Genomic DNA, 139,686 nt, shown 5'->3' with positions numbered 1-139,686 from the left:
TCCTCTGGGGTGTTAGCCACCCCTCCCAGTTTGGTGTCATCTGCAAATTTGATCAGGATGCCCTTGAGTCCATCATCCAAGTCGTTGATAAAGATGTTGAATAAGAGCGGGCCCAAGACAGAACCCTGTGGCACCCCACTAGTCACTCTTCTCCAGGATGAAGAGGAACCATTGATGAGCACCCTTTGGGTTCGGTCAGTCAGCCAGTTACAAATCCACTGAGTGGTAGCATAGTCAAGTCCACATTTTACCAGCTTCTTTACAAGAATATCATGGGGCACCTTGTCAAATGCCTTGCTGAAATCAAGGTAGGCTACATCCACTGCGTTCCCTTCATCTACCAGGCTTGTAATTCTGTCAAAAAACGAGATCAGGTTAGTCTGACATGACTTATTTTTCAGAAATCCATGCTGACTATTGGTGATCACAGTATTCCTTTCTAGGTGCTCACAGACTGTTTGCTTAATGATCTGCTCCAGAATCTTCCCTGGTATTGATGTCAGACTGACTGGGCGGTAATTATTTGGGTCCTCTCTTTTCCCCTTTTTGAAAATAGGGACAACATTTGCCCTCCTCCAGTCTGCCAGGACTTCGCCTGTTCTCCAGGAATTCTCAAAGATGACTGCCAGTGGTTCTGAGATCACATCTGCCAGTTCTTTTAATACTCTTGGATGCAGTTCATCTGGCCCTGGAGACTTGAATACATCTAAACTAGCCAAGTATTATTGTACTATCTCCTTAGTTATTCTGGGCTGTGTTTCCTCTGCTGAATCTAGAAAGGGTAGCACCTAGAAAGGGTAGCACTGTGGTTTAAACCACTGAGCCTCTTGGGCTTGCCAATCAGAAGGTCAGTGGTTCAAATCCCAGTGATGGAGTGAGCTCCCATTGCTCTGTCACAGCTCCTGCCAACCTAGCATTTTGAAAGCACACCAGTGCAAGTAGATAAATAGGTACCACTAGGTACCACTGTGGCGGGAAGATAAATGGCATTTCTGTGCGCTCCGTTTTCCGTCACAGTGTCTCGTTGCATCAGAAGCGATTTAGTCCTGCTGGCCACGTGACCTGGAAAGCTGTCTGTGGATGAAAGATGACTCAGCCTGAAAGCAAGATGAGCACTGCAGCCCCACAGTCACCTTTGACTGGACTTAACCATCCGGGGTCCCTTACCTTTACCTTTTACCTGAACTTAGGACTGGGGATGCAGCTTGTGTGGTGTTGTTGTTGTTGTTGTTGTTGTTGTTTAGTCGTTTAGTCGTGTCCGACTCTTGGTCACCCCATGGACCAGAGCACGCCAGGCACTCCTGTCTTCCACTGCCTCCTGCAGTTTGGTCAGACTCATGTTTGTAGCTTCGTGAACACTGTCCAACCATCTCGACCTCTGCCGCCCCCTCTCCTTGTGCCCTCCATCTTTCCCAACATCAGGATCTTTTCCAGGGAGTCTTCTCTTCTCATGAGGTGGCCACAGTCTTGGAGCCTCAGCTTCATGATCTGTCCTTCCAGTGAGCATTCAGGGCTGATTTCCTTAAGAATGGATAGGTTTGATCTTCTTGCAGTCCATGGGACTCTCAAGAGTCTCCTCCAGCACCATAATTCAAAAGCATCTATCAAGCTTGAGTGTTACCCTTCGCCAAAGATGAAACTACATGGAGAGCAGGTCACCAGTCAAGCGAACGCTGCTGCTCCTTGCCTTCCAACCCGACAGGAGCCAAAAGTGATGGAGGGTGTATATCTAGGATTAGAGAATAATGAGCCAGACCTAACAGACCATCCAGCCATTCATTCCAGGATGAGCTCCCTCCCCTTAGGGTGGGCTAGTGTGATGGCCTGGGACTCAGGCTCGGACTCAGAACCAGAGGAGTCTCAGTCTGCACCAGATCCTCTGCCTCAGGTAACATCAGAACCAAGTCTGGGGCCTGATTCTGAAGAGCCCCAGTCTGCACAGGTTCCCATGCAACAAGCACCAGCTGGGCTGAGTCAGAGGCCTGAGACTGCCCTGGCTCCAGATGTGGGGATTACGGTACCTTGTTGCCTCCAGCTGGGCCATCACTTACAGCTGCTCCACTACCAGTTGAGTCAGGAGAGGCTGAGGTGGCCTCTGGGTCTAGTAACCCACCGACATCTCCCGAGCTGCAGAGACTAAGGTCTGAGAGAAGGAGAGACCTGAGTACTCGCAGGAGTGTTCGCCTTTGGGTGAGACAGGGAGGTGAGTCACCGGGAGATCAGGACTGGCCATTACCCCGACAGAGATAAAAGGCTGCTGGACCCTGCCCCAGGTTGCGGGAGCAACACTGCTGTTTGCTAGAACCTGCCTGTGACCCGGTGCCTGACCTAGCCTGGTTTCCTGCCTTGACCCTCTCAGAATGACTCTTTGCAGAACCCTTGGATGCGGGACTGGACCTGGACCACGTTGTTTGGGTTTACCCCTGGGCCCAGCACAGCTAGTAAAGGTAAAGGTACCCCTGCCCGTATGGGCCAGTCTTGACAGACTCTGGGGTTGTGCGCCCATCTCACTTAAGAGGCCAGGGGCCAGCACTGTCCGGAGACACTTCCGGGTCACGTGGCCAGCGTGACATCGCTGCTCTGGCGAGCCAGAGCCACACACGGAAACGCTGTTTAACTTCCCGCTGGTAAGCGGTCCCTATTTATCTACTTGCACCCGGAGGTGCTTTCAAACTGCTAGGTTGGCAGGCGCTGGGACCGAGCAGCGGGAGCGCACCCCGCCGCAGGGATTCGAACCGCCGACCTTTCAATCGGCAAGTCCTAGGCGCTGAGGCTTTAACCCACAGCGCCACCTGCGTCCCCTAGGTTGCTACTATCATCCTGCTGTAGAGGATTTTACCAATCCATACCTCAGTTGTGGTAAAATGTGCGATAAAGCCTGTCATCTGTGTGAGCTCAGTGTCATAAATGGAATGAGGGGAGATGAGTCTGACTGGCTAGGAGGACCACCGCGGTGTGTGTGCTTCGTACTGAGTGCTGCTTGGGGTGCGGGGACTACGTACGCGACATGCCGCGCTGTATACAAATCAGCATAGATTCCATGTTTGTGGCAATTGCTTCCCACACTTCCCCTTCTCAGTGGTTTGTTTCTGTCACTAAGACGATTTCCCCTGACGCGCCATCTCCTCCCAGTGCCGGCTTCCTTTGTGGGTTCACCAGACATAATCCTGCGTCCCATCACAGCCATTTCCCGCCATAACCCACCGGGATGTCACACAGGATTATGACTATGCAGAGAGCAAGGAGGGAGAATTCCACTATAAGACTAATCCTCCAGCTTCTTCCATGGAACGATGTTAAGGTGATTCCCGCCAGCATTAATGAGGCTGGGAAATATGATTATCTCCCCATTAAAGTGGAGGGAAACTGAGGCAGCGCGAGACTGATGGATGTATTATCCACATGCTCTCCGGACGTAAATGGTAAGTCTGGAAGTAGAATTGTGGTATTTGTGTGCCCCCAACATTACAATTAATATTTGATCCTAAGTTCCTGCCTTCCCTAGAGGAGTGATTTCCAAACAAACAGATTTCAGCAAACACTGTAGGTTCAATGTTGTGCTTAATGGGGTTATGTGTGCAAGGAACAAAGTCTGCTTGCACAATGAAACTCTTCCCCCCTGCTAACCCATATGCCTGCCAAACCTATTACAGTCACCTCATCATCCAAACCCTCCAGAGCAGAATTTGGAGGGGGGGGGGAGAGAAGTCCTGCTGTGTGTTAGGACCTCGTTCTATGCACAAAACAACTCAGTTTAATATCACCCTTTGTTCACATTCTCTTGCCTGATGAGGAATGCCGAACAATACCTGCACATTGCAGAGGGTTCCGGACCATGTGCAGTGGTAGCCAACCTGGTGCTTTCCAGAGATTTTGGACTGCAACTCCCAGTAGCCCAAGCCAGCAACATGTTGACCAGCCTTGTTCTAGAATGCACACAGTTCATGTGAGCACTTGGCTAAGCTGGTTAGGCCACACAAAGACTCAGGCTGGTGCCCAATTTGGCAAGATCCAGTTTGGCAAGAGCCTCTTAATCTCAAGGTTGTGGGTTCAATCCCCACATTGGGCAAAAGGTTCTTGCATTGTAAGGAGTTGGGCTAGATTGCCCTCGTGATCCCTTCCGACCACGATTCCATGGGCTCCTCTTGGCTTGTGTCTTCCTGGACAGTGGCAATGACTCTGCTCTCCTTCCTGGACAGTGGAAGCACGAAACCCCCTTTCCTGGCAAGCACTAGCTCTGCACACCATGAATCCCTTTACCATGAAGGTAGTTTGCCTTGGCGGCAGCAGCAACAAAAGGTCTCCTTAGCCAGCAATTCCCTGCATTGCCTCTGAGGCCTCAAATGCACTGTGTTCTGATGTGCCTACAGTGAGTCTTTTGGCGGCGGCTGGTGCACTCCTGCTTCCTGATAACAGAAAAGGAGACCCTGTGGAGAAGATGGGATTGTGGGCTTGGGCAACCAGCCCAGTGGTGCTGACCTCTGACACCAGGGCTGCCATCACTGCATATGTATTGGGGATACACCTGAAACTGCAGGCACACATTGCCATGGAGATTGGTACCAGTGGGCACACAGCTAGCCATTAGTGGTTTTCTCATCTAGGTACTCTGATAAGCAACTAAGGAACTCCAGGGTTCTCTAGCAGGTTAGTGGAGATTTGAAGATGACTTACCTGCCAGCAAACTGACCGGTAGCACCTGCACTGGAAAGACCCAGGAATCACCATGAGTGCCATAGGATGTTGTGTTAGGTAAAGGTAAAGGTACCCCTGAACGTTAGGTCCAGTCGTGAATGACTCTGGGGTTGCAGCACTCATCTCGCTTTATTGGCCGAGGGAGCTGGTTTTGTCCGTAGACAGCTTCTGGGTCATGTGGCCAGCATGACTAAGCCGCTTCTGGTGAACCAGAGCAGCGCATGGAAATGCCGTTTACCTTCCCACCGGAGCGGTACCTATTTATCTACTTGCACTTGACGTGCTTTCGAACTGCTAGGTGGGCAGGAGCAGGGACCAAACAACGGGAGCTCACCCCGTTGCGGGGATTTGAACCACCAGCCTTCTGATCGGCAAGCCCTAGGCTCTGTGGTTACATAGCTTTAAAATGCACCACTTTGAAAAGGTTCGGTTTTCCCTTCTAAACAAGGGATTGAGATGCTCTGTCCTCCTTTTTCTGGCCTTCTTCCCTTTGCCCCTTCTGGTCAGTACAAAACGTGATCATGTCCTCAAGTAAAGCTACTTTCTCCACTTAGTTAATGGATTTTGTTTTGATTTGTTTGTTGCCTGGTTCAGCAGCAGAGGATTTTGCAACACAGGGAGTGTCCCGGTGTGCTTTTTTTTGAGCACTTTAAAGAATGATTTTATACGGTGGCTGGGAAGGAAACCTGTCACCCAAATGGGGAAGAAAATGGCAGATTTTTATTTTAACCCACCAGATTCCATTGTTGGCCCTTAGAAAAGGCAAAAAGAGGCTGACATCTCATTTGGTTATTTGGGATGCTGTTGTTTCATTATTACACTTTTCAGCCACAAGGAGTGCACCATTTAAATCATGGTTGGCCCCAGATATTTTCATAGAATCCTAGAATTGTAGAGCTGGAAGGGACTCCAATAGAGCCCAACCACCTGTAACATAGGAATCTTTTGCCCAACATGGGGTTCGGACCCACAAACCTGAGAGTCAGAGTCTCATGGTCCACCAACTGAAGCTATCCCATGCCTGAGGTAAAAAACAAGATGATTCCCCTTCATTCCATCCAGAATTTGACTGGACTCTCAGGTCAATGTTACTTCAGCACTGGGGATGGGGCAGCATCCTGCCCTCTACCTGAGGGCAAGTAGCCAAACAATTTAACCCCTGTGTTGCAAACAATAGTCAGTACAGTGGTGCCTCGCAAGACAAAATTAATTCGTTCTGTGAGTTTTTTCGTCTTGCGATTTTTTCGTCTTGCAAAGCACGGACTTTGGAAAAGCTTCAAAAATCACCAAAGTCTTCCAAAACCTCAAAGAAAGGCTACCACACCACGTGCTGTGAGTTGCTCCTCGAAGTGAATGCACGGTTTTAAGAAAAAGGAAACAAACTTGCAAGACGTTTTCGTCTTGCGAAGCAAGCCCATAGGGAAATCTGTCTTGCGAAGCAATTCAAAAAACGAAAAACTCTTTCGTTTTGCGAGTTTTTCGTCTTATGAGGCATTCGTCTTGCGAGGTACCACTGTAATATCCAAGGCAACACGATGACCAAATACAATGATATGATATCAATATACACTCTTTATATAAATATGAAATATATAAAATCACATAAACAGAAAACATATGAATCTCTGAAAGTCACAAAATATGCACTCTTAATGGATTATCTTGAAAACATAAAACCAAATGAACATAAGACTTATAAGTCTCTGGAAGTCTTTGAAGACTATGCAAGTCTCTGAAAGAAGCAATGTATCAGATTCTTATCTGGTGAAAACAGGCTGTAAAGCTTTGTTTATGACGTCCAACGCTGCCAAAGTAGTTCACAAATAGACGTTGTGAACAGTGATTTCGGATATACCCACTGTTTCGTAGAATTCTTCTTCAGCACAGCAGAAGGATACAGAAATGCTTCATAAACCCATCTATATGGTGAATGGAATTGTATAACAACATTTGCTATGGAGCAGTGGTCATAAAGTTATGTAGTCACACTCTACTCATTTGGATGAGGCACGCCAGGCACCCAAATCTCTTGAGCTGCTCCTGCCATATTTGAACTGCCTTCCAGAGAAAGAGGGAATGCCTCACTTTTAGCTGTGAAACCCCATTCTCTCTTTCCAAGGTCTCTAGCCCATGCCTGCTTGAAAACACATCCCCAAAGCAGTGCCCTGGTATCATTACCCTGAGCCCTGCTTGGGTGTTTTGAAAGCTGGAGGATGGACTAGCATCCTTTAGCTTCCTTCTTCTCCCTTTGCTTAACCTCAGCGGCGTAGCGTGGGTTGTCAGCACCCGGGGCAAGGCAAGTAATTTGCGCCCCTAACCCCTAACCTGCCACCGCTGCCAGCTTCTTCTTGCTGCTGCCTGGGCTGGGGTATTTACGGTAAGGTAGCCACGGCGGCGGCGGCAGGTCCGTGTCAGGTGATCTGAGGTGAGTTGCCGCTGGCGCTGCCGCCCAAACGACGCCGCTTGCCCGGAGGAGGAGGAGGAGGGCAGAGAGGCGAGGAAAATGCAACATGGTTCAGCAGCTGCAGCAGCGGCGGCGGCGGCGGCAGGGCTGTGAGGAGGGGCTGCCTGGCGCGCCCTCCGCGGCCCTGACACACGGGGACCGCGGCGAGCGCTGAGAGCCACTGCCTGCCAGACGCCTTCAGCCCGGACACATACACAGCTCGTCGGTTCCGCGAGACATGGGGCTCTGCTACAGCCTGCGCCCGAGGCTCTTCGGCGACTCCGGAGGCGGCGAGCGCCCCCCCCAGATGTTGCGCCCGGTGCGGCCGGCCCCCCTGCACCCCCCACGCTACGCCACTGCAAAGCTGTGCCCTGGTATCATTACCCTGAGCCCAGTTTTGAAAGCTGGAGAATGGACTAGCATCCTTTAGCTTCCTTCTTCTCCCTTTGCTTAACCTCCTTGTGTTTCTGGTCGATTGATTTATGTTGATAGGCCAGTGTGGCCTGGCTGCATTTTAACTGTACACAAATGACAAATGTCCATTAGACACTGTCCCTACAGTAAATTATTTGGTGTGCTCAGGATATCAGCGGCTACACTCATATATTCACAGGCTTGTGTGACCTATCAGAGGTACCAGCTGTTAAGTTGCACAGTCCTTGGTTCTTGGGGTGCTTGTGTTGCCTCCACCTGTTGCCATACCTTGCTGGCTCTTTCTGCCTGTTCACAGGAAATATCATCAGGACTCTGGGACTTAACGGTTCTTGAGAGAGCATTGCACACAGGGAGGTATGCTCCTCTCTCTTGAGTGACAGGTTTGAGTTTCTTGCACACACACAAGCAAACATAGACACACACACACTTTCTCCAGAAAGTCTCTGGCTCACTCTGAATCAGCAGCTGACAGTTCAGAATGTTGCCTGCTCTTATACAGGGAAAGAATTTGTCCCTGTATAGTGGTGCCCCGCAAGACGAATGCCTCGCAAGACGGAAAACCCGCTAGACGAAAGGGTTTTCCGTTTTTCGAGGCGCTTCGCAAGACAAATTTCCCTATGGGCTTGCTTCGCAAGACGAAAACGTCTTGTGAGTCTTGCGAGTCTTGCGATTTTTTTCGCTTTTTTCTCCCTTTTTCTAAGCCGCTAAGCCGCTAATAGGGATGCTTCGCAAGACGAAAAAACCGCTAGATGAAGAGACTCGCGGAACGGATTCTTTTCGTCTTGCGAGGCATCACTGTATTTGAGAGGGGATGCCAGGTCAAGACTGTGGGGTGTGAAACACAGAGCAGTCAAATTACTGTGTTCCTAGAGTGAACATGAAAAGGTGATGTCTTGACCAGCCAGTTGTAACTTCCTATTTCCTCCTGGGCTGGGACAGACTTCCTCTGCATGTGACCAGAGGTGGGCGTGGCCTCACCTGTGCAGGTAACAAAATAGCACAGAGGAGGCAGCCATCTCTCTCTTTGAACTATCTCCTTATGGGATGGATTCCAGGTGTATATACTTTGTAACTTAAGTCTGCCTTCTGGGATCCATTTGTGAACAGAATGTGAGTAAACTATTTTATATACTTTTATACAAGAGTGTGTCATGTCTATCTTTTTATGAGGGACTAAAGGGGAAATTACCAGAAGACTTATTTTAGAGGCTTAAACAAGCCTGCCAAACCTATCCGCTGTACAAGTTTGAAAGGGGGAATGTTACTCTGCTAAATTGTAGAACTTGTTAACACAAGTTAGGAAGGATATATTTGAACAATATATCCTCTCCTGCCTTCCTGAACATTCCCACAAAGACCACCCCACACCTACAGAAGGAAGAAGCCACCGCCAAAGAAAATTGGCAAAACAAATTAGCGAACTATGCAGGACAAATTAGATAATCGGTTAACCCAAGAAAGAAAGAGGACTTTGATTTTTTTTTTTAAAAAAAAGGGAAATGTTTAGTTCCAAGTTAAAAATTGCAGAGACATTATTAGTTAGTTACCTCCAGCTGCTCCCTGCAGCTGTTCTTCTTCTGTTGGTGACTTCAGTCCAAATGTCAAGTTTCCAAGGTCTGTGTCAGAGGTCGAGTCTAGCACTCCTTTCACAAGGTCCTCCTCGTTTCTGTCTAGGAATTGTTCTTTATCTTGCACTGTTCTTATTTTGACTTTCTTTCCTTTGAAGTTAAAAGACAAACCTTGTGGAAATTCCCACCTAAAAGGTATGTTATTCTTCTTCAGCAGGTCAACCAGATTCTTAAAATAAGTTCTTACCTCCAGAATATATTTTGGGATGTCCTTATAAATTTGAACAGAAGCATTTCCAATCTGAAGGGTTCTCTGGTAATGTAAATTTAAAATTTTATCTCTTTCCTCTTTAGATCTCAGAGTTATCAGACAATCCCTTGGGATCTTCCTGCCTTGCCTTCTGCCCAATCTGAAGGCGGTTGTTATCTTAAAATCTTCTTCCTCTGAGTTTACCTGCCAAAATTCTGATAATTCTTTTGTGAGAAAGTCCACTAGGTTGTCCCCTTCACTTTCAGGGACCAACCTAAGTCTCAAATTCTTCTCTTTCCTCTGCATCTCCCACAAAGACAAGGCCGCCTCATGCTGGTCCAACTTCTTACAGACTGGTATTAGACTTTCCTGTGTAGTTTCTGCAGTAATTTTAGCTTCTTCTGCAATTTTTCGAATTGTGGCGTTTTCTTGAACCAATTTGTTTATGGTTTCTGTATTAGATGTAATGCTTTTGGTATTTAAGTCCAATTTTGTTGTAAGTTCTGTCAGTTGTTTGGTATTCTCCGTGCTCTGCTTAGTCAAATTTTCTAAAGATTCATTTATTTTAAGTAATGCTTGAGTCACTGAATCCATGAATACGTTTATTCCTTTCTCCTGTCCAGCTGTGCCTGTTGGCAGTAAGCCTGATATTGAGCCTCTTTTCTTTTGTGCAGCTTTAGCCTTAGATCTTGTTGTTATGTCTTCTGCGGAACCACTCATGTCCCAAGGTCGTTCCCACAGGAACAGCTCTTAAATAGCAAAATCCAGTGACTTGTTTTTATTTGACAGTCTATGTTACAATTGTAATCTTTCAGCCCTCTAGAGGGAGCAATACATTGTGTCCAATAAGCAGAAGAAACAAAGAAACCAAAAACCCTCTTGGAGAGAGGTTTGTTTTTTTTTTAGAAACTTTCAGTCTTTTAGAAACTTTCAGTCTTCCAATTGCAACAGTAATATTTCTGTAAAGTCCCAAAAATTGTATCTATTTGAGCTCTCCGCTTTGCAGCAGGTTTTGTCAGACAGTTCCTGTCAAAGCGCTTCACCCAGGCAGTCTGTTCCCAGAGTCAGAGACAGCAGGAATTAATCACTTAAATTTCCTCTCACACAGGTTAAGCCAAAACAAAAAAAATTCCTTCCAGTAGCACCTTAAAGACCAACTAAGTTAGTTCTTGGTATGAGCTTTTCGTTCTGAAGAAGTGTGCATGCACACGAAAGCTCATACCAAGAACTAACTTAGTTGGTCTTTAAGGTGCTACTGGAAGGAATTTTTTTTGTTTTGACTATGGCAGACCAACACGGCTACCTATCTGTAACAGGTTAAGCCAAGTTTCCTTTTCTTCCCCCCCTGCTCCTGCTTGCTGGAGGGGTAGTTAGAGTTCAATGCCAAAGTTAAATAATTCTAAAGTTCTAAGTTACTTTTCCTTCAATTGCAGCTTTCCAGTTCCGTTGCTTTAAAAGCCATGCAAATCGGGGGAGGCAGACTTCCTTTTTTTTTTTTTTTAATAATTTTTATTCGTTTTTCAAACACATAGTACAAACAGAACAAAACAGAAAAACAAAAAATTCACTTATTGTTAGGCCGATGATAAATTTTTGCAAGCTTGACTGGGGTCATGTACCACCGATAGATCATCTTCATAATGTTTTCTTTTAAAGCATTACATGCAGTAAATTTAATACCGGTAGTCCATAACTGTTCCCAGTCAGCAAACATAATATCATGACCGATATCTTGTGCCCATTTAATCATAGCTGATTTCACCGTTTCATCCTGTGTATTCCATTTCAACAGCAAGTTATACATTCTTGATAAATTCTTAGTATTGGGTTCTAACAATTCTGTTTCTAGTTTTGACCTCTCTTTCTGGAAACCTATTTTTCTGTCCTGTTTGAATGTCTCATTTATCTGATGATAATGCAACCAATCTCGAACCTTGGGCTTTAAGTTCTCGTAACTCTGAAGTTTAACCCTTTCACCATCATATTCTAGAATTTCATAATATTTTGGCCATTTAGAGTCCATATTAAGCTTTTTTACTTCCCTAGCTTCCATTGGTGACACCCACCTGGGGGTTTTACTTTCCAACAAATCTTTGTATCGAATCCAAACATTATACAATGCTTTCCTTACAATATGGTTTTTAAAGCCTTTATACACCTTTACCTTGTCGTACCATAAATATGCATGCCAACCAAAGCTGTTGTCATACCCTTCCAGATCCAAAATGTCTGTGTTCTCAAGAAGTAGCCAGTGTTTCAACCAGCAAAAGGCTGCCGATTCATAATAGAGTCTTAAGTCCGGCAGGGCAAACCCCCCTCTATCCTTTGCACAGACTTCCTTTATTTACCACCCCCGTTTTCAGCCAAATTTCAAACGTTTTTTATAATCCCAGTAGGTTTCCCAATCCTACTTACGGGTATTTCAATTTCAGTCCAGATTTCAGGAAGGAATCGGCGCTCTCCGCTTATGGCGACGCGGCTTCACTTCACGGGCTGGGTAGCGACTCTCAGCACCGCACGATCCCCCGATGCTCCTCCGGAGCCTTTAAAAAGGCTCTTTTGCAGTAAGGGGGGCGCAAAAGGTGCCCACCGAGTCTCCTTGTTCACAGGCTTCCGCGCCTGTGATTTTAGGGGTCCCCGCTTCGCCGTAGCGGTCAGACCCGAACTCGTGAAGCAGCCCTCTCTCCGGAGATCGGGGAGAGAGCCGCCATTAAGCGCTGGCGCCGACCGGAAGTCGAGAAAAAGGCGTGAGGTCTTTCATATCTTGAAAAGAGAACAATTGGATTTGATATGTCTACAAGAAACCCACGTAACAAGGGCACACAGAAGACTACTTATAAATAAAAGATTAGGACAAGAATTTATTTCATCAGACAAAGTTAAGAAAAGAGGAGTGGTGATTTATGCAAAGGAAAAATTAGCCCCAAAATTGATCTTTAAAGATGAATATGGAAGAATTCTGGCAATTGAGATACAAATCCAAGGAGAAAAACTCCTGATAGTGGGCATCTATGCACCAAATGAAGGGAAGGCAGAATTTTACAAGAAATTGCATGAGACATTAACGGATTATTTGGATTATAAGGTGATCTTATTAGGAGATATGAATGGCGTGGTCTCTACAAATATGGATAAAGCACAAAGACAGGTGGTCTCTAAGGACGGGAGACTACCTAAGACCTTTTTTGAAATGACTGAAAACATAGACCTGATTGATATCTGGAGAACAAGAAACCCTCTTGAGAGAGAGGGAACATTCTTTTCAGAGGCACAAATGACATGGACAAGAATAGATCAAATATGGATTACTAGTGGAATGGCTCCAAGGATAAAAAAGGTCGAAATCTGCCCAAAGACATGCTCCGACCATAACGCAGTGAAGATGGAAATGAAACTAACAACAGCTGGATCCTTCAGATGGAGAATGAATGACACCCTATTCAGAGAGGTGGAGATTTACAAAAAGGCCCAAAAAACCTTGAAGGACTACTTTGAGATAAATCTGAGGACAGATGTTGAGAAAAGAGTGATCTGGGACGCAAGCAAGGCCGTGATGCGAGGTTTTCTGATACAACAGAACTCTTTAAAGAGAAAGAAACAAAATGAAAGGAAGGATAAGATTCTGGAAAAAATAAAAGAAGGAGAAAAGAAACTGAGGTCTAAACCAAAGTCTCATGAAATTCTGAGAGAAATTAAGTTCTACCAAATGCAATATATGGAATTGATGAACCAGGAGATAGAATGGAAAATCAAGCAAATGAGACAGAGGACATTTGAATCAGCGGACAAATGTGGGAAACTTCTAGCATGGCAATTGAAGAAGAGACAGAAATTAAATACAGTCACAAGTTTGGAGGTGGATGGAAAGAACATCTTTAAACCAAATGAGATTAGCAACTGCTTTCAGAGTTATTTCAGGAGATTATATGCACAAGGGCCGGAAAACGAAGGAGGCATAGAAGATTTTCTTAAGAAATATGGATTACAAAAAATTTCGCAACAAAGTATGTTGATTTTAAATGAGAAAATAACAGATCAAGAAGTGGAGGGTGCCATTCAAAACATGCAACTAGGGAAATCTCCAGGACCAGATGGACTAACCTCCAGATACTATAAAGCATTGAAAGAATGGTTAATACAGCCGCTTAAGGAGGTTTGTAATGAAATATTAGAGGGGAAAAAGGCACCTGAATCGTGGAAAGAAGCTTTCATCACACTTATACCAAAGACTGAAACTGAAAAAAACCAGATCAAGAACTACCGCCCTATATCATTACTTAATGTGGATTACAAAATATTTGCTGACATTTTAGCAAAAAGACTGAAGAGGGTGTTAATGGAGGAGATTCATAAGGACCAGGCAGGCTTTCTCCCAGGAAGACACTTATCAGATAATGTAAGGAACATAATTGACATTATGGAACTGCTAACTGTAAATATTAATACGAAGGCAGTCCTAATCTTTGTGGACGCGGAGAAAGCCTTTGATAATATCTCTTGGAAGTTCATGAAGAAGAATCTCCATGGGATGGGGGTAGGTCAAAGGTTTGAAAATGGTATAAGTGCAATATATTCTGAACAAAAGGCTAAGCTAATTGTAAATAACGTGGTTACTGATGAACTTTCCATAGAAAAAGGGACACGGCAGGGGTGCCCGATATCCCCATTACTTTTTATATCAGTCCTGGAGGTTTTGTTGAACATGATTAGGGGGGACCAGCTGGTAAAAGGAGTTCAGGTCGGAACTAAACACTATAAATTGAAGGCATTTGCAGATGACCTAGTATTGACTTTACAAGAGCCAGATACTAGTACAAAAAGAGTTTTAGAGTTAATTCAATTCTTTGGTCAGGTGGCAGGATTCAAGTTGAACAAACAAAAAACTAAAGTTCTGGAAAAAAAACTTAACAAATGTTGAAAGAGAGAGATTCCAAAATGAAACTGGGTTAATGGTGGTAAAGAAAGTAAAATATTTGGGGATTAACATGACATCTAAAAATGTGAATTTATTTAAAGACAATTATGATAAATGTTAGACAGAGGTAAAGAAAGATCTAGAAATATGGTCGAATCTGAAGCTTTCCTTGTTAGGCCGAATTGCAGTGATCAAAATGAATGTATTGCCTAGAATGTTATTTTTGTTTCAGACATTACAAATTGTGGATAAACTAGATTGTTTCAAGAAGTGGCAGAAAGATATATCTAAATTTATCTGGCAGGGCAAAAAGCCCAGAATAAAATTTAAGATACTTACTGATGCAAAAGAAAGAGGGGGGTTTGCCCTGCCGGATTTGAGACTGTACTATGAATCGGCAGCTTTCTGCTGGTTGAAAGAGTGGCTACTTCTTGAGAATGCAGATATTCTGGACTTGGAAGGATTTGATAATAGGTTTGGCTGGCATGCATATTTATGGTATGACAAGGTTAAAGTTCACAAGGGTTTTAAAAACCATATTGTTAGGAAAGCATTATATAATGTTTGGATTTGATACAAGGATTTGTTGGAAAATAAAACTCCTAGGTGGTTATCACCTATGGAGGCTAAGGAGGTGAAGAAACTTAACATGGAATCCAAATGGCCAAAATACTCTGAAATTTTAGAACAAGAAAGCGGTGAGTTTAAACTACAGAGTTTTGAGAAATTAAAGCCCAAGGTACGAGATTGGCTTCATTACTACCAAATAATGGAAACATTTAAACAAGACAGGAAAATTGGCTTCCAGGTGGAGAAATCGAAATTGGAAACAGAATTGTTAGAACCCAATACTAAGAATGTATCAAGAATGTATAATCTGTTGCTGAAGTGTAATACAATAGATGAGACAGTTAAATCAGCCATGATTAAATGGGCACAGGACATTGGTCATGACATTATGTTAGCTGACTGGGAACAGTTATGGACCACCGGTATCAAATTCACGGCAAGCAATGCCTTAAGAGAAAATATTATGAAAATGATTTATAGGTGGTACATGACCCCAGTCAAGCTTGCGAAGATTTATCATCTGCCCAATAATAAATGCTGGAAATGTAATGAGACTGAAGGTACCTTCTTTCACCTTTGGTGGACCTGCCCAAAGATTAAAGCCTTTTGGGAAATGATCTATAATGAAATTAAGAAGGTACTTAAATGTACCTTTCACAAGAAACCAGAGGCATTTCTCTTGGGCATGGTCGGCCAATTGGTGTCAAGGAAGGACAGGACTTTTTTTATGTACGCCACTACAGCAGCAAGGATCCATCTAGCAAAGTATTGGAAGACACAAGAACTCCCCACACTGGAAGAATGGCAGACGAAAGTGATTGACTTTATGGGATTGGCAGAAATGACTGGCAGAATCCGTGACCAAGAGAAAGAGATGGTGGAGGAAGACTGGAAGAAGTTCAAAGCTTATCTTAAGAACTGTTACAATATTGATGAGTGCTAAAATGTCAAGGGAAAGGAAGATACAGAATTGCAGCGGAAATTGTTTGTTGAAATAAGATGAAATTGAGAAAGATAATAAGTTTTAATTAATTGGAGTAAAGGGTTGCTGAAAAATTGTAAAATATGGATGCAAAAAGGGTGAGGTATGGGGAAGTCCGAGAAAGAAGGCTTATGAAAATGAGGTTATGAAATTATATCTGTGTGTTTGTTTTTGTTTGTTGATGTGTGTATGCTGTTTTGTCTTAAAATTGGAAAAATAATAAAAATTATATATATATATAAAAAGAAATGTTTAATGCAATTTTTTTAAAGCTTTGTGTATAGATTTTGACATTAGTAGAACCTTTAAAAGTCACTTGCAATAAGATGAAGAAGGTCTTAAAATTGAACTGTTAAGAATACAGTGGTACCTCGAGTTAAGTACTTAATTCATTCCGGAGGTCCGTACTTAACCTGAAACTGTTCTTAACCTGAAGCACCACTTTAGCTAATGGGGCCTCCTGCTGCTGCGGCGCTGCCGGAGCACAATTTCTGTTCTTATCCTGAAGCAAAGTTCTTAACCTGAAGCACTATTTCTGAGTTAGCAGAGTCTGTAACCTGAAGCGTATGTAACCCGAGGTACCAGTGTATAAGGTTTTATGGACGTGCATGAACAAGCACAAATGGAACCAAGAGGGGGAGTGGAGGGAAGTCAAGCAAAAAATTATGGTTTGAAATTTTGTTTATGATGTTTTTTCTTTTTCTTTTTTTTGTTGTTATTATAAAATTAATAAATTGCTTACCGAAAACCAAAACCCCAGAATGTTGCCTTGCTCTGTTCTAAAACTGCTTCAGCAAACCTCGCAAGATCAGGATTTTCCGTATAAATGCAGCGAAAAAAGCTGGCACAAACATAATGAAGCATCAGTTTCCCTCTGCCACAGACTTGTAGCCCTTGGACTTCCAGCCTTTCACTTGCGCTTGCTTGGGCCCTCTCTAAAGGGGCAGAAAACACAACGTGAGAGAGACCATCCCTGCTAATGGGTAGTGAAAGCATGCAGAGAATTTGCGTTCTTTTTGGTTCCCTGCTAATTGTCCTTGCCTGCCTGAGCTTGGAAGTAGTATGTGGTGCTTTTAATATGCAGCTCAGTGGGGACTTCTCGCCTATTTTAGCATCTAGAAATGTTTTGCAGACAATGGGGTCCGAAAGCTGATGGACCAGCTCCACCTAGTGAGGGGAAAATGAATAGGAGATTCTGACTGTGGGAATTACTCCATAATATATTATGGCTTAGTAAATTTTAACAATTCTGCGCTTTATTGGATACCACTAAACACAGTATTCAGTAGATGCAAGTAGGAGCGATTACACTTTGCATAAATTCTTCTTACTGTTGCCTCTGACATTCCTATTCGTTGCCATTTGCCATGGATTTTCCCACCCTGTCCAAACTTTCTCCTTTTTCCAGCTTCACTGTCTCCAGTACTGGACAAAGGGGATCATTTTTATGACCTCAGAAGCGAATGAACCGGTTGTGACTCTCCTCCATGACTCATTTGTATGCAAGTTTAGTCACTTGTTACACTTTGCTTATCACCAGGAACCTGGGAGATCTCGACGGCATTATCGTTTTGACTGGTACGATTTCATTAAAATGCAAATGTAATTGCCCTGCACACAGAGAAATACCACAGAGATTATCCTAAGGCCAATTAATTGCCCAAAGCTGCTGCAAAATCTTTTTGTCCAATTTTTGCTTCAGATACCCGAGTAATTCCCACCCCCAAAACTGTTTCCACATTACCACTTGACTGGTGCTATTTATAGGCTTGCCTTTTCTAAGAGCATCACACCAGGGCTGCATTTAATGAGGACCTCTGTTAAGTTGCATGACACTTTGAAGCAAAGATGCTCCTTTATGCTCCATATACTCACTTTTTTTTAATTAAAGAAGAAGAAAGTTGCCGTAGATCTCTAAGCACTTGGCATCCGTGAGCAAGGCTTTCTCATCTTGCATCTGGGCCTCCATTTATTTCTCAATCATTTGTATTGCTTACTCTTTTTTAACTCACTGGATCTTATGTGCCAGCCCATCCTATTTCATGATTACACAGAGGGATATGTTATTCAAAGCAGATTATTCTGGGGGTCCTGATGATGAGCATTTTGTGGGCTCATAAAAGCCTGCAGTGGCAGATCAAAATTCCTGAAACGTAGGGCTTATCCACACTTGGTTTGTCCTGCCGCTTTCCCCTTGGGAAACCCAGAGTTTAGTGCTAAATTGGAACTAACACCAGCTGGGTTTTCTGTGAATTGCTGTTTGTTCCGATTAGCGCTAAAGAGCAGGTTTTCTGGGGAAATGCAGCAGGGGAAGAGCAAAACTGTTCGGATCCGTGGCTACAAAACATGGGGCAAGTGAAAGTGTGGACGAATCCATTACGAAGCTGGAGGGTATTGAGTTAGTGTAGATGTGAGCTTTCTCTTACATTGAGGTGGGAATCTGCCCCCCCCCCCCCCGTTTGGGAGCTGTAGAGGTTTTTATATGTTGCTGTAGATCTGTGGATGTAAAATGCTTGGGTTCAATCAATGTTAGGATTTAATTAGAACTGGTGTGTTAGGAGCAGGGAAAGGCAGACCCAAGTGTGTATTGAGGGTCGTAAGAGGTGTGGTGGTCCCAATGATAAGCCTCTGTAATTATCACATGTAAAAGCTACTGAAAAAGGCACACTTCCTGGGTTGTGTATTAGGACAGTAATCTTCACAAACAACAAGTGTTAATTGAAAAGACCACTTTCCTTGTGAGGTGACCACCTGGGGGGATTTGAGTTTCAAAGCATTGAAAGGGAAAAGTAGGAATAGGTGTGAAAAGCTAATCCCCTTTGAGATAATAAGCTTTAGCCCATTGAAGAAGGGACCTTCCCTGGGTTATAAAAGAGACCAGAATTTATGCCAGGGGAGAAGCAACGGGCTTGGAGTTTTGCTGGGATTCACCGCGCAGTGTAATATAAGCGATACTGATACTCTTACTATGACATGAGCTGGTGCTTTTTGGGCTGCTGCCACTGTGACTGTGAGCCCCTCTGTAAGCAGGCTCAGGTTGTACATTTGTGTAAATAAGCCATATATCCTAAACACCAGGGGTCAGCAAACTTTTTCAGCAGGGGGCCGGTCCACTGTCCCTCAGACCTTGTGGGGGGCCAGACTATGTTTTGAAAAGAAAAAGAAATGAACAAATTCCTATGCCCCACAAATAACCCAGAGATACATTTTAAATAAAAGGACACATTCTACTCATGTAAAAACAGACTGATTCCCAGACCGTCAGCGGGCTGGATTGAGAAGGTGATTGGGCCATATCCGGCCCCCGGGCCTTAGTTTGCCTACCCATGATAAAGATACTTCAGCCTCCGTGGTGCTTAATTTTCCAAAGGAAGCTTAAACCCTGGGTGAGCGCCAGGCATTCCTGAAGTCTTGCGTACCACTCGGCAGACATTGGGGTGATATATAACATTATTATTGAATGGGGACATTTCCGCATGATGTTTCGGACCTTTGTGGTTAATTAGGATGGCCTTGTGGCCTTCCTTTCAGAGGGCAGTTGTCTATTTGAAGGGCAGTCTGTCTGGTCCAAATGCAGTTTCAAAATGAAGAATCTTAAGAAAAGAGGGTTGTAGAGGCCCTGAGGTTACCCACCAACAATTATAAGCACCCGCTGAGCAGACTGAGCTGCTACACAGGTCACCTACTGAGACGTCTTGGGCAGGATTCACCTAGAAACTCTGTCAGCAGAAGCCCTGCACAAGAGATTCTCCTTGTGCAATGTGGCTTCCCTCGTCTTCCCATGCCCCCCTGAAATTGACTTGGGGACTCCCCAAAACAGCATATCAGGAGAGGGAAGATGGTTCCATCTGACAGGCTGATACATTTGTACAGATTGAACATTTGCAGTAGTCCAACCCTTGTGTTACATTATTACAGATAGTGATCGTATCTACATTTGCTGCTATGCACATATAAAATTTACCATGCTTTTTTCCCCCACGCTGGCCAATGACCCAGAAAAACTGTCTGCAGACAAATGCCGGCTCTCTCGGCCTGTAAAGCGAGATGAGCGCTGCAACCCCAGAGTCGTTCGTGACTGGACTTAACTGCCAGGGGTCCTTTACCTTTACCTAAGTGGCTACTCGAGGGGTTTTCATAGCTTAACTGAGGACAGAACCACACCATACACTTAAAGCCCGACTTATCTAGGAAGCCCACAAGGGAGCAATAGCGCACGTCCCAGCAAGTGGTATTTAGAGGTGTGCTGCCTTGACCGTGGAGGTGGAAAAGCCATGGTGTGGCTCGTAGCCATGTTGGTAGCTGGCTCCTCCGCAAACCTGCCTTTAATCCCATTTTAAAGCTATCTGGATTGGTGGGCATCCCTGCCTCTTGCTCGAGCCAATTCAAATAACAATTAACAATGATAATAATTTATTTGTACCCCGCCCATCTGACTGAGTTGCCCCAGCCACTCTGGGAGGCTTCTAACATATATGAAAACATAATAAAACATTACACATTAAAAGGCTTCCCTATATGGGGCCTCCTATAGATGTCTTCTAAAGCAGGCATAGGCAAACTTGGCCCTCCAGATGTTTTGGGACTACAACTCCCATCATCCCTGACCACTGGTCCTGTTAGCTAGGGATGATGGGAGTTGTAGTCCCAAAACATCTGGAGGGCCGAGTTTGCCTATGCCTGTTCTAAAGGTTGTATTCATCTTGTTGACATCTGCGTTCCACAGGGTGAATTTCTTTTGCCTGCCCTGAGTCTTATTTACTTATTAAGTTAATACACTGCCCTTCCTCCAAAGATCAAGAAGCGATTCTGAGCTTTCCTTTCCTTTTCTCACTATCCACTTTCTCCACACCCCATGATTAATTTTATGCTCCTCTTATCATGTCTCCTCTTTCTAGCTTCTCCCACTTCCCCCTTTTTTGTCATAACTTTGTGTTTTTCCCCCTTGCCCTTCATCTTTCCCGAGGCCCTTTTTGCACCCAGCTTTGCAAGATCTTTTCCGAGGAACCTTTTTGTGCACTCGGCTTCAAGAGCTCCTTCCTTCCATCTGGGCTCTGTATTCGAAACAGGACATGTGACTTCCTTCCCAGGAAGACACAGAAAAGCCATAGACTTACGAACAAACCCAATCGGAAGAATGCGTCGTCGCTGCACTACCAGGAACTTCCGGGACACAGATTGGACTGTGTGCGCATTGTCAAAGTGCAAGAGGTTTTGCCATCGATAGGATAAGGGCTTGGAGTGCCCCACCATAGGTGCCAATCCCCTGGGGCCATGTGTTCACGAGCACCCAAAAAATTCCGATGAAGGAACCGGGCACCCACAAATTTCAGTGCCAGGGCCATTTACGTTGCATGGCACCAGGACCAGATTTAGGTTTGACGAGGCCCTAAGCTACTGAAAGTAATGGGGCCCTTTCTATGTCCAGCTGTCCTTTGTCAACAACAAATTGTTGCTGTTTTTGTGTTGAATATATGCTATATGGTAACTTATGGACTAATATGTATCTACAGTGGTGCCTCGCAAGACGAAATTAATTCGTTCCGCAAGTTTTTTCTTCTTGCGAGTTTTTCGTCTTGCGAAGCACGGTTTCCCATAGGAATGCATTGAAAATCAATTAATGCGTTCCTATGGAGACCGCTTGCCAGGCTGGCGGTGCGGAGAAGGGCTTTTCTCCCCACCGCAAGCCTACAGGACAGGTACGGGAACAGAGGGGAAGGCGCGCAGCGCTTCTCCTCTGTTCCCGGGGCTTGCGGTGGGAGGAGGGTTTTTCCTCCCCACGCCAACATTCAGAACCGCATTCTGAAAGTTGGCGGTGGGAAGGAAAACCCTCCTCCCACCGCAAGTCTTCAGGACAGCCATCCGAAGGCTGGCGGCGGGAGGAGGTCTCTCCGCCCCACTGCCAGCCTTCGGAGGAAGTCCGAGGACAGTGGGGAAGACGCGCTGCGCTTCCCCGCTGTCCCGGAGATTTCCCTATGGGCTTTCGTCTTGCGAAGGAAGCCCATAGGGAAATTCATTTTGCGAAGCGCCTCCAAAACGGAAAACCCTTTCGTCTAGCGTGTTTTCTGTCTTGCGAGGCATTCATCTTGCGGGGCACCACTGTAAAGCCATTTGCAACCAGTCCATTCAGAAAGTAGGCACCCTATATATAGAAATGAGCAAACCAGTGATATTTAGGGAGCAGGCTAGCAGATGGGGCCCATTACTTACATCATAGGAGCCTATACAACACAAAACACTGTTGCTGTATGTAGGTTTTATTTTATTTGTTTTTTATCTTATATTTTGGAAATGTGCATCCAGTGTTTTTTCCTTGTAATTTTTTGGGGGGCCCCCAAGAGAGTGGGGCCCTAAGCTATACCTTCTTTAGTTTATACGTAAATCTGGCACTGCTGCTGGGAGAGATCATCAGGGGGGTTGGGCTGGGTGTTCATCAGTATGTGGATGATACCCAGCTCTACCTCTCTTTCAAGTCAGAACCAGTGAAGGTCCTGTGTGAATGCCTGGAGGCAGTTGGAGGATGGATGGCGGCCAACAGATTGAGGTTGAATCCTGACAAGACAGAAGTACTGTTTTTGGGGGACAGGAGGCGGGCAGGTGTAGAGGACTCCCTGGTCCTGAATGGGGTAACTGTGCCCCTGAAGGACCAGGTGCGCAGCCTGGGAGTCATTTTGGACTTGCAGCTGTCCATGGGGGCACAGGTCAATTCTGTGTCCAGGGCAGCTGTTTACCAGCTTCATCTGGTACACAGGCTGAGACCCTATCTGCCCGCGGACTGTCTTGCTAGAGTGGTGCATGCTCTAGTTATCTCTCGCTTGGACTACTGCAATGCGCTCTACGTGGGGCTACTCCAGAATGCTGCAGCTAGACTGGTGACTGGGAGCGGCTGAGACCACATAACACCGGTCTTGAAAGACCTACATTGGCTCCCAGTATGTTTCTGGGCACAATTCAAAGTGTTGGTGCTTACCTTTAAACTAAGCCCCAAACTGCCTCGGTTCAGTATACCTGAAGGAGCTTCTCCACCCCCATCATCCAGCCCGGACACTGAGGTCCAGCTCCGAGGGCCTTCTGGCGGTTCCCTCACTGCGAGAAGCCAAGTTACAGGGAACCAAGCAGAGGGCCTTCTCGGTAGTGGCGCCTGCCCTGTGGAACACCCTCCCACCAGATGTCAAAGAGAACACCAACTACCAGACTTTTAGAAGACATCTGAAGGCAGCCCTGTTTAGGGAAGCTTTTAATGTTTAACAGATTATTGTATTTAAATACTTTGTTGGAAGTCGCCCAGAGTGGCTGGGGAAACCCAGTCAGATGGGTGGGGTAATTTATAAATAATAAATTATTATTATTATTATTATTATTATTATTATTATTATTACTGCATGGCACCTACGGCCCCGGCCCCCCAGTCGCTGGGCCAAGCTGGCACTCCTGGCCCTCACCCGTACCTTGTGACCTCAAAGCTCGCTTTTTAATTTATTTATTTTTATAAAAAAAAGCCTATTAATTTTGCACATAGTTTAGGAAAAAAATAAAACGCAACAGGAGAGAAATGGTGAAGGGCATTTTGGTGGGCAGCGGATGGGAACAATGTAGGAGACCGGGCTGCCGTAGGCTTCGCAGAAGCGATGCAATAATAGGAGAGGAACTGGAAACGAGCGCGGAATGGGAGGCATTAAAAAATATCACAGCAATTCTGCAAAAATCATGCCTTTCCCCCTGTTTGCCATATGTCCGCCGAGAATGCCGCCCAGGGCAGCTGCGCCCTGCTCGTGAGGTCCAGCTCCAAGGGCCTTCTGGCGGTTCCCTCATTGCGAGAAGCAAAGCTACAGGGAACCAGGCAGAGGGCCTTCTCGGTAGTGGCGCCCGCCCTGTGGAACGCCCTTCCAGCAGATGTCAAAGCGATAAATAACTACCTGACATTCAGAAGACATCTTAAGGCAGCCCTGTTCAGGGAAGTTTTTAATCTGTGATATTTTAGTGTATTTTTGGTTTTTATGGAAGCCGCCCAGAGTGGCTGGGGAGACCCAGCCAGATGGGCGGGGTACAAATAATAAATTATTATTATTATTATTATTATTACAGCGGACCAAGGGGCTGCACTGGATCCCTCGACCCTGAAAATCAGAGAATCGGGCGCTTTGGCAGGAACTGCGGCAGCTTGCAACACCGCTCGGAGGTGTTTGTTTTTAAAGCAGGTTTTTTAGCTGCTTTGTGCAAATAAAAGAAAAAAAAATAAGTAAATGCATCAATAAAGATTCAATAATGATCTCTTCAGACGGGCCTAAAAATTCTTCTGACTGAGTCGTGCCAAACCAGAGGCGGCTTCTCCTTTTGCACGGAGTCGGAGTGGCTGCGCATGCGTGTCACTCGTCCCTTTTCCTATCTCTATGGGGTGGGGAGGCGGGGCTTGGACTTCCTTTTACCGCCTTCTTTTTGCGACAGCTGCCGGAAGTGAGCGCCGGAAGTACTCCGCGCAGATTCCAGGTGGGCGCCGAGCGGGAGAGTTCTTCGCGGGTACGGAAGGGAGCGAGTGGCGGGGACGGGACACGGTCGAGGCAGGGGAGGGGAGCGGAGGGGCATTAGAGGGGGGTTTAAGGCTTAGACCTGCTTGGCATGGACACGCGTGCGCGCACGTGTGAAGGCGTGCACGCAACATCATGCAGGGCAGCAGCACGTGTAAGCGCCTTGATTGTTCCTTCCACACCCTTTGAGAACCACTGCTTTATGCTGTATTGTTAGCATTGTATTCGGCCTACCAGGCCACAGTATAGCGCCCGAGAAGCAGACAGGACTGGGCAACGCAGACTTCCATCATCCTACCCAGTAGTGGCTGCTGCCAGCCAGGGCTTATGGCAGGGGTCAGCAAACTTTTTCAGCAGGGGGCCGGTCCACTGTCCCTCAGACCTTGTGGGGGGCCGGACTATATTTTGAAGGGGGGGGGGAATGAATGAATTCGTATGCCCCACAAATAACCCAGAGATGCATCTTAAATAAAAGCATACATTCTACTCATGGAAAAACATGCTGATTCCTGGACAGTCTGCGGGCCGGATTTAGAAGGCTATTGGGCCACATCTGGCCCCCGGGTCTTAGTTTGCCTACCCGTGGCTTATGGGATAAGGAGCAATATAAATGTCAAGTGACAATAAATGTCGTGCACTGAGACATTGAGGGATCCCCATGGGTGGCAGTGGGGGTCTGGGTGTTAACATGAGGCATTCTCTCCCTTACAGATTCCTGAGTGTTGTTATTTTTTGAAATGTCTCTTCTCCTTGCAGGAAGAAAGCAGCCTCTCAGCACAACCTTCCCTTTTCCCCCCAGCGCCATCCAGTATAATAATAATAGCAGTAAGAGCAACGCTTGGATGGCTGATCAAGGTGTAGAGAAGTGTCAGGAGACACCAAGAACTGAAGACTTGGTAATGGACGTTGAAGAGGAAGAGGCAGAGACTGACCAGAAGGAGGAAGGAAGTGAGGTTCAGTTGGATCTCTCCACTGAAGATGGCGCCAAAAAAGTTGTGCCAGGCATAATTTACCTTGGTCACATCCCTCCTCGCTTCCGGCCACGACACGTCCGTAACTTGCTTAGTGTGCATGGTGAAGTAGGACGTATTTTCCTGCAGCCTGAAGGTGAGCCTTCTTTGTGTGTACTGGGGAGCAGTGGGCAGGGGTGGGTGGGTCTGCCAGTCAGCTGAACAGGGTCAGGCAGAATAAACGCCATGGTGAAAGGCTACGAAGCAAAATATCATGTTGAATGCAGGCATCCTTAGAACCAGTGTCAGCATCTGGTATGGGGAGCGTATGAAGGACGTGGAGATTAGTGTAGAGAAGCTGATTTCAGAGTGTTATTTGATTTATGATATGTATGCCACCTTAATTGAAGCGTTGAGCAATTCTTACATTTTCAAAGGGTGTGAAAAAAGCTACAGTTGAGTGAGAAATCTAGAAGCCAGTGGATGTGTGGACTGAGGTTGCATTTAAAACTAGGCCATTGTCACATTCTGCACAAACCTGTAACCCTCCTCTCTGTGTCCTGCAGAGCGATTTATACGAAAGAAAAAGAAGAAAGCAGGTAGCAATGCCAAGAACTTCACTGAAGGCTGGGTAGAATTCAGGGATAAACGTGTGGCAAAGGTGGTAGCTGCCAGTTTGCACAATACGCCCATGGGTGTCCGCAAGAGGAGCCGATTCCATTATGACCTCTGGAATATGAAGGTAAGTGGGTGCTGAGGGCTGCGCCAGTAAATAAGGATTACTCCCTTCGCATCTAGTTGATCTTGTGACTTAAACTCTCCGTTGAAGGAATGAGGTGTAAAGTGACCTTTCTGAAGGTACCGGACCTTCCCTCTCACGCTCTCCTTGGATGAAGTCATGAGTTTGCAAAAGCCTCTCTCACATCCATCTTCTATTCATTAATGTGGTGCAAAACAAACTGCTTTACAAAACTATGCTTGGAAGGGTGGGCACAAATATCACAGTGCTTCTTGCTCCCAAAGCCCAGGGAGCTGGGGGGGGGGGGTGGAGAAACAGGGATGGTCAAGTCCAGAGTTGACCCTCGAAGTAATATTTCACTTCCAAGGAGTAGAAACAATGAATCCATATGTGTATCTTTTCCTATGCAAACAGCATCGCATTGGCAAATCAGCTACATTCTGGAATAGCAGTGGGCTGCTGCCAAATGTTGGTCATGAGGGGATACTTTTTGGGGAGTACAGTCATTTCTCTGCTCCCATTCCTGCTCCTTTTGATGATGTCACATCATCCAAGTACGAGTTCTCCATATCACTAAAATGTTTAATGCTGCATGATTATGGAGATTAACCCACTGAGCAGGGGTCCCCAGACTAATGTCTGGAGAACAGAGGTGCTTCTTGATCATTCAGACGTTGGCCATTCCTGGTTGCACGATTGTCAAATCTCTTAAGCCTACATTTTAATAAAGGGAAGGAAAAGAGACCACAGGACTCTATGCACTGTATAAAGAATCACTCTTAGAAAGTGTTAAGAAGATGCTGTACCTCTGCTGTTGGAGGCGGCACGCCTTTAAATGCCTGTTGCTGGGAGTGGCCTGTGGAGGACGTCCCTCTTGCAGGCTTCCCATAGGGGCATCTGGTTGGCCACAGTTAGAAGCAGAGTGCTGGATTCGGGCCTTTGGTCTGATCCTGCAAGGCCCTTCTTAAGTTTCCTTGTCTTTTGTCCCCAGTATCTGCACCGCTTCAAGTGGACTCACCTGAGCGAGCGACTGGCCTATGAGCGTCAGGTGCGGCAGCAGCGCATGCGGGCCGAAGTTTCACTGGCCAAGCGCGAGACTAATTTCTACCTGCAGAACGTAGAGAAGAGCAAGCGCTTTTCAGAAAAGGGCAATCGGGGGGGACAGGAGGAGAAGAGCTGGGGCTTTGTCCAGCGCCAGACTGAGGAAGAAATCCAGACCAGCAAAGGGGACAAGTGCCTGAAGAAGCAGTTGGCCCGGGCTGCTGAGATCCAGCAGAAATCCCAGTCAAACAGCTCTCTGCTATCCAAGATCTTCAATATCCAACAGTAGCGCTTGTCTTCTGGAATGTCAGATTTGCTGCTGACCCTGGTTTAGCTGCTGGCTGCTGGGTTTTTATAAGCCAAGCAGACTCAGTCTATTCTTGAACCTGCCAAAGCAGGCAGGGGAAGTTCATTCTTTGTTGCACGGCACATTTTATACATACGCTGTGGTTGTAAAACTTGTTGATCTTTCTGCTGTGCGGAGCCTCTTTTTAGAGAGCTGTCCAGCTTTGCCTGAGCAGCATTAAAGCTTTCCCCTGTGGGGATTTGGCAAAGGCTTGCTCTTTTGGTGGTTCTCTTGGTGGCTGAGATTGGCGCTGGCCGTCCCACCTTGCCCAGTCCTGAATCAAATTCAGAAGTTGATCCAGCGGAAGAGTGTGCTGTTCTAGATCGGATGCTACTGCGGGGGAGGGGAGCTGAAACTAGCTGGAATCCAGTTGCTAATAGGAACCTTGATCTTCATTTAGAAATTGGGGGGGGGGGGACAGGCCAAGCACTGCCTTTGTGGACATTTCAGTTCTCTGTCGCTGATCATCCAAGGTACTTTGGAATGAGATGCGCCAAATGGGGATTCTAAGTGTTTTGGTGACATTAAGGTGATAATACTTTTAAGTCAACATGCAGCTGGTATTTGAAACAGACATCAGGGGCTAGAACAGCAATAATCACACAGACCCCATGAAAATGTTATTTTTCCAAAAAGTATTGAATTGGGTTTGGGATCAATCACTTTCATATATTGTCCAAAAATGTGGTCTGTTACTACTGGAATTATTTAAATTTTTCATTGTTTTTATTTTGCATTTCACAGTGTTTCAACAATAGAAATTAAGCCTAAGCAGACTCCACCTACATTAGGAATTATTTCCATTATTAATGTGTGTGTGTGAGAGAAGGCAGGTACCAACTGGTAAATAAAAAAATCTTTTTGAAGCACTGGTTATGTCTGTTCCTTAACCGCAGTGTGTGGACATCAAGTGGGAAGTGTTCTAAAGTAGTATCCGATTCCCTGTTTAGGTAAAAGAACAGTTGGATTATTGTAGCTCTGGTTTGAAATGCTCAGCATTTCTCTGGTAAGCCATACGCTGTATGATACATACAGCTTCATTATGCAGGAAAAGCTTGAAACAGAATTAGAGTTTTGCAGGTCCACAAACTCAGTTGAGGAGTTGGATTTGTGTCTGGTACTTGGAGCCCAGAAATCCCGATGAAAGCTGCTACGTTTTCATCCAAATGTCTTTTCTCTGCTGGGATATGATGGATGTGTTTTAGTTCTGCAATGTGGCTTCTGAATCTTACCTCCAGAGGAGGAGGGAGACATGGGAAGGCATAGAAACAAGCTGGTATAACGATTAACTTTGAGTTTACATATGAAGCGAGATTCATTCTCGGCCTCTTCTGCCTCTAAGTGAAAGATGGAGAGAGGTTCCTGCTGTACTGATGTGAGAAGGCAGACATAAAAATAAAAGCAATTTGACAGGCTCTGAAAGACTTTGAGAATTCCTTCTCCCTTCACTCCACCCTTTTCCTTCAAAACTGAACTATTTGTATCCCCTTCATGTTGTCCTAAATAAATGATTTAACCTCTCTTCGTCTGTATCTCCAGTCAGGATTCAGGCCCCATCACGGGACTGAAACTGCCTTGGTTGCATTGATGATCTCCGGCAGGCTATGCAAATAGGTGAAACCTGCCTCCTGGTCCTGCTGGATTTCTCAGTAGCCTTTGATACAGACCATGGTATGCTTCTGGACCATCTAGAGGAGTTGGGAGCTGGGGACATAGTTATCCAGTGGTTCTTATCCCTCTTAGGCTGTGTCCAGAAAGTGGTGTTGGAGGGGGGACAAGTGTTCCGACCTCTGGGAAGTCACTTGTGGGGTGCCTCAGGGCTCTGCCCCCCCCCCATTTTTTAACATCTATATGAAGCCTCTTGAGACAGATCATCAGGGGGTTTGGGGTATGTGTTCACCAGTATGTGGATGATACCCAGCTCTACCTCTTTTTAAACTGGAACCAGTAAAGGTGGTGAATGTCTTGTGTGTCTGGAGGTGGTTGGAAGATGGGTGGTGGTTAATGGATTGAGGCAGAGTCCTGACAAGACAGAAGTATTGTTTTGGGGGGCAGGTGTGAGGAATCCCTGGCCATGAATGGGGCACTGGTGCCTCAGAAGGACCAGGTGCGCAGCCTGGGAGTCATTTTGGACTCATAGTTGTCCATGGAAGTACAAGTCAATTCTGTGTCCAGGGTGGCCATCTACCAGCTCCATTTTTAGTATGCCAGCTGAGACCCTATTTATCTCAAAGTGGTTTACAAAAAGATAAAAAGAACATCGAGAAAATTTGCTGCATTTCCATTTTGCCCAGACAAATAGAAAGGCTTGTGGTTGTTTTGCATCATAGAACCAGGGGGTCATCTATTCTAGCCCAACCCCCTACAACGAAGATTTCTAAACTGTGTGCTGCAACACATCAGTGTCGGCTGCAGTTTGTAGGTGTGCTGCGCAAACACTCCCCACTCTCCTCCAAGGGCTGGGAAAGGGTTAGTTTAACCTCTGGTTTGCTAGTAAAGCTAAATTACTGTGTTGCCAAATGATGCATGTCTAAAAAGTGTGTCACTAACATGAAAAGTTTGGAAAGCTGCCCAACAATGTAGAAATCTCTACACACAGTCCCCCATCCAATTTGAAACTGTACTGGACCTTGCTTAGCTTTGCAAATGTGTTAGCAGTTTTATAGCTGCACCACTAGGCATCATTTTCATTTTTTAAATTATTCTATTTCTTATCTGCCCTTGATCACAAAGCCCCAGGTTGGGTTTTATAGCAATTTAAAAATACTGTACAATCATACCTCGGGTTGAATGTGCTTCGGGATGAGCGCGTTCGAGTTGCACTCCGCAGCAACTAGGAAGTAACGGAGTGCGTTACTTCCGGGTTTTGCCGCTTGCGCTCAAAATGACGTCATGCGCAGAAGCAGCAAAAAGCGACGCATGCGTGCGCAGACATGCCGTCGCTAGTTACGTTTGCTTCTAGATGCGAACGGAGCTCCAGAACAGATCCCGTTCGCATCTAGAGGTACCACTGTATTAAAACAAAACAGTCAAAAAGGACAGGGTAAATCCTAAAAAATGTCTCAGGGGTCAAAGGCCATGTAGAGATGCATCTTCAGCAACTCCAAAGCAAACTCTTAACAGCCCCTTACAGAGGCCCGTTTTGTGGGCCAGAACCTCACTGCAGCATGCAGAGGCCAACATGCTGCAGGATGCATTTCACGAGCATTTCCTTTCCATCCAAAAGGCTGCTTTGGGGACAAAGATGTGCTTTTGGCTGCATTGCAATGGCAAGCGATTACCACAAGGGGGAGGCAGAGTATGCACAACCTCTATACCAGAGGCAGGGGCTCTTTTCAAGTCGGAGGGCCACATTCTCTCTTGGGCAACCTCCTTGGGGCTGAATGCTGGTGGTGGGCAGAGAAACAAAACTGGCTTTTATTTTTGTGTATCAAGCTGCATTCCAGCCAGGTGAATGCGCTCAGGGGAGGCAGCAGCAGGGAACGTGCGCTGCAGACTGCCTAGAGGGCATTGGTAGAGCTTGCGATTTGTTGGTCCCCCTTGAATGCTCTGGAAGGGGCAGCCTGAGGACTTGCCCTGGAATCACACAACTTGAGCAGCTCCTTAGGCCTTCAGTTTTAGCAGCAGGTCTTAGAGGCCCCTCTAAATAAAGCTCCTGTTACTGAACTATCGGTTCCTGTTCTTGAACCCAGAAACGTTGCTCTCACTCCTGCTGTGCAAAGCAGCAAACCCGTTTTTCCGAGTGCGGGTCCTTACCCAGACCAAACTGCCCCGTCCCAATAGAAGAGGGAAATGGCAGCAAGCCTTACAGGAACCCCAAGGTGTACAAAAAATTATTACGGGAGGGGGGGAATCTCGAAAGGGAAAACCCAGAAGCAGCTCAACATGGGCTGACTTAAGCAAAGGGCGGGGGGGGGGGGGATGGAGCACCGCAGAAGCTGCTGGTGGCTGGAACCCTGAAGAGGAGCACTCTGCACAGCGCATTTTGCAGCAGGCTACCTTTGTATGCACCAGGGGTCAGCAACCTAAGGCCCATGGGCCAGAAGCAGCCCACAGAGGCCGTTTAATTGCCCCATGAGCCGAGCCGCCCGGCGAGTCCCTGCAAGCTGCGTTAAACCAGTGCAGTGCAGCTCAGGGACACTCTTCTGCGGCTCAGGAAGTAACTTCTGCACATGCCCAGACACCGGAAATTGCATCTGTGCATGTCCATGGCTACAGAAATCGCTTCTGTGCAGGCACAATTTTTGGCGTCTGGGCATGCACAGAAGTGATTTCTGGCGCAACAGACATGCGCAGTGACCCAGCCCATGCCCAGTAAGCCTTGCTGACCTCTGGTATACAGTCTTACCTTATAAGTCAAACGCCTTGTGAGTCGAACGTTTTGGCTCCCGAGCGCCGCAAACCCAGGAGTGTTCCAGTTTGCAAACGTTCTTTGGAATCCGAACACCCGACACGGCTTCCGATTGGCTGCAAGAGTTTCCTGCAGCCAATCAGAAGCTGCACCTTGGTTTCAAAATGTTTTGGAAGTCAAACGGACTTCCAGAACAGCCTCCATTCGACTTCCCAAGGTACAGCTGTGAATTTATAAAAGGGGGGGGGGGGATCTTTAGGAATGAGGCAAAGAGGTTAACACCACATGAGCTGATAGCCGCAGGGGTTTCCCCAAGAGGGGGGGGGGCATGTGCCTGGGAGGGGGCAGGAAGGTAGAGATGAGAAGCCCCATTGTATCCGCATCAGAATCTGTGTATGTTCATGTTTTTGTGTGCAGCTCCCAAGCCCTTGTACACAGCCTACATGCATAAAGCTTGTCTATATGTAAAGATTACAGAGGTGGTCAGTTTAACCTCTGCAGCTTGGGGCTGGACTGACCACTGCCATCCTTCCCCATCTGTATTCAATCTACACCTTCAAGATACTATTACCTCCTATGAACTGGGCCAGGTTCTGAGATCCTTGGGGGAGGGCCCTCTTTTGGTCCCGCCACCCTCACAAGCACGGCTGGCAGGGACATGGGACAGGGCCTTCTTGGTGGCTGCTCCCAGACTTAGGAATTTGATTTTTCATTTAAAATGCCTCCCTCCCCTGCCCTTCCTTTTGCAGCTGCAGTAAGAGGGCAATTGTTCTCTTGGTAGAAGTAATAGTAGAAAAACAGCCTGTTCTCTTATTTTTTGAAGCAACACGTCTAGCAGTGTGAAATGGCAGGTTGTGCAGTACACAGCACCTTGCAGTTTAACATCTGTGCTTTTAGTTGCTCATGCATTAAAGAAGTTGCAGCTGCCCCTCTTCTCAAGAGAACTGTGTGTTCTTGAAAGAAGCTGAAACCTTAAGAATGTCACCGGCCAACAAAAATTTAATGACATTCCCAAAAGGCAAAAAAGTGGGGGGCACAGTAATTACCAGGAACAGGTACCAGAAAATAGGGGTACCAATTACCAAGAACAGGTACAGAAAATAGTACTTTTGACAAGTCAATCTCTGAGCACAAGTCAAATGCAAGTATGTAGCACGATACTTAAAAAATGTATTGCTATCAAAGGAACTGCACAATTTGCAAAAGCAGTTAAAATAATGCACAAATACATTTTATTTCTGAGCTCTGCAGATCTTCAAAAAAAATTTCCTATGAGGAAATATAAGACTATTGACACTGCTTCTCAACAGGAAATGGTGTTGGCATCGTTCAGGCATGCATGTCCTACTTCTAAAAAAAGAAAGAAGAGTTTTTCAACCTTCTGGTTCCAGAGAATTCATTTTCTTCCTGGTCAAGTTGCCAACTCTAAGCTCCCTTGTGACACAATCAAATATAGTGTTTTAGATTGCTGTTTGCTTTTCACCACTTTCTTCCTGACAGGAAACATTTAGGTGGCAAAAGTAAACAACACAACCCTTCCACAATTAGTTCTATAATAAATAGATAGAAAAACTGTGAATTGGAGGTGCCCCCCCCCCAATCCAGATCAGGACCTTGCTAGTGAAGCAGGAGGTAAGTTATCTATTTCAGGCCCAATACCTCGTTTTCTGCCTGTTGGATTTCAATCTGACTCCATGCAGATCAAAGATACCTGAAATAATCAGGTAGAAATAAGGAGTCATTATTTGGTTCCATAGATCTAATTGTCATTGAGTGACAAAGAATGCTGAAACTAGTCTATAATGTATCCTATTTTAACCTGAATTATACTGTTTCTGTAATTTTTAAATTGATTTTCTTGTTTTTTTGTAAACTGCTTAGATGGCTTCCCCTTTTTAAAATGTTTGATATTTTACTATGTTTTATGTGTGCTGTAAGCCACCAAAGTGGCAGGGGAAACCTAGCCAGATGGGTGGGATATAAATAGTAAAATCTTCTTCTTCTTCTTCACAATCAGTATGTATAAATTTTAGGAAATACCACTGCTTTTTTATATATATATAGTCACAGGAAATCCTGATTGCCAATATCCCATTTCACATCTGGATACATCCTCAGCTTCTCATTCTTGGCCTTTGTACATAAAATCAATCAACCCTGCTCTGGGCTACTTTCGGAGGGAGATATAAATTGAACAAACCCGATTTAAATCAGAATGGAGAAACCTCTGCAGGATCAGACTCACCCTGTAGTAGAAAAGGCAAACAACTTTGCATGCAAATGTATGTATTCAAATGTATGTATAGTGGCAGCTGCTTCTTGTAGAAAAGGGAGCTTTCAGCTAAGCAGCAACAGGGGAAGACTGCTGCCACAAAGCAGTCCCCTCTCCCCAGCCAGGAACTGTCGAAGGATATTATGGTTGATGATATAAATAACCAGACTGAACAGGGATGGACTCGCCCCGCCCCACTAGTCTCTGGTGTAGATTATCTCTTGAGGGTTGGAAGATGTCTCGGTCCTAGATTTGGGCTAGAAACCAGATTGGAATAGAATTAATCCAGATCGTTCAAAACCCTCTGGAGCTGAGATGTTGCCACAGGCTTCAGCACCTTTATATTGCTTGAGCAATATAAAATAAATTCTTCAAAACAAGGTACCTAATGATTTCTGGAAGATGTTTATTGTAAAAAAAAACAAAAAAACATTTCTGGCAAAATGCTCGAAGGCTGCATCTTACGCCGATAATGGCAGGCCAGGATTTTAAGTGGTTTGGCTGAGAATCATCATCTCCGAGGATTAAGAGTAAGTCCCTGCTACTTTGATGGGGCTTCAGAACCCTGCTTGCCAAATTGCCCCTGGAAGGGGGAACAGGGGACAAAAAAGAAAGTTTGGGCATGAAGGTAAATAAAGGACACCTTCCTTCAACGCTCCCCAGTATTTCATCTGATTCTAAGCACTAATACAGCCTGCCTTTTCTCTGAAAAGCAGCCATTTGCTAAGGCTGCTTCTTCAGGACTTGTGTGGTAGCGGCAGTCCTTCTCAGGATCTCTCACTGGCTCACTCTGAAAGACAAAGAAAGGAAGCACAATACTTTTGGTCTTCAAACATCTACTCACCTCTGGAACAGATCGCCTCCTTGGGGGGGAAAACCACACAAGCAATTACACCCACCTTGCACTGCCCTGTCCCTTCATAGCAGAATTCAAGTCAGGCTCTTTACCTTTCTGCCACCCTACTAATGATTTGAGGACTTTCTTCCAGGCTGCTTTGAGGTGGGGCACCATCAGTGCTTGTAGTAGCGGCATCAGTTTCTGAGTCAGCGGAGATGAGTTCTCAAGTGCCACTGTCCAATGCAGAGGGATACCAAAGCTACAAAGAGACATCCAGCAGGATTCTGTTCCTCTGAAGAGTAAGAAGCCTTCCATATCTCCCCTTCCCTGAGCTGCAATTCCAATTGCCACTGCATTGCACTGTGTGCCCCACTTCAATTAAATGTGTGCACCACATACTGACTTTCAACAGGAAAACCTAAGCTGGTCTGCAACAGTGCATGCGCCTTTTTAAAAGAAAAGAAAGGAAAATAATTTCTTTATTGACGCTTTACAGCTTTTGGAAGCCTTCTAAGCATGAAGATATTAAAAATTCACAACCTAGTCTCAGGACAAATGCACCTTAGCATCTAACCAGCATGTTTTTAAAAACCGGATATTGAATCAGCTGGTGGGATCAGAGAGGGAAAGTAACCCTTTTTCTCCTTCGTTTCTACTCATCCTGAGGAAAATCCCTTCTCCGAAGATGTTATTTGCATTTGGGGTGGGGTGGGGGAAGGCTTTCCTCAGCACCAACAGATGGGACTTCCTCTTCAGAAAAGGATTCCCCCCCCCCAGGACCACAGAAGGGGAGGAATGGATTAAGTTCCTCTCCATGCCTGCCCTGATCCGATTGCTATCATATATTTATATACTGCTTTTCATCCTAGGGAAGCCTTGAAGTGGTGAACCCTTTAAACACAAAATATACGCTAAAGTACAAGGAAACACCATAAATCAACCAGCAAGCAAAACAGTGCTAGGCCACAAAATAACTTCATGAGGGCCAAAAGCAAGCTGCCACAGTAGAGAATTAAAGGGTGCTCTCAGCAACACTACACCCCACACACACTTGGAGGGGTCGAAAAACACCAACAAGAAATTCAAAACTAAACTCAACAAGAACCAAGGGTGTTCTCACGAAAACTTACTATTTCAGTTCTCCCAGCTGATACCATCAATTTCCACTTCCTGAAACAGCAGTGTTTAAGGTCCTGTGGTCAGTGGGTTGAATTTTAAATGGAGTGATGGCCACTTACGACAATAGAGGAAACAAATCTTGTTACAGCCTACTCTCAGCCAGAGACCCAAAGCTCTAGAACAGGATGGGGATGAGCTAACTATGCCCCATACATTTTCTGGAGTCACCCAGGTGTATGTGGATCAGGTTCTGCAGCTTTCTAACAAACCACAGCTAAGAAATGTGTTCAGCTCTTGGGCTCGGGAAGAAAATGAGCTTCCCACCCTGGCTTTTGGTGAGAGGAATGGAAGAGTAGTGCCATCAAGCAGTAGCAATGCCCCTGCTTCCAGCTTAGAGCCAAAATGAAGCAGGTTCTAAAAGGTCTGGCAGAAGTTGCACTATTTTGGCTGCAGAATGAAGAGCAGTAGGGAGAGTAAACTTTATACACAAGGAGCAGAGATGGGTAAACTCTGTCCTGCTCTTAAGTAGGCTGCACCCACAAGAAGCCAACGGCCAAGACTGGAGGAGCCACCGAAATAACCTCAACACACAAAAACTGCATGAGTCACAAGACTTTCTAGGCATTCTCAATGAACACTCGTGGAGCACTTCATGCAGCAATTTACAGAGAATTCTCTCTCTCTCTCATTGGACGGCATCTATCGATGTGGGGACATGGGAAAACACTGGTTTTTATGAAGGCTACACCAGCTGGAGTAAAGTTTTAATAAAAACCAAGTTTCGATGGAGGGGAGAAGCACTTTTCAGATGGTGCATCCATGCCATAGCAGATGCCACTGTTGATGTGTCTGTGTGCAAGTGTATTTGCATTACTTAATTAGTACTCATCCCACCCACCCCCAACCTAACTTCATTTTATTGGAAGGTTTGCCCCTCTATTTTAGAATGACCACATTAATATACGCACAAGACAGGAGCTCCAGAGAGGTACCCAAAGGGAAAGTCTTTTCTCAACTCCAGCCTTGAGGTAAACTCACTTCCGGATCCAGGGGTGCCCCTTCCACCTGCCAAATAAAGCCATGTTACAATTCTGGCTCAATACTCAATACCATGACTATCTTGTCAATGGAGCCTTGCTTGCTGAATTCAGATGTCTTGGGTTTAATCCACATTAAATATTTTACAGGCATTCCATCTTCCTTCTTGAAGACAACGGTATTTTAATCCTCTGCTCACAAAACGGGATCGGAGCAAAAGGTTGGTATCACCATGGTTTTAAAAGCAACCACAAGAAACCACTGCCTAACTAAGCCAATGGGCCACTGAAACAACCTGGATACACAATGATTGCACAAGTTTGATAATCTACAAGCATTCTCAATCAAAAATCCTACACTTGATGCAGCAATTTATAGAATGTTCTTGACTCTTGTACCATTAGCTCCTCTCACTACAACTGAAATGAGATGTATTTAAATCTGATTTGGTTTCAACAGATGCAGGTAAAGTGGCAGACACCCATCAGCTTTCATCTATCATCAAACAAGTCCAGAGTGATTTCTTAAGATTTTAAAGTCACGACAATGTGTGCTTACCATTCCCATCAAAATACCTACAAGGTGTCTCTCTCTCTCACACACACACACCAGCCCAGGTCCCGTCCCCCCCAGAATGGTTTTACTGTAATTTCAAAAATACTTGCATTGAAACACAACCACCCACCCCACTCAAGACTTTTGGCTTTGTGGAGTTTTCTCCCTGCTCCATTTAAACAAAGCAAAGGAAGAAACCAGTTTATTGTGGTCAGAAAGCTCAGCCTCCCACTCATAAGATGCCAAAGTAGCATTGGTGGAGCTTGCCTACTAAAACAACCAGTTCGTATTTTGAAACAACTGGTAATTTTATTTTTCCACTCTGTCATTTAATTACTTGATTTTTAATGTCTTAATTGTGTATTTTTATTGTTGTTAGATGTTAACTGTATTGAAAATCATACTGCCATATGTGTTTATGAAGGGTGTATATAAATGGCTTAAAAAGCCAACAGTGGAAACTCTCTTGTATCTGTCTCAAAACTGTACCCAACTAAGGAACCTGGCTTTTGGTAGCTCCAGTAAATTATACAGATATAAAGAACAGAAAAAGCAGTGAAGCAGGAGGCACTACCTCAGGCACCACCAAGATCAGTAAGTGCTCAGCCAGCAGCAGCAGCAACAGCAGTAGCAGCAGCAAACTCTTCCAGCAGGACAGGACACCAGAAGCCACAGCAAGAATCCCTTCCAATGAAGTATTGACTCTGTTCTGAAGCCCATGTATTTGTTGCCCCTGCCCTTTTCAGGGTCTCATAATAGTTCCGAGATTTATCACAAAACAAGCCTTAACGTAAATGTGACAAAACGCAGGTTGGCTACGAAATACGGCCTACGCAGAGGTCTGTGTACCCTTGCACAGTCTGTGCAAAACACAGCTGCATTCTACATCTAGGACACACAATGCAAATACGCCAAATTTGCATATGCTCTTATTTCAATTGTGCAATGAATGTTTACACTGCATGACTAGTCTAGTTTAGCTAGCCACAAGAAAAGGCAAGAAGGCGTGCAAAGCACTTCAAGTCTTTGAGCCCACGATGGGATAGCAGCTTCTGAGATTTTAGTAGGTAAACTCTCCTCTCCCCAAAATATATATTCAGGCGCATTGTCGATACTAAAACATGTTTCCCCCTTATTTTTAAAAATCAAAGCCTGGTATTTTCTGTAAGTCAAGGTGTACATCTTACACCATTTGGGAGGTAAAGTGGTGGTGTCTTTAACTCCCATGGAATCATGGCATAGAGCCCCACCTACACGTTAGCTCAGTGGTTTTCACACACTGCTTTGGGACCCTTTTCTTAGGTACCAGAGTACAGACATTGGCAACAGCAGATAACCTGCCCTATTAAGACAGATTGGCCACAGATACGGATATTCCTCTGTGATGTATATAGTCAAACAAGGAGTGGTATCGAACAAAGTTTACTCAGAGTAAACATACTGAAATTAATGGGCAAACTTTGTTATCAATGGGTATGCTTTTTGGTAAAAGTCAAGCTGAATACCACCCAAGGGATGATAGCCTGTACTCATGGATGCATCTAGTTCAGGCTCCACAGGCCAGGCTGGTATCTTACATGCTTATCCCAGAATACCTCAACAGCAGAGGTTCTGTGGCACAGAAGCCAATATAGAAAGAATCCCAAACACAAGGCACAAAGTTTCAAACTGACAATATTCAAAGTACCCAAATACAAATGCTTGTGGGATTTAGCCCACTGAACTAAGTACTGAAATTCCTCGGCATCTCCTCTCCAAGGTTTAACAAATACACAGCAGTTTAAAATATGTGCCATGTATTATGGCTTTAGATTGGCCATAGTTGAAGTGTTAAAACGTCAAGAACAAATTTCATTTTCAGAAGGGCATTTAATAGGCTTCGTGAAGCCAAAGAACTGAATACAGGAATTCCTTAACCACTTTTAGTACAATATCGAGTTACATGTGTGTCTTCCAGTTTAAAAAAAAATATAAACAAACGGTTTTTCAAGAACAACTTGCAAGTTCTGCAAGCTTCAGTTCTAGGTACATCATACAGTATAAATTCTGATTTCTGAAGATCAAACACACGTCTCCCTTTATAATCAAGGGGGTTTTGCCTTCCACCATACCCCTTGCTTGCTACACCATAGGACTTTTACAAAACTACAAGGTATTAATGCATTTATAAAAACAAGGAGGATCCTCACACCTTGCTCAGACTCTGGGGAATTATAGGTGAAGAATAGGTCAGAACCCCCATCTTGGTGTGTTAAAAGAAATCCAGGGGGTGGAGGTGGGGGAAAGCAATAAAAGTATGTATTCAAAAATGCTTAAACACACCTGTAAAAAAAAAGGCAAATTAAAATGTTTTCCTTCAGAAAGCTCTAACAGGCCATCCTGTAGCAGAAGCTGTTGGGCTGCTTGTGGTAAGACTACAAAAAGGGAAGATACAGGTAGAGAACTAAACAAGATTCAGCGAAGCTCCAAAAATCTTTATAAATACGGCCATTGGAAGGACGATCTTGATTCAGGAAGGATTTATGCTCGGTGCAAGCTGAGGACAAGAAGCAGGTACAAATCATAAAGTACACTGAAGAACATTGGTGCATGATGCTAACCTAGTCTCCCTCCTCCCAGCCCAGGGCAACTGTTTGCAGCCTTGGAGATGATGCAGGGTGGAAATTATCTGCCAGTAAATGAATATTTGCATACACCTTTTTTGTTTTTAGAAGACCCTATTAGGAATGTGGAGGTTTAATTCTCATAAACTTACGGTTCGGAGAAAGTTTCCGTGTATAAAAGGCTGTAGTCATGGTTTTTATAGACTGGTTCAACAGTGTCCCTTAAAAAAAAAAGTGTGTGGATGGGTTTAACTGTCCCATTTTTATTTTTTGTTTCACTCCAGCAACAGGCCAATTCTCCATACACAATTATGCTAGACTTGCTGATGAGGAAAGGAGGGAAAGGAGTTCTGCTGATAAAGTTAGTCTGTGACGTGAGAGAACTAAGTCCTATGCTTTAGTAGCTATCCTGTTATCAGAAGCAGATGATGCTTAGACATACACATACCTAGTTATCATAGTTGTCTCTGTAGGAGCTCCCAGAGTAACGGTCTCCATAGCCTCCTTGATTCCTTGAGAGAAAAAGCACAAAAGACTGATATGTCACTGCTGAGCTGCTGTTAAATGCTATACATTGAGTGAGATTCAATGTAGTATGAGCAGGCATCCATCCACTCATGCAGTGGGGATTCTTCTTTGCTTCCTCCCGCCCATGGAAAAAAAAATCTGATCTGGGGACCTGGAAGACCACCCAGAACCGATTTTGGGGCTGATGTCCCATTGTACAGGTGGGCATATTAAAATATCACTATAATGCCAAAATCACAAAAAGAACCTTTACGTGCAATACAGAATTGTTCATTTATAAACCTCATTCTTATTTAAGTGCTGTATATAAATTGGTCATTAAGAGAAGGACCAATTTAGTAATAAGGTTATAAAAAACTAGGATCCATTTCTAGCTATACTAGTTTTTCAAGATGTCTTTCCAATACTGTACCCAGTAAGCACCTATATGAATGCAAAATGGCAACTACTTCTTTGCTTCTTGCAGTTTTTGTAAAGCACCATGTACTCAGATGGCATAGGTGATGGGCATAGATCTGCATCACAAACTGACCAGAATCACAACACAAACCCAGGACGCGGTGGGAGCTATGGCCCTCTGAATATTGATGTACTACAACTCCCATCTTCCTTGAAAATTGGCTGCGCTGGCTGAGGCTGATGGGAGTCCAGCAACATAAAAAAGGCATCACTTTGGCTAAGTTGCCTTAGGGGCAAAGAGAAACCAGTTGGAAAGCAGGATTCCACGGTTGTTCAGATCGTGATACCAGTTTCAGACATTTTAAGCTGACAATGCATTGCATCAGCTCAAATTGCCTGCAGACGGCAAATGCGCAAGCAGACGGCGCCTGAAGAAGTTCTGGGTGACCACCTTCTCAGGCTCCGTCTGCCTGCACCTTTGAGTAAGTCCCCTGGCCTGCGCGAGCTGCAGCAGTATGTGGGCTCGCTCAGCTGAGGGGCTGGAGGATTCGCATCCCCCAGCTGAGCAGTTTAAGGAAATTGTGATGCCCCTCTGGCTCACATGAGCCAGAGATGTATAGGGGCCTGGACTGGGCGATGTATCTCAGCAATGTTGAAAACCAGGCATCATCCCAGACTAGATTCCAGCCACCACGGCCCACCAAAATGAAACATAAGCCAATCACAATACATGAAGGAACAAGGGCATACAGCTGCACTGTAATTTGATATTCATTTAACATTAACAATTTCAATTACAGTAAGTCAAGTCTTACTGGCAGACTCATACCCACCAACTGTGTTGCTATTTAGAAGAGAAACACAGGCATGGCAGGACTAGGACTAGTCTTCCTTTCTACATGATAGGGTGTTGTTAGTAAAACAGCAATACCTGCAGCTTCCATGCCATAGCAGCACACAGCTGGCTAAGCCTATTTCCTAGTGCTAAAATAATCAGGAGCACTTCAACAGCTCTCTTTTGCTACCTCTAAGGAAAAGTTTAATGGTTCAGAAGGAACTCTCAAACTGTTGTTCTAATACAGAACACAAAGGATCATGCTCTCAACATCATATTTGTAGGTACCACAATCTGCTGCAACCAAGTATCTCTTAGGTGTGTGTGCTGGTCTTACCTGCTGCCATAATAGTCTCTAGATCCACCATAGCCACCGCTTCTGTTATCATAACGGCCACCTCCATATCCTCCACCTCCTGCAGCAAAGACACAAATGTTTATCAAGCCTATTTGCTCCCACACCACTAAGCAGTTAGCACGGAAGGGCACATGCCACAGGAAAGCTCACCTCTGGAGAATCCACGTCCACGCCCTCTGCCTCCAGAAGAGCCACGGGAGGATTTTCCAGCCTGGTCCACTCTGATCTGACGCCCATCCACAGACTTGGGGAGAAGCAAGAGAACAAATCAGAGCCAGAGCTTTTAACAAGATGAATCTAATCTTCCAACCTGCTACCAAGGACGCAGGAGTCCAATATAATCAAAGCTTGGATTAAAAATATTTTTTAAAGCTGAATTCAGGAACACCAGTTTTGTGTATCTCACTGGTGCACCCCAACCAAACAGGACTGAACTTTCCACACAGACATCACTTATGACATCAGTTGAGAGTAACTTGGGAGTGAAATGGCCTCATGAGCGAAATGTGGATTCTGGGTTGACAAGCCAGAGGTTCCCCACCCCAGTTTAGAAGAGCATCATAAAGTCGCTTTAAAAAAAGGTGTATTAAGCAACCCTGGAGCTGTAATTCAGGACTAAAAATTATTACTGCTCACTGTGCAGCACACCCACCAAGATAATAGTAGGTAGTTACAACATTTTGCAATACAAGCATAACAGAAGATCACATCTAATAGCCCTCCATATTCTAGGAAGTTACAAAGAAAGTGGATGCAATAGAGAATGAATAAGAAATGGTGAACAATCTCTGCGGGCGACACTTACCTCTCCATTCATGGCCCTCATGGCATCCTTGGCATCTTCAGGACGGCAATAGGTAATAAAACCAAAACCCCTGGACCGCTGAGTCTCCCTGTCTTTCACCACAACCACTGGAGAGAGAAAAAATTGTAACAGATTATTTTCCTGGCTCTTTTTCTACATGTAGATGACAGCCGGTGTCCCTTGCCAGGTCCCTTCTTTAGCCCCACTTCAGACTCAAAGACTGCTTAGAAGGACATTATAACCACACAGGGACATCCGGGAAATAAGTTCCAAGAACTGGATGCTGAAGAATAAGAAAAACCCTGCTGTCTAGCTTACTGGGGAAACAAGATGCTGTTATTCATGAGCTCAGTTAATTTATTAACCAATCTCTCAATCACAAGAGCTTGCTTCCAGGAAACCTCAGACCTATACATCAAGGGTCTGTAGTATCAAAGCACAATCCCTCCCAACTAGACATATTGATACCTTTGTATTTTTGAATACAATTAATCACTTTGAAAACAAAGAAGATGCAGCCATATATCATTGGCATTCTTCATATCTAACTTATAAATGCCCCTCATCCCATTTTAACAGCTATAAATAATGACAACTTTAGATCAAGGTTTTATAAAATTCAGGCTATATTGAAACATTTTGCTAAAACGGGCTTCCTCAACCTCAGTCCTCCAGATGTTTTCAGCCTACAACTGCCATGATCCCTAGTTAGCAGAACCAGTAGTCTGGGATGATGGGAATTGTAGTCTCAAAACATCTGGAGGGCCGAGGTTGAGGAAGCATGTGCTAAAACATATAGTAAAGGATGCTTTTATAACCTGCGGGGTAGGGGAAGGAAACAGGCTGACTTCATGGTTTTCTCACACATGTGCAAGAGTGTGCATAGAGTTGAGAAGAAGGGGTGAGGAAACTGAACAGGGCTGGGAAATCATTGTGAATATTTACAGAACTGTTTTGGAGAGGAATGGGGGAAAGGTTGGATGTGTTTGGTAATGACTAAAGCAAGCCATGGGACTGAATGGCAAGCTTGCAATTTCAGTTTAATTAGATTAATGTTGAAACAGATGAGCAAGCCATAGTATTGATTAATTACAACACAATTTGGAGAAAGCAAGATGCACATCATTATTAACACTATATATTACCAGGAGTATCACTTCAGACTGCAGATATGTATCAAGTGCTCTCTCATGTTAACAAAACCCCATTTATTCAATATGAACATGGTTGGACAGTCTTCATCACACACTCATTTTGTACATTCAGAAAAAAGGATTTTACATGAATGAGCAGGCAAACCGCAGCTGTGATCTGAAGCGATACAGCACAGGAATTGCTAAATCAGGGGTAGGCAACCTAAGGCCCATGGGCCGGATGTGGCCCAATCGCCTTCTCAATCCGGCCCACGGATGGTCCATGAATCAGAGTCTTTTTACACCAGTAGAATGTGTCATTTTATTTAAAATGCATCTCTGGGTTATTTGTGGGGCATAGGAATTCGTTCATCCCCCCACCCCCAAAATACAGTCTGGTCCACCACATGGTCTGAGGGACGGTGGACCAGCCCACGGCTGAAGGTTGCTGACCCCTGTGCTAAATCATTCAAGGTTGCTGACATTAACACAGGGGTGAGGAACCTATGATCTGCAGGCCAAATGTTGGCATTGAAGGCTCTCTATCAGGCCCCAGGGACTTTTCCAGGCCACACCCCTCATCAGCCCCACTCAACAAACTCTAAGCAGCTTTGTTTTCTGGAATGCATCCTTGAATTACAATGGTGGCTCTTGCTTGCCTCAACAAAGAATGGCGATTTTCTGCCTCAGCCAAAGAGTTATCATGCCTTGAATGAAAGATGTGAAAGTCTTTAACTTATCATAGTATAGTTGCTAGCACTGTGTGAGTGCATACACTTGCAAACCCCAAAGCCCTACCAATTGGTTTCCTGGTGTAGAAACATTTAACAGATTCAGAACTTCTGTAATTACAAAATAAAATCAGGTGTGACACCCTTCCTCACCTTCTGCAATGTCTCCGTAGGGGGAGAACAACTGCTCCAGATTCTGCTCATTGGTGTCAAAACTGAGCCCTCCAATGAAGAGTTTTCCTTCATCCGATGCCATTGTTTAAGTGATCTGTAGGGAAGAAATGTGTTTAGAGATGGCAAGCATAGGTGGGAATAAGGACAAAAGATAACAGGCTACACTAGCAATTTACAAGTAGCTGCTCACTGACAACCAACAGCCCGTTTTCATTTTCCAGGAAAACAGATTATCATTATTCTTCATCTGTCAGCAAAACATCCAAGGCTTGCTGCTCTTTTGTAACCCAGTTTCTTTCCTTCTGCTGGACGGGGGCAAATTAATATTCATTAAACCAATGAATAATCTGGTACAAAGCCAGGGTTCTTGTTAATCTGCTGTATGGTCATCACCAATGTATAGGTTGCCCATATTGACCAGGGTCACATCTTCCTTTTGTAGCTTATCTTCATTAGTTGCCTGACTTCCAGTAGCAGTCTCACTTCCAGGCCAAGAGCCTCTTAACTTTGTTTTACTATCTGTTTTCCCACTGAACTGAGACCCATAATTATCTATTCCAACTGAGCATTGTAAACTTAACATGTTTACTTTCCGCTGCATGCCCTGAGGCAGAGACATTGAGAACCTGAAAAATTATTCTGTTTTTATTTGCAGCTATTTATCTGGAAGCAACAAACTGAAAAATAAATGTTGCTTATTTCCAGATGACTATGCATGTTTACTCAGAAGTATTATTTCCAGTAGGTCTTACTCCCAAGCAATTGTGCACAGAACTGCAGTCTTAACTGTAATCCTATGCAAACTTATCTGGGAATAAGCATCACTGAAAACAATGTGACTTACTCTCAAATAAGCATGTAATAAAGCAGCATATAGGTAGGATTGCTAATGCTGCCCTCTTGTTCTTTTGTTGTTTCCTATTTTAATACCAGACAAGGTGTTCTTGTGCCATTACTTTTAATGTTACAAGTTTTTATATCTTGAGCCTTCTACAGTAAAGGACAGTCTTAAGAGGGCATAAAAGTACATTTTACTGGACACAGAATGAGCCTAGCTGATGCAGTTCTTCATTATTCTAGAGACAATTAGATACAGGTGACTGGGCTTAGCTATAAGCAGGGAGGAGTTAACTAGCTACAAATGAGCAGTTAACTTGTTTTCCCAGTGATATAACTGTGTTAATCCCCAAACAAAGATGGAAGATGCTTATTTCCCCTACTCAAAGTGCCTATCTGAATTGCTCTCTCCAGAGCATCTGATAAGCTATCAGTCATTGAGGTTTGGACACACTAAGGCAAAATGCTAATAAACACTTCTTAATTTTCATCAATGCCTGCTTCAGAAAAATGGAAGGTTAATTGAAGGAAGCATGCAGGCTATCTTTCTCAGATGTGTTAAGGTGGCAGTGTTAAGCCACTTCCCTACTAGGGAGCCACCTTTCATACTATTTATGATTAAAGTGATTAGGGTGAACACACACTTTGAAACAAGTCCCCCCCCCCTATTTTTAATATTTTGTTGGAAGCCACCCAGAGTGGCTGTGGAAACCCAGTCAGATGGGCGTGATATAAATATTATATTATTATTATGGCAACCTCATTGTAACTAGTATTTTATGAGGGCTAATAGTTCAGCACATTTTCTATTTTACAGGAAAATGAGTGTTTATCTGCTTGGATTAAGTCCTTAGCCGTACAGGTGGATCTTACTTTCAAACTAAACATATTTTAAGATCAGGCGTTCTCGAACCATCTTATGAAGCCTGGTATTGGCTCCACCCTGTGCAGCAGCAACTACTAGAATGTTGTGGTCCATAATTTTGGTAACATGAGGCTGACGACCTGAGGCAGATTTCATCCATCAGGTGCGTATGGCAAGATCCTGCAATCTACTCAGTGCATCAATAGCTGGAACAAGTCATCGAAGGAAGGAAGGCAAGCAGGAGCTAGTGAGTGAGCGTTGCAGCGGCTCCCGACGGCTTATCAAGGCAGACGTGCAGAGAGAATGGGCTCCCATTCTTTGCCCCAACCCATCCACCCCTCCCCCCTGGTAAAATGGCCGCGAACACGTGGTCTGAGCAGAATGCGGGAAGGCGAGCTCAGCGCGTCTCACGTTCTACGGACTGAGACCCCAGCAGGCATGCGCAGAGACTACCCCGCTGCTGTCCCGCGCTCCGCGAACAGCCTTCGCGCAGGCGCAGTAAGCCAAGGGCTCCTCCTCTCCCGCCCCCGCGTTAAACCTGCTGCTACAGCGGACTTGACCACGTCTAAGGCTCTCCATCCCCCTGGAACCATTTCGTCCCTCCCCGGTGGTCTTCAGCAACGCACCGCTCCTCACGAAGGAGACTGAGAGAGCGGCGTTTCAAACACAAGAGTGTGCGCAGAGGGGCCCTCTCGTTCTTTATGGGCAGCCGCCGCCATTTTGTGGAGCGTCTCTCCCTTCAGCCTCCCCCGCCTCACACGGCGAAGAGGAGCCTTTCTTCCCCGTCACCCTCTCGGCTCCCCTCCCAATGCTCGATGCAGCGCCCCTCCTACGGCTTTCCTGCAGCGGCCTGGGCGCTTCCCCGGCGTCCAAGCACTCACCGAAGCCGGTCTCCGAGCAGGATGCGAAGAGAGCCGTTAGCCACTGAGGCAAGAGGGTATCGCGATGGCGCCGAGAGAGAGAGAGAGACGCAAGCGAGGAGAATGAAAGCGAGGCTGCGGTTAGGCCACGCCCGACACGCGGCTCCCGAGCCGGGATTGGCTGGGCGCGCGGAGGGCGGGGCCAAACCACAATGGCGACCACGCCACTCCCCCTCCTTCCCGCTCCCCCCAATTCATCTCCGAGGCCTCGTCGCCTCACGTGCGCCTGCGCGCCTGCCCCTCCCCCTCCCCTCTTTCAAAAGATAACCGACCAAAGCCGCGGCCTAGTCGAGCTCGCCTCGCTTTATCCTGAGGAAGCGCGCCTAAGCAGGCCCGCCTTCGCCAGCAGCTCTTCATTCGGAAGGCGAGAAAAGGCTGCGGCCCAAACGGTGCGGGAAGGATGCCGAACTCTGGCCCTTGGCCCATTAGCTCCGCGCTGCCTGCCCTGGCTGGCAGCGGCTCTCCAGGGTTTCAGGCAGGGAGTGTCGGATGAAGGGAGTGATGCTAAGGGAGCCAAGGTTTTACGTGTATGATGGCAGGTGTCTGCCTCGTGAGGCTCCACGGGCCGGAGGTTGCCTGCCTCTGCTCTCCACGGACTGGCAGCTGCTCTTTCTCGAGGGTTTCGGGCCGGGTTGCTGTCCCAAGCCCGCGTGCAGATGCTGCTGGGGATGGAGGCTGGAGCCTTCTAGCAAGGCAGACGCCGCGCCACCGAGCCAGGCCCTTCCCATAATGTGAGAGCGCCAAGAAAACAAAGGAAAAATCCGTGTTCCTCTGGTTGCTAGTTGATGGTGGCCAAGGTATAAATTAAGCCATCGCCCAGATTCCTCCCAAGTTTCCTACATTTTGACTTTACAATGAAGGGTAGTTTGCTTAAGTTACGATCTTATATTAATCTTGATCACTCAGAAGTAGAAAAATGTCTGTTCCCCTGAAAGGTGGCCCCTACTAAGACTTTCATTGCTCACATACAAGCTCTTTTAAGGAACAATACGTGGTTTTGCTTTTTTTAAGCGTGTAAGCGGTGGCGCTGTGGGTTAAAGCCTCAGCGCCTAGGACTTGCCGATCGAAAGGTCGGCGGTTTGAATCCCTGCGGCGGGGTGCGCTCCCGCTGCTCGGTCCCAGCGCCTGCCAACCTAGCAGTTCGAAAGCACCTCCGGGTGCAAGTAGATAAATAGGGACTGCTTACCAGCGGGAAGGTAAACGGCGTTTCCGTGTGCGGCTCTGGCTCGCCAGAGCAGCGATGTCACGCTGGCCACGTGACCCGGAAGTGTCTCCGGACAGCGCTGGCCCCTGGCCTCTTAAGTGAGATGGGCGCACAACCCCAGAGTCTGTCAAGACTGGCCCGTACGGGCAGGGGTACCTTTACCTTTACCTTTAAGCTTTGCGAAAACCAGCGTAAAAAAACAAAGGCTCTTAAAAATAACTTGCAAGTTCATGTACAGATATGGAAACAGCCCAGATCCCTATTTTATGCGTACCCTTCTTTGTTATGGATACATGCTTGGAAACTAGGCATGTTACAGCACTCTTCATGTGCAAATGGAATCCAAGACACTAAATCTTCCATGGAAGCATCTTACTACACAATATGGAGAACAGGAGTGCATCTATCACAATAGGCAAGAACATGAGTGACATTTTGCTAGTTGTCCTAACTTTGCCATGGGTCGTTTATCAGATGAAGCAACATCCAGCACTCCCAGTGTTAAAAGATATATAAACTGGGTGCCAAATGGCTCCTTCAACCAAGGTTGCAGTTGCCAAAATTAAATGTCCAGTTGGCATTTTTGGACAAGATGTGAGCCAAGAGCTCTGAGAAGAGGCACTATCCAGGGACAATCCACATACATATTTGCCTTAATGGTGACTGCTCCTGCTTAAAATGCACAGAAAAAGCATTATGGTTCCCAAAATTCATTCCGATTGTGCAAAACAAATGTAACTGAGAATTCCACACGAATAGCCTATTAGTGTGTGAAAACAGTCCACATCCAAGGATTCCCAGACATGCCCCTCCAGATGGTGAAAACATCAGGTACCATCCTTGCGCCCGGACATCTTCATTTGGTCTCAAGTGGTCAAGACAGGTGCAAAATGCACCTGGTGCCTAGCTGATTTTGCACCCAGAGTGATTTAGACTTGTATTTTTTCCCATTTGATGTTATGTATTCTGATCACTAAATAAATTCAGAAATAGAAAATCATGCACAAAGCTAGTTAATCCAAGTCATATGAGGGTTCCTGTCTTTTCCACTGAGGCATGTTCTGCATTTCTTATAAAACATTTTTTTGAGGTATGGTAAAATACCTATCAAACATACTCATTAAGTTCACACTTGTAATCCTTTGCCTACTCGTCTGATGTGCAAGGAGTTGGAAGTCAATGCACCCTTCTTTAATGTTAACCAGCTGCTTACCCTGTAAGGTTGTATACGTGTTAAGATGGTGATGTGCTGAATAATACAAGCTGAACACTAAGTCAGTTACTGTTTCATTTTTATTAGAAGCCATGGTTTAACATATTTGGAATTCAAAGCACATGAATATTTGTTTTAAGTAGTATTTAAATTTTACATCACTTGGTAAGGTTTCAGACACTCTTCCACTTATATGTCTCATTAAAAGATTTTAGCTCAAGCACTGCACAAGCCTACCCCAAAACACACTATATATAGCTAGCATTCACATTTTACAAATTAAATTAAACATTTCAGAAAGTGCTGTAATACATGATTGAGCACCCACAATTCTTTAAATTCAGTTCACTTTTGAGCACTTTCCACTTCTTAGCCAGCCGGCCTCCTCATAAGCACTTATATTCCAACAGTATTGAATGCACGGCCCGTAGTAATCTACTTGCTCCACTGCTGTCAGCTGATAGGTTCATTCCAGTAATGACACTTAACCTAATACGGAATGCAAGAAGACAAATTAGCACACAGAACTCACCGATTTAATGTGCTAAGTCAGTTAATACTCTTACAGGAGTTTGTGCCAAGGCCTTTTAACATAAATCCGACCTAAACTCAAACCAATTGAGCTTACTGTTCCTGCTCCCTTCAGATACATCTAATTTAATGGGTTTTTAAAAATAAACAAACAAACCTGTCTGAATGGCTGAACAAGTCTCTGCAAGAGGCATCTTCCTCTTGTCCACTTAATACCCAGTAGCTATAGGGACCCTGCAAGAAAAGAATTGGTCAGTCATTATAGAAGGATACCCTAGATAAGAAACAGCCATTTATGAGCCTTGAGGCATGAAGTTCCTGGTTTTGAAGAAAGAAACTAATTGCTTATTAAAGTTAGAAAATTTAAATGGTTACTTCTGTGGCATCCAAGTTTGTCACAAGTTTATCATGCACAAGGTATGGGCCACGCTACTTTCATCAAGTGCTGCAAGAAAAAAGTGACCATAGCTATTTGCTGCCATCAGTTCTTGCACAAGCAGAACACTTAGCAATATAGTTGTACTGTGTGTGACTAATGAAGTACCAATTCACTAGTAACATGCTTCTGACCCTCTCCAATGGAAGTTTGATCTCCTATTTACTTTTGCATAGCCAAAATCAATTTGTACCATAGCCACAGTTTAATGGCACAGCAACACAGCCATGCTTAAACTACTGAATATGAAAGCAAAGATTTTCCTCTAAGAAAAATATATATTTACTTTGATGTGGGAGAAACTGTTTATTTCGTAGCACAAGTTCAGGATCCAAAGAGTAGTCCCTATTCCATTCCATCACTTCTTTCAAGATCGTGTGGCCAACACTTTTTCAGGATAGAATAGCCACCATCATCTCTTCTAACCTGTCAAAAACAAGGCAGTGTCACTTAACACAAGTTCATTCAAATTCTCATTGTATTCAGATTATACATGTCTAACAGGATATTCCAAGCCTAGGTGATGCTGTTCACCTAGCCCTTGGGAGATTCCCCAAGTTATTAAGTTCAGATTTTTCTCCCACTTTTAGATTCTTGTCCAAAAGCCACCATATGCACTAAGAATTGGAAAAGTTTTAAGTGGAAATAGAAGCCTCCCACACCCAAACAATGTTGCAATCGGAAGTCTTCCCAATTGACAAGTCCAAGGTCAGCACAAGGCACAATTACAAGATATTGGACAAAACAGCAAATGCAGCTGGATGAACCCAAGTACCGTTTGGCCAACTACCTTCCCTCTAGTTTTTGAAAGCAAATCTCAAGTCGCAACAGCCAGATAGGCCCTCCCACCCCAGATAAAAAAAGGAGCAGATTCAGTCCAAGTTCTCGTGGGGTCTGAGGAGACCCCAAACTTGCCCAGTACGTTTGTCAAAGAAATAAGAATCAGTGGTTTGCTGTAGCCACAAGAATGGAGCTCTGTGGGAGGGAAGATGCAGACATGAGCAAAAAAGTTACCTCGAAATACAGGACTATTTCCACAAATGAACTAGCCAAGAGCAGCTTTCGTCTCACATGGATCGCACTGAAGGAGGCACAACACACTTCGGGGTCTCCAAGGACACTGGCTTCCACACGCTAGCAGAGAATTCTCACAGTGTAAGAACAGGACAGAGCTAACTACAGGTAGGCCCATCTAGGCCCAATATCAGTTCAGCCTTAACCCTGAACAAAGCCTCAAGGCCCCCCAGTTTCAAAAACTTCCTTCTCCACCAGCTCATCTGACAGCTGAAATTTTCCAGTTGTAGTAGGACACATTATCCTACTTTAGCATTTGTGTAAGGAGGCAGGTCCTTCCCAAGTCTTCCTCTCTAGCAACAGCAATACTGTGTACTACTATTGTAGCAAGGAGAACCAACCCATTCTAGGTTATAACACTGAACTTAAATGTTTAAACATAGGGCACATGTTTCATCACACGTGTTTTGGCTTGGTACCCTGTATTTTGGCCCCTCTGTAGTAGTGACTCCCAAACCAAAAATAATGATTTGCCTTCACTAAAGGCTCAGCTAAATAATTCACTGTTTGAAGACTAAGAAAGAAAGCCCAAGATTTGCAGGTAACACTGTATTGAACTCCACTGGAGCCTTGTTTGAAACACAAGACCCCACAGGTATTTCACCGCCACCAGCCACTACCCAAATTCATTTCCCCAGGATAGCACTGGCACAGCTATAAACATTCTAGGGAATCATGTGTTGGTTTATGCAATTAGGGTAATATATATCATTTAGATACAAAGTTATTCAGATACAACATGACTAACAAGATGCTACAATTATAGCTTAAAGTCATGCTAAAATATCCTATAGCCAGTTTAAGGAGCAGACAGATGTTTCCACTTCCCCATGTTGAAGATTTCCTGTTTCCACCATTTCACACCAACCACTTAAGTATTAGTGTATATCAAATTTATTACTTGGGTACCAACCCCGGGATTTACCTAGGTGAGGCCCAACATGCTTTTGCTTCCTTGTCACTAAGCTATCAAAGTTGTGCGGTGCAATGTGATGTCAAACGTCAAGAGCAGAGAATTGTTTCAGATGGGATTTTAATGGGCTTCGTAAAGCCAAAAACTCAGTACAGGAACTTCCTTATCCACTTCAAATACAATGTCAATTGAATTATGCACGTTTCTTCCAGTAAAAAAAGGACAATATAAACAAACATTTTCAAGAACCTCTCAAAGCGTTCAGTTTTGATTTCTGGATTTACTTTTTACAGTAAAATAGCTTTTTACTAAACCAGCGTGAATCATTTAATTCTTTTACTAATACCAAGGTGGTTTGCATTTGTTGCCCTCCCTTACTATGCTAAGAGTAGAACTCAAGTGCATTGCACTATTTCAAAAAAAAAAAGGTTTGCTCAGTTTCCAGCTGTTTAAAGTTGTAGGGCCCCATGTGTCACGTTAAAAGAAACCTTGGATTGAGAAAGCAAGACAAATAAAACCGATTTCAAAATTGCTTAAAAACCACTCTTGAAAAAACCAACTCTTGAGCAAAGTCTAAACAGGCCATCTTGTAGAGGAAGCTTTCGGGCTGCATGTGACAAAAGCTATATGGGGGAAGATACAAGTAGGTAACTAAACAAGATTCAGCGAAGCTCCAAAAATCTTTATAAATACGGCCATTGGAAGGACGATCTTGATTCAGGAAGGATTTTTACTCGGTGTGAGCTGAGGACAAGAAGCAGGTACAATCATAAAGGCACAAGCATATGGACATGTTGCAGCAATTCACCACTCCTAGACTTTTTTAGATTAGTGATGCTAGGAATCTCAGGCCCTCCCCCAGTTAGCACTCTGACAACTTTGCAATTTGAATTTAAGAGTTCTTTATGGTCCAACATGCACTTAAAAGTTATTTACCAGTAATGTGAACTGAGGGCTGCAATGTTTTAGATCTGAGCAAATGGCAGATAAACAAAAAAGAAAAGAAACATCTTTGATACTGACAACTCAGTAGGGAGCTGTAGTTACTGCTGTTACTCAGTGTGAAGTCGGAACACTGATAGTTCACAAGCGTTTTGGCAAGACAGCATTTTCACTCCCTTCCCAAAATCCACTTACCTCAGTTGTCATAGTTGTCTCTGTAAGAGCCTCCTGAAGAGTAGCGATCGTTATAACCTCCCTGACTTCTGAAAACAAAGCATTTGTGTTTTATATCTGCTCACCTAAAACTGAACATTAATGATGTTCTTGCACATCAGCACAATTACCTGCCGTAGTCCCGGGAACCGCTGTAGCCTCCACTTCTGTTGTCGTATCGCCCACCATAGCTTCTGTCTCCACCACCTCCAAGGAGGGAAAAAAAACATTTCAGTGACAGCTAAGCCACCAGCAACCCCAACCACTTTATTACTCCAATGCATGCAAATGTTTGTTTCAATCTCCTTATACTCACCTCTGGAATAACCACGGCCTCGCCCCCTGCCTCCAAAGTAGCCACCTCTAGATCCACGGGAAGACTTCCCTGCGTGATCAACTCTTATCTGGCGCCCATCTACAGACTGATAATGAACAAGTACTTTAATTATGACCATTGCTTAACTAGCTGATCAAACAAAGCAACTATTTACATGAATTTTCATATGCATATAACCAATTGTTAATAAAACATGACTTCTCACCAATTACTATTGCTCTTATTAAGATACTGTAGAGCTCAGGGGATTTATTTCTAAATTGAATTCTGAAGTTCTCCACCTGTGTAGATTTGGGTATCTGCCACTTGCATTACAAAAGATCTACAAGCAAAAGCAGCTATTCTGGAACTTGCACTCCAAACAGCAAATTGAATCACTTAAAAAATAATTTCCCAAAGATAAGTCAATATTCTGAAAAACCTGTGGTAGCCTTAAGAAATGGAATCACAGAAAGCAGTCCTGCTGCTGAGATTCCTGTTGGGTGCAAACCTTGTAAAGGTGGGTGGTAAATAATCTGAGAGTAGCTTGTCTCAGAGTGGCTGGGGAACCTCAGCCAGATGGCCTGGGTATAAATAACATTATTATTATTATATGAAAGTAAGAAGGGCAGTGGAAATGTGAACTACCAATGCCACTCAATGAGCTTTCAATACATCTGGAAGAATGCAGGATCCAGCTTCCCAAGAGCCAGATCCCAGGCAGTATGGCAAATGCTGATAGAAGCAAAAGTCCAGCAGCATCTCTGGAGGTCCACAGGTTCCTCATCTGTGCCTGTTATCAATGTACCTGTCTCTCACCAGTTTATGACCTTAAAAATGCTCACTTTGACACTAAATCAGAAGCATCATCACCGCATGTGCTTTTAGGTAACCTGCATAGACTGCAACAGCTCCCTACTATTGGGTTGACACTTGCAAGCAAGAAAAGGCCATTTTCTGGTATAGTTTATTTAAGGGCATTTCACAAAAACTAAAATCAAAGTAGTATGGTTCCTGGGAAACTGTTTGTTTTTTGTTTGTTTCATTGTATTTTAACCCGTATTTTAAATTGGTTTCCCCATTACGTTTTTATTGTAATTTTACTGGTGTTAGTTGCCCTGAGCCTGGCTCTGGCTTGGGAATATTATTATTATGTAAGTAAAGCTGCCAGGTCACAGTAGAACAGACAACAGATCACATCACAACAAAGTACTCACCTCTCCATTCATGGCTCTCATGGCATCTGATGCATGTTCAGGATTGGCAAAGGTGATAAAGCCAAAGCCTCTTGATCTCTGGGTCTCTTTATCCTTGATCACAACAACTAAGAACAGAAAACAAAAGTAGCTAAAGTTATCCAATTTTATGTTGATCCCAGGGGAAAACTCCATCCCCAACACCACACTTGCTTACCTTCAGAAATGGGTCCAAAAGAGCTGAAATGCTGCTCCAGGCCTTGCTCATCTGTGTCAAAATTCAGACCCCCAACAAACAGCTTTCCTTCTTCAGAAGACATAATGGTGGTAGGGAGGAGTCTGAAGAAGAGAAACGCGCACAACTGTGGATCAGAGGTCTAATACTGGAATAATTCCATTATGAGAATTTGAGGAACCACCAGTGCTTATTCCAGAGCAAGTTAGCAAAATCCAGCTGCTAACAACCTGTCGCAGTCCGTGAGGGAAAATTTGAAACTCCCAACCCTCCAGAAACACCAGACACCGTTAAGTATTAGTCCCAATATTTTCAGTACACTTGCACTGTTCACTCAATTCATCAAGTGTGGCTTAATCCCCCCCTCTTAGAAGTCACCCTGCATGTGGTGCCACAACACTAAGAAAACCTGTTGCAGGTTTTATAATGCATGCTGTCTCCATCTCTTCCACCCACCCTCGCCTAGCCAAGCTCCATGTGTTTGCGCATTACTTCCAATCAGAAAAAGGAAAGCTTCTCAGGGCCGTGCTAATACGTCCCCGCCCTTCGCGTCACAGCAGCAGTTGCTAAATCTGACCCACTTCAAGCGCCTACAAGCTTCGAGTTCAGGGCTGCTGTTGGGCTTTTTTAAAAAATAAATAAATAAAGAGGAGCAAGCCTTAAGCCCCGCCTCAGTTTCTATTTCAACTGCATGTTCCTCCTCAGCGGAAGGCGAAGGAAACGGCGCTTCCCCCTCCCCGCCTCGAGGCCGCCCTCCATTTCCCCGCCTCGAGCGCCATCTTGTTCACCCCCAGCTTAAAGAGGGGCAATCCGGACGACCAAAGATGGCGGCAGGCGACGAAGGCCGCTGCATGGCCTCGCCAGTGCGCCCCGCGCGCCCGCCGGGAACCCCTCCGCCATTTCCTGGCTCTGCTTCTTCTCATGCCCGCCCCGCCCCCCCGGTTCCAAAACCAAAACGCGCATGCGCGCCACGCCAGACCGCTGTTTTCTCTCTCTCTCTCTCGCGGCGCGAGGGGAACCGGGCTCCTCCGCCGCATGCGCACATAATCAGCATTCGGAACGCCGCTCCGAACGCGCGTGCGCTTTGGTGCCACGGCCCCCCACTGCCACCCCCTCACGTCGTCGCTACCGAGGAACGGCCACCGTTACCTCGCTACTGACGTACTTGTTTGAACGGAAGCGTCGGAAACAACCCGCCCCCGCACCGTGCATTTCACCAACAACAAAGGAAGCCCGCAAGACCGCCCCCCTCACCGCCTTACCGAAGAGAAGCTTCCTGGGCTCAAGCAGCTGAAAATGCGGCCGAGGCACCGCCCGCGCTTCGCTTATATAGCGTCCCGCCCACCGCGATCAATCACGTGATGGACGCCGCGCCTTCCTAGGGTTAAGTGCGCAAACTACGCATGCGCTTACTACGCACGACCGTTACGCCTGTGGTACGAGAGAGGTCGCTCCGACATCCGGGGATCCGTTCGACTTTTTCCCTCCAAAAAGAGATGTGCTACAGCATCCGGGGCCTTTGTTCACTCGCGCGAGGCTTCCGCCTCCCTCTCCATTCCACATAATAGAGACCTGCACTTCCGGTTCTGACTGGATTGTAGGGCGGGGGGGGGAGCGACTGCTTAATTGAGGCCGTGCTTTGCGAAATGGTCATTCTTGTTCCCTCCATTTCTGAAGGAAGGCTTTTTTACGGGCAGGGAGGGAGAAGGGCTAAAAGGAAGACGAAGAGCGCCGACCGTTAAGGGCGGGACGTTTGACTCGCCCGTTTTTTTTGAAGCAAGGCGGGTTTTGTGGTGCCTTGAAAGACAAACTGAGGAAATAATGTGGGACCCTAAACAGGTTTCTTGCAGCCCAGGCCTCCGTGGACAATATTATTATCGGGAAATGTTTAATGTTTGACGTTATACGATGCTTTTATGTCCTGGGAGCCTCCAGAGTGGCGGGGAATAAATCATTAATACAATTCTTCTTCTTATTCCCAAGTTTGCGGGGGCTGCCTCGCAGGGCTGAGGGGATGCGAAGAGCGAGGCGCACGTTCCGACGTTAGTGAAGCCGATTGACGCGCGTCACGCGCTGCTAGCCCGCCGGGCACTGGTTCGGGCCTCGGTGCGCGCAGGCGGTTCCACCTTCGCAACCCCTTTGCTCTCGCTCCGAGGAGGCTTGAAACGCTTCCCCCGCGGGCTTCTGAATACCTCCGTTCCCGAGGCCAGCAGCGCCCTTCTGCATATGTGGACGTAGGCCAGACGGTACCGTCTGTACTCAAAATGAAAAAGCCATGGATAAAGAACGCGATTCCAGAAATTGCAATACTCGGTAGCACCGAATCAGCCGCCGTCGACAGCTTGCTCTCTATTCCGTGGACATGTTAGCTGTTCCTTATAAAGATAATTTCTTAACGATTGCTTTCGGGAGCAAATTCCTACATATTTCTAGCTTTTCCCCACGACGTTAAATTGAATGGACCACTTACAAATGGGACCCAGATAGCTCATAACTACGGAGATTCATCACCTCGTGCATCCTAACCTCAAAAAAGCATTACTAACCTTTTCATTACTAACGCACGAAACCTGATACTATGAGATTTATGACATTGCCTTTTAAAAGAGGCTGTTGCCATGGTAGTCTTGCAGGGTTCCCGCCACTGCTCCATTTTCCCTCAGTTTGCTTGGAGGACTTTGCATTAGACTGCAGTTTGCTCCCTTGTGCTCAGACTGCAGTCCTAACCTTAATGTATGTTTACCCTGAAACAAGTTCCACTGAATTCAGTGTTGCTGTTCCTTTAAAAACTTGCACAAGGAAGAAATACCACTGAACATAGGACTTGCTCCTGAGTAAAATTTGCATGAGAAGACTGTTGCAACAGGCACGGCTAGCCTTCTGGAATTTGAAATAAAATAACTGCCCTGCAACATGTCTCAAAATGACAATAAGGATGCTTTTGTGTGCTGTAAATGTATTCTGCTTGAGCATTTTGGCCCACACTGTTATACATTACTAGAGGATCTTCTCAAGCTGCAGCATGTTGTATTTATGTGGCAGTAGCCTTTCTTGCCAACCTAGCAGTTTGAAAGCACGTCAAAGTGCAAGTAGATAAATAGGTACTGCTCCGGCGGGAAGGTAAATGGCGTTTCCATGCGCTGCTCTGGTTCACCAGAAGCGGCTTAGTCATGCTGGCCACATGACCCGGAAGCCTTACGCCGGCTCCCTCGGCCAATAAAGTGAGATGAGCGCCACAACCCCAGAGTCGGCCATAACTGGACCTAATGGCCAGGGGTCCCTTTACTAATTCAGTTTTACTAGCAAACCAGAAGCGGCTTAGTCATGCTGGCCACATGACCCGGAAGCCTTACGCCGGCTCCCTCGGCCAATAAAGCGAGATGAGCGCCACAACCCCAGAGTCGGCCACGACAGGACCTAATGGTCAGGGGTCCCTTTACCTAGCCTTTCTTGCATCAATTTGGAAAACGTTTCCCTTTTAGAAAAAACACAGTTGCCTAATTATAGCATCTGATTATCAACAGTGGAAAATAAATCTCAATCAACTAATGTATATCAAGTGGCAGTTTGTACACTCACGGATCCACTTGGTTTCCAGAGAGCTCTGGGGAGTTTTCTAGTTGGTGTGGCTGGCTTATATTTTGAAGTCCTAATAAAGCTGTGGAATACAGAGATGGTCTGGGCAATTGGCAGGATTTTTACAACACTACGAACGAGACCAATAGTGAATCCGATGGTGAAGAAGGCAGTTTCTGCACATGCTGTAGAGAGAAGTGAGGGGCAGATGGGGCTCATCAACTTGGGATGGTAGTTCATTGGGGTTTGGGGGAGAAGACACTGATTCTAACCCTCCACTGCCTTGCAGGCTATCTTCAGGAAAAGAAGGCTAAAATCAAATCTGGAGTAGAGTCCCTAAGGTGGTTGGATGGTGCCTTGTATGCCACCTTCCTGCAACTCCTGCAGCCAAGCTGGTGCCAGACATATTGCTCTGCTTTCTTCTGGACCACATCAGCGAGGCTGAGGGAGGGGTCCTATCGTCTGGGCAGCCCAAGATCTCCATGCACGCTGCCCAGGCTTGTGCCTGGGGAGGTCACTTTGGTGCTGCAAATGCAGCAGTCTGACTTCACCCCCACAAGCACACTCCATTGTCTCTTGAGACAGACAAATACCAACAGCATGGTAACCTTAAGATTGGATTATTGTAATGAGCTTCATATGAGGATGCCTTTGAATATAGTGCAGAAGCTTCAATTAGTGCTGCCTAACTTCTCATAGGTTTGAAGCAAGCATACCAGTACTGTTCCTATTACACTGGCTGCATATATATTTGCTTGCAAGCCCAATGCAAAGTGCTGTTTTTTACTTTTAAATCTCTTTACGGCTTTTTATGCCTCTCACAGTATAAACCTAGACTGTTATATCTTCACTTGAGGCCCATCTTCTGGACTCCTCTGAGGGAAATTGAAGGGTGATGACAAAGGAGAGGGCCTTTTCAGCTTTGGCTTCCCAACAGTGGAATACTTTCTCCAGAGGTCTGCCTGGCACTCACTGACATATTTTCAGCACCAGGTAAAAAGGTACCTCGCCCCCCCCGACTTTTGATGGTCTGTGTTATGTTTTATTATTATTGTGATGCAAAAGTTTTCTATTGCAGCTGGGAAGGATTGTTTCGAATTACGGTAAAAAAAACATAAAAAGTTTTATAATAATAAAAATAATAATAAAATGACTATCTTTTATGGAATAATGTGCTCTTGTTTATGCTTTTAAATATAAGTCTCTTGGAGGCCTTCTTAGATAACAAGTGACTAATAAGTCAAAATAATAATAATAATAATAATTAATAATTTCTTCATGTGTTCCATGTGCAGTTGTTTACATGCATATGCATTTGAGACCAGGTGAGCACATTCCAGCAGTCACTTTGTAAAAGTTACTGGTAGTCCTTATTGTTCTTGTATCATTCTCTTGAAAGATACCATCCTTGTTATGTCTTTGGGGAACGCCTTTGCAAGATTGTATTAATTTGCACACACATGCACTAGAATTCTTCACGGTTCAGCTCCTCTAGATTAATTAAAGCTCCCAATAGGTGGGTAGATGCATCTGGACATGCATCTATTTAAGGCACAAGCATGCAAATTATACAGACATAAAATCCCTTGGTGCCACTTTCCTTCCATCTTTTCCCTCCCCAAACAATGCTGATAATATAGATGTCACTGTGAATTTTTTTTTCTGTTTGAGTTGAAACTGTCCTGCAACAAAAACCAGCAGATCCATTTTAGCATTTAGCATATTATTAAACAAAGTATTTTGTAAAAAAACAAAACTGAAAACTCTGAAGTTTACTAATATACAGTATCCTGCTTCACTCTTTTAGAGGCCAGTGCTAGACTAGACAGGCTATTTCAGAGCAAATGAATGAAATCTGGAGTAGTAGGCCAAAAAGAGCTTTCAGCAGTACATAACGTGTGGTGGCGGAGGAGGGACAAAATCATTCTGAGGCAATGATTTGTCGTGTGCCACTCGAGGCACATCACACATACACAAGAGCACCCCAATTTTCATCTCTGAAATGTGGGATGGTGTGAAGGTACATTGAAATACATCCATCACCATCCATCTCAGATCCTTCAAGGTCTAAAAGCTAAATACAGTATACCTTGGGTTAAGAACTTAATTCGTTCCGGAGGTCCGTTCTTAACCTGAAACTGTTCTTAACCTGAAGCACCACTTTAACTAATGGGGCCTCCTGCTGCTGCCGCGCCGCCGGAGCACAATTTCTGTTCTCATCCTGAAGCAAAGTTCTTAACCCGAGGTATTATTTCTGGGTTAGTGGAGTCTGTAACCTGAAGCGTATGTACCACTGTACATAAACACTTTGCAAGGGTGTAATCTGGGTGGATTTGATTTAAATCACGATTTAAATCATGAGTCAGTAAGACTTGATTTAAATCACTAGTCAGTAAGACTTGATTTAAATCATTTTTTTTACAGAAAGACTCATTCTTGTTTGTATAATCTTAATATTTACAACCAGATGAAGGTTTCATTTTTGGAATAATAAATTTTCAGAGTAGTTTTTACAGTTATATCAAAAATTACTGATTTGGTTATACTATTAGAAATACATTGACAGATAATTATGAGATTATTGTGAGGCTTAGTAAGTTAACTGTTCATATTTGGACAACTTTTCTGCTGTACTTTACTGGAAGGAGAAAAACGATCATTACCTTAACAATTTAAACAATTTATTTAACTAAAATAATAACATTATAGCATATGTATCCATGTTTGTTAACAGATGCGGTTAAAAAAAAACCTTAGATTGAGATTTAGTACACATGAAAAACTGAAAACAAATCCTTATTTCTTGATGAATAGTCTTTAGACAACAATGTAACTTAAATAGAAAACTATCTTTAGAAAGATTTTCCCTCCAAAAGCATTTTATTTTAAAAATCTGATTTAAATAAAAAAAAATCTGATTTAAATAAAAAAACCTGATTTTTAATTTTCTTAAAAAATAATAATTGCTTTTTATTCACCCTGGGTGTAATGAAAGAGAGGCTGAAGCAGAAAAATAGCAGGCCTATTAACTTAAACTGTTTTAAAAGGCATAACAGGTATATGAAAATATACAGACATTTTGTGTGAGAGCCGAGGTGGACTATCTAAGCTTTTTCCAGCAGCTGCTGTGTTGTAATTTTCAGATGGGATTAATTGTGGCAGTGGTGTGTTAAAATTTTATGTATCTTTTTAAAATGTGTTTTTTTCTGGTTTGAATAGCATCCCTGAAATTACACAAAAACAGACAATGGTGCAAATATTTGATGAACTTGTGAGGAATATAGTGGACCATATCTGTCCTCCAAGAGCATAAAGCCATGGTTTTCAGACTGCATTTTTGGGAACAGGGATTTGCAAGATCTCTAACACTCACCAGTTTCCTATTCTCATTCATTTTGTTATTTAAGATCTCATTCATTTTTTATTTGTACAAATAATGTTTGTCTCTTCATCTGTTGCAATTACATTTGTTTAGGTATTCACATTTGTCTCCATAGTTCTGCTGTCTGAACTGATTCTGGAGTCTGTTCCCGGTGCTATATTAATACAAGTTCATATCTATCCATTTCTTTCAGAACAAATTAAAATAGAACAGTTCAATTTTTCTTTCTGCTCAAATATGCATGTCTCTCTAATGGAAACCTCCAGTGTTGTTCAGCAGTTTATCAGGGCTTTCTCAAAGGTAGTTTGCTCACCATTACTGATCTTCCCCTGCAGTTAGGGTAGCCACATGTCCTTTGAAAAGGACAGTCCTTTAATTGAAGCTATTTGAGGGTTGTCCAATTCAAATCCAGTTTAAAAATAAGGAGCCACAAGGAGAGCTGGAGGGCCCATCAACATTTAGTAGCACCTGCTGCCTGGCATCTTCTCAACTATGGTGAGTTGTTTTATAATTTTATTTAAATTATAGTAATTATTTCTAGATTTGTGTCTATACATATACATTACCATATGCAATTTTTATGCAAACTGGTGCCCTCTTTTTTTGGTGCTGCAAATCCTCTTTTTTGGCAATGCGTAACAGGTCACCCTGCTTTTTTAAATTGCAGATACTGAGAAGTTTGGGGTTCTAGGTTGCTCTCTAAGTTGTTCATGTGAAGGTTTGGCCCAACTGGCCTGGGCAGCACCTTACATGGACCAAGTCCTCTCTCTCCATTCGAGAAGACTTTGAGAAGCACAGGGGTTTTGTAGCAAAGGGCCAGGGGTTCTTCAGCAGATACATTGACGTGGCTTAAACAGGGTGTTACACTGAGCTTGTTCTTCAGATACCATGCATATCACTGTTTGGCAGTGGTGTGTGTGTGTGTGTGTGTGTGTGTGTGGGTGTGTGTTGTTGTTTATCACTGGAACAGTCAAGCACATGCAGCACAGTTGCTTAATGGAAGTCACTACCAGCAGAATAAACAAGACAATGGTTCACATCTTTGGTTATCTTAATGATAATTTCCCCTGCCCTGTGTTCCTGCACCTTGTCGATCTGCTGCAGAGAAGGAGCTCTTAGTTCCAGTGGGTGCTGGGGTCGAGACTCAGAGAGAGCACAGGAGGTGGCGGAGCAGCTGTGGAGCGCAGAGGGCTGTACCAGTCTTCGTGAGCATGGGAGGGTTGAGGGTGGTGGGGGGCAGGACAGGAAAACTGGGCAGAAGTAGCAGGGGGAGGTGGGGGTGGCAGAGTGTAGGTGGAGGGAAAGCGAGGCAGGTGATGATGTGACCCAAGAGTGGGGGGATATTGGTACTGTCGAGGTAGGGGTGTAGGCAGGGGGCAGAGGATACCAGGGGTGCCTGGTTTGGGCAGCGCTCGTTCCTGCTTTCGCTGCTTGGCTCGCCGGTTCTGGAACCAAACCTGTCAGCACAAGGAGAGAGAAAATGCATATTATGAATTGTATTCCCTGGGCAAGGCATCTCGGCAATGATGTTTAGAATAGAATTATTCCTGAAAATCCATAACTTGTCAGTGCCAGCCTTTTAAGAAAACCAAGAATGTTCTGGGACATCGGCAGGAGGTAAACATCTGCCAGAAGCAGGAAATTATGAGATAAGCTTGTGCAGTGTGTTTGGGATGGACTACTTACAAAACAATAAGCAAAAGGGGGATGATGCACATTTATACATAGGTATATGTAGGTAGACAGATTGGAATTGTGGGCCCAAGCAGAGATTCTTAGCAGCTTTCTGGACTTTGCACACTCAGCTGGTTCTCTGGTTAATATTTTTTTTTGTTAAAATAAAAAAATAGTAGGTATTGGGAGGGGGATGCTTCAGTTTCTCATATAGAATCTATGTTACAACAACATGTAACCAGTAACATTGGTCTGGTCCTGTGCCTTCTGTTTCAACTTTTAAACGCCTGCTGAAAACTTTTCCATTCCTTCAGGCAATTAAGAATGCATCTTTCCACAATTGTTACTTGGTTTCTGATTTTAACTATTTTCTATGGGTTTTGTTGTATGTAATTTTATGTACAATTGTTGTGAAGCACTCTGATTTTTTTATATTAATTAGTGATCTATAAATATTTTTATAAAGAAATACATGTAGCACAACTGTTTAAGTTTACATAAACGGAGAGCTTCAAGTCCATACACCCATTAATGCAGTTAGTAAAATACTGCCTCACTATTAGGAAAACAGTTAACTGAGAATGAAAAACACCAAAGGGGGGAAATAGTTCTAAATGTGACTTTAAAAAGCACACTTTCTTTGTCCCATGGTTGTAGAAAGCCACAGCACGTTAAGTGCCTTGGAGACCCAGTTTCCTAAAGGCCCCTTGCAGGCTGCTTTTAACACGTCCAATATGGCAGTGTCCATATGTTCTTGGGGCCATTACGTACTGAGCAGGTACCTGGATGCGAGCCTCATTGAGTTTGATAGCCCTGGCCAGCTCCTCTCGGCAGTAAATGTCAGGGTAATGGTTTTTTGCGAATGTTGCCTCCAGGTGATCTAGCTGGTCCTGGCTGAAGGTAGTCCGGTGACGTCTCCTGGTAGGGGCGGCAGCTGTGTGAAGGGAGGAAGGTGCAGCCGGAGAGACCCCAGCCGGTTCTGGTACATTGGGGAACTTCTTACAGAGGGGAACTTCCACATCTGGAAGGCAAGAAGAGGATCCACTGGCATCTCTCTGTCTTGACCTACAAGTCACCTTTATCCAAAACTTTGCTAGTGCCCCTCAGGACTGAGCACTTTTCAACTCCTACTCCTTTAACCCAACCTCACCCCCACCTTCCTCTCCGCCTACATCTCGAAGCACTCCTCTTAATGTGACATTGCTACAACAAGAACTCTGCAGCTGTGGGGTCTGTTTCGTCTTGCTTCTTTGCTCTAGATCATTCCCTCCCGACACTGCTTTTCCTTTTCGGAAGGCTCTTGGGAGTTCCATTTATGCATGTTTGCCAGCCCCGCGTAGTTTGGACCTTACATACTCATGCCCAGCTGGTTAGAGTGTGGTGCTGATAATATCAAGGTCACGGGTTTAATCCCCATATTCCAGCATTGCAGGGCGTTGGACTAGATTACCCTCAGGATCCCTTCCAACTCTACAATTCTATGATTCTATGAAAAGAGCTGGAAATGGAACAACCCTTGAAAGAGAGCCCTCTTCCTCCTGCATATTGCTCCCCACACTTCCCACCCTGTAGAACGATTCTTAAAAATTGTTATTTTTGGCTCAGGACAGCAGAATACTGTAGCTTGAGCCAACCCTGGTATGTGATCCTGGTGAGTGGCAGCAAGCAGACCTTATATTTCTTAGAACCACTTGGATATTGCTCCAGCTAGCTGCAAAAAGCTGTGTCGCAACTGTCTCTTCTTCATAAAGGGTCTCCTGCTTTGTAAGTTCTGTGAGTGTTTCAAATAATTTTTCAGAAGCCGCACCTGGCAGCATCAGGTGTTGTGAACCTTTACCTCTTGTACTGATAATGAAGTGCCGGAATGGTAACAATATTTCCCCGCACCCTTTCCCCAATTCCTTCCTGCAATCCCTAGGATTAACTGTGGGGAACATGATTCTCCAGCCCCCACTCCCTGGGAGAACCTGAGATCGTGAGAGTGAGGGGAGCACAATAGGCTCACCTGAAAAGCTAATTAATTTGGGACCCCAGCATAGAGGAACTTGAGCCCCCAGGGATCTGAGCCCAAACAGCTTTCTCATTAATGTCTTTCCATCTGAGTGTTTCGGGAGAGGCTGCCCCCAAGGGATTACAAGCCCCCCTCCAGCCTATTTCAGTCTCCTGCCACTCAGCAGTCTCCTCCAGCTCCTTAGAGGCTGTCATGTGGAAAATGAGTTTGCTCTTTCCTTGGGACAAGTTTCCTGCTTTTGTGGAGACTGTGGCAACTCTTCCCCTCCTAAAAGACCTCCTGGCTAAAATCACACTGAGCAAGATCTGGAACTAGGACAGATGGTTCCTTGACTATGCATGGAAGGGTTGCCCCTTCCAGGAAACCAAGGGAACGAAACTGCACATGCACCATACATTTAAAGCACATGACTTTCCTCACAACATCTTGAGAACTGTAGCTTACCTCTCACCGAACTATGATTCCCAGCACCCTTAACAGACTACAGTTCCCAGGATTCCTTTTAAAGGAGTCATGTGCTTTGAAATGTATGGTGTGCATGCAACCACAGTTACATTGCTTTCCGCTTCCATCACAAATTTGGGATTGATTTGGGGTTGCAAAAAGGCCAGGAGGCACCATCTGCTGGTGGCTTCATGGAATTTGGTCTCGGATCAGAATTAAGTTTGTGATTAGTGTTGTGATGAGCACAGAAGATGGTTCTGAAAGCCACAGACAGAATTCAAATAAGCTCTCCTGATATTCTCTCCTACCAAACCCCAACCTCAAAGTGTCTCCAGACTGTCGGTATTCTGTGGAAGGGGTTCAAGTATATACTGGGAAATTTAGGTTTACAATTAAAAGTGATTAAAGTGCTCCATTCTAGCACAACAACCACTTTAATAAAGCCAATGTAGTGTACCTGTTGGACTAGGACCCAGAATACCAGGATTCACATCCCTACTCAGCCACAAGCTCACTGGCTGATCTTAGGCCAGTCACTGTCCCTCGGCCTAACCTACTTTACAGGGTTGTTGTGAAGAGAAAACTGGGAATAGGAGAACTCTAAAAACCACATTGAGCTCCTTGGAGGAATAGGGGGCATATAAATATAATAAAGAAAGAGATGGACTTTCTGTGATTAGGAAGGAGACAGGGAGATGCACTGAGAAGTGTGGAATGTACAAATGATGAATGGGAAGATATATAAAAACTTTGCAAGCAAATCAGGATGAATGCTCATTGCTGTGTAACCTGCTTTACAAATAATGAATTCTCAATAGAGACCAGATATAATCTAACACACAAGCTTTGTGCTAGCAAATAAGGATAGATGCTCAATAAATAGGTCATCAGGAGAAGAGCTAGAGACACACCGTCCTGGAATATTCCCATCTCACTGTCCGTCTCTCCTCCAAAGCTCAACAATGGTGTAAGAAGAAGAAATACCACAAAATATCATTTCCCATTTAATACAGAAACAACGTACAGAAACAAAGATCACCCCAGACCTGCTTGACCCTGGTTTTTGGTTCTAATAAAAAGCTCTAAAAAGGAAGCCTTGCAAATGTTTCCTGAAGGCTTTTGTAGACTTCTTCCCACACAGTTTTCAAGTCCTGCTCAGAGCTGGAAGCACATCACTGATGTGCTGGCTCCCAAGTCCCCCTCCGCACAACCCCTGGTGTGGTAGTGACACATTCTCACATGCAGCTTTTCCACCACCCAAATGTCCAGTAGCATCTGGACCCTCTTTGGTCTAGATGGCCTCCCTGTGCCCCTTCTCATGTCTGTAGACCAAAGCTTCCTCAAACTCACCAGCTGTGGAGCTGACAGTCTCAGGGTATACGTCAGTGAACGCTTCGCTCTTCCTTTTCACTGTTCGTCCACCCTCCATCTCCTTTGATCCTTGCTGTGTCCCCCCCCCCAACCAAACTTTTAAGCCAGTTCTGACATCACCCCCTCCCTGGTTGTCTTACGTGTGGAGGGTGCGGCTTTGCCGTGTCGCCTCCCACCCCTTGGCTTGGAGCATCCCCTCCCAGGATGGAGATGGCCAGGAGCAGGAGGGGGTGGGGTGGGGTAGGGAAGGGAAGGGATGTTCACATCAAGGGAACGGGGCCAGGCAAGGCATGTGGAGTGGAAGGATACTGGAACTCTGGGTATATGTGCAGTCCGGAATATGAATTTGTGCAGCAGAGTTACTTTAAAAGTTATTTATGCAGGTTATAGATGTGCCTAGATGCTCTGTGAAAATGCTGCTGAATGGATGCATATGTCTGCATGTGGAGAGTTGTTGCATTGCTTTGTTACAGTTCCCTGTGATGCACTTGTAAGTATGTGTGCGTTTTTCTTTATGAGAGTTTTGTAGCTCTCTTGGAGTGGTGTGCACACCTTGACTTCCCAAGGTATGCCAATTGCTCTGTGAGTGTGTTGAATTGATGCCTTCCTTGACAGCACTCCGGAGGCCCTCTGTGGGTGGCAGCCCACCCTGAACCCATCTCCTGGGATAAGGTTCCAGCAATCATGACTTTCTATTGTCAAGGCAAATCCCTTGGAACAGCAGGAGCCAGCCAGTCCACAGAGAGGCCCTTGAAAAGCTCTCTGCTTGCCACATCCCCCTTGGAATTGACTTGCAGTGTCTGCAGCCCTTCCAGCCACTGCAAAAGCATCTCCACACTCGGATCCACCGCCGTCCTCCTTGCTGTCCTAACAGGGGTGAGGTGGGGGTCATATCAGGCCACTGCTTATCATTTTGGGTTTTCCTTGCTGAAGCTTTTGTCTTCGTGACACAATTGTGGAGCTTAAAAGCAATTCCAGAGGGACAAAGGTGCCAACTGGTCTGGCAGGTAAGGGGAACCTGCAGCTAGTCCAGCATTCCAGCTCACCATTGCTTGCAGGGTAGTGGTAAAGGACCCAAGTGGTGAATAGTGTGGCTGGGCACTGCTTGAGGCCACGTCCCACCCCAACACTGGGGAGCCAATCCCTTTTAAAAACAGACACGATGTAATGAAAGATCACAGCAATGGCACCAGTGGCTGCTTTGTGCCACGCAAGTGCCATGCCTGCCATTAAGTGTGGCTGGTGGCTGGACAGGAAGTCCAGCAGGTCATCAAAGAGTTCTAACCTCCACCATCTCTAACCTAGGAATCCTGCAGGGATCCAAGAATCCTGCACCTGCTTGGTTGCTATTGCAAAGGAAGCGAGCGACAGTTTGCTGCTTTTGTCTGGGAATCACCCAATGAAACTGATGGCTGAGAGGTTCTTCAAGACTGAGAATAATGAAATAAACCTCCACACAATGTGCAGTTCACTTAAGGGCTAGAATAGATAACATGTACAGAGGATAGACTGATCATTAGATATGATAGAACAGAATCTTTCCACGTTCATAAACCCTACCGCTGAGAACAGGGGAGTAACAGCAGGGTGTGGCCATTGCACATGTGCCTTAGAAAAATAGAATTAGAGCTGGAAGGGACCCTGAGGGTCATCTAGTCCAACCCCAGAAACATCTGGGTGGCCTTTTTGGAAATGTCACGGTGGACTAGAAGATGGTCTCATCCAGCAATACGATGCTTTGTGCTCTTGTGTATTGTTTCTTTATACCACCTGTGTGGCTTCCCGCCACCCCCCAAAGCTTCTGGGAAGTTAGTAGAAGGATGAGCCCTGAAATTGTGCATCGACTGTTGCTGTTGTGCTGATTGCCCTTCGATTGCGGTTTAATGTGATTAGGCCCTTGTGATTGCTAAGCCTTCCTCTCGGTCCCAGTGGGCAGCCTTCCTCATTATTATTAATTGGCAATCGTATGTGGAGAGGAGAGGCTGTGCCCTCAGGACATGGCACAAGGTATGGGGGGTGGCAGATGGCAGGAAATAAGAATCTCCAGCCCTCCCATAGCGCTATATGTCAATAAGCTTTTACAAATCATAGTTAAGTCTTGACCAAGTGTTGATTCTTTGAATCCAATGAATGAGTCTAATTGATGGGCTCCAGCCCACTTCTGCAGCTAGGAGGAGTACTGATTGCACATTTTCTTCTCCTTCACTAGTCAAACTAATAAGGGTGCAGCTGGGGTGACATTTCAGTTTTCAGTAGGGGGAGATTTTAGTCTGGGTAGTCCTACAGAGGCATTCATTAGAGGTACAATGAACTAGAGGTATGGTAGAAGCTGCAGTAGCATTATGGTGGCAGTTTCTGCCCCAGAAGGGTGCATGTTCAAGGGAATGCCTCCAGGGAACCTGCACAGGGTTGAAGACAATTTTGCCCCATCCTCAAGTGTGTTCACTGTTCCCTAAATATGGCTACATTGTGGTGGGAAGATTCCAAAAATGGAAATCCTAAACTCCCACTCTGGGATATATTCACACACAAGGTGAGGCAAAGGAGAAGATGGTTATCTCTGGTGTGTGAATCTGACTTCAAGCCAACATTAGTGATGTAACAACATCCTCCACCACATCAGATGGCTGCAAAGCAGCACAGGGGCTGCAGCAGCTCTCCACCACTCAATGCCTTGCTGCCTAGTGGTAGGCTGGCCTTGCACATAAGAAGAACCCTGCTAGATCAGGCCAAGGGACCATGTACTCCAGCATCCTGCTCTCAGCAGTGGCCAACCAGATGCATCTGGGAAGCCTGCAAGCAGGAACTGAACGCAACAGTAATGTCTCCACCAGTGGTTCTGCCTTCAACAGCAAAGATAGAACCTAGCCATCATGAACTCAGCATGAAGAACCAATGAGTTGGCTAGAAATGTACGTGTTCCTAAGGAACACTCACACAGAGGTCTTCCTTGTAGCTCCCTAAAATATCCATGTTTGCTGCCTCTGTAAGGCAGGAAAGCATCAAATTGCTATTTTCTCCACATGCTTCCCTTGAGCATGCAAAAAATGGGTCAAGAATGCAGAACGCTGCATTCTTGACCCAGTTTGATGCCTTTTCCTAACCAAACTTTTTATTGTTGCTATTATCTCCTTAGGAATTTTATCTCATTTATAGTTCTACCACAGGGATGGGAGTCCATGCATGCTGTGTGTGCCTTTAAGTGTTTGATGGTCCAGAAAGGATTTAGCAAGCCAGCAGCCCCTGATACTTCAAAGTGTCTTTTGAATTGTGTGGTTGGGAATGCAGAAAATGTGTATTCTCCCCCTTAGATTTACATGCAGACTGAAAACATGAAGGGTGATTAGGATTGTGCCTCGTGGCTGTGTTCTTGACCTCTGCACTTCCACTGGCCTGACTTAGTACATTCACCAGAAGATGAGAACAAGCTCTACATGTGTACAACTGCCCATGCATACAGCCCATTCCTCACTTCTACTGCAGGTTTGGAGGTTGGGAGTGAGGCCAGCAGATACACAGAGGTTAGGGGCAGAGCAAGTGGGTCACAATTCCCATCTATGCTTTTGCTCTACATCAGGTTTCCACCTTTAGCCTTCCAGAAATTGCTGAACTCCCATCATCACTGGCCATTGGCCATGTTTTCTAGTGCTGGTAGGTAATTGTACTTCAGGACCTATAGACTGCAGCACCAGTCCTATCATGCAACAAGGTGAAGCAGATGGTGGCATTTAGAAGAATGCAGATGAAAGCAGAAAATAGTCTCTGAATGATACAGCAAGATCCCAGGGTGGAGTGGAGGCATCATTTGGTGCTCTGCTTTAGGCAGCAAAAACCATCTTAGGCCAGAATCGAGAGACTGGGCCTGACTCTTCAAGGGCAGTGGTAACAGGCTGTGACATCACAGGGCGACCTCAGAGCTGGGGTTCTAGAAGCCAGATGAACTGCCAACACTGGGTGGGGTGCATTGCCTGCTGCAACTTGCTGGGCTGTTTAAGAACTTTGTGGTGGCCCTGGAGAGGTTCAGGCAGGCATTTGGGCAAAGGTAGGCTCCTCATTCTACTAGTTAGCACTGTATGGCTTCTGGAGCTATAGACTCGGCATCTTGAAGACGAAAAACTGAGGCCTAATTCTTGCCTACGTTAGAAGTCCCACTACGCTAATTTGAAATGGATTTGAACTCCACCCTCATCGGGCAAACCATGCTAGGTTAGTAGGGTCAGTCGCTCCCAGTCTTTGTGTTGAGATACACCATGTGTATCTTTGTGTTGTGATACACAATTTGCCATGAATAATATGCTGTTAAAATAATTATAGTTTCCCAGGAAGTCTCATTCAACTCACCATCCTTTGAGATGGCAATAAATGCTACACACACACACACACACACACACACACACACACAGAGAGAGAGAGAGAGAGAGAGAGTCTCTCTACATCTGGAGCAATGGAATGATCCAAATACACCTGAAGTAGAGACCATTAAGTGCCAGAATACAAGACGTACAACCTGCCCATCTCCTTCTGGTCCTTTTGGGTTTGAGAGGGACACATGCTTCCAGTTTTCATTTGGAAAAATTGTGTGCCTCAGGTGTCAGAAATATGGGGAAGACTGGGTTAGGCAGACACTGCTCTAAGGCAATATTCAAGAGGGCATGCTGCACAGTTCACACTCTTGTGTATGTTTCCTGCTTTCCTTCCCCTGGGAGAATAATTGGCATGAGGATAATAAGTTAGGTGAGGATGTTGCCAAGAGGAAAGCTTTTAATTCCTCTGTTAGCCACACCCTTTACCAAGAGCCTGGACCATTTGCCAGGAGGTCTCAAGGCACCTAAATCAACCAAGGCTGGATTCTGAATGGAGCTCCCCAACGATAGGAGTGAATCACCAGCCTCTCAGAACCAGAAGAGACTGCTCATATCTTTTTGAATTGAAATTATAGCAACCAGTCCCCCAAGGCAGTTTGTTCTCTAAAGGATCCCCAGGGGGAAAGCAGGGGCTGTGCTCTGAGGCAATGTAGTAGCCAAAACACAGTGTGAGGCATCAAGACAGAGCATTGCTCTTAATTTGAGAGGCAGGGCTTCTGCCTCCATGAAGCCCTGTGGGTAATAAAACACTTAGTCAACCAGGTGTTATGTTGTGTGCATATGGATGCAATCTGTGCACATGTACAGGTAGTGCATGTGTACAGGTGGTACATGTGTTTATACCCAAGATGTACATGCAAATAAATCAAGATTGTTTATTTATTTGTAAATTTGTAAATTGCTATATTTTGGTGTCTGCACTAAGCCACCCCAATCTTTCCCATGCATTTACTCTTGCCAAGCAACAGCCTTCAGTGACTGCCAGTGCTGGGTCATGGGACAAGTACTGAGGAGAAAGGGGGCAATAGAGTCAAGGAGAAATCTGCAAGTCAGGAGGAAAGACTAACCACAGATGCAGGAACACACCAGAGCTCAGGAATCCCTTGATGCTCAAGCAAGATGTCCGATCTCAGCTAGTGGTCCCAACCAGGGGGAAATAAGGGCATGTACTAAGCACAGATTCAAGGGACTCAAGGTTGCAAAATCCAAGCTCAGGATCCACCAAGCAGATCCAGCTCATGCAGAGGTCAAGCACCAGTAGGGCAGAAGTAAGCAGAGCAGAGGATGAGTCCAGATAAGTGAAATTAGGCAAAGTAGAGGCCAAGGTAGGTAGCACCCTGGACAGCTCCAGTTGGAAACTAGGCTAGAAGCCAGACGACACAGACTTTGGAGTTGCTGCAACAGCCAGCAAGCCCAAACTGAGCCTTAAGTGGGGCTACAGGTTCTGCTAGACAGCTAGCCTCAGCCCTCATGAGTGGCACTTCTACTCTTAAAAGGGGCCCGTCTTGCTTTATAAGCTCCTAACTCTAGTAGCACAAGGGTGGCTGGGTCCCACTATGGTCCCACTATGGCAGGGCTGGGAAAACCAGGGTGCTGCAGATGCTGCTGGAATATAACTTCCATCATCCCTAACCATTAGCCCCACTGGCTGGAACTGATGGGAACTGAAGTCCAACAGTAACTGGAGGTCCACAGGTTTCCAAGTTCTGTCTCTAGGCTCGAGTCCTTGGACGGTAATGTAGCTTTTTCAGGTGCCTGGTGCTGGAATTTCTAAGCAGATGGGAACACTGGAGGCAAGTTCCAAGGGCAAAATTACCTCCCAGTCCATTATGCTCCCATGTATCCATGGTCTCTTCTCCTAAGAGGAGACCAGGCCGTAGGTCATGAACCATGACGCAAGGCTCAGCTGGGACAGGAACACCTCTATATTCCTTCCTGCCCAGAAAGATCCAATGGGTTGGTGAGGTCACTCTAGTTTTAGAAGATTCTTCACTGAGAAGTCTGGCCACCTGCAATTCAGTGGCTCCCATGGGGCAGCTGCACGTCAGTTCCAGCTGCTCCTGGTAGAGATGCCCACACCGCACATCTTGTCTCCTTGCTACATCATGATAACTCTCCACAATAGTAATGCATCCTTCTCCGCCCTGGATGATCTCCAAGTCTCTCTCTCTTTTTGTAGATCTGGTCAGCCTGAAAAAGTCCCCTCTTCCTCCTGCTTAGCAACAGGGACAGCAGGATCAGGCCGCTGGGAAGAGATGAAGGCTCTTTTGCTGCTGCCCCTTATGGCCTGCCTTGCGGTGAAAGTCCGTAGCAAGATCTACAGTCGCTGTGAGCTGGCACAGACACTGAAACGCTGGGGAATGGATGGGCATGAGGGCTACAGCTTAGCTAACTGTGAGTAGCCAATGAGTGGTTGTCAGTCTGCTTACTGTGTTTTGTGGGAGGGTGTGAAGACGTGGTGCATCACCAAAACTGGCAGGATCAGCTTGTATGTGGGCAAGGAGAAGTTTGCAGAAAGCCATTGGGCGTGCGGGCAGAAATTAAAGTGGCCCCAAGCAACCAGTTTCCCACCTTGCTCTGGCTGCCATATGCTCGGATTTTCCTGGACATTGCTGGGATTTCAAAGGCGGAATTGACATCCGGGGTGAATTTAGGGTTTCCCTTAAAAAAGCTCAACAATTTTGGTGGTTTCCTGGTTTTTACCGTATTTTTTGCTCTATAAGATGCACCAGACCACAAGACGCATCTAGTTTTTGGAGGAGGAAAACAATAAAAAAATATTCTGAATCTCAGAAGCCAGAACAGCAAGGGGGTTCGCTGTGCAGTGCAAGCAGCAATCCCTCTTGCTGTTCTGGCTTCTGGGATTGCTACGCAGCCTGCATTCGCTCCATAAGACACACACATTTTCCCTTACTTTTTAGGAGGGAAAAAGAGTCTTATAGAGCAAAAAATATGGTACTTTTTGAAATATGGCAGCTCTAGCCTCCAGTCTCAATATTTTGCAGCCGGGTTTCAAGTGCATGCTGGAATTACAGGTTTCTGCATTAAAAGTAGATTAAAGCACTCTGTTGCTCTAGTACAACAAATCCACTTTGAAGAAAACAGCAATGGGCATTATGCTTTGGAAAGCATTTTCTCAGACTTTCTACCCTAAGGGCCCACTTGAAATGATTGAAAATTACTGAGGCCCACCAGTCACAAAAAGGTAGCACTGGGGTGGAGCCAGACACAAAGTGGTAGAAGATGGAGGCAGAGTTTGCATAATCAACTGGCAACTGAATATTCTATCTTTGGAAATTGCTGAATTGTTTGCCACAGAATTTTACTGTGGCAAGAAGTTTCACAGCTGTGTTGTTTCGCCAACCTGAATACGGACATTTGCTCTGCGCATCTTATGAACCAGCCTTCTCATTTTCTGCAGAATTTGCTGATTCATGGCTTCTGTAGAGGAGCCCTTTTCTTTTATATCCCCCACCACCACCATGCCTCAAATTGTATTTTTACCCATCTCCTGTAGTTTCTTCTCCTTTTCTCCTTTCACATCCAACCTGTACCTTTTCTCTCACACCTTTCATCCCTCCTCTCCTCTTTTTACATTCACTTCCTCCTCCTCTAACAGCGTCCTTCCTTTCTAGTCCCAGTTTATTTATATGTTAACAAAATAATAAATATTAACCTTTTATCTCCCTTTCTATTTTTCTTTAACACCTCCTTGCACCCCCCCCCCCCCAAGGAGCAAGGGGAATTCCATTCTCTCTTCCCCAACTTAATTTTCTGTCTCCTGGGCACTTTTAAAGAGTTGCTGGTAATAGTCCAACCAAAAGGCTATGCCACAATTGATGGGCACAGCATTAGGGATTTCACAGCATTACATAAATGGTGATGATTATTTTTAATGATGCTATGTTATTATTGGGACGCAGGTGGCGCTGTGGGTTAAAGCCTCAGCGCCTAGGGCTTGCCGATTGAAAGGTCGGCGGTTCGAATCCCTGCGGCGGGGTGCGCTCCCGCTGCTCGGTCCCAGCGCCTGCCAACCTAGCAGTTCGAAAGCACCTCCGGGTGCAAGTAGATAAATAGGGACCGCTTACCAGCGGGAAGGTAAACGGCGTTTCCGTGTGCGGCTCTGGCTCGCCAGAGCAGCGATGTCACGCTGGCCACGTGACCCGGAAGTGTCTCCGGACAGCACTGGCCCCTGGCCTCTTAAGTGAGATGGGCGCACAACCCCAGAGTCTGTCAAGACTGGCCCGTACGGGCAGGGGTACCTTTACCTTTATGTTATTATTGTCCATTGAAGAAATGATTCAAATTAGAAGGGATTCCTTCAGTGTCTCCCATGCCAGTAGTATGCCCCATTAGATGTTTCACTACAGTGAAATGTACTAAGCTACTGCAAAATGCAGAACGAAGTTTACTTTAAGCTGTGAGAATGCCAGTGCACTGGTAGCACACACTGCAGAATTGGGTTGCAGGTTGTGGGATGGGTGGCGGCTAGCAGAAATTCAAAGTGCCTTGCATCTTCCGGTAATGCCTAGAAGGCAATGGGGAGCTGGGAAGAGCTTTTGTTGGGTACAGGGTAGGAATCTAATGCCCTTTCTTGTTTCCTGTCTCTATAGTAAAGGCTCCTATTTTCTATCCATCCACTTAACCGTACTATCTATCCCAATCATCCACAAAGAAATTGGGAGATAACTATTTTTTTATTATTGATTATATTTTTCTCTGCACTCATGAGGGCTGGAAGCCTAGTATCAGATTCAAGATCAGTATCAATGTCAAATCCTTTGCCATGAGTGAGATTCCAAGCTTGCATGTTGACACTGTTAGTGTGCAGAATGCATCCCACTAATCCCAAGATCCTTTTCAAAATGCATCTCTTCCGCTAGCATGTTTGCATGCAGAACAGCAAGGGATGAGTGATTCTGTCAATTTCAGTTTCACTCAGCTTTCCACATTTCTGCACCAAAATCTTCATAAAATTTCATCCCTAGTTTAGCTTGAATTTCTCCTAATATACACATTTTTGTATGCAGCTTTGACTAATATGCACATTTTAAAAGCAATTCTCCTCAACATAATGTATTTTATATATCATTTTCACCAATGTATACATTTTTATATACTCTTTCCCCTTAATATATGCATTTTTTAAGACTGGTTGGTTGGGAAACTGCATCTCAAAATTTTGAGGTGTGACTTTTGAAGGATAATTGTCATATAATTTTATCCAGTGGTCCCTCGTTCACTTATAATGACAATGGCGCCCACCTGAGAGGAGCCAGAACTGAGTTCCAGTGAGGGAAAGCCCACTCACATTTTCCTTGAGACAAATTTCATCTCTGATAAAATCTGCTTTCCTAACAACTTCTTCCTGGGGGGAAAAGTGGTTAACCTGTCCACCTATCCATCTTAGGGATCTGTTTGGCGTACTTTGCAAGTGGCTTCAACACGGAAACTGTGATGCATAACTCAGATGGCAGCTCCGAATATGGCATCTTCCAGATCAACAGTCGCTCCTGGTGTGCTGACCGACACACTCTATCAAAGAACCTGTGCAGTTTATCTTGCTTTGGTAAGTGTCATTGCAAGAAGGCAGGGGCGAGTGCCTGGGTTATGGTGCAACCTCCATGCTGGGCACAGCAAGCCCACAGTCTGGCCTGGCAAATCTATTTAACAGAATTTTTATGCCTCTTAATTGTAAATGAAACCTCCAAATTATTTAAAACCAGTGATCTGGCTCAGGGATGCCTTTGCAGAGAACGCTCCTAACTAGCTCTGCTGCAGTCTTCCAATTCCCAGCAGACGTTGTCTCTTGGTCTTCTGAGAAGTTGCTAGAATCCACATAGCCACAGCTGCAACACCAGCCATTGAAAATCAGGGTGATGTAGTGGCTGTCACTCAATTAAGAGACTGCATGGATTTTTAGGGTGGGATTATAGTCCAGTGCTGGAGAGACATAGACATTACATGTTGAAGGGCCTGTGTAAAGATCCCTGGCATATTAAATAAGGCTCAGGCTGTAATAGCAGGGTCAAATTTCTTGAAAAGGGGGCAAATCCACATTCATTGCACATGGCTTCCCCCAAAGGATCCTGAGAATATTATTATTATTACTATTATTATTATTATTTATTATACCTCCCCCTTCTGACTGGGTTGCCCCAGCCACTATGGGCGGCTTCCAGCATATATAAAAACATAGTAAAACATTAATCCTTCTAAAGTTTCCCTTTACAGGGCTGCCTTCAGATGTTTCCTAAATGTTATATAATTACTCATCTCCTTAACATCTGACCAAAGGGCATTCCACAGGGTGGGCGCCACTACTGAGAAGGCCCTCTGCCTGGTTCCCTGTAACTTAACTTTTTGCAGTGTGGGAACCGCCAGAAGGCCCTCGGAATTGCAGTACCCCCTTCACAGAACTACAGTTCTTGGCAACCATAACAAACTACAGTTCCCAGAATTCTTTGGGGGAAGCCATGTACTTTAGATTGGTGTTGAATATGCTTTGAATGTATTGTGTGGAACTGCCTGCTTGGGGGTTGCTCAAAACCACCATAAGAGAAGCTGGGCTATAATGTATATTGCAGATCACAAGGCCCAAGGGGATGCAACGTGGTTAAGGAGCAGAGTCAAGGAGAGTATTAGAGTCAAGAAGCAAGAAAAGGGAAGTATTGTCCAATTGAAAAGAACAAAAGGAGTACAAACCTTGGCAAGATAAGTGCAAGCAGATACCAAGGGATACCCAAACGGAATGGGATGAGCCCATTGCTAGAAACATAAACCTAAGGAAGCAGTTGAACTTTTGGACAACAAGGAAATCAGAGGTGTGCTAAAGGAGGATATAGAGATTTCATTTTTTCTTTTTTTTATAAAATTTTTATTGAGTTTTCACATTTTATAAACAGACACACACACACAGACAAAGACAACACATATAAAGTTTCATATCCTTACTTTCCTAACCCCAGTTCTTGACCTCCCCCCACCCCCCCTTCATACATCCTAATTCAATTAAATTAACTCAGCAAGTTCATATGAGGATATAGAGATTTCAGGGAAGCAGAATGTATTCTTTGCATCTGTTTTCACAGCAGAAGATGTAGGATAGATCCCTGTCCCTCGCGGAGTTGGAAGGGACCTCCAAAGGTCATCTAGTCCAACCCCCTGCAATGCAGGAATCTAAGCTAGATCATAAGGGACGCAGGTGGCGCTGTGGGTTAAAGCCTCAGCGCCTAGGGCTTGCCGATCGAAAGGTCGGCGGTTCGAATCCCTGCGGCGGGGTGCGCTCCCGCTGCTCGGTCCCAGCGCCTGCCAACCTAGCAGTTCGAAAGCACCTCCGGGTGCAAGTAGATAAATAGGGACCGCTTACCAGCGGGAAGGTAAACGGCGTTTCCGTGTGCAGCTCTGGCTCTGGCTCTGGCCAGAGCAGCGATGTCACGCTGGCCATGTGACCCGGAAGTGTCTGCGGACAGCGCTGGCCCCTGGCCTCTTAAGTGAGATGGGCGCACAACCCCAAAGTCTGTCAAGACTGGCCCCTACGGGCAGGGGTACCTTTACCTTTACCTTTAAGCTAGATCATACATGACAGATGGTCCTCCAACCTCTGCTTAAAAACCTCCAAGGAAGGAGAGTCCACCAGCTCTTGAGAGAATCTGTTTCACTGTTGAAGAATGCATGGAGTGTAAGTCTGTCAAAGATTACTAGCTGTGATGACCACGTTCTACATCCATTGTAGACAGTATGTTTCTAAACACCAGTTGGTGATAATCACAAGTGGGGAGAATGCTGTTGCAGTCAAATCCAGCTTGGAGGCTTCCCAAACGCATCTGGTTGGCCACTGTAAGAACAGGATGCTGGACAAGATAGGCCTCTGGCCTGATCCAGCAATGCCCTTCTCATGCTTCTGTGATGGGAAAGAGTCTCTGTCAAAGTTCCTGGGAAACCTCTGCCAATCAGAGTAGACAATATTTTACTTGTCAGAAAATAAAATAAAATAAAATAAAATTATAGTCTGACCCAGGCTGGATCTATACACACTGCAGAAAAAAATGTGTTATGATCACTTTTAATGGAAAATTCCATTGGCGACGAATCTACAGCTCTACAGCACCATCCAGTGTCACATGTTTATAAAACAGTTATAACAATATAATTGATGAGCGTAGCCGAGTCCTATGTATAAGGGCACCTAAGTTTAACTGAGTAAATGAAATCTGTTTTAAATAATTGTTGTAATGATTACTGAGCTAATGTATTTAAAGTGCTTTGTACACTTTGGAAACCTGCCACAGGAACACTGTTATATTATTAATAGGGGCCTGTAACTAGAGATCTGGGCTTTGCTTTCAGATCCATATGAGAACTTCCCCCTTCCTCCTCTCTTTAACAACTCTTTCCCTGCAACCCTTTGCTTTCCCCGTTTGCCTTCTTCCCTGAGACTTCTTCCTCTGGCCATCTCTTCCTCTGGACCACAGGCTGTTGGTCCTCTCTTGTTTTAGCCACCCAACTACCAACCACTCATTTCCCTTTTTCCGCTTGCCCTTTCATTAGGCCAGTGTCACCGACCTTTGGGGACACAGGGACATGTTTGGAAATCAAAAGAAATTGTCACTGGCATCAAAGTACACCCCCACAAGCCCTAAACACTCCTCAATCTTCCACGTAGTCCCTCCCTTGCTGGACATTTGCCTCTTGAAGCAACTGCATCACTCTCCCTAATGATAGGACCAACCTGCAAACAATATGTTTCAATCTGGCCTTTTGCACTCTGCTGAAACTGCTGCACACAGATAGCTCAGTATAAATAATTATTTAACAATATTTATCTCAGTATGTATTAATGAGACCATTAGAGGGTCCAGCGGGCAAGAAGGAAGTTTTTGCATGTACTGTAGAGGGAATTGAGGGATAGATGAGGTTTGTCAGCCTGGGAAGGTAGCTCATCTAGGAGAAGGAAAACTCTGATCCTAAATCTCTGCTGCCTTGCGGGATATCTTCAGGAGAGGAATAGGCAAGGGAGTAAACCCTACATGAATCCAGAGCGGAGTCCCTAAGGCAGTTGGATGGCTCCTTGTGCACCTCCTTCTGGCAACTCCTGCAGCCAAGCTGGTGCCAAACATATTTCTCTACTTTCCTTTGGACCACATCAGCAAGGACTTGTCATCTGGGCAACTCAGGACCGCCATACAATCTGCCTGTCCTGCACCCGGGGGGGGGGGGGTCACTTTGGTACTGCTAACATAGCAATTTGACTTCACCCCCAGAGGCACACTCCATTATCTCTCAAGACAGACAGATGCCAACAGTATATTATTGCACAGTACATAATATTGCCATTTCCTCCTCACACCCTAGATCTACTTACTGAAGAAATTATTGATGACATAATCTGTCTCAAGCGAGCTACAGCTGAACCAGAAGGCTTGGCAGACTGGTAAGGGGATGAGTTTGTCTTTCACTAGCCTTGTCTACCTTCTCCACCCATCTCTCCATTCTGTATTATCTCCTCTTTCTGGTAGCTGTCCATCTAGCCTTAAAATCCCATTGGCAGTAAGCACCTGTGCCAATTCCATTTTCCAGTTCTTATTGGAGGGTGGGCAAGGAAGGAATGGTTCCTTGAGATTTCTGGTTTGAAACCTTGAATTAATAGTAGTAATAAATAATAATAATTTTTTGCCATCCTGATCAGTGTTTGGGTGGGAGAAATATTTCAAATAACAGAATTGCAGATGTAGTCACACACACAGTTGTATTCCCCAATAGCCTGGGTCCTGAAATCTGGCATTGGGACTAAACCTCAGGTTTGGGTACTCATGAACACATAGTCATCTAGACATATGAAACTAACTTGTTGCAAGTCAATACTGTCTAGTACTGAGATTAATCTGTTTGGCAGTAGTTCTCCAGGTTCTCAGGTAGAAATGTGTCTTTCCCATCACTTTCCCCCTGATCCTTTTAAACTGAAGATGCTGGAGAGTTCTGGTCCATTCCCTGTACAGTGGTGCCCCGCAAGACGAATGCCTCGCAAGACGAAAAACCTGCTAGACGAAAGGGTTTTCCGTTTTGGAGGCGCTTCGCAAAACAAATTTCCCTATGGGCTTGCTGCGCAAGACAAAATGTCTTGCGAGTTTTTCCGACTTTTTTTTCCTTCCTCCCCCCCTTTTTCTAAGCCACTAAGCCGCTTATCTGCTTATCTGCTAAGCCGATAAGCCGCTAAAAGCCGCTAAGCCGCTAATAGCGCTAATCCGCTAAGCCGTCAATGGGCTTGCTTTGCAAGACGAAAAAACCGCTAGACAAAGAGAATCGCGGAACGGATTAATTTCGTCTTGTGAGGCACCACTGTACTCACTTTGCCCAAAGCCAGGATGACTGTCACTCCAGCACAGATCACTTCTGCCGTTTGGACCAGACTGACACACAAAGAGAGGCATTGCAGTAAATTATCTACAGAGCAGAGAGATTCAGATTTTTTAGGCACACAAGACAAGGCAAGGATACCTTAAAAAAAATAATTTAAGTGCAGATAGTTCTTTCTGAGGTTGTAAACCTGAGTCTGTGCTGCATCACTCAGATTGCACTCAAAGACTTGGATGCTCCTTCATATGAAACACAACACAACACAACACAACACAAACACCCTACATAGACATGCTATCTGACATTGAGTTTTGTTATGTTCAGGGATGTTTTTGTATGAAGAAGCATGCAATCCTGTGACTCCCCATTGTCAATCTAAATTGTTATGACCCAGATCTAAGTTTCAGACCCCAAAGGCAAGTGGGCCAAAGAGAGACCCCAAAAGTAGTGAAGATGTCCAGATATCACACAGGCAAGTGAGACAAGTCATAGGCACACGAGAAGAATAACCACACTGTTGAGGGCACAGAATCTCATTTCTCCTCTCAGCAGTTTCAGGGAGATACTATAAATAAGCATTCTCCGCGTCCTTTGTCTGTGTCAGTTGTGGGAAATCTGTGCTCCCCTACGCAGGACATTGTTGGACTCCCAACTTCCATTAGCCTCAACCATAATGGCCAATGGGGTGGGATTATTGGAGTTGTGGTGTGGCAACATCTGGAGGGCCACAGGTTCCCCAATCCTGGCCAGATTGCTGTTCTCAACAAGGGCATGCATTCAGGACACACCGTTGTACAACTAGGACCTTCAAACTTTGCTGGCCCCTCAGTTAAGAAGAAGAACCCTGCTGGGTCCAGCATTTGGTTTCCACCAACGTTCCCATCCTAGCAGGGACCACGGAGACTGACAGCTACCCTGGGCCCCCATACCAGATGGCTGGTTCTGTGAGCCACTATTCAAATTCCCCACAGTCCTCCAGCAACACGAGGCAGATGTGGAGAAATGCACAGCCTGATAGTGTCATGTCACACTTTTGCATTTCATAACAATGGAAGTACATAAGAAGCTGCCACATACAGAGTAAGGCCATGGATCCACCTGGCTCATGACTGGCTTTGCATGCTGTCTGCATTTCTTTCTCTCCCCGCTCCCCATTTCTCCTTAGGTATGGCTGGAGAGATCATTGCCGCGGCAGAGATCTGAGTTACTGGGTCGCTGCCTGCAATCTGTGAATTAATAGCGCCATCCATGGAACTCATGTCCTGCAAGTCACCCTGCCTAGTCTTGTCTTCAGATGTAATTCCATAATGTAATCTGATTGAAGCCATAACGCTATTTTGATAAATAAACTCCATTCCCAGACAAGGCCTTGCCATGTACTTTGTCATGCCCCTGGTGTGGATTCTGGGGGTGGGCATCATGGCAGGGCAGGGTTGTGGGGAGCATGTCAAGAGGAGCTGCTTGTCCAGAAAGAACAAACCAGAGCTGGCTGGATATGCTGAGCTCTGGAGTGGAGCGGGTCACGCTTGTTCACGTACATGCGCAAACATTTCTTGAGGGTTTTTTTGTGCCTTGTTGCCCCGCGGAGGACCTTAAGGTCTGCAAATGACAACACTTTGGAGGTCCCAAGTTGCAAGGTGGTTAGATTGGTCTCAACTAGGGCCAGGGCCTTTTCAGTACAGTGGTACCTCGGGTTACATATGCTTCAGGTTACATACGCTTCAGGTTACAGACTCTGCTAACCCAGAAATATTACCTTGGGTTAAGAACTTTGCTTCAGGATGAGAACAGAAATCATGCTCTGGCAGCGCGGCAGCAGCTGGAGGCCCCATTAGCTAAAGTGGTGCTTCAGGTTAAGAACAGTTTCAGGTTAAGAATGGACCTCCGGAATGAATTAAGTATTTAACCCGATGTACCACTGTACTGGCCCTGACTTGGTGGAACGCTCTGTCACAAGAGACTAAGGCCCTGCAGGACTTGACATCTTTCTGCAGGGCCTGCAAGACAGAGCTGTTCTGCCTGGCCTTTGGTTTGGACTCAGTCTGACCATTCTGTTTCCTTCCCCTTAGGGTTTTGATTTATGGGCTACTTATAAAATGAGGCTGCATTTTAAATTGCATTTTAATCTGTATTTTAAATTGGTTTGTCCCCCCCCCCCTATTATGCTTTTATTGTAATTTTACTGGTGTTAGCCACCCTGAGCCTGGCTCTGGCTGGGGAGGACGGAGTATAAATAAAAATTATTATCATTATTACTATTATTAACATATATGACTGGCAGCTAGCTTTGTGATCTAATAGCCAAAACACCTTCAGACTCTTTTTAGCAGCATGCTTAATTTTAAAGACAAAGCAACTAGATCTGGATTGGGGCCCACAATATTTTCCTGTGGAGCACCCCCCATCCCCCGCCACTCCTGCCCTGCCTGCTCTTTGCACCTGAAGGTGCTCTTTGTGGTAAACAGTGCCTTTGGCTTGGCCTCCTGTGTCCTCAGATGAAATGATCTCATAGTCAGTTTTCAGGAAGTTCTGGAATTCCTCAAAAGTTCTAAATGGAAGAGGAAGAGGGGTCAGAACCTGAATGCAGCAGCTTCCATGCAAAAGCCACTCTGCTTTTCCCCTTGTGAAGAAGGACATCCGTGCTTCCCTGGCCAGCTTGACAGGATCTCATCCTCTTCTTGCAAACCGTGAGCTGAACAGGGTGATGGGGATACCTAGGTGGGACTTGGGAACAGTAACTAGTTTTTGCTTTCTGGAAGCTGCCCTGCAGCTCCATCTGCTGGAAAGTTTGAGGGGAAGCATGTCATTTAGAGAGGGCAACCACATCTCTGATATTTGTCTTCATTTTACAATGCATAAGAAAAGAGAGCAATTCCAACAAACGCTCTTAAAATTCATGGTATTCTAATCAATTGTTTTTATATTTGGTGTTAGCCGCCTGAGCCCGGTCTTGGCTGGGGAGGGCGGGGTATAAATTATTATTATTATTATTATTATTATTATTATTATTATTATTATTATTATTAATCTTGTTGGGAATATTGCTGCCACTTATATCTATTCCTCTCCCAGGATTTAAGGGGTTTGTGTCTTCCAGAAATGTACCTTCAGTGGACCCCCTTAAGCTGCACAGAACAGGAATTCCCACACACTACCACCAGTATTTTGGGTGCTCATAATGTAAATGGGGGCAATGGGCCCCTTGCTGGTCTTGGGTTCCCAGCAGATGCCCACCCTTGCTACCCTCTGGAGCTAGCCATCCCTGTCCTCTGGTGGAATATGAAGTAGTCACTTGAGCAAGTTCTGGACACAGAAACTGGGAACTGGATGGGGCATAAGGATTCCAGACTGGTTCAGAATCACAGACCTTTGGGGCATTCCATTCCAGAGTTTGTATTTGTTTTCATTTATTATATATGTAGCTATTTAAAATATCCCCCGTCTTTTTCCGTAAAATATATGTTCAAACCAAAAATAATAAATAGAGATCAGTAGAGTTACCTGCTAGGCTTAGCCATTTTGTTAGCTTCTTTTCCCTGTGGAAGATCTAGGGAAGAAAAGTTCAGGTAGTATCCTGCCTGATTAATCTGGGCCTTGCAACATGTGGCTGGCAGTAGGGCTGGGTGTGGGAACCTGGGCTTGTCATCTACAAGCTGAAAAGCAGCAAGGGAGGTTGTGACTCACCTCACAGATGGGGTGGGCAGGTGCTGCCTAACCCTGCCCCTACGCTCTGATTTCCCCTGGCTACTTCCTCTGCCAGATGCTTTTACCCTGGGCGGGATTCCAAAGGTATATTTGTTTCATGGTGCAGGGAGGTTTTCAAGGGAAAAGTAGGGGCAGAAGGTTCCGCATCCTCCTTTCCACCTGCTACATCCACTGATCTGGCACCATTTGGGTTCCTAAGCCAATGAATCCAAATGCCCTGAAATGAGCAGCAAAGGCTGGATGCTTTGTACCGTATTTTTCGCTCTATAAGACGCACCAGACCACAAGACGCACCTAGTTTTTGGAGGAGGAAAACAAGAAAAAATATATTCTGAATCTCAGAAGCCAGAACAGCAAGAGGGATCACTGCGCAGTGAAAGCAGCAATCCCTCTTGCTGTTCTGGCTTCTGGGATAGCTGCGCAGTCTGCACTCACTCCATAAGACGCACACACATTTCCCCTTACTTTTTAGGAGGGAAAAAGTGAGTCTTATAGAGCAAAAAATATGGTATTTCTTTCCTTGAAATGGTCTTAAATTACTTGGCAACTTATTGCCAAATGTACATATTGCACTGCTTATCTTTTAGTTTTTGGCAGCTTTGTACTGACTCATAGCATCCACTTGCTAGAAAGGCTGTGATCTTAGGCTCCTGCCTTTTTCATGGTGTCACATGAGCTATTGGTGTATGAGATAGTAATGGGTGCCTTGAAGACAGTTGTCACGGCCAGTTCTCCTCCTGTGGCTCAGCCTGGTCTCAGATCTTGCCTTATTGTCAGATGACTCCTCACTGTTGACTTTCACTGCTGCCCAGTTTCTGAAGCCATCCCACTATCACCAAGCATCACATTATCTCATTCTAGAAATACACATTATATTGGCAAAGCCGGGCTCTGTCCTAACCAACAGAGGAAGCATCTGAAAGGGGAGAAGCAGTAGGTGGGAGGGGTGATATCTAATCCTACCACTTTCTCCCTCAGACTCTTCTTCCAGCTGTGCTGTTTTTTTTGCCTTTGATGAAGCTGGGAAAAGAAAGGAGTAGGAGTAAGGAGTAGGAGTAAAGTAGTGCCTAGGGGAAGGGTGAATCAGGCCTCCTCCCACCTGATGCTTTTCCTCTGCAAAAAGAAACTTCATCTCCACATTCATACTATACAAGTAACATGAGATTGGGAGTCTGTGTTCCTAAGATCAAAGCCAGGCCATTTGTGAATGCAGTTCCTCATGGGAGGGCATTGTTTGTGTTCAAATAATGTGGATGAGTGGAAGGTGGACAGTTATATACTGATGTATTTCCAACTCAAAATCACAAGGTTGATTTTGGCTAAGCACATTGCACACTTGGTAAAGCTGACAGCTTCTCTGTGCCTTGCCTTAGCTTACCTTTGACATAACATGCAGCTCTCTCCCTACTACCTCAAAGGAAGAGACTGAGAGCCAGACTCATTTGAAGGGTCAGGGAAAGATAGATGAAAAGCCTTGTACTTCAGCCCAACCATCTCCTTTTGTTTAAAGTAGGGATGGGGAATGTGTGCCCTTGTATTTTTAATCTTTATTGGAAGCCGCCCAGAGTGGCTGGGGAGGCCCAGCCAGATGGGCGGGGTAAAGGTAAAGGGACCCCTGACCATTAGGTCCAGACGTGGCCGACTCTGGGGTTGCAGCGCTCATCTCTCTTTATTGGCCGAGGGAGCCGGCGTACAGCTTCCGGGTCATGCGGCCAGCATGACTAAGCCGCTTCTGGCGAACCAGAGCAGCGCACTGAAACACCGTTTACCTTCCCGCCAGAGCGGTACCTATTTATCTGCTTGCACTTTGACGTGCTTTCGAACTGCTAGGTGGGCAGGAGCAGGGACCGAGCAACGAGCTCACCCCGTTGCAGGGATTCGAACCGCCGACCTTCTGATCGGCAAGTCCTAGGCTCTGTGGTTTAACCCACAGGATGGGCGAGGTACAAATAATAAATTATTATTATTATTATTGTTATTATTATTGCAGATGTTGGACTCCAGCTCCCGTCAGCCTCAGCCAGCATGACCAATGCTACGAGATTATTGGAGTTGGAGTCCAAGAACAGTTTCCCCATCCCTGTTGATTTAGAGCTTCAAATGGGCATTTATACACACAGTATATATCTTCATCCCTCATAAATATCCCAAGGAATGTGTTGGGGGGTGATTGGTACTAGCCAAAAAGTGTTCATTCCAGCTGGCATTTTTCTGGTACAAACTGAACAATGCTGAAAAACCTACCCAGAGATTGCCCAGGGCAGAAAAAATGTATTATTTTGAGAGGGCAGGGGTGTTTCCAACCTCTGTCACTCTTAAAACATTATGTCTCTTGTCCCCTGTTTGAGCCAACCTTCCTGTTTTTCTGCTTCCCCCTAAAGGAGTTAACTTCTGAGGTTTTGTCAACTCCCTCCCATCACATTTAAGCAGCTAAGACGATGATCCACTTATTACAGACCCTCCTCCTCACCTGCTTTGCAGTCACTGCGCAAGCCAAGATCTTTGGTCGCTGCGAGTTGTACCACGTGCTGAAAGTTAGCGGACTGGATGGATATGAGGGGTACAGCCTGGCCAACTGTGAGTGTAGCTTCTCAACACAGAGCATACTTCAAATGTTGTGGGGAGGAAGGAGTGAGATAACAACCATGGTCTTTCCAGACACCATTTCCTTGTCTCTACGTCCATGAGAGGGTGGCAATTTATTTGCTTTGGCCTAAAACCTGTCCCAGCTTCCTTCTTATGAATGCTTCCGCAAAGCACTCCATTATCTGAAGACCTAATGAATGAATGAATGAATGAATGAATGAATGAATGCTTCTCTACTTCCCATTCTTGCTCTGAGCCAGCATTGCCATAAGGCAACATGAGATGATCCTCTCTGGAAGCAGATTTCTATTACACAAATGGAAGGTACACAGATCTGACACAGGGCTCATCCACACTTGCCTTTTGCCCTGCTCTTTCTAGGCACAGTTCCAAGCTTTCCTAGTCTGTGTCTGAGCACTCCCCCCGCCATTGCCACATTCAGAGTGTTGGTGCTGACCTTTAACGCCCTAAACGGCCTTAGCCCAGTATCCCCAAAGGAGCGTCTCCATCCCCATTGTTCAGCCAAGACACTGAGGTCCAGCGCCAAGGGCCTTCTGGCAATTCCCTCACTGTGAGAACCAGGCAGAGAGCCTTCTTGGTAGTGGCACCTGCCTTGTGAAACACCCTCCCATCAGATGTCAAGGAAATAAACAACTCTCTGACTTTTAGAAGACATCTGAAGGCAGCCCTGTTTAGGGAAGTTTTTAATGTTTGAAGTTTTATTCTGTTTTTAGTGTTCTGTTGGAAGCCTCCCAGAGTGGTTGGGAAACCCAGCCAGATAGGTGGGGTATAAATAAAATAATGATGATGATGATGATAACCCAGGAAAATTGTCTATTTAACACTGAATTTGAACACAGACCGGGTTTTTTCCATAGAGTCACTTGACAGCACATAAAAGCAGTGCTTTTTTCTGGGGGTACTCAAAGGTCCACAGCACCTGCACCTTTTTTCCCCTTAAAGAAAAGCAATCTGAGAGCTACCTTTGTTTCCAAATTTCTAGATGGAACTTTCTTCACCTCTTAAGTTGCAATCAGTGCTTCACCAGTTCCCACAGATATCCTCTCAGGCTTCCTCTGTGTCTTTCCCTGCTTTTTCCAGGAATAAAACATGTTCCTGAGGTCTGAGCTACAGGTCATAGCCCAATTACATTACAGCAGGGCTGAAGAACCTGTTGTCCTCTAGATGATGTTGCACTCCTGACTCCTCAGCTTCAGCCAGCCAAAGACCAATGAGCAGGGATGGATAGCAGTTGATGTGCAACAATGTCTGGGGAATTGCAAGTTTTCCACCTGTGCATTAGAGGACCTCTTGCAGGGAAAATTCCTGACAGATGGTGCCTCAGGTTACTTGCTGCCTCAGTCACCAAATTTATCTTGGGACATGCCGGTCTTCACACACACACACACACACACACCCCCCCCACACCCCCAGATCTCCTAGCCACAGTTGACCTGCTTTTCACCTGAGGAGGGGGGGAGGCTCCCACTGGGCCCTGACCTGACAGGACAATCATGAGGGAAACCTGGAGGCTTGGTAAAGACTTGTCTTCCCCCAGATTTGGAGGATTCTTGTATGATTTGTAAAATGTGCTGTAGTGAAAGAAAAAATAGCAAATGTCTCCTTCCCTACATGTATTTGAGGAACTAAGACTTCATACTCACCAAGTGCCTCAGAAAAAAATGGGACATCCTGTTTTTTCACACGAGATCATGGTGGCCATTTTGGGAGCTGCACTCTTGCACCCTAAAAAAAGTGTTTTTGGGGGGTGAGATTACAGCACACGTCAACTGATTCACCCGGCAGCACATCCCGGAAGATGTGCAACTCGGTTTTTGAGCTGAAAGGGCAGATTTTGGCTGAGGGCTTGTGCACACTTCTGTTTGGGCGGTTTTCCGCTTGTCTCATGCTTTCTAGGCTGTTCTGCTTTGCCTCACCACTTTCCCCAAAAAACTCTCTAATAATTTAGTGCTAGATCAGAGTAAACTTCAATCCAATGAAAATCCGATTAAAGTTTGTAGCGATTTGGTGGTCTTTTGAAACGTGATTTATATTTTAGTAATCTGCAATAAATTGGCCGCTACTACAGAGTGTAACTTCCATTCTTCTCCCTGAAGGGATCTGCATGTCGTTTTTTGAGACTGGCTTTGACACAGAGGCTGTTGACAGGCGCAAGGATGGCACTAAAGACTATGGCATCTTCCATATCAACAATGGCTGGTGGTGTAAAGATGAAGGTACCCTTTCAGAGAACCTTTGCTCCATGTCTTGTGCAGGTGAGTTCCTTCCTGCCTCCCTCCACTACAGGTGGCACTGTGCTGGAGGGGACAGGCAAAATGGTGGGGTGCTGCAGAAAATGGAACAGCTTGCTAAATGCTATGTTAGAGGTGCAGAACCTGGTGCTATCCAGATGTTGTTCAAGCTACCACCAGCCCAACCCAACATGGCCAATGGTGAGGGATGATTGAAGCAAAAACTTGGAAGGTCACAGCCTCCCAGTACTTGGGATACATGCTACTGGCCTTTCCTGACTTTTTTGTTTTATATTTTCAAATTAAAACAGAGCTTGATTTAATAGCATTATACCTCTTAGGTTAGTAAGCACATTTTTAGTCTTGTCAGTAATAACACATTGCTGAATTCATATTTTTATGTTAAAATGTTGATCCCTCCAAACACAACAATGCAGCTCAAAAATATAAATTAATTTTGTTGTATTTAAAATGCCAATACAGCGAAACATAATCATCCAGCTCAAAAATGCAGGCAGAATATGGTCTCTCTTTTTTTAAAGGATATCTTACTCTTGTTCAGAATGTTAGTAAGCCATTTCATAAGAGTTCACAGGCTGCAAAAGACTGGCAGCTGGTTCAAGGATAATGCAGGAGCAAAAGCTGAGCTTTTCCCATTCCAAAACCCCCGACTATTTGTTTTGTATTCAAGTGTTTTTACATTGGAACTAGTCAAACTGTCCTGTCCCTAATTTTTACATGCAGACTGTGAGGTTTGCCATTTCAGCAATTACATCCATCAACAAAACAAAATAAAAAAATTCCTTCCAGTAGTACCTTAAAGACCAACTAAGTTAGTTCTTGGTATGAGCTTTCGTGTGCATGCACACTTCTTCAGATACACATGTGTGCATGCACACGAAAGCTCATACCAAGAACTAACTTAGTTGGTCTTTAAGGTGCTACTGGAAGGAATTTTTTTATTTTGTTTTGACTATGGCAGACCAACATGGCTACCTATCTGTAACATCCATCAACAATTGCCTTGCTCAGGTAAGAAAGGTATGTTACAACAGCACCACCTGCTGGCTGCTAATACCTTAGCAGCTGATCAAGTGCCTAATATTTTGTAATGTGCTTTCAAGCGCTCATTACAAGTGCTTCATAATCTAATTGCAATACCTAACAACAACCCTTAAAGCACTAAAATGCTGGCAGATTTTCACAAGGATGATGATGGTGGTGGTGATGATTGCATAATGTTGTGGAAATGCGGAGAACTGAATTTAAGCATGGAAGCAAATGGAAGACTGACAGATTTGTCCATCTTTAGTAACAAAGCGTTTTAGCCATTGTGATGGAACTGGGCAAAGTGTCCTGTCCCTGATTTTTACATCCACACAGTCAGCTTTGCTGTTTCAGCAATTTTATCTAAAAGCAGCTCCCCCATTCAGATAGAGTAAAGGTAAAGGGACCCCTGACCATTAAGTCCAGTCGTGGACGACTCTGGGGTTGCGGCCCTCATCTCGCTTTACTGGTCAAGGGAGCCAACATTTGTCTGCAGACAGTTTTTCTGGGTCATGTGCTCAGCATGACTAAGCCACTTCTGGTGAACCAAAGCAGCGCACGGAAATGCCGTTTACCTTCCCGCTGGAGCGGTACTTATTTATCTACTTGCACTGGGTATTGCCATTCAAATGGTGTGCATGTGTCGCATCATGTGATCGGTTATGCAGGGCAGAGTTACCAAGGCCCCCCAATATTTTATTCAAGTTGGCACCCCTGACCCCCACCCTTGTTGATGAGAGGAATGGGGAGAGATTAAGTGGGCTGCTTCCATTCCTGCTACATGGGGGTTGCTAAAGGATGTCGTTAGAGGTGGCAATCCTAGGGAGATTTGATTCTGCAATTTGCCTTAAGTTTGTCTTTTAGTTTATTCTAACCCTGTGATAATCACCGACTTTCCCTTCCGTTGATACATTTTCTTTCTCTTTTCTAGATTTATTGAATACCGATATTCACGATGATATTTTATGTGTCAAGAGGATTGTGAAAGACCCCCAAGGCATGGGGACCTGGTATGAGAGCATCTTCTGCCCCCCCCCCAGCTGAATGCCCTCTAGGGGCTAACTCTGCAAACACCTCCCTCACCTGGTTGTTCCAGTGTTACCAAAACCAATCTGCTCTCTCTGTAGCTGTATTTCTCTTTCCTGCTGAAATAGTCTTGACAGACACCCCCCACTGCTTTTTATAACAGCCTTACATGCTGGTCTCAAACAGGTGGCATTTCTCCTATCAGTTTATGACAGGAACATCTTCTCCCTGCCCTTAATTTATGTGTGTCAGGCTGCTGTTAAAGGCACAGAAGCCAGGCCTGCTTTGATTTATTTATCACTAAAAAATCCAAGTCAGACATGGGGGTCCTGTGTGCCTCTAAAAGCTGCTGGGACACTAACTCCCATAATCCTGGCCATTTGTCTTTCTGGCTAGGGTTGATGGGACCCAGAGTCCAACAGCATTGGTTCCCCTGCTTGATCTAATAAACTGTCATATTTCAGTGCTGGATCAATCATTTGGCTTCAAACAAGCTGGATCTCTAATGGAGTAAAGAAGCTCACTTTATGTTTTCCTGCTTGCGGGCACATGCGCTAAACCCTGTCTGTGGTGCCTACCCCATTATCCCAAATGATGAGACAAGAGACCAGAGTATGGATTCAAATTGGCCACAACTTTATTGAACTTCAGAAGTGGGAAACTTGGCACAGGCCTTGGCAGGTAACCCTCTCAGCCCGCCTGGCTGAGGATATGCAGGCAGTTGAGTCCCAGTGAGAGGGGATTGGAAAGCGCAAACTTACACAGCATGCCCTTCCACCGACCTCGTCCCGGGAGTTTGACCTACACACCGCCGCTCTAGGGCCAGGGACTCCCGGTTTTTGCCCTTTAACGGGCCCTGCAAGCGCCGCCGCATGGGGAGGGAGCATGAATGCATCCCCCCCCAACTTGATGTTAGACTAAAGGCTACCTTGCCAAGGCCTAAAAACCGCCAAAGTTGTGACGAAATTGCTACGGGGAAGGCGAAACCTGCCAATGCAGGGAAAATTCCTTCCCGGTTCTGAATACAGCAACCATCTTACAACCGCAGCAGCGCCCGCTGACCTGGAATGCAAAGTATTAGCCTGTAAAGAAAGAATCATTAAATTGAAGATCGCTGACCTAGGCTGGAATTAATAAGCAAGAAATTATTAATTTGCTTTTTTAAATAAATATTTTTTATTAGATTTTCCATAAAAAAAACATTTTTACAAAATTATACATCCATTTTTAACTTAAACCCTTTTTTCCAGAACTTCCCTCAGCTTGTCTGATAATTTTCCATTTATTTTTTATCCTCGTCTCACATTTCCCAATATTATATTGCACTCAAATACTCTTAATCACATCATATTTTTTAAACAATATTTCTAACAGTAATTTCACAGAGCTTCTTGAAAGCCAACGAACATTATTTGCTCATCACAGAAATTTTTGATATACTCTGTAAATTTCTTCCAGTCCTCGGAGAATCTCTGGTCACATTGGTTCCTAATTCTCCCCGTCAATCTGTCCATTTCTGCATATTCCATCAGTTTTATCCTCCATTCTTCTTTCGTGGGCATCTCTTCCTGTTTCCATTTCTGTGCCAGCAAAATTCTGGCTGCTGTTACTGCATACAAAACTAATTTCACATCTTTTTTACTAATTTCATTATCCAGTATTCCCAACAAGAGAGCTTCTGGTTTTTTAACAAAAGTATATTTCAGCATTTTCTTTAACTCATTATAGATCATCTCCCAGAAGCTTTTTACCATCTTACATTCCCACCACATATGGTAAAATGTTCCTTCTGTCTCCTTACACTTCCAACATTTATTACACACTTTATACATTTTACCCAGTTTTACTGGTGTTATATACCATCTATATAACATCTTCATAACATTTTCCTTAATCGTTGTACAAGCTGTAAACTTTAACCCATCCTTCCATAATTTAGTCCATTTCTCAAATTCAATATTATATCCGAAATCTCTAGCCCAACTAATCATAACAGATTTAACCTCTTCGTCCACAGTATTCCATTCCAACAATATTTTATACATTTTAGGTAAAATTTTCACTTCATTGTTTAAGATTTCTTGTTGAAATCTAGATTCTTTTTCAGAATATCCCCTCTCTAAAACCTCTTTTTTAAACATTTCATTTACCGTATTTTTCGCCCTATAGGACGCACCTAGTTTTTTTGGGGGGGAAATCAAACAATTTATTTCCCCCCCCCCAGGTTTGCGCAGCCATCCCCAAGCTAGAAGAGGGAGACGGAGCGCTCCGTCTCCCCCTTCTGCCTTCAGGGACAGCCTCTCTAGCCTTCGTGGGGCAGCGGCTTGCCCCGCTGTCCCCCGAGTTTGTGGGGCTGGCGGGGGGGGGAGAAGACCTGGAGGTGTGGGGTAGAATGAAATTCTCATTTTGGGGAAGGATTGCAACGATAAAGATGAAAGATTAAAGAAGAAATTATTAATTTGAGGGAGGGTGGGTGGGTGATCCTCGAAGGAAGAACAGCAAAAGAGGCTTGAGCCAAGGAGTCAGCCTCTTTTCTTTTGGCCTTAGGCCCACCCCCAGCCGGCCATCCATCGTCCTCCCTGGCCGAGGGTGGGTCAAAGGCCAGCTCAAGCAGGTGGGTGGCACCCACCCAGGTGAGCCCCGCTCGGTGCCGCAAACCCCGCCCACCTAGAATCATAGAATCATAGAGTTGGAAGAGACCACAAGGGCCATCGAGTCCAACCCCCTGCTAAGCAGGAAACACCATCAGAGCACTCCTGACATATGGTTGTCAAGCCTCTGCTTAAAGACCTCCGAAGAAGGAGACTCCACCACACTCCTTGGCAGCAAATCCCACTGTCGAACAGCTCTTACTGTCAGGAAGTTCTTCCTAATGTTTAGTGGAATCTTCTTTCTTGTAGTTTGGAGCCATTGCTCCGTGTCCGCTTCTCTGGAGCAGCAGAAAACAACCTTTCTCCCTCCTCTATGTGACATCCTTTTATATATTTGAACATGGCTATCATATCACCCCTTAACCTCCTCTTCTCCAGGCTAAACATGCCCAGCTCCCTTAGTCGTTCCTCATAAGGCATCATTTCCAGGCCTTTGACCATTTTGGTTGCCCTCCTCTGGACATGTTACAGTTTGTCAGTGTCCTTCTTGAACTGTGGTGCCCAGAACTGGACACAGTACTCCAGGTGAGGTCTGACCAGAACAGAATACAGTGGCACTATTACTTCCCTTGATCTAGATGCTATACTCCTATTGATGCAGCCCAGAACTGCATTGGCTTTTTTAGCTGCCGCGTCACACTGTTGGCTCATGTCAAGTTTGTGGTCAACCAAGACTCCTAGATCCTTTTCACATGTACTGCTCTCAAGCCAGGTGTCACCCATCTTGTATTTGTGCCTCTCATTTTTTTTGCCCAAGTGCAATACTTTACATTTCTCCCTGTTAAAATTCATCCTGTTTGTTTTGGCCCAGTTCTCTAATCTGTCAAGGTCGTTTTGAAGTGTGATCCTGTCCTCTGGGGTGTTAGCCACCCCTCCCAGTTTGGTGTCATCTGCAAATTTGATCAGGATGCCCTTGAGTCCATCATCCAAGTCGTTGATAAAGATGTTGAATAAGAGCGGGCCCAAGACAGAACCCTGTGGCACCCCACTAGTCACTCTTCTCCAGGATGAAGAGGAACCTGTGGGGAAGGGATGCTGGATATTGCTGCCTAAGTCAGAGGCATCCAAGGAAAGCAGTTCGTAGAGTTGCCTAGTCTTATCACCCCCGTTAGTGCCTTTCACAACCTGGAAACAGGCAGGAATCCATAGCTGAAGCTTTCTCTATCACTGAATTGCCGTCCCACAGCTGCTGATTTCTAACTTACTACGCGGAAGCTAAAGGCATAGGCTCCCTGGCAGAAAAAACTTGGTAACCATGTCATAGAGATGCAGATGGTTAACCCTTAACACATGCAGGAATTCTTGTGTATTTGAGTGGTTTGGTTGCATTTATTTGTGCAATATTTTCAACACATAGAGAACAAAACGTAAGACAAATAGCGCAGATCGCTGTCCTGAGGAATCACAAGCTAAAATGCCACTGGTGTGAGGATGTCATGTTAGCACAAACCCAACTTAATGGGGGAAGCCTTCTCACTTGGATGTTAAGGAGAACAGGGCAAACCACAGACCATTTCTGAATAGCTGTGTAGGTGAAATTTGGCAGGTATTGTTATGCAGTGACAAAAGAAGCTTCACTTGCCAAAGTTATCACCTGTTCATAACTGTTAAATGCCCAGGACTCTTCCTCTAATTTGCACCTGATAATCCCAGTGTATCCTGGGAACACCCCTTGTGCACTGAGCAGTAGGTGGAAGCCAGGAGCCTTCAGTGTAAATGGCACATTATGAATTAATGGTGCAGTCCAAGATCCATTATAAAAATCACCAAACGGCCTTGCTGGGGTGTGTGTGTGTGTGTGTGTGTGCGCGCGCGCGCACCTGCCACCAGTTCCTATGAATGTTTATTCAGAAAGTAATGTTTACCCAGTCAGTCCAGCACTACTTACCCCTTAGTAAGTGTGCTTTGCTGGAATTGCGCCTAGAATTCTCTTGAATTTAGTGGCTTGAACCATGCTTAATTCCATGATGGATTATGGTTTAATCCCTTTGTTCTGCAACTGCATTGTAGTCTGAGAAAATGCTATGATCCCTATGCATGAAAAATTGTCCTTAGGAATAGCCATTGTGGTAACAGACTTCTTCTTTCTCCAATTTGCCTTCTGCAGGAAGGAGTGGAAAAAGCACTGTGAAAAGCAAGACCTGCGTGAGTGGGTGAAGGGGTGTAAGCCCTGAAAACCTGTCTACCTTCTGTTTGCCATCTCTCATGTCATCAATACAGAGCTGTTTGGGTTTTTTCTTCTTGTAAAATGCTTCTTATATCTGTTATTTCCCTGGATGGTAAAAAAAAAAACATCCAAATATGAAACGAAGAAGCAATTTATGCTGTGTACACACCATACACTCACAGACACCCCCCTCCAATCCTAGGAACTGCAATTAAAGGAGCTGGGAGTCATAGCTCTCAGAGGACTAAACCACAGTTCCCAGGGTTCTTGGTGGGAAGTTATGTGCCTTAAATGTATGAAATACACACATCTTTAATTACTTTGCATCCATGGCATCTACACTGGTCCCCTACCCATCTCTGATGCAGATTAGGACAATTGGAATCTCCCCATTTGTGGTTTGGCTGTCACCTTCATTATACACCTTTAGGCGCCAGGCAAAAAAAGTTCCTCTTTAACCAAGCCTTCAGCTGATTGGCATCCAATGCCCTTTTAAAATGTCTTGGGGAGGGTGGAGATTATTGAGTTGTTCTTGTTTTTATTTGTATTACGTATTTTGTGTTTTTATATTGTGGTTTTTTTGTTGTGAGCTGCCCTGAGACCTGTGAGTACAGGGCAATATACTAATACTAATAACAGGGGAGGCACAAACTATACACAATCAGGAGACATATGGGTGCAGGATTCTTCCTAGTGTTGCCAACTGAAGGTGGAGGTGTCAAATTCAAATTCAAATTTATTTACGGCTATTAGCCCATAAAATATGTACAAACATAAAAGCACAGAAGCATAAAAAACCAATACATCTAGCAACAGAAGGGGAACACCACGACGCCCCCAGACTTAGATGGAATAACCTGAGGATGGCTAAACGGTACCTACGTGATTTGCTAAATATCCCTTTTTTCCAGATAGATCTTATATCTGTAGTACCCCTAATTGCCACGCCCTGGCCAAGGAAATTTATGCTCTCCTTCCAGTCTGCAAGGATCCCACATCTTCTTGCAAGACAAAAAGACCGGCTGGCAGCCTGGGAGATTGTAACAACAAGAGTCTTTAAGGACACGAGTGTCAAACCTCTTTTTGCCAACATCTTAACCGGCAATGAATGCTCGTTACCTCCTTCTGTTCCTATTATAAAGGAAAAAATACCTAGCCGGGTACCCCCTGTTCCACCTGCGATCCCAAGTGTCCATCTAGCTACGCTGAGGAATGATCCAATTGCAAGCGGAGATTGGAATATCCCTGAAGAGAGAAATCTTATCTCCTCTTATGGAAAACTCCCTTCAGAAGAACAGCAGGCTATTCTCGACAGATTGGATCTACTCAAACAAAGACTCTTATCGCAAGGGGACCCCTCTATGCTGACGAGAGAGGAGAGCAGGCGCTCCATGTCCCACAAAGCGTCCCCATCAAATGCCTTGATAAGCTTTCAACCCGCTACTTTGTTACCCCCTACTGATCTGAATCAGCAGTCACCTGTTGACCAACAGCACCATTCTACCATGGAGGAAGTCGATAAACTCAACACTCCCGTCTCAGACCTTATGTCCAATCAAAATATGGAAGTTGATGAATCCTTTGCTTCAATGCCAGAGCTAGAATCTACCCTGTCTGAAGATCACCAGGAAATGATTATGCATGCACCATCCCCACGTTCACGTCCTTCTATACATCTGCGTGATAATTCTTCTCCATCTGCGCAGCAACTACAAGTGATGGCTGGAACACCTCTTAGCGCTACCCTCGTTAAGACTGACAACTCTGACGGATCTACTAGTATAGCCCATCAACGACCTACCACTACTCACCTCAATGAACAGCATCCGACCTCACTAACTTTGCCTAATTCTTCCTCCCCGGCAAAGCCCTCCTTGCCTGTTAATGTTACCAAATCATGGATTCGATCAACACAGAAGAAGACCCTATCCGCACAAACTAAAATTACTGATTTCTCCTACCTTCAAGAACCTATTAAACAACTCAAAGTGACAATTACCGGGACAGCACAAGGATCTGACATTATCGATACTTAGCTGGAACATTGCTGGTTGGAGAACCAAAAAATCAGATCCCGAATTCAGGAAGTACATAAGTTCATTTAATATCATTCTATTCCAAGAAACATGGGATGAGGAAGAGATTACCATAGACGGCTTCGATCTTCTAACACTTCCGGCCTCCCCTTCCTTGAAAGGTGGTCGCCCCAAAGGGGGTCTTTTGATTGGGATCTCACTCCAACTTCACGCCAAACTCACTCTGGTACGGGCTTCCCCGCCTTTTGCTCTATCTGGACTGATCACAGAAGGGAAGTCCTCATTACTAATTACTAATGTCTATCTCCCCCCTGAAGGCTCTGCACCTGATCTTGATTGGAGATGGGAATCATTTGAAAATCACCTATTGTCATGTCATACCAAATGCCTTAACTCGTACTCCTTAATTGGGGGAGACTTTAATGCTCGTATTGCCACAAATTGGGACCTACTAACGAAGTCCAAATGGTGGACTCTCCCATGCTTGGACAACTTTGACTTGGAACATGCCAGAATTAGAACTTCAAAGGACAACAGAGTAAACAAAGCAGGAGTGACCCTTTACCAAATGGCCATTCGCCTGAATCTAGTCTTCTTGAACGGCACCTTCCCCCCCGACATACCGGGGGAGTTCACTCATCTGGGACTAGCATCAAACAGTGTTATCGATTACTTCTTGATCTCCGCAAATTTGGCCGTTAATGTACTTTCCATCCAAGTTGAAAACCAACATTTCAGTGATCACCTTCCAATAGTGACCACTTTGTCATTGTTCCGGTGCCAGAAGGACTATAAACACTCAGTCCTTCTGGAAACCTCATCATCGACCAAAATAAGAGGGATCAAATGGTCGGAGGCTGTGGCCCAAAAATACCAGGAATTTTTTCATAGGGAAATCATTGCCTATCTACCTCAATCAACTACTGATTTACAAGATTTCAATTCGGTTTTGAAACTTTTTAACCTTCTTATAACAAACCTTACCACTTTTTTTACATCACCTCCTCAAAAGGCGAAAGTGGCGCATTGCAGTACTGGGGCCCCTTGGTTTAACACCTCTTGCAAACAAGCAAGATCCCTTCTTCATTCTATCTATAATGAATACAAAAACTCTAATGCCCAGGCTCTACCACCCTCCTATTTACAAGCCAAAAGAGCATACAAACAGACTTTAAAGCTGGCCAAACGCGAGCGGTACCAAAAGCGTTGGCGAGCCTTGATTGTGGCCTCTAGATCCCGCAGACCCCAGGAATTTTGGGCTCTGATAAACAAAAGAGGAAGGAAGTACCCACTGGCAATTATCCCTGTGCCCACATGGGAACAATTCTTGAGTAAATATTTCTCTTTGGCAGAGGAATCCAACTCACCCATGGAATTCCGAGCCGACCATCTACCTTTGTGGCCCTCTACCGACCCAGAACTGATAATGGACTTGATACTAGATCTGAAAACGGGCAAAGCCCCTGGGCCGGATCTAGTCCCTGCTGAGGCTATTGTTGCGCAACCGAGGTGGTGGGCTGAAATTCTGGCCAAAGTCTTTGATGCAATTAATTCTACGGGGCTTATCCCTAGGTCATGGAAGGAGGTCGTGATCGTACCAGTCCATAAAAAGGGTTCCCCCGCTGACCCAGAGAACTATCGGAACATCAGCCTTTTGTCTATCATCGGGAAAATCTATGCAAAATTTTTGTTGTCTAAGCTGTCCCATTGGGCATACGACTCAAACTTGATTGGCCACGAGCAAGCGGGCTTTAGGAACAATTATTCGATCACTGACCATATGGTAATTATGTATCATCTTGCCAGAAAATATTCTGCCCCGAGTCGGGGGCGCCTATGTATTGCTTTCATAGACTTAAAGGCCGCCTTCGACAGTATCCCAAGAAACTGTCTATGGAAGAAATTAGAGAGATGGGGCATAGATAGAAGGCTGTTATGGCTTATAACCCAATTACACCACGGGTCGTCGGCTAGAGTGAGACTTACACCGGCGGGAAACCTATCCAATGAGGTCCCAATAAATAGAGGAGTGCGCCAAGGCTGCATTTTGGCCCCACTCCTCTTCAACTTGTTTATTAGCGACATGAAGCTCTTTCTGAGTGAGTCTCAAGCCAACATTCATGCCCCCCGCCTAGCTGATTTTCGCTGCCCTCTGCTCTTATATGCTGACGATGCAGCGATCCTTTCCTACTCTAGAGTCAGTTTATGCAGAGCTCTAAAGATTTTTGCAGCTTATTGCAAACTCAACCACCTGACAATTAATCATGGAAAATCTAAAGTACTGGTCTTTACCAGGTCTCGGAAAACTTACAGCTGGAAGTTAGATGGAGTCCAATTAGAACAGGTTTTCAAATTTAAATACCTGGGAGTCTTTTTTCACTACAACCTAAGCTGGAAGCCACAGATACAGTATTTACTGAACAAAGGGAAAACAATACTTTACACTCTACTCCAATTTTTTGCGGTCGACGGAGCCTCCCACATCCCTTCTGCATTGAAGGTGTACCACGCAAAAGTGGTTTCCACCCTCTGTTATGCTGCCCCGCTCTGGGCCCCAGGGTCCAATTTAACATCGCTGGGGACATTGCAGAATCAGTTTCTCCGTCGCCTCCTGAAACTCCCCATGTGTGTGAGCAATGCAGCCATACATCTGGAGTTAAGGATTGTATCATTAGAGACGGTCATCTGGAAGCGAGTCTTTGGCTATTGGCTGTCCAGCTGGCATAGGCTTCCCAACCATTACCTCTTTCAGTGCCTCTGGCGGGATGACTTTGTTAACCCGTGGGTAGGAAAAATCCATGCCAAACTTCTGAGCATCAGAATTTCCCCAGCGGACTCCTTAAAGATGAACCTACGCTCAGCCAAAAGCCTTATCGAGCAAAGATTAGCAGACATTGAAAATCAACACAACCTCTCCAGGGGTGGGGGTGTCTGCTCCCCCAGGTATCACGGAATAACCCCACCACTTGGCCTTCCATCATACATGTCATCTCTTTCATCTGTACCACACCGACTTGCATTTATTCGTGCAAGGTTCAATGTTTTTCCATCAAACCTGCTGAGCCACAGATTTTCCAAGGGTTTGGTGTCTCCGCTATGCGAGTGTGACGGGAAAACAGTTGAATCTCTTCCACATATAATGTTCAACTGTCCCTTACATAGCATAGCTAGGACTAAATTCCTGGGTCCTGCTTTACTGCGCTTGGTTGGCAGGCCTGTTGAGTCACATGCCGCACTGCTTTTGCAGGATACAGATCCTTCTGTAACTCTGCAGGTGGCGAGATTCCTGAATGCGGTTATCTCACACACAAAAACCACCAAACAACAACAACAACAACAAAAACTAATCAGACAGTTATGATGAAGGTGGAGGTGGTGAGGGTAGCCCTCAAGACAGCTTGGCTTACACATGTTCTCAAAAACAGTTCCCTGCAGGTTTGACCCAAGGTATTTTTCTCCCTCAGATGGACAAGATGGCACATGCACTCTCTCTCTCTCTCTCTCTCTCTCTCTCTCTCTCTCTCTCTCTCTCTCCAATTTGACCAGACTGGCAGTTAAATCTTGTTTCAACCCTGATGAAGGAACAGGCATTCCCCATTGCACCTGCGGAGGTGCACACCAGTTTGTGCACAACACACACAGCTCTCTGTTCTTTGTCACCCTGCCACCACTCTTGTCTCTTCAGTAGCTGCCACCCGAGGCAGCCGCCTCACTCTGTCTAGTGGTAGATCTGGCCCCAGATGATTTATATGCATGAATTACCAGATGAAGATTTTTACCACACGGAGGTAAATGCTATCGTTCTGCCGCATCTTCAGGGGGCACTTCAAAAGCAAATTCCAGTGCTTCCCATATGCTTCCTTTGTTCTTCTTCCTTGTGAGTAACTGGTACCAGTAACCATGTCCTTGCAGGGCCAGATCCATCTGGAAACACTACAGGTGACTGATGAAGATAATATAGGCAGGGGTGGAGATTGTGGCCTAGGTAGGGGTTGGAATCCAAAGCCCCACTTCATGCAATCCTTGCCACTCCTCTCCTGCTCTAGCAGCATTTCTTGCCTAAGACACCCTCCCTCTGCCTAATGTTGGGCCGCCCCTGTTGATCCAACAGCATCATGTGCCCTCAGACTATTTCTTTGGTCCAAATTCTGAATTATGAAGTTTTCCTGAGTTTTGAATGTGTGCGATATTTCTTTCCACTCTACACTTTCTTTCCACTTTCCACTCTCAACCTCCTGCATTGTCACTTCTTTTTCCCTGTGCCACTTGTTAGGGGAGAGCACAGCTTCACTTCAAAGTCTGCAAACTCTTATCCCAAAAGAGGCAGGTCCAGGAAACAGTGTCACACCTTTTCATCTATTCCAACATTTTGGTCACATATTCCACACCATACATTTAAAGCACTATTGCACCCTTTTGACAGTCGTGGAAAACCCTGGGAACTATAGTTTGTTGTGGGTGCTGGGAACTGTATCTCAGTGCAGTCAGCACCCTTAACAAACTACAGTTCCCAGGATTCTTTGTGGGGAAGCCGTGACTGTTAAAGTGGTCTAAGACTGCAACACACGACATCAACGTATGCAAAAGCCGCTGTCATAATGCTTTGGGTGAGAGACCAGCAGTGTCGTGTGAAGTGATGTGCAGCCGATAAATATTCCCTCTGGATACAGCTTGGAGGAAGGAGAAGAGGAAATTTTTCCCAGTTTGCTGCTGGGGCTGTCAATGCCAGGGTGGAATAGGGAAGAAGCCGTGATAATGATTGGTTGAGAGCAAAATTTGGGAAGCAAGGTTTGTGTGGTTCCAGCCTATGTTGTGCAACAGGCAAGGCACCCCCCCCCCAGTTGCTAACAGTTCTAATAATGTATGAATTACTTTAAAATGATAAGATTCCTCAAAATATAAAATAAAAGTAAAATATTATTAGAAATTTATAAGTGATAACAAAAATGAATCTGTATAAACTGTGCCCCTCTGAGGCTTGTGCCCTAGGCAAGCTGCCTACCTGGCCTAATGACAGCACCAGCCCTGCAGCTGTTGGGCAGTGTGGATAAAGGATGGGGTCTCCCGCACATCCCTCGGCCTCCGCTTGTCCCACAGGACAGGCTTTCAGCTAGTTTTTAAACAACAGCCAAATAGTTGCCTCTACACAGTAAAAAATGTGCCCAATCGACTGGACATTTCTCACCAAAGAAGCTTCATATATTGACTTGAGTCATGTCTTGGTTTGAGAACCATTTTGGTATGTTGGGGTCCAGCTCTGGAACCTGTGGAATAATAATAAAGGAGAGTGCCTCTGAGCACGTGCTGAGAGCTTCTTCCTCACCTCTGCATGAACACAACCAGCCCAGCTTCCAGGCTCGAGACAACATGATTTCCAGGCAGGCCAAAGCCCCAGCATTGTCCCACCTGGGAACTGGCCTCTGAAATAAGCAGAACTTGGTGAGGTTCTGTACACAGCAGCGGAAATGATTGTGTGGGTGAGTGGATTGTGCCCATTCAAGGTTCAACCAATAATGGAGGTTAGATATACACAGTAGGAATGTGAAGGTGACTTTATTGGGAACCACAAAAGGAGGAGCGGAGCTGCCCCTCTGGCTGTGAGGGATGAAGGAGGAGATAGCAGGGGTGCTGCTGATCTCGGCAGGCCTTTACTTTCCCTAGCACTGCTCCAGGCTCCGCTCTGCTCTGGTTCCGGTGGCGATGTGGTACGTGGAGCACTTGATGGAGATGTCAGGGGTCAGGCGGCTGCGAGGGATGCTCAGGATGCTGCTGGCGCTGTAGGAGCCATCCTCGTTCAAGACCACCGGCCCAGCAGTCACCCCCTCTGATATGTTGACTCCAGCCTCACTCCACTTGATCTCTAGGAACCCTGGGTAGAATTTCTCGGTGATGCACAAGGCATGGATGGTGGGTGAGTCAGCTGTCTGGTAAGCATCAGACAGGAGGGTGACTGAAGCCGGTTCCTTTGCTGATTTGCCTGGGAAAGAGAAACCATGAGTGGTTCACAGAATCCAGGTGACCTGATTATTTTTGGGTGGTGGTGCTGAATGGGGGTTTCCAAGCAAAGTTAATTGAGAATCCCCAGCAGTACTTAAAAGAGCCCACACACAAAAATGCCACCCTGGATAACTTAATGCGTCATTTGGGCCCCAGAGGCATGGGTTGGAGTTGATGATTTTCTTGTGGAGATTGCGCAAGCATTTCTGTGGTTGAGCTCCTCTTCCACTCTGAGGGCTTCTCCACACTTGCCTTTCCTCCATACTTTTCAGGTCTGATCCCAGCACTTTTTTTGGGGGGGGGGGTCCGGAGCTTTCCACACCAAAACCCGCTCTTTAAAGCAGAATTGGAGCAAATGGCAATTGCCGTTGGCTGAGCTTCAGCTTTAAAGAGCAGGTTTTCATGGGGAATGCTCCAGGGCATAAAAAAAGCCAAACAAACAAACAAATGCTCAGATGTAGAGCTTTAAAGTACAGACCTGTGCTTAGAAAGAGTGGGACAAAAGGTAAATATGCCTAAGCCCTTATTCTATTTTCTGACACCTTTCCCCCACCCAGCACCCAAAATCTGTTTTTCAGGTGAACACGCAAGGCATCGTTGCAGACTGTTGTGTACATGGAGTCTGCTGCTGTAGAGAAAGGGCATTAGAGGACAAAAAGAATAGGGCAGAGTTGGGGAACTTGCAGCCCTCCAAATGTTGTTGGACTCACTTTCTCCTGTTATCCCAGCCAGTGTAACCACTGACCAGGGATGGTGGGAGTTGGAGTCTGCCTATATGCAGCAGAGTGCTAAGTAAGTTTCCTGTTGACGCAAAGATTTCAGCTTGTGCAACAGGACTCCCCCTCATACCCCTGCTTAAATCTGCTCTGGGTTCCCCCATAACTCTCCAGAGCAGATTCAGGGAGCGCAGGCGGGCGAGAAGAGGCAGGGGGGGAGTTCTGCTGCACAAGTGGAAATCCTTGCAATATTGGAATGCATAAGTTGGATCCCACTTTTCTGATATCACTTTTCTGAGTGTTCATATTAAGCAGTTCACCTTACAATAACCCTATAAGGTTGCTAGTGCTATTATTCCTACACTGCAAGCATGAATCTGAGGCGTAGCAGCTTGGCTAAGGCTACTTTGTGAATTCATGCCCAAAGCGAGACCTGAGCTGGGAATTTCCTAGGGCACACTTCATAACTTCTATGCTACACAAGCCCCCCTGCATGCTTCCCGTAGTACATTGGGCTCCCTGTGCCCAAGTGCTCCACTCGTAAGCCATGGTATTCTCACTCACCTCCTGTGACACTGAGCTGTGTTCCACTCCCTGAGACAGCGGTGTTGAAATAATTTGCCTCTGCCAGGCAGTAATAGATGGCGCTGTCTTCCGTGCGCGCCTTCCGAATCTGCAACGTGTAGGTATTGGCATCCCGGATGGCCACAAAACGTTCATCAAATGCAGGAGCACGCTCTACCTTGCCATCAATGTGATGCTTCAGTATAAAGACCGGGCCTTTTCCTGGATTTTGCAGGAACCAGAAGGCATGGTACTCCTGGATATTGCCCCTCTCCAGAGGGCACGGCAGGATAGCAGTGGTCCCCTCTGCAAAGGAGGCCTGTGGTGGCTGGGCGGGCAGAGGCTGAAGCGCTCCACCTGCGAGGAGGGAAGTAGGTGGCTGTTGTGAAGCTAAAATTTCAACCTGATAATGGGAGTGAACTGTGAATTTTATACAGCTTGAAAGTCGGCACCCCCTTGTATTTAGTGTATTTTCCTTACGGAGCCAGCATTTCAAAAATGATTTCAGTCTGCTCAGTAGCAGTGGGCCAGTTTGTCCATTTCAGTTCTGCTGAGTTTTTAACTTTTCTAGTCTTAAGTTCAGTTTTCCACATTTCCACATCATTTTGTGATTTTTTTTAAAAAAAACCTCACCTGCAAATTCCTATACATTATAGAATATAATATATTTGTGCATGTCATTGTCACTGATATATGCATTTCTTATGCACACTCCGCCCTAGAGTGTTCATTTCTATACACTTCATTTGGCTGCACAACTACACTGTGAGAATCGGAGAAGTGTGCATTCTGATGGGTGGCTATACTTCAGCATGTGTATTGTTTAGAAAGTGGGGACTAGATAGGATTGCCTTTAAATCTGAACTGAGTCGAATTTTCCCACCATCGCTATTCGTAAGTACCTAGCGGGTAGATGGAGGGATGATTGAATGAGTGGGTCTGGGTTTTCTCCTCCAGCCTTCTAGGCGTACACCAACCTTTGAGTCCTTTACATCTACCTGCCATTCCTAGACCATAGCCATGGCCTTTGACTGACCTCCACTGAAAGACACAAGAGGTGTGCAGATATCTCTAGCCCATCATGCTCATTCTCCCTATTCTACCACAAGGCCCAAACTCCTCATTTCCCCGTCTTTCCCACTGGCCTATTGCAAGTTCTTGGACTCTCTAGCTTGGCAACCAGCTATGCGTGTACTCACCATGGATGGAGAGAACCAAAGAGAGACACAGCAGGATATGAGAGCCCATCCTTCTCTGCTTGGAGGTGGTTTGATGATGAAACTGCTTGTCTTTCTAGCGCATATGCACCATGCACATTGCTTTATGGCTACCATGCTCATTTGCAAGCATTTGCCTAGAGGCTGCTTGTTTCCCTGAGGTTCGCGCAATACAGCTCTGTCATTGGCTGGAAGCAGACATCGGAAAGAGTCTGGCGAATTCATACTCTTGCATTGAGGGGTCTGGTGGTGGCCAAACAGAAAAGAGCTGTGGATTTCAACCCAGTGTTTCATTGTGAATTTGTGCCTGTTTTTTGTTCCTTCACAAGCAGAGCTAGACTCTGTGTGATTAGAAAATGTGGCCGTTATATTCACCTGTAAATTCAAAGTGGGGTGTTTTTTTTTTTTTTATCATTGGAATTGTTCAGGTCTAGCATAAATGAGAAAGGGGAAAACATCTAAAGCAGTGGAGAATATGTTGTTTCTCTGTAGCATGTGCACTATTGCATGCATTCTCTAGGAATTAAAACCAACTGAGCTAATTAGCAAGGCTAGCTGATTAACAGAGTTGTACAAGTGAAACCTGCAACAAAACTTACACGCCATCTGCACGGTACATTTAAAGGTGCTTTAAATGGTCATGTATCCCCCCTAAGAATTATAGAAACTCTAGTTTGTGCTGCGATCCCTTAAAGGTAAAGGTAAAGGTACCCCTGCCCGTACGGGCCAGTCTTGACAGACTCTGGGGTTGTGCGCCCATCTCACTTAAGAGGCCAGGGGCCAGCGCTGTCCGGAGACACTTCCGGGTCACGTGGCCAGCGTGACATCGCTGCTCTGGCCAGAGCCAGAGCCGCACACGGAAACGCCGTTTACCTTCCCGCTGGTAAGCGGTCCCTATTTATCTACTTGCACCCGGAGGTGCTTTCGAACTGCTAGGTTGGCAGGCGCTGGGACCGAGCAGCGGGAGCGCACCCCGCCGCAGGGATTCAAACCGCCGACCTTTCGATCGGCAAGCCCTAGGCGCTGAGGCTTTAACCCACAGCGCCACCTGCGTCCCTGCTGCGATCCCTTACTCCCCTCCAAAAGCTACCATTCGTCTATGAGGGGAATAGGGGGTCTGCTTACAATGCTCAGCACCCTTAACAAACGACAGTTCCCCGGGGACTTCCGGTGGATTGCGGGAGTGAAAGCAAGCAGGATCTCTCGCTAAGAGAGAGTCCAGCTTTTGAGGGGAAAAGGGGGGTGCTGCAAGAGCGCCGCAGCCCCCCAAATACTCTTGGAAGGAGATTCAAGAGGCAGGGGTCCCGGCTCTGTCGATTAGCATTTCCCCCGACCACCAGGTAACCTCCTTTTAGGAGGCAACGAGTGCGGCGGGGTAGAGAAGCCGGCAGCAGGAAGCCATTTCTAACCCTCAAAAGCGAAGCTCCGAGCTTAAATTGTGCTTAAATGTATATTGGAAAACTAATAAAAAATTATTTAGAAAAAAACAAAAAACAAACGACAGTTCCCCAGGGTTCTTTGGTGGAAGCCGTGCTTTCTAACATGGTATAAAAGTACTTTAAAATTAAGTTGTAGATATGACCCAGTTTTCCTCATCAGTCAGGCAGCATCCTATGGTTACGATCCTCAGCCCTTATTGGATGGTTTTTGAGGGTTTCCCATTTCCTCCATAAGCTGTTTCACCCTTTAGAAACTTATGTACAGTGGTGCCTCACAAGACGAAATTAATCCATTCCGTGAGGCTCTTCGTATAGCGGTTTTTTCGTCTTGCGAAGCAAGCCCATTGACAGCTTAGCGGATTAGCGCTATTAGTGGTTTAGCGGCTTTTAGCGGATCAGCTGATAAGCGGTTTAGCGGCTTAGGAAAAGGGGGGGGAAAGGGGGGAAAGCCCGCAGGAACTCGCAAGACATTTTCGTCTTGCGAAGCAAGCCCATAGGGAAATTCGTTTTGCGAAGCGCCTCCAAAACGGAAAACCCTTTCGTCTAGCGGGTTTTCCGTCTTGCGAGGCGTTCGTCTTGCAGGGCACCACTGTAAATCTTTGGTTCTGGGGCCCCCAAATCTGCTGCTACCTCCCTCTTTGTGTATATGTGTTGTGCCATTTGGACTTCAGAAGCAACAGTACTTGGAGAATTGAGGTTGTGATCAGACTGGAGCCCCGCAACAAAATGGTGTGTGGCCATAGACAACCTTCAGAGACCTCCTTTTTCAGTCATGTGGCAGCCTAGAATAATTGAGCAAATCAGTCTCTTAAGCTTAAGCCAAGAAATAGTATTCTTTATGAAACTGAATATCAATATGCGTATCAAGGCTTTGAGTTTAGACCACTGAAGAAGCCCGGAAAACTACCTTGGGAGTGTGCTATCTGCAAGCCCCAGTAAAAGGGCCCCATCAGGGGCAAACAGTGTCCTTACTTGGACTGCCAGGGTGAAACAGGTGCAAAACGCCGGCACCCTGTCTACAACTTCATTAACATCCATCTACAACTTCAGTAGCATCTCTCAGCATTGTGAACAACACCGAACTTACCCTTTGTTGGTCTCTTCATGAACTTACCTAAAAAGATAAAGAAAACAAAAGACTGAGTTAAGCATTTGAAAAATCCATTGAAACCAGACATTATAAACCAGACACTCATCTTAGGTTGGGTAGTTCATAAGTCTCTGTGGCTTTCCACAAGGTTTTGTATATTTCTCTCAGAAGATTGATAAAGAATGTATAATTATTTTGGTAATTATTGTGTGTATATTAGTCGCCAACGTGTTGCATGAGTCGTACTACTAGAATAAATGATAGGCAGCTGCCAGCTGCCAACAGAAATCGTTCTCCAGCGGCCCAGCGGCAGCAGGAGGCCCCATTAGCTAAAGTGGCGCTTCAGGTTAAGAACAGTTTCAGGTTAAGAACAGACCTCCGGAACGAATTAAGTACGTAACCAGTTTTTCCTCTTAACTATCAGTCCACATTCCATGAGTCCTTAATGGGCTTTTGGGCAGATCCCCTCCCTTTCTTTAGTTTTTCTTTTTTTAAAAGCAACAACAATAATAATGAAGTTTTGGTTTTACAAACAAGTTTGCCAATACTCCCTTCTACTGTGTGGCTGTTTTGGATATCTAGGCTACGGCACTCAGAGAACAGAATGGGAATTAGGATACACAATGATTTCACATCCCATCCTGCAACAATAGTTTTCAAGCTCATTTACAAATTTACAATTAAAAGAATAAAACAAAACATACATGCATATTCAAGGGATTAATGCAGATTTTATAAAGGCAACAACAATGGCCTGCTTCACACATAATGATGCATCATGACTTAGTGTTGTGTATGAACCCTGCCCAGTAGCTTAACTGCTGTTTGTTTTTACTGCCAACAAACCATGATTTGAAGCAATCCTTTGTTGCTGCCTTAACTCACGGTTTGTTAAACAAGCCATGGCTTAGCGTTATATGTGAACCAGGCTGTTGGAAACATAGAAGAGACAGAGCAAGCTTCCCCTCCACTTTTTTTGTCACATCCCCATTCTCAAGGAATGTGTTACACTGGCCTCCCAGAGTCCCCTTGCTCAGACTGTTCTATGTGTGGACTGTAGATTTCAATTCATATCCATTTCCCATTTAGCCATATTACATTTTTTATTGAAAGGCCTGTGTGTTCTTATACGTGTTTGGTGGACCTGTGAAAAAATCAAAAGCTTCTGGAACACAGTATATGACGAGCTTAAAAAAATGTTTAAGTATAACTTTATGAAAAATACAGAAGCTTGTCTCCTAGGGATAATGGACACAGGTATAGCAAGAGATCAGAAAATATTCCTCTATGCCACAGGTGTGGCAAGGATCCTAATTGCTAAAAACTGGAAAAAATGAAACTGTGCCAACAAAAAAGGAATGGCAAGACAAACTGTTAGAGTATATTGAGCTGGCTAGATTATCAGAGGCGATTAGAGATCACACTAGAAAAGAGTTTCAAAAAGCATGGGGAAAATGCAGAGAATACTTCACAAAACAGTGCACTGAAATTACATACCTGGACTTGTTTTGATTAATGTCTGCAGGAGACTTTGTGGATATTTAAATTATAATTAGAAAAATCTTAGTAATTCTTCATAAAGGAAACAGTTTATAAGAAGTAAATAAGGAGGCCAGATACAGGGTATTGTTTGTATTGTTGTATGTTATGCTCACTGTATGTTATGTTCACATTTAATGAGGGTGGATTGTGTATAGGGGGGTGGGGGGTTTATGTTATGTTGTAAATAAAATTCCAATAAAAAATATTTTAAAGAAAAAGAAAAAGAAAGGCCTGTGTGTCTTCAGTATGATGCCCCATGTCAGCCTTTTCAAGTCTTGCTTATTGGAAGGCATCCAGAAGAGTTTCTGTTGAGCATGTGAAGTCCATTATTTGTCATAATCCAAGTTTGCTTTAAGTTGGAGACATGATTTATTTATATTTCATTTCGTTTCATTTCTATACTACCCTATACCCGAAGGTCTCAGGTTAAAGGCTTCCAGGAACACTGTTGTCCTGTGGAGAGGTGTTGATAGCATTGGTTGTTTCTTGGAAACTAAGGAGTTTCAAAGCTGCTCCTGACAGGATTAATTCAGACTGTTAGGAATAATGCTTCTCAGCTTCTGTTCTAATGTACTTAGTCAACACAGATTGGTCAAAGGTTGCTTGGTCGACACATGGTGTCTACATTTATTGCTCAAGACTCTCCACTAATCACTGCTCTCTTGAGTCAATTGTTTGCTGCAGGCTCACTCTGGTAATTTTAATATGTAACCTGAAAGATGTGATTTTGCAATATCATGGGACCTTATATCTCAGTAAGAAATAGCTAGTTGTTGTTGTCATCACTTCTTTGAGGAAAAGCCTTCTGAACGAAGTAACCAAGTTCATTATCTGAAGTTTCTGTGTAAATCCGGATTTAGGGGCAGGCAAGTCAAGTGACCACTTGAGATATTAGGTTCAGGGCTTTACCCAATTAACTGGATAGGTGAGCCAACCCCAAGTCTGGTGACGATGTCTGAAGATTGAGCGATGTTTCCTGAAAACGAGGACCTTGTTGAGCTCATAGCACAATGGAGCTGAGGTGGGGCCTCTGTCAATTGACACGTCGCCTTCTGTCTTGAAACCCCCCAAGTGGTGAGGCTACAGACAACCTGAGCGGCCAAACAGATGGACAAGAGGCCTTCTTTTGGAACCTCAGCTGCTTTTCGGTTCCTCTAACCAAATGAATCAAGATTAGTCTGGAACACATCTGAGCTAATTATAGGCTGGGGTGGCTGATTCTTGCGCACCTGGTCCACTGTTTATCTTAACTTGTTTGTTAAAGGGCTTAAAAATACCTAACCGCAAACCACTTGTGACCATGTCTCTGTCTTCCGGGAACAGCGGAGTGGAGCTACCAAAGGACCTAAATAAATGGTTTCTGATCCTTAAACATGATGTTGTGCAATCTTCACCCAGTATGAATGGTCTTTATTCCAGTAGAGCTGATGAAGCTGGTTTCTCGGTTAGGGTAGCATTACCAGATGTCCCTGTTTCCCGGGAACAGTCCCCGGATTTGCGAATAAGACCCCGGACAAATTCCATCCCTGGAATGTCCCCAGATTTCATCTAATGTCCCCGGGAAATGCAGCAGCGACAGTCTCAGCAGCCCGGAGCAGTTGGCTCTTGCCGGCTTCAGGAGCTGCTCGGAAGTCCCCATATGATGGTGGTGCAGGGGCTCTAAGATGCCTCCACTTTCCCTGACCCCAGCAACTAAGCTGTGAAGGGAGGCTTCATGCTGCCTATCAGAGCTTGTGTGCAAGCAGGAGGGGGCAGGGATCTCTCAGTTAGGCAGTGGGAAGCCTCCCTTCCCAGCTGAGGGATCCCCGCCCCCTCCTGCTTGCACAGAAGTAGGAATGGGATTGGGGCTGCTCTGATGGGAAGGGAGGCATTGCACTGCCTGAGAGATCCCTGCCCCCTCTTGCTTGCACGCAAGTAGGAGTTGGGATGGGGCTGCTCCGAAAGGCAGTGTGAAGCCTCCCTTCCCAGCTGAGGGATCCCTGCCCCCTCCTTCTTCCACACAAGTAGGAATGGGATTGGGGCTGCTCTGATGGGAAGGGAGGTATCACGCTGCCTGAGCCTCACCACCGCCGCTCTTGGCCCTCCTCCGCCTTCCATGCCTGATCCACCGCACACTGCTTCCCCCCCCCACCCCACCGAAGAACCAACAACTCAGACTGCCTGGCCTCATGGAGAAAAGAGATAGAAGTCTCAGAGGAAGAGGAAACATGGCAGTTGAGGTCAAGGCGGCAGCCGCCCCTCTGCCACCACCATCGCTGTGTAGCAGGAAACCCACCCCCCCCCCAATCATTCAGGTTGTACAAACTTCACACACACTCACACTCACACACTACATACGCTACGCTTCTGTTATAAATTCATAGAAAATCAACCATACATCGGATATGCACTGTTCCACTTTTATTTTACTCCATGAAGGAAGGACTACAAAATGGGGAAGGTTTGATACAGGGCAGCCATAATCCCTTCAGTATACCAGCACATCCACAGGAGCCCTGCCCAGTTGCTATGCCAACCCTGATGGTCCTAGACAGAAGACAATCAAGATCACAAAGAACTTGCATATGGGAGTGGATTCAGCATGGGCTGGAACAAAGGACAATGATCAGATCTTCCCTCTGGGGGCAGGAAACTGCAAACTCCCCTCTGTCACCTGGAAAGTACTCATGGGGAGGGGGAAAGGGGGAACCAGCCAGGTGACAGGACACTCAGGTTACCACCACCACCCCTCCCTCAACCCCTCCTTTCTGTGATGTATGTATGATGTTTCTGGGGGTGGTCTTGATCTACAGGGTGGGAATTTCAAAAGTTTTTATAAGGCCTTGCACACCATTTTTCTGTGTCCTTTCTCTCTCCTGTAAGTGAGGGGAGCACCCTGTTGCAATAAAGGCAAAGCCTACAGGCTGCTGTTTTGCTCCAAGTTATCCTGGTTGGTGTCTTTGTTTTTGTCCAAGGGACGCAGGTGGCGCTGTGGGTTAAAGCCTCAGCGCCTAGGACTTGCCGATCGAAAGGTCAGCGGTTCGAATCCCTGCGGCGGGGTGCGCTCCCGCTGCTCGGTCCCAGCGCCTGCCAACCTAGCAGTTCGAAAGCACCTCCGGGTGCAAGTAGATAAATAGGGACCGCTTACCAGCGGGAAGGTAAACGGCGTTTCCGTGTGCGACTCTGGCTCGCCAGAGCAGCGATGTCACGCTGGCCACGTGACCCGGAAGTGTCTCCGGACAGCGCTGGCCCCTGGCCTCTTAAGTGAGATGGGCGCACAACCCCAGAGTCTGTCAAGACTGGCCCGTATGGGCAGGGGTACCTTTACCTTTACCTTTTACAGGCTGCTGTTTTGCTCCAAGTTATCCTGGTTGGTGTCTTTGTTTTTGTCCAAGGGAACCCTCAGATTTTTCCGTTAACAGCTGCAGCATCAACGTCCCGAATGTGTAGTAGTATGTATGTATGTATGTTTGTTTGTTTAAAGTGTCCCCGGATTCATTGGAAAAAATCTGGTAACCTTAGGTTAGGGTTGCATGTAACAACTCCCTTCTGTATCTTTAATTCAGATGTGGCCCTCCAGATGTAGCTGACCTGCAGCTCGTGTCAATCCTGGCCATTGGCTATGCTTGTTGGGGCTGATGAGACTCATAGTTCAACATCAACCGGAGGACCAAAGGCTCCCTGCAGAGTAGTTTAATTCCGAATCCCTCTTCCCAGGGAAGTCTGGGAACTGTAGGTCTGTAAGGGGGAAAGAGTCTCCTAAGAATTCTTGGCACCTTTAACAAACTACTGTTCCGTGGACTCTTCGATGGAAGCCATGACTGTTTAAAGTACCATGGTACTGCTTTAAATGTATAATGCCAATAGGGCCTATATTTCCTTCTCTCGCACCTTCAATAGACTAGGACATTTTTCAGTTATAGCCCTAATTCTATCTGGGTGAACTTAGAGAAGAAGTCTCATCTTGCTCCTCATCTGTTAGTCTTGTAGGAAGCAATGGAACTATGTGTACCATTTGTTCCCTTCAGGATCACTCAGATGTTAAACGAGGGAACAGCACAGCCATAAAGGCATCTTCTTGTTAAGCAGTGACAAAACAGGGCAGGTATCAGAATGGAGGTACTCACTGGTCAACAGAGGGAGGAGGAGGAGGAGGAGGAGCATATGGCAGAGCTGGCAGAGAAAAGATAAATTACTCCAGTTGTTGACAAAGCTTTTCAAATGAATAAAAATAAAAGTTCACATATTAGTCATATTATTCCCCCACAACAAGTGGACTGCCTCACCTTAAAATTTAAATGTCAACTGAAGGCATCATGGTTCGCTAGTCAGGGGGGGCATCACTTCCCTGAAGCAGAATTTCCCTCAACCAGTGGAGAGTGGAGATAAACAAGATTCTGGCACAGCCTCCTTAGCGCACCCAAGGGTGTCCATGTTAGCATTCTGTAAACTACCTTGAATTTCTGAAAGAGCAAGTTCCGTTTACTGACGCTCACTCATATGCCTACTTGTTTCCCCAGCCAAGCTGAGGGAAACATAAGCAAATGTAGCATGACCAAGAAAGGCAGCCACTTCTTGTGTTCTTATGTGGTAAACCATCCTGTGATCCTCTGATGAAGGACAGTATAGAGCAGGCATCCCCAAACTCGGCCCTCCAGATGTTTTGGGACTACAACTCACATCATCCCTATCTAACAGAACCAGTGGTCTGGGATGCTGGGAATTGTAGTCTCAAAACATCTGGAGGGCCGAGGTTGAGGAAGCCTGTAATATGAGCAAAATATGGGTCAAGACAAAGTGTGGATGAGCTCTTGCTGCGCCTGTTGCTTTCACCTCTTATAATTTCCTATGCAGTTGGGGTAGCCTTTTTGACAACAGCTACCCAAAATTAGTTGTATGACACATCCTTCAATATGATGCCCCCTGTTCCTGTGGAGCTACACAAACTACTCCATCTAATTGCTTGTTGTGATGGGCTATCAGCTTCTGAACTCACTTCAGCCTTGACTCATTCAAGGGTTAATTCTGAGATCGAACTGAATTGAAATGGGGCACCTGGTGGGTCACTATGAAAACAGGATGCTGGACTAGATGGGTCTTTGGCCTGATCCAGCTGAGCTCTTCTTATGTTTTTACAAAGGAAAGTGAGCAACATACCAAGAAGAGGAGCTCTTGAGACTCTTGTCTCTTAGGGTGGTTCTATAGGTTTGGCTGTTGCTCAAGATCTTGCCACTCAACTTGGCAGGAGGGTTCTTGAGATGGGGGCAGCAATCTTTGTCAACGTTTGGCTGCTAGCCACCATTTTGAATCAAGATGGTTGATGAAAAAGTCACTTTGACACGACTTTGTCCAATTTTTGGCATAGGCTCTGTCACCTCTTGATATATCTTTGTCACACTGGGTTCCTGAGGTGGGGGTAGCAGACTTCATTGCCATTTCAATGCCAGGTGCCATTCTGAATCAATATGGCAGGCTAAAACATCACTTTGGTGTTACTTTGCCCTCCCTTTTTTCCACAGGTTAGCCCACCTCTTGAGATATCCTTGCCATTAAGGTTCCTGAGGTCAGGGTCTACCTCAACGTGTGGGTACCCGATGCAATTTTACATCTGGATGGTGGACCAAAATGTGACTTTTGTATTACTGCATCCATAGAATCATAGAACTGTAGAGTTGGAAGTTACCCTGAGGATAACTTTTGGGCATAGGTTTGGCAACCTCTTGAGATATTGTCGACAAACTTGGCATGAGGTTCCCACTACGGGGGGAAATGGTCTTTGTCAATATTTGGATGCCGGACACCATTGTGATTCAAGATGGTAGACTGAAATACGATTTTGGCATGACAGCCCTTTTTTTTTGGATAGGTTTAGCTACCACTAAATATATCATTGCAAAACTCACCATGAGGCTTACCAAGGTCAGAGCAGTGGACTCTGTCACTGTTTGGATGCTGGGCACTGTTTTGAATCAAGATGGAGGACTGAAACATCAATGTGGCATGACTTCACCCACGTTTTGGCATAGATTCGGCCTCTTGAGATTGTTCCCAAACTCAGCTGCTGGCCCTGGGGAAGGAAGGCCTTCTCTGTGGCAGCTCCTAAGTTGTGGCATTATAGGTTTGAGCAAGGGCTGAAGACACAAACTTCTTTATCCTGGCATTTGGCCCACCCTATTCCTGTGGCTGTAATGTGTGTGTGCTTTTAATTCTGAGTTTTAAGTTGTTGTAACCTGCCATGGGACTTGCTGGTGGAAGGCAGGCAATAAATGCAAACAGCTAACAGCAACAATAATAACTTCTTAATAAACAAGTCATCTTCCAGGTAGTTCCTACAATCTTTCTGCGACATGCGTGACTAACCCAGGACTTTACCTGCCTAGAGCATCCTTGTAGTAACTCCTTCCAAGGTGCTCCCACCTAAAATGTAAGGATAGGTGCTGAACTGACATTATAAAACAGGTCTCCACTGTTTTTTAATGCATTTATTTCTGTGACTGAGTTAGAACAATTTCTTGACAGGCTGAGACATAACTGAGGCTGGAGTCAGTTTTCTAGCATCCCTGCCGACACCAGGATATTGTGTTTTTTCTACAAGTTGCACCCTGCAACGTATTGAGACAGGTCCTGACCTTGGCAATGTAATCTCCATGCCACCCTGGAGGGGGAAATGAACAGATATGAAAAATGAACTGTGCGTGCATTTTATCAGCTTCAAACACAGCTAGGTTGTCCGTTTTCTCCATTTGGATTGAAGCTGGCTGGGGTTGAGGGGAGAATGCATCAAAACACAGTTATATCACAACTGGATCAACATAGTTTGTGGCTACGGTTGTGTGCACACTGTTTCACAAACCAGTGGTGGGAATACTCTGGATACAGAGAAAACATGAGTGTGCACAATGCTTTTGTTTTATCACTTGACTTGTTTCCCTATGTGAAACTTTCTTAACTAAAATAGATGTGTTAAAGAACATATATTAATTAATATAATCTAACACAGGGGTTGTCAACCTGTTCCCTACTGCCCGCTAGTGGGCGTTTCAGGAGTCTAGGTGGGTGGTAGGGGTTTCTATGGCACAAGCTGACTCCTCCTTCCATTGAGCACTGGTGGGTGGTAAGGAAATTTTACCATCAAGAAAGATGCATTAGTGGGTGGTAGGTATAAAAAGGTTGACTACCCCTGATCTAACAGATTGCCATGGGCCCCCCTTGAAAAACTGAAACATTTCATAGGCATGGCAGCTTAGACAGTGTGCACATTAGTGGCTTGAAACAGAGTGATGTCGTTCCCCTGCTGTCTTCCAACTCACATTTTTACATTACACACCTGGGGGGGCGGGGGGTGAGGTGGGGATGTCTTCATCCAAGGCTTGTTACCTGCTTTGTTTCCCTGTACATTCACCCCCCCCAAGACTTCTGTTCAACTTCTATTCTGTTCATCTGCACATTTGCAATGACTGTCTCAAGTGGACACACCTCAACTCAACCGTGGCTTCCATTTTCAAATCAAACAGGAGTATTTCTAACATAATTGTGGCACCCTCATATTCCCCAGCTCAGAGAGAACTTATGCTTCTGCAGTGATTGTGGTGTTTAGGGTGTCCCTCCACCTCTCACAAGGGAAGTTAACGGGCTTCTTACCAGGCACCCAGTCCGTTGGGTGAATTGTCAACAACAACCTTAGCGCAAGCCACGTCTACGGCGATGTTGTCCGTCAGCAGTTCTGCAAGGAAAGCAGATGCAATAGGTGCATGAAGCAGGGGTGTAGGAAAGGGGTTGGCCTACCCCAGATGTCATCCCCAGTGGCGTAGCGTGGGTTGTCAGCACCCGGGGCAAGGCAAGTAATTTGCGCCCCCTAACCCGTGGATTTGCGCTCCCTAACCCTAACCCCCAGATGTTGCGCCCGGTGCGGTCGGCCCCCCTGCACCCCCCACGCTACGCCACTGGTCATCCCAGAGTGGAGCTGACAAAATCCCCCCTGGGTGGACTGGGCGATTGCCCCCAGGCAGATTGCCCCACCCCCTGGGTAGATCACTCTGCCCCCCGGGTGCATGACATGTGCACCGTTCCAGGTGCCCAAGTGACTAGCTCCACTGCTGGCATGATGGGGCCTGTTGGGATGTTATAGGCCTGGTGCAGTTTTGAAGGGACAAAAGAGATGTAAAAAGGGCCACACAATATTGCCTGATTCTCCCATAGTTGCAACCTTTTCTCCCCTCCCACCTGGCATGGCTCCTATGAGGCGGTCAGAAATACAACAGGTGTAGCTTCCTCCAGCATGGGAAAGCCGTGATGGTGGGATGAAGCTCTATGTCAGGCATGGCCAAACTTGGCCCTACAGATGTTTTGGGACTACAATCCCCATCATCCCTGACCACTGGTCCTGTTAGCTAGGGATGATGTGAATTGTAGTCCCAAAACATCTGGAGGGCCAAGTTTGGCCATGGCTGCTCTATGTGGAATTTCTGTCTATTTTGCAAATGCTAAAGAAACAGGAGCTGCCTGGGAAAAACAACAACTAGTTGTTCTAGACTGACCCTCTGTCCATTAGCATGCAGCTTGAAATAGCCTTTTGTATCCAGAGGGTAAAAAATGGGGAACAGTCCTTATACACTTACTAATTCCAAGTCAAATAAATGTATCTTCTATGATCTGACTACACAATTTAATGTCCAAACAGACTACATGTGGAACTTGACATCTCCTGGCTAGGAGGGCTGCATTTCAGGTAGGAAGCTGGGGCTTTCCCTGCCAGCAGATACATCAACATATGAATAAGCTGGTCAACCTAGACCGCTGAAACACAGCTATCTGACTTTTTCTCTTTGGGAGTGCAAATGCCACACCTGCAAAGAGCTGAAGCAGAATGCTCCAGGGTGAGGAAGGACAACCGATCCTTTCTGTCTCCCAGAAGCAATTGATGTGCTGTGCATCACAATTTAGATTGGGGTGGGGAACCTGTGGCCCTCCAGATGTCATTTGGTTTTAACTTCCATCAGCCCCGGCCAGCAAGACCAATGGTCTGGGATGGTGGAAATTGTAGACTATCAACATCTGGTGGGCCAAAGGTTCTCCATCTCTGAAAGAGGCAAATCTCCCTCCAGGAGAAGCCGATTCTCACCAGAGCATTGAATTCCGCATATGTTGGAACTTGGCTCGCTGGGACTCTGGCACCAGTAACGGCTGTTGATCTGGAAGATGCCATAGTCAGCACTGCCATCAGAGTCATAGTGTATGGCCTGGGTATTGTAGCTGCTCTCATGACATGCTGTGCAGACCCCTGAGACAGAAGGCATAATACAGTCAGAACTAAGTGCGCAGATTCTGAGGAGGATGCCCCATTCTTCACACCCACACGTGTTTCAAAATCCTGTCTTATCCAGCTGTCCAGTGAGTCACTGTGCCAGACGTTGAGGGTGGCCGGGCCACTGTCCAACAAGAAATCACAGGAAGCTCAGGTGTTTCTTCAGCACTGGCTAAGCCCAAACTGAGCAGTTTCATAGCTGGTGCCCCACCCTTTTCTGCCCTGATCCAGGACACTTGAGGAGCTTGGCAGGACCAGGGATCCCACAAGCAGGACCAGGGATAGAATCATAGAATCATAGAGTTGGAAGAGACCACAAGGGCCATCGAGTCCAACCCCCTGCCAAGCAGGAAACACCATCAGAGCACTCCTGACATATGGTTGTCAAGCCTCTGCTTAAAGACCTCCGAAGAAGGAGACTCCACCACACTTCTTGGCAGCAAATTCCACTGTCGAACAGCTCTTACTGTCAGGAAGTTCTTCTTAATGTTTAGGTGGAATCTTCTTTCTTGTAGTTTGAAGCCATTGCTCTGTGTCCGCTTCTCTGGAGCAGCAGAAAACAACCTTTCTCCCTCCTCTATGTGACATCCTTTTATATATTTGAACATGGCTATCATATCACCCCTTAACCTCCTCTTCTCCAGGCTAAACATGCCCAGCTCCCTTAGCCGTTCTTCACAAGGCATCGTTTCCAGGCCTTTGACCATTTTGGTTGCCCTCCTCTGGACACGTTCCAGTTTGTCAGTGTCCTTCTTGAACTGTGGTGCCCAGAACTGGACACAGTACTCCAGGTGAGGTCTGACCAGAGCAGAATACAGTGGCACTATTACTTCCCTTGATCTAGATGCTATACTCCTATTGATGCAGCCCAGAATTGCATTGGCTTTTTTAGCTGCTGCGTCACACTGTTGGCTCATGTCAAGTTTGTGGTCAACCAAGACTCCTAGATCTTTTTCACATGTACTGGTCTCAAGCCAGGTGTCACCCATCTTGTATTTGTGCCTCTCATTTTTTTTGCCCAAGTGCAATACTTTACATTTCTCCCTATTAAAATTCATCTTGTTTGTTTTGGCCCAGTTCTCTAATCTGTCAAGGTTATTTTGAAGTGTGATCCTGTCCTCTGGGGTGTTAGCCACCCCTCCCAGTTTGAGAGATCTTTCAGAGTGGTGATCTCCAGAGAGTATCTACTGATTCCCCTTTAAGTACAGCAGCCAGATGCATAAGCACTCCTACACCTTTCCATAGTTCACTAAAAAAAGGGGGGAGGGATTTCAGAAACTCTGTTAACATCTGCTGAAATGCCCCCTTCTGCACCACCATTCAAGGTGCTGGAGTCTTCTCTTTTGAATCTGGCCGCTCTGTTCTGAATCCTGTAGGTCCAACATTAGATTCACCCTCTTTCTCCAGGGTCTTGTCCATTTCTGGACTCATCCCACAAAAAGGTGGTGGGGCAGAGGGGAGACCCTGTTCCACTGGCAGGGAACCCTTTTGGCTCCTTCTCTGGCTCCACCCCACAGACCAACTTTGACACATGAGTGGGACAACTCCCTCATCAGTCACATGGTGTGAACATGACATCAGATGATTGGCAGGTGTGTTGTCCAACTTTGGGAAGGGCTGACCATAGGGCTTGCAAAGTGCTTTGAGCCAGCCGGCTGGCAGGTGTGTGCAAGCCCTGTGCAGCTGATCCAACAGAAAAAAGACAAGCACGGAACTGAGAGATTGCACAAAACAAATGAAATACCGTGAAAATCCCTGAAACGAGAAGTAATCAACTAGAAATATTATCTTGTGGAAATCAAGTAAATAAAAATAAAAAATAAAAACCAGTCTTTAACATCAGCAGTAACATCTAGACCATGGGAGCGTTTCAGCCCTGTTCCTGAGTTTGTTCAAAATCTAAAACAACTTTATCTTGTATTACTTTCTTTGAATTTGTGCCATTTAGGCTTTTAAACCTTTTTTGTAAAAGCAGCACTAGAATTTTCACAGTTGAGTCTTCAACCCCTTATTATTGTGCTTTGCCTTCTTCAAGTTTGGCTTTGTTTAAAACTTGCTATTTAGGTTTTCAAACTTTTTTTTGTAAATTCAGTATTAGAAATTGTACTTTTGAGTCTTCAATCCTTTATTACTGCACTTTGCTTTACCTAGGTCAAGCTAGGATTATAATATATCAGAATTTTGGGGGTTCTACCCTTGTTTGAATTTTGGTCATTTAAAGTTTATGATTTCCTTCTGAGGAAACTGAATAGTTCGGTGAAACGAGGTTTGTAGCTGGCATCCCGTTAAGGCTTTGTTTTATTTTAGGCTTTTCTAATTTTTCCCCTTAAGCTGTGTGGCTGATCCAGCTGGGTTCAGCTCTCCCACCCATTGGCTGACTGGCTTTTTAAGGCACTGGCTGCATGGGTGAGTTCCCTGTTGGAAACTCTCTTGTGCATAAATTCAGCAGACTTCAGCTTTAACCCCCCCCCATCAGCTGATAGATGGAAGAGTTGAGCCAGCTTCCTCTGCACAACCAGGAGTGTATTTCACAGCTTCCGACTGTGCCTTGGCTACCACATTTAGCATCAGGTGTGAGGCAGGTGGATGTGGTTTTGGGACAACAGGCTAGCAGGGCAAATTTAAAACCCTGCTAGATTTAAGACAAAATAGTAGTAGAAGTAGGAGTAATTATTTCAGTGCTGTTCCACCCAATACCTCTGAACAACTCCATCTCTAAGCAATGTTCCTGGCTTCATCACATCCACTCCTGTGCTGCACCCTTTCACTTCTCTGTATGTGGATGCACAAACCACATTCTTCACCCCAGTTCACGCATCCACACACATCATTTACACCCTATTCCTGCAGCCCTCTAAGGTAAAAAGGTAAAGGACCCCAGTCAAAGGTGACTATAGAGTGCGACGCTCATCTCGCTTTCAGGCATTTGTCCGTAGACAGCTTCCTGGGTCATGTGGCCAGCACGACTAAACCACATCTGCCCAACAGGACACCATGACAGAAACCAGAGCGCACGGAAACACAATTTACCTTCCCGCCGGAGCAGTACCTATTTATCTACTTGCACTGGTGTGCTTTCAAACTGCTAGATTGGCAGAAGCTGGGACAGAGCAACGGGAGCTCACCCCACCATGGGGATTTAAATCACCGACCATCCGATTGGCAAGCCCAAAGCCCCAAGGGCTCTGAGGTTTAAACCACAGAGCCACCCATGTCCTATATAGCAGCCCTATAGCAGGATGCAGCATAGCATGTTCCAAGTTAGCTATAGAAATGTGGAGGGAGGCCACCTTCCTCTCATAATTACAGCTACACACCTAGTCAGTCAGACCCAGAAGATTAAGTACTCTCCCCAGATGTAGTGCACAGCCCCCTGCCTCTGCCCCCTGCTGTCCTCTGTGCGCTCCACTCTCAGATAAATTCTGTCTTTTTATAATGCTTGCCTAGCCAATACCCAGATGTCCCCCAATGGACTTACAGTTGGCCAGGCTATAGCCAGCGTAACCATCTAAGCCCAACTGCTTGAGCCTCTGAGCCAGCTCACAGCGGCCATAGATCATGCCTTCTCCTGTGGTGAGGAGACCAGCAAGGAAGGGTAGCAGCCAAAGAGCCTTCATCGTTGTAGTGCAGGAGGTCAAGGTAGACGGTGAGGGTGTCGCGCCTGCCTGCTTTTATATGGGCTCTTGGGCACTCCTCTGGAAAGCAGCCAAGGTCTGCATAATGTTGCCAGACCCTTGAGGACGTCCAGCCTGACCTTGCTTAGCTAATCTGCATGTGTGTGTCAACAAGAAGAAGGGAACATGACTCTTTGTGTCCCACTCCCTGTGGCGGAGGGCTGAGAGCTGTAGCTCCAGGATCCAAGTTGTATTACTAGATTTTAATCAATTCATTAAAAAAAAAGTATTTTTTTTTTAAATAATTTTTATTCATTTTTCAGATAGATACAAAAACAATACAAAACAGTATAATTTCAATCTCATCATTTCATACCCTTCTTTCTTTTGACTTCCCCGTACCTCCCCATCCCTGCATCCTTGTTTAGTAGTTCTTTAGCAACCCTTAGGTCCATTATCTTAATTCCCTTTCATAAAGATTCCTTTAGTTTTTTTTTTTTTTGATTACTGCTGCAATTCTTTACCTCTTACCCCCTGACATCTTAACATTCTTCAATTTTACAATTATTTTTAAGATATATTTTAAATTTCTTCCAGTCCTCTTCCACTGTCTCTTTCCCCTGGTCACGGATTCTGCCCGTCATCTCGGCCAGTCCCATAAAGTCAATCACCTTTGTTTGCCATTCTTCCAGAGTAGGTAGTTCTTGCGTCTTCCAATACTTTGCCAGTAGAAGGATGACATTAAAAAAAAAGTATTGCCATACTATATTTGATAAATTCACAATCTAATCAATTTAATTCCTGCATTCGAATTTTTACTTTAGTGTACAAATAGGGTAATTTATGAGAACTTTCTATGATTGGTATTCAGCTAAGTTTTACTCAGCGGAGACCCGCTGAAATTAATGGACCTAATGGGCCATATTCAAGGATTTTTTTTTGCACTAGTGCAGAAGTGTAGAAACTTTTTGGCTCCATGGGCCAGAGCCTGACCAGGATCAGCTTCACAAGGGAAAGGCAGGTGGGTGGGGAAGTCTGACCTGCTGGGAGCTTGAGGGCCCCATTCCTGCCTCTCTCCACCTGGCTCAGGGCGGGGCCTGACAGGTTTGTAAGAATTGCTGCTGCTGCTGCCACCCAGCAAGGACTGGGGTATTTGGGGGATAATTTTGTTTGGAGTTTTTGTTGTTATTGATATTAATTTTTTATATCTTTATTTTTATGTGGAAATTGTTCAGTTTGGTTATGTAGTTTTTGATGTGTTTTATTTATTTTTATGTCTACTTTGCTATGTTTGTAATTATGTAAATCTTTTCATATCGTAAGCTGCCTTGAGTATTAACTGTGGAAAAAAGGTAAAGGGACCCCTGACCATTAGGTCCAGTCATGGCCAACTCTGGGGTTGCGGCGCTCATCTCGCTTTATTGGCTGAGGGAGCCGGCATACAGCTTCCGGGTCATGTGGCCAGCATGACTAAGCCACTTCTGGCGAACCAGAGCAACGCACGGAAATGCCGTTTACCTTCCCACCGGAAAGGTACCTATTTCTCTACTTGCACTTTGAGGTGCTTTCGAACTGCTAGATTGGCAGGAGCAGGGACCGAGCAACAGGAGCTCACCCTGTCGCGGGGATTCAAACTGCTGACCTTCTGATCGGCAAGCCCTAGGCTCTGTGGTTTAACCCACAGCACCACCCACGTCCCTAACTGTGGAAAGGTGGCATACAAATAAAATGATGATGATGATGATAGGGCACCCCTTCAACCACATGACGCCTTCTTTCACTATAGCAATTGGCTTTCCCTCTGCTCTTGGCAATTTCCATGGTCTAGTCGAAAGGACTTTCCTATGGCTGTCACTTGACTTTCACCACCTTATCTTATCTTACCACCTCCTGAACCCAGAACAAACAGTGGGAGTGATGCCCTCTGATTTGTTCCCTGCTTATTGTTTTTGTCCAGTGGAAAAACTGGCACCTAGTTAACTGGCACAGCCTGTTCCTTCACCGCTGGGAAGGGTGCCGAGTATTTTCATGTCTGTGTATTCTTGCATATTAGTTCTTCAAAAACAGGTCTTGGTGGCCCAATATTTTGTGGCACAACCCTGCTAAGGGTTCCCAGCCCATGAGGTAAAGGGAGCCCTGGCTGACAAAGCATCCAGGTGAGTTGAGCAGATGTGGGAGTTGGGCAGCAGGGCCAAGGAGGTCAGGACAACCCACCCTGCTTCTCCTTTCCTTGACCCAAGCTTTCAATGAAGTAACTTGAAGCACAAAAACAAGTATGTGGAAAGAAAGCCAGAAGGGAAGTTTGGGCTTTCCAGTGTTTTGATCTGTCCATCATAAGTATACCTATATTTCTGTTGGATAGGAGTCTTGGGTGTGTCTGAGGTGCTATGAGCTCCTGGGGCACTAGGGACAAATGTATTCTCTTGAGGCCAAGGTGGCAGATTTGGAAAAGCAAAGAGGCAAAGCAGTTGATGGATGGGGCTTTTGGGGATGTTATAGCTGTGTCCCACTCCCAGAATGGTAGCTCCGCTGCTGTCAGGGAGAATTACGGTCTTAGGGAAGGAGAGTATCACTCTGAGGAAGAGGGAAGCAGTTCCTCCAAAGGGACCCATTGCTTAGGGGATGAACAGGTATCCTCTTGATCCTCTTGTGCTGTCTTGGTCTGGTTCACGGGCAATCGAAGTCCTGGCAGGGGACATCAGGACCGGGGGCAAGATGGCAGGGTGGGAGCAGGAACAGGGGCCCAGAAGCCAGGAAGCCAAGAATCCGAGGGTCAGAGAGCCGGGAGTCAAGAAGCCAAGGGTCCGAGGGTCAGGAAGCAAGGAGTCACAAAGTCAGGGGTCCGAGGATCAAGAAGCAAGGTGTCAAGAAGCCGAGGTTCAAGGATCAGAAAGCAAGAAGCCAAACGCAGCAAGACAGAAAGCGTGTTGCTGTGGCAAAGAGCTGAAGGGAAATGCTGTCCATATATCCCTTCCCAGCTCTTGCCACCAGGTGCTGTGAGTTACCAATTGGCCTCACCTGTGAGGCCACGCCTTGCCTCTTCAGAACAAACTTAGGCAGGCCCCAGTCCTGCAAAGTCCTATTGGTCACAGGGCCTGGCTCCTGCACGCACTCCTGACATGTGCCAAGGATATTTCTCCACTGGGTGAGTCAAGTGATTTAAGTGCTTGACGGCACTTGAACCCTTCTGGCCAGAAACAAGGAAGCTAGATTAAATGTTCCCTCCCCGGGCTCCCTCAGCATGTGAGAAGAAATGGACTCCTCCCTTCCTCTGGAGCTACAAAAGCATCCTTTAGCTACAGTTTCTATCTGAATTTCCAACCAGTGACTTATTTGCTCATTTGTTAGACTCTGTGTTTTTTTATCTGAATGATGTGCTCTCAGCAGTTGTGTTTAATGCTTATTGTGTCTTAGTGACATCGCTGGGGCCTGCCCCATGACATCAGCAGGGCCTGCCCTTAGCTCTCAGATTGGGGCACTGGAATCTCAGGGTCTGCTCCTGACCTGGCAACTCTAAGCACAAATGTTCATCCAAGTGCAATAAAAAGGACCCTTAGGGTTCTTCAGCAGCCAGCATGACCAGTCTGAGAGCAGTCATGCCTGGAAAATATACTTTGTTCCCAGACTGATCCAGTAAAAGTCCTTTTCACATTGAAAAAGGCAATATTCATCCCATAAAATTGACATGACAACATCACAAGGACGCTTTTGTGGTAGATTGTTAGATTGTAAATTACAATAAAAACATAATAGGGGAGGGGGAAAAACACAATTTAAAATACAGGTTAAAATTACAGTTTAAAATGCAGCCTCATTTAAAAGTAGCCCATAGATCAAAACCGTAAGTGCGCGGGGGGGGGGGGGGCATAAGGGTCAGACTGAGTCCAAACCAAAGGCCAGGTGGAACAGTTCTGTCTTGCAGGCCTTGTGGAAAGATGTCAAGTCCCGCAGGGCCCTAGTCTCTTGTGACAGAGCGTTCCACCAAGTAGGGGCAAGTACTGAAAAGGCCCTGGCCCTAGTTGAGACCAGTCTAACCACTTTGTGACTTCGGACCTCCAAAGTGTTGTCATTTATGGACCTTAAGGTCCTCCACGGGGCATACCAGGAGAGGCGTAGGTACGAGGGTCCTAGGCCACATAGGACTTTAAAGGTCAAAACCAGCACCTTAAACCTGACCCTGGACTCCACTGGGAGCCAGTGCAGCTGGTGAAGCACTGGATGAATGTGATTCCATGGCAAGGACCCCGTAAGGAGCCTCGCAGTGGCATTCTGCACCCGCTGGAGTTTCTGGATCAGCTTCAAGAGCAGCCCCATGTAGAGCGAGTTACAATAATCAAGCCTGGAATGTTGTCCATAATGAAATGTGGCCCTTGGACTGAAAAAGATTCCCCAGCCCCGAGAGAGACCTTTTGTTTGACCCAGCTGTGCTCTTCTCACCTTCCTAACCAAAGCAGGGAGCTGGACCCAAGGGTCCTGCTGAAATACAGCAGACCGAAGGAGCTGTTCTTTTGAATACGCAAGGGAAAGAAGACCGTGGTCTATTTATAGACCAAGTCTGACCAATCCAGAGGCTCCATCCTGTGCCCAAAAAATGTCTCTGAGACCTGTGCACATGCAGCCCTCAGTAGCTAATGGGGCTAAGTTGCAGCTATAGGTAAATGTTGTTCTTGGACTCCCCCTTTTTTTTGGATTATGATAAACTCCCCTTTTTTGGGTTGTGATAAGATCAGCTCCATATTTAAGGATTTGCCAAAGGGAGGAGGGGAGAGGGACTCTTTAATCCATCAAATAGACACAAGAGATCAACCAAATAAAGGAAAATGGTGGGTTCTTTGTCAATCCTTCACACAAAACCCAAGCCAAGAAAGAATACCCTTCAGAGCTGATGTACAGAATGGACTCTCTTATCTACATATAGCTTAGCTTATCCTGACTCAGCTGTGGAGCCTATTGGACAATCACCCAGAAGATCCCATGACTCCTACTCCCACCGCTCACAACGGGCACAATATTGAAGAATGGCTGGGATGGGTGCACCCATTTCTCAGCAGCGTAGCTCTGCTGGCAGTGGGAAGCAGAAGCAGGTCATGTTCTAGAAGCCCAGTTGCTGTGATGTCACAGGAAACCAGTCGGATTCCAGAAGCACCTGCCCCTTGGGAACGTCTGCCTCCAATTGCAGAGGGACCAAAGTGATTCTCTCACTCACGCAGGGCTTGTTCAGTAAGTGGCTTTCTGGAAGGGTGGGAGAAGAGCCAGGCTGGGTGTGGAGTCATGATGTGTAGACCTCAGCCACAGCTTTGGGATGGACATGTGTTCTCATGGGATAAACAGAGTGGAACAGGTGCATGAGGCTCAATTCTTGAGTTCTAGCTGATCTACAAGGGAAGTGGGGACTCGTGTTTTCATCTGCATATCTCTGATGGGCTGGAATGTATATTTGTGGAGGGCTTCTCTTTCAAATCCTACAAGGAAAGTTGATTCTGCTACAAACTCTTAGTCTAAGGTTACCAGACATCCCCGTTTCCTGGGCACAGTCCCCAGATTTACAGATCAGTCCCCATACAAAATCCATTGAAGTTGAAATGTGTCCCTGGATTCATTGAAAAAAATCTGGTAACCTTATCTTAGTCAGCTAAGGCACACTTACTGTGTGTAGAGGGGGAGTAGACAATCTTCACTTTAGGAATACTCTTGAAATATAGTCATCTGGGCATAGTTGAAGGACTGGAGTGCTTCTGTGCCAGAGAGTTTTCTTCATTGATCTTACATTTGTATCCAGCTTTTCTTTCAACATGGAACCCAAGGTTCCCCGATGGTTCCCCCTCCAGACAGTGACCAAACATAGACCTACTTAGCTTAGCCGGGTGCAGGGTCTTATCATGTGCGTTAAGACCACATACCCTGGGACCAACATTTTGTTGCCTTTCACAAAGTTAGTCAACACTACGGCCAAGACAAAGCCTACAAGCTCACTCTTCTGGGATGATCCTACAGATGATGCTGGACTACAGCTCCCATTGTTCTTGATGCTGGCTGGAGCTGATGGGAGTTGGAGTCCAGTTGTATCTGGAAGACCACAGTTCCCCATGTAAAGAGGAAGGATCAGATATAAACATAATCATACATGTAGTCTTCGGCATCCAAAAAGTTTTAAACATTCATTTCCAGAAGTGTGAGCTGATGAATTGTTTTGTCTGAGGACTCACGTATTGTAGGGTCTGAATGAGGTCTGGTGATGTGCATGGAAGTGTTCACACACCAGGAATAAGTGGTGAGCTTTCTCCCCATTCCTCAAACGTAAGGACAAATCACAGTGGCCTAGTCGCTTGCTAACTGAACCCTTTCACCACAAGGGGCCTCATGGTGGTTTTCTCTTTCTCCATAGGCTGCCTTGGAGTCCCATGCCCCACCTGTCGTTCCCCGGGGATCATGTCCTTCCCAACACTTTTCTTAGGGAAGAAGCTTCTTTTGCTGCTGCCTTTCCTCATGTGCTTTACATCCAGAGTTGGGGGAAAGATCTTCGGACGCTGTGAACTGGCCCACTTATTGAAGGTGTCTGGCTTGGAAGGTTACCGTGGATACAGTCTAGCTGACTGTGAGTGCTTGTCTCCATCTCTTCCCTCCGTCCCTCTCACCTGAACTGAGGTCAGCCCTCATGTATGGGGAGCAGGATCTCCTGGCCCTCCTGTTCAGGACCTGGGTATTGGGGTGGGGTGGTTGTAATAATCAGGGCTGCATATTCTACAGCAGAGCTTTCCAAACTTTTCCTGTTGGTGGCACACTTTTTAGACATGCATCATTTTGTGACACAGTAATTCAGTGGGACATGGGTAGTGCTGTGGGTTAAACCACAGAGCCTAGGGCTTGCCGATCAGAAGGTCGGCAGTTTGAATCCCCGCGACAAGGTGAGCTCCCATTGGTTGGTCCCTGCTCCTGGCAAGTCAAGCGACAGCCATAGCAAAGTCCTTTCGACTAGACCATGGAAATTGCCAAGAGCAGAGGCAAAGCCAACTGCTATAGTGAAAGAAGGTGTCGTGTGGTTGATGGGGTGCCCCATCATCATCATTTTATTTGTATGCCACCTTTCCACAGTTAGGGGATGCGGGTGGTGCTGTGGGTTAAACCACAGAGCCTAGGGCTTGCCGATCAGAAGGTCAGCAGTTTGAATCCCCGGGACGGGGTGAGCTTCTGTTGCTCGGTCCCTGCTCCTGCCAACCTAGCAGTTCAAAAGCACGTCAAAGTGCAAGTAGATAAATAGGTACCGCTCCGGCGGGAAGGTAAACGGCATTTCTGTGCACTGCTCTGGTTCACCAGAAGCGGCTTAGTCATGCTGGCCACATGACCCGGAAGCCTTACGCCGGCTCCCTCGGCCAATAAAGCGAGATGAGCGCCACAACCCCAGAGTCGGCCATGACTGGACCGAATGGCCAGGGGTCCCTTTACTAATTCAGTTTTACTAGCAAACCAGAAGTTAAACTGACCCCTTTCCAGTCCCAGGAGGAGCACAGGGAGCGTTCATGCAACAGACCTACACACTGCAGCCAACACACTAATGTGTCGCAACACACAGTTTGGAAAGCTCTGTTCTACAAGCATGTGCAAGTGCAGTAAAAAAGAAAAGTGTCACATGAAATTTAGTGGTGAGAATGTGTGAGCTTTAATCCCAAAAAAGAAAACAGCGTACTTCAAGCACTCATGACTGTGAAGAGAAAGACTTGGAAATGTATGTTTAGTTATTTATTATTTATACATTATGACAATTTATCTACTGCTTAATTGCAGTCATCCGTCCCTAAGCGGTGTACGGGAAACTGAAGACAGTGAAAATGAACATCGGTTCAAGTCATAAAATCAGAATTCAGTTAAAATGACTGCTGGCATAGCAATTTTCAACAGGCTCTGGGAGTTCAAAAGGGAGGGAGCCCATCTGACTTCATCTGGAAAGCGGTTCCATAAAATTTCGGCCCGAAATGCTGAATGGACTCTGCCTGGGAAATTTAAGCTGTGCATCTTAGCTGGGGGGTGGGAAGACTGCTACCAGTGTCTCCCCTGGAAACCTCAGGGCTTGGGCACGATATAAAGATTCAAGCGGTTTGTGGAGTATCCTGGGCTCATGTTGTTAAGAGCCTTGTAAATTGAGACAAACACCTTGAGCCTGGCCCAGGTGTGGGCAGCCAGTGCAAGCTTTCAAGCACTCAAGTTATGTGCTGGTGTTGCTCTGTTCCCGTCAACAGTCTAGCTGCAGCCTTTTGCACCAGCGGCAGCCTGCAGGCCAGGCCCAAGTGTAGCCTTGCATGGAGGGCATTGCAAGAATTGAGCCACCTTGCTGCATGAATCACTATGAAGCATGTGTGCCCCGCCTAGCTCCTTGTCCCTCCTGCATGACTGACAGAAGCAAATAAATTATGCAAAGCAAGGACCTATATGTAAATATGCTTAATTTGCATAATTTATACAGGTGGCCCAAACCCCAGCATTTCCTGGAGCAGAATTTGTGTTAATCTTGGCGCAGAATTCCTGGATCCTTCTCCCTCTCCACCTTATAGGGGTCTGCTTGGCCTTCTATGAGAGCCACTTTGACACGGCAATTGTGGACCACGAAGCTGACGGCAGCACCAGCAATGGCATCTTCCAGATCAACAGCCACCTTTGGTGTGAAGATTACAAACACTTCCAGCCGAACTTCTGCAAAATGCATTGCAGCGGTGAGCTCTGAAGTGGGTTGGCTTCAGTTCTACATCCTGGCATTAGAGGGCGCTGCTCAGCAGCCATATGGGACCAGGTTGCAGCCAAGTTCCCTGCAGGGACTACAGCATCTGCTGCCGCCTTTGCTTGTAAAGTCCACTCAGTGGAGCCTGCATCCTGCATTTCTGCGTGAGCCACTGATCTTGGACACACACCTTCTGATTGGAAGAGGGCAAGCACAGGGACCTAGGGAGAGAGACACTGGCTGCCTCCTCCAAGGTGCTGCAATTGAAAGATCCATGCCCAGACAATGTGGCAACAAGGCTGAATTAGGTAAAGGTAAAGGTACCCCTGCCCGTACGGGCCAGTCTTGACAGACTCTGGGGTTGTGCGCCCATCTCACTTAAGAGGCCAGGGGCCAGCGCTGTCCGGAGACACTTCCGGGTCACGTGGCCAGCGTGACATCGCTGCTCTGGCGAGCCAGAGCTGCACACGGAAACGCCGTTTAACTTCCCGCTGGTAAGCGGTCCCTATTTATCTACTTGCACCTGGAGGTGCTTTCGAACTGCTAGGTTGGCAGGCGCTGGGACCGAGCAGCGGGAGCGCACCCCGCCGCAGGGATTCGAACCGCCGACCTTTCGATCGGCAAGCCCTAGGCGCTGAGGCTTTAACCCACAGCGCCACCTGCGTCCCAAGGCTGAATTACCTGTGCCCCAATCCCTCTTCATCAGAAGCTGGCCAAGCCAGACCCAGGTATCACACAAAGAAGCAACAGGCAAACATCCACGCAGGTGGGAGATTTGATTCCCTGCCGTCCTCTTATAGAAAGAATGGGGGACCCATGGACCTTTGGAGTACAGCTCCCATCCGCCCCAGCCAGCCTGACCAATAGCCGGCGATGTTGGGAGTTGTAGCCCAGCAAATTATGGAGGGCTGTCCATCTCATGGCATGTTTATATCCCCTGGCAGACATTTTGGGGGTTTCTGTGCTGGTCTGCATAGATATTCTCTTTCCAATAGGAAGACACAAGACTCAGGCTAAGGAGCTGGTTGGAGAGAGGCTCCAGAGGGATGTTGTAACTCATGGGTCACCTCTGCAGGCTTCTTCTCTGCAGAAGGTCACCTCTGCAGAAGCAGGAGTTGAGGGTGTTGCCTCAGCCCCTCATGCCTTCTTTTCCTCTGTCCCTACAGATCTGCTGACCAGTGACATCAAGGATGACATTGTCTGTGCCATGAGGATAGCACAAGGACCAAGAGGCCTAGGAGCATGGTAAGGGGAGCTCTCGGGGGTAGCGGGGTAGAATCTGGTGACCATCACTAGGTCCTGCGCTTCTGCTGCATGCTAAGCAAAACAGGAGAATTTGTTAGCAAGACACCGTGGTGATATCCAGCCTTACTGTTAGTCCCCATCCTCTGGACAACCAGCCAGCAGAAGGATCTTGTCTCTTAAGATGGATGGTAAATCAATGTTGAAAAAATCCAAAGAAATCAAGCAACAGAAATTATTATTAAAGTCCAGTCATACCTCGGGTTGAATGTGCTTCAGGTTGAGCGCTTTCGGGTTGCGCTCCGTGGCAACCCGGAAGTAACAGAGCACATTACTTCCAGGTTTCGCCGCTCGCACATGCACAGACGCTCAAATTGATGTCATGCATATGCGAGGAAGCGGCAAAACACGACCCGCACACGCGCAGGCACGCCGTTGCATTTTACGTTCTATTCAGGATGCAAACGGGGCTCCGGAACGGATCCCGTTCGTATCCCGAGGTACCACTGTATAGTGCAGAATTGCAACGATCTTTTTAAAATATAATGCATAGCACTTAGAAACCACAAACACATAAAAGGATCTGATGCACAGGATAATTTTAAAAGCAATAATGAACAATTGCCTTGCAAAGCCACAAAATGCCCAAATAAAAATCCCTTATTAAGTCTGATACACTTTTAAATAGCAGAGAGATTTCCAAAAAATTCAGATCTCAGTGTTAGCTGATCAGGAGTCATTGGGCCTGTTCTTACAAAATCCTATTTAGGGTAACCTCAGCAGACTGGGATGCGGGTGGCGCTGTGGGTTAAACCACAGAGTCTAGGACTTGCTGATCAGAAGGTTGGCGGTTTGAATCCCTGCGACGGGGTGAGCTCCCATTGCTCAGTCCCTGCTCCTGCCAACCTAGCAGTTCAAAAGCACATCAAAGTGCAAGTAGATAAATAGGTACCGCTCCGACGGGAAGGTAAACGGCGTTTCCGTGCGCTGCTCTGGTTTGCCAGAAGCGGCTTAGTCATGCTGGCCACATGACCCGGAAGCTGTATGCCGGCTCCCTCAGCCAATAAAGCGAGATGAGCGCCGCAACCCCAGAGTCGTTCACGACTGGACCTAATGGTCAGGGGTCCCTTTACCTTTACCTTTACAGCAGACCAGATTTGTTCATTGATTGAACAAATGCAATAACAGCCCCACAGTTCAGGAGTAAGGAAGCTGTGGCCCTACAGATGTTGTAGGGCTGACGCTCATCACCCAGTGAATTTCATGGCTGAGTAGAGATTTGGACCCTGGTCTCCCACATCCTAGTCAGGCACCCTGACTATTACACCACACTGGCTGCCCATGGTGGTGGACTCCAACCTCTATCAGACCCCTGCCAGCTACCCCAGCCTAAAGAGTTTATCACTGGCTCATAGAAGATAGAAGCTGCCATACTGAGTCAGATCATTGGCATGTCCCTCTCAACTGTGCCTAGACTGACTGGCAATGGCTCTCCAAGGTTTCAGGTGGTCTCTCCCAGCCCTACCTGGAGATGCTCCTGGGGACTGAACCTGGGACCTTCTGCAAAACAAACCAGATGCTCTACCATGGAGCTACGGCCCGTAGAAGAATCATATTGTAAGCCTGACATTATAGATCCCTTGACCATTCAGATTCCAGTGGACCATTATGTCTCTGCAGCTGTGCAGAAGCTAGTTGTCTGGTTATGGTGGCCCTTGCCAGTCTGGTGCCATGCAGATGTATTGGATTACAGTTCCCATGAGCCCCATCTGGGACAGGCATACGACACAGGGGCTGATGGAAGTTGTAGTCCAAATCATCCGGTAGGTGAAGATGGAGTTATGCTCAGGGCTTGGAAAGTTCATTTTAAAAGGACTTTGTTTCAGTTCACCCCTCCAGAAAGCAACTAACTCTGTTCCAGTTCACTTCACAGCTCAGTTCACAATTCATTCACGTGGTTCTCTGCATTTCCCCCTAGTCTTCAGAATTTTAAATTGCTAAAGTATAAAATCTGCTTAAGAAGACTATGAAACATTTTTTTTTAAATCCCCACCATCCCCAGTGTAATGTGAACACTTGTTTCATTTCTTCTTTCCAACAATCATGAGCTTTAATCTTCAACTGCAGCATACCCTCTGACATTTCTCCGATGAAAATAGGGATGTCTCATTCCATAAGGATAATTTTACTATTTTTACCCCACACATCTTACTTGGGTTGCCCCACCCACTCTGAGCAGATTCCAACATATATAAAAACATAATAAAACATTAAACATTTTTTTAAAAAAACCTTCCCTATACAGGATTACCCTTAGATGGCTTGGGGGTTGGATAACTCCATACCCTCCAACATTTCTCCAATGAAAATAGGGACAGCCTAAGGAAAAGTAGGGTATTTCGGGATCATATCAGAAACTGGGACAGCTTCTCTAAATCAGGGGTGTCCCTGGAAAATAGGGGCACTTGTAGGGTCTGCTGCAGCATCACTTTTCAGATAGCTAAAAATGGTAAATGCAATGGTCACAATCAAACACAGATTGAATTGAATTAAAAATTGTCCTAATTTCCACCATTTAGCTCACCTGGAAATTATAGGAACTACTCTCAGGTGTGATCCAGAGGTTTTTGAATTTATTCAGTGCATTAGTTAATTTGAATGAGTTTATTCCAAGCACAGGTTATACTCTTCCTGTCTGTTTCTTTGGGACTTGTACAGCAGAAGCTATCCTGTAAATTTACATTCCATACTTTATCCATGAATTTCTCTTTAATGAGATTCCCTTTCTTTCTCTCACTCAGGATGGGTTGGAGGGAAAATTGCGAAGGCCTTGATTTGTCTGCCTGGTTGAAAGGATGTATTCTGTGAGAGAATAACAAGGAGGACAGAAAGGCGGCTGTGAAAGGGCTGGGCGCGCCGGATGTATGGCTTGCGCCCTGGGACTACTGCCTTCCTGGAGCTAAACAGTGCTGCATGAATAAACTCTTTTAAAGCTCTCGGCTGGGCCCTGCAGTGGGGAGAGTGATTGTAACTTGGACAATGAGAACCAAATCTTGTGCTATAAAAATATTTCTTCAGACTCTGTGATTTGAGGTACCATGTATTGCAGCTCATGTGAGGGGACGCGTTGGGATCTATGATGCCTCAGTTTTCAAACTGTATTCCAAGAGGTCCCTCAGGACCTTTTCGGGGCTTCCTCAGTTTAAAGGTCAGTAATGGCAAACAAGATTCCTGCAAGGACAAGTTGGTTGTTTATTTTGTTAATTAAATTTGTATGCCACTCTATACCGATAGAACTCAGGATGGTTCTCAACATAAAATTACAATATAAAAAACACAAAATATACAATAAAAATAAGAACGGGAACAAATAGGCCACCTTCCACAGAACATTTGAAAGCCTAAAAATGTTTTATGAAGGTGCCAACCAAACCTCCCTAGGGAGAGCATTCCACAAATGGGGAGCCGCTGCAGAAATGGCCCTAGTATACCCACAGTTTAAACAAGGAACATAGGAGAATTCTTACATTT

At 45.6% G+C, this 139,686-nt stretch overlaps 8 protein-coding genes, 2 long non-coding RNA genes and 1 gene segment (V, D, J or C); 6 read left to right on the top strand and 5 right to left on the bottom strand.

Annotated features, from left to right (window-relative positions):
* Positions 1–24,304: 24,304 nt before the first annotated feature.
* Positions 24,305–28,881, top strand: ABT1 (activator of basal transcription 1). Of its 3 annotated transcripts, none has more exons than XM_079960142.1 (4): positions 24,305–24,345; positions 25,140–25,490; positions 25,900–26,075; positions 27,064–28,881. In XM_079960142.1, the coding sequence occupies exons 2-4, from the start codon at positions 25,226–25,228 to the stop codon at positions 27,400–27,402; spliced, it is 780 nt and encodes a 259-aa protein (XP_079816268.1). In that variant the 5' UTR covers positions 24,305–24,345; positions 25,140–25,225; the 3' UTR covers positions 27,403–28,881. The 3 variants fall into 3 exon arrangements, with proteins under 3 accessions (XP_079816268.1, XP_079816267.1, XP_079816269.1); XM_079960141.1 differs by having other exon boundaries at positions 24,323–24,375; XM_079960143.1 differs by lacking the exon at positions 24,305–24,345 and adding an exon at positions 24,478–24,537.
* Positions 28,882–32,513: 3,632 nt separating this feature from the next.
* LOC307206783 lies at positions 32,514–33,863 on the top strand. Its single transcript, XR_013834489.1, has 2 exons — positions 32,514–32,865; positions 32,902–33,863. It is a non-coding gene; the product is annotated as an uncharacterized lncRNA (long non-coding RNA).
* Positions 33,864–34,468: 605 nt separating this feature from the next.
* LOC307206762 (cold-inducible RNA-binding protein-like) lies at positions 34,469–47,940 on the bottom strand. 7 transcript variants are annotated; one of them, XR_013834475.1, is made up of 8 exons: positions 47,782–47,940; positions 45,178–45,292; positions 43,161–43,267; positions 42,506–42,599; positions 42,335–42,413; positions 40,684–40,747; positions 34,982–37,104; positions 34,469–34,872 (listed from the first exon to the last, which is right to left on the bottom strand). XR_013834475.1 is itself a non-coding variant. In XM_079960166.1 (7 exons), exons 2-6 carry the CDS (start codon positions 45,278–45,280, stop codon positions 40,684–40,686), a joined length of 447 nt encoding a protein of 148 aa, XP_079816292.1. In that variant the 5' UTR covers positions 45,281–45,292; positions 47,782–47,940; the 3' UTR covers positions 34,469–34,872. The 7 variants fall into 7 exon arrangements, 3 of the variants coding, with proteins under 3 accessions (XP_079816292.1, XP_079816291.1, XP_079816293.1); XR_013834476.1 differs by having other exon boundaries at positions 35,031–37,104; XR_013834477.1 differs by having other exon boundaries at positions 37,008–37,104.
* An 842-nt stretch (positions 47,941–48,782) lies between these two features.
* Positions 48,783–49,757, top strand: LOC307206798. Its single transcript, XR_013834504.1, has 2 exons — positions 48,783–48,841; positions 49,200–49,757. It is a non-coding gene; the product is annotated as an uncharacterized lncRNA (long non-coding RNA).
* Positions 49,758–50,299: 542 nt separating this feature from the next.
* Positions 50,300–57,513, bottom strand: LOC307206755 (RNA-binding protein 3-like). 4 transcript variants are annotated; one of them, XR_013834473.1, is made up of 8 exons: positions 56,076–56,197; positions 55,880–55,986; positions 54,663–54,768; positions 54,478–54,553; positions 54,329–54,396; positions 51,491–51,630; positions 50,926–51,002; positions 50,300–50,726 (listed from the first exon to the last, which is right to left on the bottom strand). XR_013834473.1 is itself a non-coding variant. In XM_079960159.1 (7 exons), exons 2-6 carry the CDS (start codon positions 56,176–56,178, stop codon positions 54,330–54,332), a joined length of 459 nt encoding a protein of 152 aa, XP_079816285.1. In that variant the 5' UTR covers positions 56,179–56,197; positions 57,356–57,513; the 3' UTR covers positions 53,295–53,935; position 54,329. The 4 variants fall into 4 exon arrangements, 2 of the variants coding, with proteins under 2 accessions (XP_079816285.1, XP_079816284.1); XR_013834474.1 differs by having other exon boundaries at positions 54,329–54,393; XM_079960159.1 differs by lacking the exons at positions 50,300–50,726; positions 50,926–51,002; positions 51,491–51,630 and adding exons at positions 53,295–53,935; positions 57,356–57,513.
* A 6,475-nt stretch (positions 57,514–63,988) lies between these two features.
* LOC307206775 (homeobox protein prophet of Pit-1-like) lies at positions 63,989–68,771 on the bottom strand. The gene is made up of 3 exons (XM_079960187.1): positions 68,531–68,771; positions 65,508–65,746; positions 63,989–64,508 (listed from the first exon to the last, which is right to left on the bottom strand). The coding sequence occupies exons 1-3, from the start codon at positions 68,607–68,609 to the stop codon at positions 64,167–64,169; spliced, it is 660 nt and encodes a 219-aa protein (XP_079816313.1). The 5' UTR covers positions 68,610–68,771; the 3' UTR covers positions 63,989–64,166.
* A 3,019-nt stretch (positions 68,772–71,790) lies between these two features.
* On the top strand, positions 71,791–84,636 carry LOC307206765 (sperm acrosome membrane-associated protein 3-like). Of its 2 annotated transcripts, none has more exons than XM_079960172.1 (5): positions 71,791–72,593; positions 75,095–75,309; positions 78,326–78,484; positions 82,270–82,348; positions 84,437–84,636. In XM_079960172.1, exons 2-5 carry the CDS (start codon positions 75,171–75,173, stop codon positions 84,501–84,503), a joined length of 444 nt encoding a protein of 147 aa, XP_079816298.1. In that variant the 5' UTR covers positions 71,791–72,593; positions 75,095–75,170; the 3' UTR covers positions 84,504–84,636. The 2 variants fall into 2 exon arrangements, with proteins under 2 accessions (XP_079816298.1, XP_079816297.1); XM_079960171.1 differs by having other exon boundaries at positions 71,791–72,757.
* A 1,225-nt stretch (positions 84,637–85,861) lies between these two features.
* LOC307206764 (lysozyme C, milk isozyme-like) lies at positions 85,862–98,787 on the top strand. Of its 2 annotated transcripts, none has more exons than XM_079960169.1 (5): positions 85,862–85,958; positions 89,358–89,553; positions 91,680–91,838; positions 93,793–93,871; positions 98,646–98,787. In XM_079960169.1, exons 2-5 carry the CDS (start codon positions 89,415–89,417, stop codon positions 98,710–98,712), a joined length of 444 nt encoding a protein of 147 aa, XP_079816295.1. In that variant the 5' UTR covers positions 85,862–85,958; positions 89,358–89,414; the 3' UTR covers positions 98,713–98,787. The 2 variants fall into 2 exon arrangements, with proteins under 2 accessions (XP_079816295.1, XP_079816296.1); XM_079960170.1 differs by having other exon boundaries at positions 85,862–85,989.
* A 7,491-nt stretch (positions 98,788–106,278) lies between these two features.
* Positions 106,279–109,567, bottom strand: LOC307206163 (Ig lambda-1 chain V regions MOPC 104E/RPC20/J558/S104-like). The segment is given in 3 exons: positions 109,218–109,567; positions 108,019–108,375; positions 106,279–106,718 (listed from the first exon to the last, which is right to left on the bottom strand).
* A 10,185-nt stretch (positions 109,568–119,752) lies between these two features.
* LOC307206763 (lysozyme C, milk isozyme-like) lies at positions 119,753–126,237 on the bottom strand. Its single transcript, XM_079960168.1, has 4 exons — positions 126,068–126,237; positions 122,407–122,565; positions 120,927–121,008; positions 119,753–119,940 (listed from the first exon to the last, which is right to left on the bottom strand). The coding sequence occupies exons 1-4, from the start codon at positions 126,204–126,206 to the stop codon at positions 119,874–119,876; spliced, it is 447 nt and encodes a 148-aa protein (XP_079816294.1). The 5' UTR covers positions 126,207–126,237; the 3' UTR covers positions 119,753–119,873.
* A 5,068-nt stretch (positions 126,238–131,305) lies between these two features.
* Positions 131,306–139,234, top strand: SPACA3 (sperm acrosome associated 3). Of its 2 annotated transcripts, none has more exons than XM_079960156.1 (5): positions 131,306–131,423; positions 132,589–132,798; positions 134,750–134,908; positions 136,080–136,158; positions 138,957–139,234. In XM_079960156.1, exons 2-5 carry the CDS (start codon positions 132,633–132,635, stop codon positions 139,021–139,023), a joined length of 471 nt encoding a protein of 156 aa, XP_079816282.1. In that variant the 5' UTR covers positions 131,306–131,423; positions 132,589–132,632; the 3' UTR covers positions 139,024–139,234. The 2 variants fall into 2 exon arrangements, with proteins under 2 accessions (XP_079816282.1, XP_079816281.1); XM_079960155.1 differs by having other exon boundaries at positions 131,416–131,544.
* The last annotated feature ends 452 nt before the right edge of the window (positions 139,235–139,686 follow it).

The sequence above is a fragment of the Podarcis cretensis genome (assembly GCF_951804945.1).
Source record: "Podarcis cretensis genome assembly, chromosome: 17".
Classification (NCBI taxonomy): Eukaryota; Metazoa; Chordata; class Lepidosauria; order Squamata; family Lacertidae; genus Podarcis; species Podarcis cretensis.
Note: the sequence above shows the minus strand (reverse complement) of the source record. Positions and strands in the feature narration are given on the sequence as shown.

Coding starts and splice junctions, on each gene's coding strand:
- ABT1 (XM_079960142.1), top strand. CDS start 25,226: ATGGCTGATCAAGGTGTAGAGAAGTGTCAGGAGACACCAAGAACTGAA. Junction 25,491..25,899: donor TATTTTCCTGCAGCCTGAAG/GTGAGCCTTCTT, acceptor TGTGTCCTGCAG/AGCGATTTATACGAAAGAAA. Junction 26,076..27,063: donor ATGACCTCTGGAATATGAAG/GTAAGTGGGTGC, acceptor TTTTGTCCCCAG/TATCTGCACCGCTTCAAGTG.
- LOC307206762 (XM_079960166.1), bottom strand. CDS start 45,280: ATGGCATCGGATGAAGGAAAACTCTTCATTGGAGGGCTCAGTTTTGAC. Junction 43,268..45,177: donor CTACGGAGACATTGCAGAAG/GTGAGGAAGGGT, acceptor TTCTCTCTCCAG/TGGTTGTGGTGAAAGACAGG. Junction 42,600..43,160: donor TGAGGGCCATGAATGGAGAG/GTAAGTGTCGCC, acceptor CTTCTCCCCAAG/TCTGTGGATGGGCGTCAGAT.
- LOC307206755 (XM_079960159.1), bottom strand. CDS start 56,178: ATGTCTTCTGAAGAAGGAAAGCTGTTTGTTGGGGGTCTGAATTTTGAC. Junction 54,554..54,662: donor AGGCCGTGGTTATTCCAGAG/GTGAGTATAAGG, acceptor CCCTCCTTGGAG/GTGGTGGAGACAGAAGCTAT. Junction 54,397..54,477: donor GGTTCCCGGGACTACGGCAG/GTAATTGTGCTG, acceptor CTTTGTTTTCAG/AAGTCAGGGAGGTTATAACG.
- LOC307206775 (XM_079960187.1), bottom strand. CDS start 68,609: ATGGAGGGTGGACGAACAGTGAAAAGGAAGAGCGAAGCGTTCACTGAC. Junction 65,747..68,530: donor GACTGTCAGCTCCACAGCTG/GTGAGTTTGAGG, acceptor CTTGCCTTCCAG/ATGTGGAAGTTCCCCTCTGT. Junction 64,509..65,507: donor TCAATGAGGCTCGCATCCAG/GTACCTGCTCAG, acceptor TTGTGCTGACAG/GTTTGGTTCCAGAACCGGCG.
- LOC307206765 (XM_079960172.1), top strand. CDS start 75,171: ATGAAGGCTCTTTTGCTGCTGCCCCTTATGGCCTGCCTTGCGGTGAAA. Junction 78,485..82,269: donor GTGCAGTTTATCTTGCTTTG/GTAAGTGTCATT, acceptor CTCACACCCTAG/ATCTACTTACTGAAGAAATT. Junction 82,349..84,436: donor CCAGAAGGCTTGGCAGACTG/GTAAGGGGATGA, acceptor ATTTCTCCTTAG/GTATGGCTGGAGAGATCATT.
- LOC307206764 (XM_079960169.1), top strand. CDS start 89,415: ATGATCCACTTATTACAGACCCTCCTCCTCACCTGCTTTGCAGTCACT. Junction 89,554..91,679: donor GGGGTACAGCCTGGCCAACT/GTGAGTGTAGCT, acceptor TTCTCCCTGAAG/GGATCTGCATGTCGTTTTTT. Junction 91,839..93,792: donor TTGCTCCATGTCTTGTGCAG/GTGAGTTCCTTC, acceptor TCTCTTTTCTAG/ATTTATTGAATACCGATATT.
- LOC307206763 (XM_079960168.1), bottom strand. CDS start 126,206: ATGAAGGCTCTTTGGCTGCTACCCTTCCTTGCTGGTCTCCTCACCACA. Junction 121,009..122,406: donor ATGCGGAATTCAATGCTCTG/GTGAGAATCGGC, acceptor CTTTCCTTGCAG/AACTGCTGACGGACAACATC. Junction 119,941..120,926: donor CCCAACGGACTGGGTGCCTG/GTAAGAAGCCCG, acceptor TTCCCCCTCCAG/GGTGGCATGGAGATTACATT.
- SPACA3 (XM_079960155.1), top strand. CDS start 131,475: ATGATGTGTAGACCTCAGCCACAGCTTTGGGATGGACATGTGTTCTCA. Junction 134,909..136,079: donor CTGCAAAATGCATTGCAGCG/GTGAGCTCTGAA, acceptor CTGTCCCTACAG/ATCTGCTGACCAGTGACATC. Junction 136,159..138,956: donor CCAAGAGGCCTAGGAGCATG/GTAAGGGGAGCT, acceptor TCTCTCACTCAG/GATGGGTTGGAGGGAAAATT.